Here is a 119,282-nt window from a genome sequence, read left to right on the forward strand (position 1 = left end):
GTTTCCCCGAAAATAAGACCTAGCTGGATCATCAGCTCTAATGCATCTTTTCGAGCAAAAATTAATATAAGACCCAGTATTTATTATATTATATTACATTATATTATATTATATTATTATATTATATTATACCAGCTATTATATTATATTATGACCTGGTCTTATATTAAAATAAGGCCGGGTCTTATATTAATTTTTGCTCCAAAAAACACATTAGAGCTGATGGTCCAGCTAAGTCTTATTTTCGGGTAAACACGGTACGTTCTGCTTGACACAGCAAGTAGGACTGGCCTCAGTTGCCCCCTCATGGGCCCACAATTACCTCCAGGTCACAAATCCCTCACAAACCACTTCATTCTTTATATTATCTACCTGTCCAGGTAGGCCTACGAGTTTGTGGACCCTGGGACACATAAAATAAATATTTTTGTCTTCTGTTTTGGTTTTTTCTTTTGGCTTCCTGGGACAACATTTAAAAAGCATCCCAGACAGATGTACGGGCAGCATGAACAAGAAAGGCACTGAGGTGTGGAGTGTGGTAGTTCTACCTGTGAAGATGTCTTTGGTGGTTTTATGATCAGGCAGGTCTGGGAAGCACCGGTTCCCAGTGTCCAGTGTAACCACAGGGGCTGGCGGTCCAACTGCACAGGCTTTGAAGGCAGCCTCAGGAATGGTCAGGGTACTGGTTAAACGGTCATTCTGGAAGCCAGCTTTGTTACCTGGCACTGTGGTAGGTAAGTCATGTATGTACCAGCTTTCACTTCACCAGATCACCCTAGAAGTCAGCTTCCAGGCCAGCGAGCCCCAGTATATTTTTAACTCACTGGGTCTTCTATTGGAACTCTGGCCATCTACAAATCTGTGAAGGGGGTCTTGTGAAATGACAAGTGTTCTCCTTGGCAGGCTTAGATGTGGCTTAGCCTGGGGTGGGAGGGACCACAGGTGGGTGCTACAATGTTCTTTCAGACTCCCAGCAGAGATCAAAGACAATGGTCAGCTTTGCAGAACTTCTGTGATGGGCTGGCCAGGATTTAAGGGAGTTAGGGGAAGCAGTCCCCGAAGCAGGACTGCTTTCCCTGGGACTTCTATCCTTGTCACTGCAGCCCCATGGTGGGGCAAGTTATCAGGAGCATCTGTGTCCAGGGGACAAACCCCTGAGGTTTGGCTTTGGGGCCCCCACCAGGGAAAGCTCTAATGCAGGTCCGGGATCACTAGTAACACCACCCACGGCTCCCAACTCTCTAGGCTTTGGATCAGTTCTTTACCAACCCTGGCCGATCATCAATCATAAGGATCACCTTGTTAAAATAGAGCCTCCCACGTCCCTCCCTGGACCTATTGACTCCTTAGAGAAGGGAGTCTGCATGTCAATAAGGGACTCCGGTGGTTTTAGGATTTGTCAAGTCTTCGAGATGCCAGCCCACTAAGCTGGCAGGCGTTCCAGAAGCCGAGAAAGTCGACCGGTGCAGGGCGCGCAGCTCCGGGGAACATAGCCTCGGACACTGTCATTGAGAGGTGGGCGCCAGAGAGCGTGCGGGTCTCAGTGGAGACGATGGGTGGGGCCAGGCAGCGGTGCGGTGACGTTTGGGGAGGCGCGCGCCCAACGCCTAACGGCTGTGCGGAGCCCAACAACCTGGGTGGCGGTCTTGCCACTGCCCGCGCAGCCAGCGCCGGCTCTGCGGCCTCGCTGGGCAAAGACCAGAAAGGGCCGCGCCTCCCGCGTGCCAGAGCACCGAATTGAAAACTATGTGGGCATACCCTTGAAACTGCAGGGGCTATTTGGGAGACCAGCCCTCCCACTCTGGTGAGGCTCTGGACTTAGGCAGCTGAAAATGGAGATAGCTGGGAACCTACTACCATATCCCCCTGAAAAAGAGAATGAGTGGCACCATCCTTTCAGAGGTCCAGAATCTCCCAAGTCAGCATTAAACATCTTCCAGATGTATACCAGAGATCTTTTTCATTATGTCCCCAAAGGCCTCCAAAACGATTGATTCTGGCCCTGGTTGTTACTTACCCGAACTATGCAACATGCTCATGGGTCGTTTTTAACTCTAGGGTTGAAGATCTTGTCCATCCCGAGAACCATTCCAGCTCCCCAGATCCAAAGCTGTTCATAAGACCACACTTGGCGTGCATATACTATCAACATCCACACCAAGCCACCCTTCAAATGGGCACTGGGCAGAAGACATGGGCCCAGCATAGACTGCCTGTCTCTCTGCAGGGGAGCGTACAGTGGGGATGGGAAGATAGACCAATACAAGTCATCTCCACCTTGTAAACCCTCAGTCCTCAACTAGGGTGAGCTGCTCACCCACAATCCTAAGATGTCAGATGGGAGGACGAGGGAAGATGCTGTCTTGTTCCTCACCACCAGGCTCTCCAGACACCCAGTTCAATACTTTGGGCAGAAAAGAACAGGCCAAATCTTTGTACTCCATGAGGGCTCTTCATATTTCATTTATTCAAACATGTTTATTGAGCATCTACTGTGTGCCAGGTACAGAGGATTTGGTGGTACATAAAACAGAGGAGCTGACCTTCATGTGGGATGGAGAGACCAGGATAAATGCAAAAACTCCAAGTAGCTATAATGCTATGAAGAAAAACATGGAAAAGTGATGGTGAAAGATGGGAGGGGGTAACTCTACTTCAGATGGGGTATTTAGGGAGGGCTTCCCTGAAGAGGTGATAGTAACAACAAGGGGTGGGACCTGTGAAAGTCTGCGAAGAGAGGGAACAGCAGTGCAAAGGCAGCACAGTGGGGTTGGGCTCAGCTGTCCACCGCATGGACAGAAAAGCAGGCCATGAAGGGGCATGGGGAAGGAATGGGAGTGAGGTTGGCAAGGCCCAAACCTTGTTAGGCCTTCAGAATTGTGGGGAGATGTTTGGATTTTATTCTAAGTGTGATGGGAAGCTGCCTGAGTGTTTTAAGTGGGGGCAGACAGGATCCAATGAGGGCTTTGAAAACCTTGGCCTCTGTGAAGATCTGGCAACAAGAAGACCCACTTTGAAGCTTTCTCAATCTTCTGGGGACAGATGGTACAAGATGGGCAGGTCCAGAAGGCAGTTTAGATGTCAGAAGAGTGCTCAGACATGCCTCACATTCTTCTTTAGGCTAAACAGCTCTCTGAGACATTCCCAGTAAAGCGAGGTTCTGGGGCCTGGCCTGGATGGACAGCCTTCCGATGCTTGTCGGCTACACCCGGAGAAGGGAGTCACTCAGCTGGGTGCCTGCTCCCATCCTGTGGTTTCTCTTTGGCCTTGCTTTCCCCTTCACAGGGTCCAGCGAAATGGACAGATGAGAAGTCAGGTGGGGCCAGAGCACTGGACTGGGAACTAGACTTGGAGTATAATCCAAACGTACTGGCTGGGGCCTGCCTCTTCTCTGGGCCTCAACTGCTTCATGTGAAATATGGAGGGTGGGCAGATGGGTCAGTAAGACAGGCCTGAGGACCCTTACCATTTAACACCTCAATGGTCCCAAAGCGTTCCTCAAGGGCCACAAAATTATATATAAGATTCCTCAAAATTATTACCTGATTAGAGGGGAATAAAGGAACACATTTTGAGAGTCATTTAAGTCAGGCTCTAGATTAGGTGTTGGTTTGGTTGTTTTTTCCCCCCTACCACAAATACAATTCTGAGTCCTGATTCGGGCCAAGAGTTAGATTAATTTCTAGATTCTCATCATTTGATGCTACACAAGACAGACAAGGTCTTGGGAGTAGGGGGACAGATATTAAGCAAGTAAATAAAAGATAATTCAGTTAGAGAAAACTTATGAGAAATCAGGATAACAGGATTGAAGGAGCTTGTGGAGATCGAGAGTTGGAGAAATGGAGGAAGATTCAGGTAGGCAGGACAGCTGGTGCCATAGCACAGGGAACATGGTGTCAGTTAAAGATGAACCTGACAGTGAAAGAAGGCCGGGGGTGGGTAGGAGCACAGGGAGATAAAGTCGAAGAGGTCAGCAGGGCCCGGATGCTGCAGGGCCTGGTGGGGGAGCTGTTGAAGGGTTTTGAACAGGAGAGGAACAAGCTCTGGTTCACTTTTTTTTTCTTTTAAGGAGGGCACAGTTCACATGGCCCATGCGGGTATTGAACCGGTAACCTTGGTGTTATTAGCACCACGATCTAACCAACTGAGCTAACCAGCCGCCCTCTGGTTCACTTTTTAAAAGGCTACCTTGGCTGCCTCTAAGTGGAGAAAGGACTGGATTGAACTGAGGGCAGGGCGGAGGAAGCAGGGAGACCAGACAGATGATGATGGAGGCCAGTGGCCTCCTGAAGTGGCAAGTCCATTTGCTACTCCCTACCCCATGGAGCCATAGCATCCCCATCCTTCCAGCCCCCCTCAGATGATGGCAGGGAACAGAATCTGGTTTGAGGTTGTGCAATTCATTTCAGGAGGAAACTCTTAGGGCAGCTGTTCACCGTCCTTGACTAGTAGAGAATTCCATGATTCCACAAGATTGGACAAGCCAATAACTGAAATAAAATTGTAAGCCTTGCAAAGGTCACAGCAGGCTTTCTACTAGGCTTTTCAAAAGTGTCACTCCCTGTGGGGCCTCTGCTCTACCAGGTGGCCTAGTGAGCCTAGCACAGACACTTTGAGTTGGGAACCTGTGTAAGTAGTTAGTGCTATGACAGGAAGCACAAATGCACCAAGCCCTAGCTGGGTTTGAATCCCAACTCATTCATTCCACAAATATTTATTGAGTGTCTACTGTGTGCCAGACACTGAGCAGCAAGTGAGTTAGGGTCCCTGCTTTAGTGGGGTGACAGGCATGAAATAGGATAACTTCAGAAAGGGATAAATGGTATAAAACAAAATACTAGAAAGTACTCTGCCACTGAGGATGGCAGAGGGGTGACTTGAAATGGGGTAAACAGCAAATGCTTTGCTATCTTTTCCTGGCCAGATACACTGGGAGTATTACCCAATCTCTCTTAAGCCTGTTTCCTCCTCAGGACAGTGGAGATAGAAATACCCCCACCATGAGAATGTGCAATTCCTGGCAAGTGGGCCATGCTGCGTGGTGTCCCCGACTCTGCTGAGCATTGGGCTTCAGGCTACTCACACACCCTTTATGGCTTTCAGTTCTTCCCCAGGAAGACAGTCTCCACAAACTGAGGCTGCTTATAAGAGAGATAAAGCCAAGCTTCCCTTGCCTGCACCTCAGCCAAGACGGATCCTGCTGCAGCAGTGGCCAGAGCAGGCTGCCTGGAGCTGACTGCACAGGAAGACACTGGAAGATTGTTTCTCTATCAAGTTTTGTCCTGGTCGCCTGGAGCCCCTGGTCAGAATGGTCTCTTGATCCTGTCCTGGCTCCCCGGGCCTCAAACCTTGGGGGTTCTGGAGAAGAGATGTCAAGCTCTACCACAGGTCTGAGGCTAGAAGACATTCCTGGCTCAATAGTGGCAGCCATGCCTGAGGGGAGCCTCCTTCCCACAGAGGCGAGGCTGCTACCGACAGGCTGTGTGGGTCCATGAGATTTCCTGGGCTAGTGTTCTCTCTGAGCCTCTAAACTGGCATTCAGGTAGGGGAAGGTTCGGGATTGTACCTAGGAGACCTTGGCCCCCAAAGTAAAGGAAATCCCTTCAAAGCAGACACAGTGGGGGCTTCCCTCTCCTCCAGAGGCCTTTTATTCCATAAATGCTTCCTAAATGACTGAGCTACTCTGAGCTTCTCTTGCCACTGTTCCCACCCAAGGGTGAACCTGAGCAGGAGTCTGGGCAGTTGTTTAAGGGTGGGCTCTGGAGAAGCCATTTTCTAGTTTCCTCCTCTCATTCCCTCATTCACCCCTCACCCCTGGTCCAAGCTTTTTGAGCTCCAGCACCAGGCCCTGTGCCACCCACAGGCCAGAGAGCTGGGCAAAAGCCCCAGGACAACTAGGGCAGGGGAGGCTTCTGAGTCAAGTCTCTGGTGAGACAGAGTGAAAGGTAGTCAGGCTGGGTTCCTCAGCGTTGCTACAGAGGGCAAGGAGGCTGACTTCTTGTGGGAATGAAGAATGGGAGATGAAGTTAGAAAACCAGGCAGAAGTCAGACTGCCAAGGGGGCATGAAATCACATGCTTTCAAGCCCCCAAAAAAGGCTGGTGGCTGAGACTGTGCCTGGCCCAGAAGAGATGGCAGTGGGGGCGAGGGGTGGGGATGAAGAGGAAGGCCCTGAGGAGAAGAAAGAGGCTGGGTCACTGAGGGTTTGGCAGTGATAGCAGCGCCTGAAATGGGGGCCCAGGGAAGGATGCAGGCAAACCAAGCTGGTTGGTCACAAAATGTGAAAGGGATGAAAAACAAATCCTGAGGTCTCACACCAAGGTGGCATGATGTGTGGCAACAGGCCCCAGATGGGGACGCAAGCATGGGTAGGAGGAAAAGGGGGTGCATGCTCTGAGGGTAACCTGGTCACACATCATCAAGAATTAACTTTTCACTTTGAAAGAGAAACCCATTGGTAAGGATAAATCCTGTAGATATTTCAGGGCCAGTCAATAAAGGATAGTAGTTGCCCCATTGTACAAGCACTGCATGACTATCAAGAAGACTGGTTAAATAAACTCTGAGTTTATTTAACATAACCAGCTGTGGGACTCTGCATCTATTCAAAAGAACAAGTTACACCCAGATGAAGTGATGGAGATGCCCAGAATAAACAAAAGCAGGATGCAGAAGTGCATGTGTTATCTCTCATTTGCAAGTAGCACAAAAGTGCCATTCTCAGATGTATGCATATGGACAGGTCCAGCTTGTAAGCCCAACATGAGCTGTGGCCATTATCAAGGCAGTGGGGCTGAGGGTCGAGACTTTGTTTTCGCTTCATATCCTTCTACACCACTTGGGTTTCATACCATGAATAACTGAGAAAAAACTAACTGGCTTTCAAAGAAGTAAAAAGAAAAAAAATGCCTGGGGAAAGACAGTGTAATTTATAGCAGAACTGGGCCCAAGGCAGGCTGGGGCCCCCACCTCCCTTTTCTTCTGTGCCACCACTCTGCCCAGTCCAGTCACCTTTACAGTTCTTGGAGAACCAAGAAGAGGAGGTGGTTAAATTATTTCTGGAGATGAGTAACTGTTCGTGTTCAAGGTGACAGGTTCAAATCTTCAATCATCCACAACTTTTACAGTAATCAGGCCCTATGTCTAGGTTGGGGATTCTTACTTGGCACCCATAGTCCCTGGGATGCAGACCTCCCTTGAGGCTGAATAATGCAGACTTGTGCGGGTGGGTCTGCAGTAAACGGAGACTGGGACACAGGCCTTCTCAATGATTCCAAGTAAAGATAGCACTGATGCTGTGTGAACTCCTGCAAGGTCTGGTTTCTTCATAATGAGTACTACTAAATCCATTCTTTAAAACAAAACAAAAACACCCTATTATATGAGAACCCTTTGGAGGGCCCCTACTTTGCTGGTGCCCTAAGCTTGGGCAGTTGGAAACCAGCAGGTACGAGAAGGGGAGGTGGATGGAGCACTCAATTCCCAGCCCCTTTCTCAGTACCCTGCAGAGGTGGGGCCCAGCACTTCTTTAACCCGTACCCCCACTCAGACAAGAGGCACCATCAGGCTCCCTCCAAGCCGGACCTCCAAGAACTCTGTTTTATCCCAGTCCCATTTCGCATCCTCTCAGCCTGAGCAGCAACTCATCCGCCCCATTTAGTCAGACCTGCAAGCCCCTTGAAGGTCTCACAGGGTGTCAGCGGCCAGGGCCCCTAACAATGTCCCCATTTAGGGTTTCACGATATACACTTGCATCTTAAAGGCAACCTTCCCCATAGTCTTGTTTGGTTATTTCCTTTTGTCTCTCCTTAAACCCTGAAAAGTATTAAATGCCTATTCACATTTTAAATCCCAAACTGGGTCCTGCTACCCTACCTCCCATCCTAGACATGGGCTAGAGCCAACCTCTCAATTTAAAACACATTTTGGGGAGACATACTGTGGCCCTCATCTGTTATTCTCAGCAGCCTGGTCCAAGCCTACTGCGTCTTCCCTGGCCAGGGGCCGTCAGGTGGCAGGGCCTCTGAACCCCATCCCCAGGGCTGGTGACTCCTGCAGCACCTCTCTGCCTCCTGCGCCCTCCCACCCCAGGGTTCCTGCCCACGCTTTCAGAAACCCTTGCAGGTGAAGGTGACTCTGTGTGAGCTCTTATGCATATAACCCTTTCACAGATAACACTGAGGCCCACAGAGACACAGGAGCCTGCGCAGAGCCCAGTTTTGTAATTCCAATCCTGGGCTTTCCACTAGGCCCTGCCGACTTGCTCCCCTGACACCTGGGCCTCTGGTTTGTCCTGTCCTCCAGCCAGGCTGTATTCCGTGGGTCCACGTCTCTCGAGGCCATATATTTCTATTCAGAAGTCCAGAATCAAAGTGTCAAAGCTGGGTTATTCAAACTCTACACATCCAACTCCTTTTCACAAATGGGAACAGAGGCTGGGCAGTATGGGGGGAGTTGTGGGTCACACGTGGAGTTTGTGGGAGAGCCAAGGTCCAAGCCAAACCAGGGGCTCCTGACTCCCAGTCCACCTTCCTGTTGCTGCTGCTCGGGCAAACCTGTGTCTTCAGGCCTAGACAAGAGTGAGCAGGTGCTGCATCAGGCAGGCAGGGTGTGCCCAGGATTGGGGTCCAGCAGGGAGCAAGGCAGATCCAGCTTTGCTCTTAAGAGAACTCCCAATACTCAATAGGCAAAATAGGGTTAGATGGTAAGTGCTATGAAGAAAATAAAAGGTGATAATAGGAATTCTAGGGAGGTATTTTAGCACAGCTGCCCGAGGAGGCTGCTCTGAAGAGGTATTTAAGGATTGATATCTGAATGAAAGGAGCCATACAGCAAGTGCAAAGGCCCTGAGGTGGGAGCCCCCTGGGTATGAGGATAAAGGCCAGTGTGGCTGAGTGCAGATTTATCCTAAGTCTGATAAGAATTGGAGGCCTTTTAGCAGAGGCAGGATGCACAGGACTGGACTTCTGTTAGCTGCTCCCTCTGCTGCTGCGGACTACAGAGGCCAGAGGGGAAGGGTGGAGAGCACAGTGGCTTGGGGAGAAGTGGACGAATGTGGGGCTCGACCTGACAATGGGTTGGGTGAGAGGGTAGAGGAAAAAAGAAATCAGAGGGGTGTCTTGCTTTCTGGCTAGAACAGTTTGTGAAAGTTTGGGGAAGCAGGTTTGCAAGAGAAAATCAGTTGTTTTAGCCAAGACACATATGTGGAGACAGCAGCAGGCAGCTGGATGCCGGAGTCTATTGGTCAGGAGACACACAGAAGTCAGGGCTGGGGACAGAAACAGGGTGTCATCAATATATATGGTGGTGTTTGGAGTCCCAGGACTGGATGAGCTCACCTAGGGAGAGAGGACTCATTCCCTGAGCGCACTCCAGACTGGCCAGGCCCTGGGGAAGGGGTGTCTGCTAGGCCCTGACATTTCCAGGTGCTCATTTTCTCACATTTTGTAATTTTTCATTGGCCACTTCAGGCTTTCCGCCCATGATTTCCTTAAAGGTGGCAAGGGAGTTACCTACCTGGGAGTGTGGAGTTTGAGAGGCATCCCTGAAGGCTGGCAGCACCCCAAACCCTAGCCACTAACTAACCCTTCTTCCGGGCCTGTTTCCTCATCTGTATAATGAGGCCAGTGGGATGAAACCACTTGGTTCCTGCCAGCTCCCAAAGCCTAGAATTAGCCTTCCTGCACCCTGGTCCACAGGCAGCCCCCCTCTTGACAAAAGCACCCCCTTCAGTGGCAGGCCAAGGAACTCATCCAGGCTGGCATGGACTATGAGCCATGTCTTGTGTATCCTCTCTCCCATGGCCTGGGCTATGCTGCCTGCCTGCTGTGCCCCCCTCCACTTATTTTTCTCCTCCAATCATGGCCAGGCCTCCCCCAGGGCTCAAGAACATTCCCTCTGCTCTGAGACTCAAGCTTGTGCCCCTCTTAGGTAGTCACTGTCCACCTCCCCTCCACCTCAGGCCAGCTGCTCTGTTCCCTGTTCCCATCCCATCTCCAGGTACTCTGGTCCACCTCAAGAGGGCCCTCATGCACCTCTCCAGCTCCTGGGCAGACACTTGTCCATGGGCCAAGGCATCCCCATCTTGCAGCTTCTTTCTCATCCTCCATGAAGCTGGGCCCCCAAACCCCAGCCCCTACACAACTTGAATTTTCAGAACTCGGTCTTTGCTTAAGCAGTGCAGTCTCTGCAAGATGCTTCCCACTCCCCAGTGCCACCTCCAGGGCTCAGCTCAGTGGCACTTTCAGAACACCAGCAGACAGTCCACTCAGGGGGTTCTCCTTCCTGGGAGAGGGTTTTGTGGACTTCTTTGCAGGGACCTGGTATACAATCTATCTTCTCTCTCCTATGGAGTGTATTCACTGTCGTGGGGTCAGAAGCCCTTTCCTAGCTCCATGCTCCTGAACCCTCCCTCAAGAAAAACCCCACCTTTCGGAGCCTCAATATCTCTTCTGGGGCTTATTCATTTCACTAGCTTTTCCGAGGGCAAATGGGGGCTGTGCAAACACTGTGAATGGGGTGAGTTCCCACGAGAGGAGGGGACCACCACACCTGATCAAAGGGGTCTACTGGAACATAAGTCCCCAAAACGCACCTTCACCTTTTACGGACCTCACTGCCTCCTCCTTTCCCCACCCTGGATCCTTAATTATCTAGCCTCCCGTCCTACCCACCCATCCTCCATACACGGGCCTCAGGGGACTGTTTCTTGTTTGCACCGATGTCACTGGCCCCCACGGTCGTGGGGCTAATCACTTACTCCAAAGGGTTCAGCTGTCCTCCCTGAGTGTCTTCCCAGTCTCAGCTTCCTCAAAGTGGAGGCTTCTTTGGCTTGGAGACTGTCCCGCGTCTCCTCTGTACCCCCAATACTGGGTCCAGCAGAGCTCACAGTCACCATCCTCGGCGCGGAGGGCTTCTTCTGGTACCCGGGATCGGCGGTGTGTGTGTGTGTGGGAGTTTGCCAGAAGAGCTGTCTCTCAATTTCCCACCCCAAGCGAGAGGGGGAGGGGTGTGGCTGGGAAAAGCCTCCACACTTGGCTTTGGGGGGGACAGTTGGCGGGTACTTGAGCACGAGAAAATAGGGTACTTGGAGCATCAGCAGTGGGAGGTGAAGGGGGCAAGGAAATCTCCCTAGACAAGTACTGCAGTCTTCCCCTGCTTCCTCCCGTGTTGTACCCGGGCCCCGAGAGGCATAACAAGACCGCGCGGGTGCGTGGCTGGAAGGCGGAGGCCCCCTAGATGTCCTACCTCGCGTCACACTGCCCCAGCCGACCACGTGAGGGCGTGCCCTGTGTTAGTTCGGACAAATTAAAGCTGGTCCTGTGGGCAAGCCTGGGGCTCCCGGGACGCGGTCATGGCTTAGGTGCCCGTGAAGCACTCTTGGCTGCCGGACGCAAAGCTCAGAGCCTTGGGGCCTCCCCCGGAACCCGCGCTATTCGCCCCCAAACCTGATGCCCCCCTCCACTAGCGCTCCAGCAGCCTAGGGTTCACTCCTCCGTTCCCTAATGGCGGGCCCTTCCCGGGCGCAGGACGCTTCTTCGCGGCGCCTCGGGCTCGGGGCCTGCCCGGGTCGCAAAGGTGGATCACAGCAGTGCGGGGGAGGGGCGGTCCAGGAATCCAGCAGCCGGGGAAGGGGCTCCAAAAAGCACAAGTCAGGGCTGGCTCGGACCAGGCTGTTGTTGTTCTCAACGTGGTCCGCCGCGGAGCTATAAAAGAGGAGAGGGGCGCCCTCCTCGCCAGAGCGCAGCGCGCACGCCCAGCGGTTTCTGGCAGCGGTAGCAGCAACCTTCCTAGACAGTTTTTCGGCTTCGACCCGACTACCCCAACGCTTTCCTCGGCTCCCGCCCAGGCCCGGCCCGGGACGCCCGCTCCGGCTGGCCGGGTCCCCACCCCACCCCAGCCCTGCCGCCCGGCCCTAGGCCCGGCCGCGGCCGCTCCCGCCTGGAGCCGCCGCGCGCCCCCAGCCCCCCGGCACCCCCTCGGCCCCTCGCCTTCCTTTTTCCCGCGCGGCCCCCGGGCTTCCGCGCTCCTCCCGCCACCAACCCGCTCGCCACCATGTCTGTGGAGCTCGAGGAGGCCCTGCCGCTGACTACAGCCGATGGGGCGGCCAAAAAGGCAGCTAAAGCTGGTGGTTCGGCGGCGCTGTCTCCGTCTAAGAAGAAGAAAAACAAGAAGAAGAATCAGCCTGGCAAATACAGCCAGCTGGTGGTGGAGACCATCCGCAGGCTGGGCGAGCGCAACGGCTCGTCGCTGGCCAAGATCTATACGGAAGCCAAGAAGGTAGCGTGGTTCGACCAGCAGAACGGGCGCACCTACCTCAAGTACTCCATCAAGGCCTTGGTGCAAAACGACACGCTTCTGCAGGTGAAGGGGACCGGCGCCAATGGCTCCTTTAAGCTCAACCGCAAGAAGCTGGATGGCAGCGGTGAGCGGCGCGGGGTCCCGGCGGCCGCCACTGTACCCGCGGCCGCGGTGCACAAGGCCAAGAAGGCGGCCCCAGGCGCAGCCGGCACCCGATGCTCAGACCAGAATCCTGCCAAGAGCCAGAAGCCTGAGAAGCGCTCGCACAAGAAGGGCGTCGCCTCGAAGGACAAAGGCGGCAAGGCTAAGGCTGCGGCGGCTGCGGGCAAGAAGGTGAAGAAGGCGGCCAAGCCCAGCGTCCCTAAAGTGCCGAAGGGCCGCAAGTGAGCGCGCGGGCCTGCATGGTCGGCATGGTGTTCGATTTTTGTACCCCAAGTGTATGTAGTTTTGTACGGTTACCCCGGTCCGGGCCGCTTGAGCGCAGCGAAGGGCCCGGGGTCGCTCCTTCCTTCCCATCCCCCGCCCGCCGTGGTAGCTTTTTTTTGTGTGTTTGCTTTTAGATTTTGAAACGGCTCTGGCGACGCCTTCATTGGCTCTTCGCCGGTGGCAACGGCTGTCACTATGGTTACCGGCCTCTAGGCGCCCTTTCCGGCTCCCCATTCTCTCCCCCTTTGGGTGTGCGACAAACAATCGCGCGGGCCTACGCGGCGCTTCCCTTCATCCTGTTAGCCTTTTGGGGGGCACAATAAATCGTTTAAACCTTTGAACCGCTCTTGTTTTCTTACGAGTGAAATAGGAATGGGCGTGATCGGAGCGCATCTTGAATGGGATGATGGACTTCCAGGAGTCCTCCACAGGCTTCATCCGTTAGGGAGGTAGGCCAGGAGCTCGGAGTGGGGGTGGGGGGGCTGCTGATTGACTCGAAGGGATCCTCAGGAGACAGACCTGGGAGTACAGTTGGAAAGATGCTGGCGATAAGCTAGTCCGGTCCCGACAAGGATCCTCCCTCCCCACCATGGTGTGGGGGAAACGGAGCTCTTTCAGGGTTAACTGATTAGGGCCCCTCAGCTTTTACAAAGGCACATCAGGGTGGGCTTTCTCACAGACTAGTTATTCAGAGTTCTGTGTGACTTTATGTTGATGTGGCAGAGATAGTGGGGATGAGGCCCTGGGCTCTGGCTCACTGATCACAATCTGAGGTGTGGCCTGAAAGGCACTGATCCTCTCTGTTGGCCAATCTGGAGGGCTGATGGACTGGAGGGTTACTGGGAAAATTGGGAAGAATGACCCTCAGCCCTGGAATAGTTTGTCCAGTTGGGCAGCAGGCTGAGGCCTATTCTGGTATGTTCCTATGAAAAGAACCCCGCAAAACAGGTTTTAGACAATCCTAAAACCTAGGGAATGTTCTAGAACAGTGGGCAGTACATATCAAGCTGGGCAGGCTTGGGTTGAGGTTAGGTGAGAAATGCAGAGGATCTTTTGGTCCCTGTGTAGGAGACTATACAGGTGGTGGGTGGAGGAAGGGCAATATGTTGGGAGGAGAATGAGCACCACTGGGGAAGAGCCCCTGGCCTGCTGGTAACCCTGAGCCAAGCATGGCAGCTACTATCCTTCCTTGGCAGACAAAGTGGGGTCATCACAGGGCAGATTGCAACCACTTACCACCTTTCAGACCCTAAATGGGGCAAGTGGCCACTCCACTCCCTCTTTAAGTCTCTTAATGTTCTGTGTGGGGGCTCCTCCCACTGCTTCCTGCCTCAGGGAACTGCAGGCCCAGGTGCTAATGTTGAGTCTTACCTGTCTCCTATGTTGTGCCCAGAGGACACAACAGTGGGTAAAACCAGCACAAGTGCCTGCCCTGCTTGACCTTCCCATCACACACACTGCTTAAAACATAACATTATTCTCTAGGCAGAAGTTCAGAGAGAAGATGGGTTTCTGACCTGGGTGTGGAGACTTGTAACTCTTGGTAGCAGGAAGCACTGTTATTAGGGCAGAGGAGGAAATGTGATGTTAGACTTAGCTGTGGCTGTTTTGATTCTGGGGAACTGGGCATCCAGGAAACAGGTAGGCCTCAGTTAGAGACTGGAACAGTAGTAGGCCAGGGCTGACAGTTCCACCCACCCTGCCAGCCCATGTCCTGGCCACTTGCTGATTAGTAACAGCTTCATCTACTTTGCAGCTTTGACTGCGGGGGAGGGGAGGGCAATGTGCTCGGTTCCAAGCTGTAAAGACATTGTGTCAGCCCAGGTCCTGTCCCATACTGCCTGCAGGGCCAGCCAGCAGGCTACCAGTAGCTAGAGACCATGAAAGGCCTCAGCCTACCCAGGATTCTGTGGCATGCTGCTCCTGACCAGTCAAATGTGATTCCTCAGAATTCACCCTCCTTCCTTAAACCAGAAACCTAGCCCAGATGCCACCTGGGCTCACTCCAGTTGTCCAAGTCAGAATCTGGGGCTGAGGCCTGGGACTTGGCTTTTCGATCAGCTTCCTGGTGGCTCTGAGATTCAGAGAGGGTTGGGAAGGGCTACTGCAGGGGACCTTGGCACTTGCATACTGCTCCATCCTGCCCAACAATTCACACTGAATTTCATCCCATTCTTGGAACCCTCCCTAACCAAAACCACCCACCCTGATGACCAGTTGTCCTTTAAGGATATCCAGTGAGCTCCAGGATTCCCCCAAATACCTTTTCAGGTCATCCTTATTCCACATTGCCTTTCCATATTTCCCACCAAAGTCCTCCCTTTACTGCTCACACCTCCTGGCTCTCCCAGTGGCCTCCTGCTTTGATGCTGCTGCACCCCTATCTCCTGTCACCCCCTCTCAGTTCCTTGATGACTTGGGCCCCTAGCTTGCTGTCTACACCACCCTAAGGCTTACCTTAAGTGGACCAGCCCTTGGGGCAGGCCTCCCACTCTTCTCATAATAAAGAACAATTTAATTTCCCCCTGGGGATACTACCCACCCTACTCTTAGGCCACATGGCTCTGGGAGTCTGACCTCTTCAGTCCCAGGGATGGTTGTGTGACCCAAAGACATAGCCAGCCTTAGCAACTCACCCAGTTAACTCCCATGGACCAAACTAACTGAACCTGTCCCTCTGCCAGGGCAGGGCTTAACACTGAAGCACAAGACCTGTTGGGGAGGTCTGAGCACTCAACAAAAGGGTACGGAAATCTCTGTGTCCCAGGCATCAGACTAGGTGATGTTACTTAATGAGGTGCTCTGTAAGTCATAAGGCAGCAACTGCTATTGGGGCCACTTGCACTTGCAAAAGGGGTAGTGACACTTGCAGAGGTATTGGGAGAACAGATTGCAGTCTCATATCAAGGGCCTAGTCCACAGCTGTTCATTCAGCACATACTAGCCGAGCAGAGGCAGGGATGGAGACCTATTAGAACTGCTCCCTATTCTGGAGGAGCTCAGCCACATGAAGGACAGATAAACCAGGAGCTTCCAGGTAAAGACATTCCAGGCCGGAGCAGCACAAGCACAGGCCCCCAGGTATGGAAAAAGCTCCTGAGTTTGGGGAATGGTGAAAGCAGCGAGTCGACTGAGAGATCATGAGGCAAGAACTGTCAGTGTGTCTTTAGTTTCCCATATCAGAGTTCAATGGAGAAGCAGAACCAAAAGGGATATAGGCACACACCTATCTATTTGATTTGCTAAAGGGAACTGGCCTGCAGACTTCACACTTGTGGGACTGATTAAGCAGTTTCTGTAAGTCTGGATCTCTGACTGATGCTGGAGCTTGAGGTACCCAGACAGGAGGTACAGATCATGAGGCTGAAATCCAGTAGCACAAGCTGTAACCCCAGGATGGAATAACACGTGTCCATTCTTGTTGCCTCTGGTGATGAGGGTTTCCTTCAGAAAAACTGAAGGAGAATCCATGGAAAAATATAATTTCAGACCTAGTTGCTACTCTACACCAAGGAGGTACATCAGCAGGTCAGCAACCAAAATGGTTGCTTCCTTCCAAATCTGGCAAGTATCTGCCCTGTGACCCACCCTTCACAGAAAACATACATGTAAGGGAGTTCTGGGAAATGTAGTTCAGTCTAGACAAGCTGACCCATTACGAAGCCATTATAGTTCTCCGTTATAAAATGGGTCTGTGTGTGATGAGGATGAGGGGAGACCAGACCAGGGTCTCACACACAGAGGTGCACAGGAACCAGGCCAGACAGGGCAGTTTGGCCAACTGGAAGACAGACTGCAGCTAAATGGGGGTAGTGACTACCCAGTCCTGATGATTGTTGCTAGGTATTAGGTTGGAGCAAAAGTAATTGCAGTTTTTGCAATTATTTTTAACCTTTTAAACCGCAATTACTTTTGCACCAACCTAACAGCATAGTGGCTCAGTGTGGACAGAGTTTCCCATTTTTTCAGAAAGCACCTCATGAAATGTTTCTAAATACTCCCTCCAGAGGCAGAGGGAATGTTGTGTCCTGGGCCATTCAGGTGTGTGGGAGAGTGCATCAGCCTGGCAGTGGTCTCACAGGAGGCTTGGTCATCTGAGGCGAGGCACCTCTCAAGAATTTTTTATGTGGAAACTACAAACTTTAATTTTTTTGTGAAACCTCCCATTTTTAAGATGTGGGCACAAAAATATATTCTATCTCACTCCTATTAGGATAGCTACTATAAAAAAAAAAAAAAGAACAAGTGTCGGTGAGGATGTGGAGCAACTGGAACCCTTGTGCATTATTGTGGGAACGTAGGATGGTGGAACTGCTGTGGAAAACAGTATGGAAGTTTTTCAAAAAAATTAAACATAGAATTACTATGACCCAGCTTCTGGGTATACACCCAAAATAACTGAAATAGAATTATTCACAGTAGCCGAGAGGTAGAAGCACCCCAAGTGTCCAACAGATGGATAAACAAAATGTGGTCTACATGTACAATGGAATATTATTCAGCCTTAAAGGGGAAGTGAATTCTGACACATGCTACAACATGGGATAAATCCTGTAGACATTATGCTAAGTGAAATAAGCCAGACACAAAAAAGACAAATACTGTATAACTCCACTTATATGAAGTATCTAGAAAAGGCAAATTCATAGAGATAGAAAGTAGAAGGTGGTTGTCAGGGGCTGGGGAGAGGAGGAAATAAAGAGTTAGTGTTTAATGGGTACAGAGTTTCAGTTTTGCAAGATGAAAAAGTTCTGGAGATTGGTTGCACAACAATGTGAATATACTTAACGTTACTGAACTGTACACTTAAAAATGGTTAAGTCGGTCAAGTTTATGTTATGTGTATCTTACCCCAATTAAAAATAAATACTGTATGGGCCAAAGAAAATCATGTGTGAGCTCAGTGTGGCCTGCAGTCTCCCCTTTATCACTCGATCTTCTATGAGGGTCCTTCTGGCTGCTTCACAAAATAAGCCTTGGATGGTGGTGTCCTGAAGAAGACTGAGACAAAGGAAGCCTTAAATGGTGAAAGCCAGACACCCAACCTTCCGGTCTTGAGGGTCTGCACCAGAGGTAACAACCTCTCCATGCAGAGATCAGGATTCCAGAGTGTTGTGCAATGCACCCTACAGATACGTGCTTCCAGAGGCCCACCTTTTCTTGCCCACCTTCTGTTGCCTTCCTCCCAGCTCCTATCTTTCTCGTGGCTGCCTCCATTAGGGGCTAAGGAGTGTGGTAATGGGGCCCTGCCCCAGCCTGGCTGCCCTTTAAAATTTGTGTTGTTCAGCTTGATGGTCCAACCCCTTTCACTGATGCTTCCAGTTTTTCCAACTAATCCTCTAACTTCTACTGCCCACTGGGAGTTTTGCCTGCAGAGCCTGCAGCATGCCTCCCCTCCCTGAAGACCTGGGATGCAACGTTGGGGGGTAGGGGGTCCTCATCTATCTCCATATGAGGGACACCAGCCCAAATGCAGGTTCCGAGTCTCCATCAACCAGCATCTGTTGCTCTGGGTCTTCCATTGGGAGTTCGATTGTGAGCACCCACTCTCATGATTCAAAGATGGGCAAACGAAGTCTCAGAACAAAGGACTTGGTCAGTTTTTCATGTACTGGGAACCCTCCCATACAACCTAAGCCAAAGTTCCTTTCCCCAAGGAATGAGGTTTCACCCTTTCAATCACTTGCTCCTTGCTCTGGTTAAGGGGAAGGGTGTACAGGCCCAGGTGGGGATCTAGGAGTCTGAAGCCACCCATTACTCTCTGTGGTTCCCACCACCAACCTGCCCTGTGAGCTTTCCAGGCAGCAAGCAGGATCTTGTGCAAACTCCAAGCTTAGATACCCCTCCCAAACCAGGAGCCTCTTGGATTTGTCCTCAACTTACCTATGCCAAACTGTATACCCTTGGCCAAGCCCCTCCCTTGCCTGGGTCTGTTCAGCCTCTGTACAAAGCAGGTTCGGGCTTTAGGCACATGAGCTTAGCACCTGGAGATGGATCTAGATGGACTGCAGAAAGGTGTGGAGGGTGGACACCTGCCTATTAGGACCTGGAGTGCTGGAGACCTTCTGCCTCCTCTAAGGCTACAGAGCAGGAAACAATCCCCTAAATTAGGCCTGGAATCAAGCTTGGTCACTAAGCTGGCTGGGGAGTTGGGAACAGCTGCCATCTGGGAACCCAGCCCAGAGACCAGACAGCCATATCCCAGGGCTGTCCCACCTGCCCCAGAGGAAAGCTGGGGTCCTGGCCTGACTTGGCTACACCCAGACAGGCGGAGAAGGCTACCCTTTATGTCCCTGAGATTTGTTAAAGGATAGGACTGATGCTCCATTGCTCTAGTAAGCAAGATTGAGTATCAGCAAAAGGTGGTAAAAAGGGGATTCATATGCTTAAGAAATAGGTGAAAATTTGGAGAACAATTTGGCAATACCAAGTAAAGCTCATGATCCACATAGAAAAAAAATGCAGAATGAAATACCCAAGATAACATCATTTATGTAAACCTGAAATCACAAGATATGTTCTCAGATATAACAACGTGCTTTTAACACGACACTTAGGTGAAAGTATAAAAACCTAAATGAAAACAACACATTCCTGAAGACATTCTATTCTTTCACATTAAAATGAAAAGATCCTACCAAACTGATTTACAACCCGGACAATGGGGAAATAGTAATGAAAAATAAAGGGTATTTCATTTTTGTCGCTATTAAGCCTGAAGTAAATATGATAAAAGTCCTAACAGTCAACCTTCTGGCAAGTTACATGTATTTTTAAAATCTCTTGTAAAATAACCAACACCCCATGCAAATCAGCCCAAAACAAAACTGGAAGTGATGGTAAAAGCGCCCCTGGCCCTCAGTGCACAGTGCCTGAATACTAACCACCACCACCACCAGCCAACCTTGCCTCCTCAGCTGGAAGGGTGAACGCATGAGGAATTTAGAGACAAGGAAGGCTGGTCCGGTCACCGCAGGAATCAGTGCCAGAGATCATGCCCCACCCAGGACCTGCTGTGAGGTGCCAGAGCTGCCCTCTGATTGGTGGAAATTCTGACCCCTAATTTGCATAGGTCCTGGACAAGTGTCCCACCAGTGGTAGGTTCTGTGGAAGCTGGGGCTGGCACAGCCCTATCCTGTGGTCATCTCAGCACCTGCTTCTGTCCAGCCACCTAACATTTTACAGGGCCTTGTCTCCCAGATGCCCCAAAGAGGCAAAAGCAGACCAGCCCTGGTGCTTCTGGAGATTCATCTACTCCTTCCTCCAGGATCCCTGGGAAGGCCCCCTCCTGTCAAATCAGTGCCCTGTTTGTGCATATAACTGCTTAATTGCCAGGTGTGGCACCTGGTTAATGCCTGTGACTCCTTGTCTAGCACAGGGCAGGGCATACAGTAAGTGTTCACATTCATCTAACAAATATTTGCACACCTACTATTAACATTGGGAGAAAAAAATGGTGAAAAAGCTGTCCCTGCTTTCATGAAACTAATGATCTGGGTGGGGAGAGGGACAAGAGATAACCACCCCCAATAAATATCTAATTATTAAGTAATTCAATGCCAAGGAGGGGCCTACAGAGCAAATCACAGGTGTTCTGACCGTGCTGGGGCAGACAGATGGTAAACTCCCACCCTCCGACAAGCCCAAGTCATCCTGTGTGTCCTGTTCTACCCAGATTCTGCGGCTCTGGATAGGGCTGGAGGGCTGTGACTGGAACTTCTCCTCACCCAGACCCTGTGCTCCCTGTGTAAGGACAGGGTCTTGGCCTCTGTACCCTGTTCTTCCCCCAGCCACTTGTATTTGGCAAACACTCAGTCAGGTTGATTTTAAGCTAAAGGATTCAGACAACTTCCAAGATTGAGAGAAAAGAGACTCAACAAAGAACCCCCCACTAAGTCTTTTTATTATTTCCAAAAAAGCAGTTTTGCCCACAGAAAGCCCAAAACAGCAAGATCCAGAACTCTCCCTACCTGTAGCAGCATTTTCTGAAATGTAGACAGTTTATCAAATACAATTTATTCAGAAAAAAACCCAAAGACAATGTTTTAAGAACTTAGCTGTAAAAGAGTGAAAGAGCCTAAAGGCTGAGCAGAAAATAACCTTTGCTAGCAGTATCAGGTCAGGTTGGGGCTGAGAACTGCCAGTAGGGTCAGGCTTTGAGGGAAGGTTCTACTAGTCCTACCAGGAAAGGGCTACAGACATAATGTACCCCTATGAGTTGATGGAGGTGGCCCCTCTTCTTCCTAGGCTGCTCACAGCCCCACTGTTACTGGTCATAGCCAGGATAGCCATTCCCCCATGAACTCACAACTGTCAACTAACATTGTGTTACCCTTTCCCAAAGCAATCCATAAGCACACAATGCAAGCATCTGTTACCAAGAGCAGTATTTAGTACAGGAAACCATGACCTTGGTCTCTGAAAGTCCTGCATTACTGGCTGTGAGGTCGTTTGGCCACTGGTTCCTCCTCCTTCTCTTGCTTCAGCCATCGCTCCAGGAGTCCAGTGCCACCTCTCTTGGTGGGGAATGGCCTCTTCTGCAGGGACTGGATGGACCACTGGGGCACATCTAACTCTGCCTTTTGGGGTATTTTGGGGCATTCCTTTTTGGGTGATTTTGTGGCCAGCCACTGCAACATCTTCTGGCTGCTGCCACTTGCCTTGAGATCCTAGGAAAAAGACAAATAAGCTCAAACTACCCAGCTCAAGCTCTTGGGAAAAGGCCAACTCCAAGGAAGAAACGGGAAGAGGCATTAGGTACTAACAGATTTCGAAAATGTTACTAAGAGCCAGATAGGCCCCACTAGTCAGGAGTGGGAAGAGAAGAACAACTGAGTGTGTTCCAAGGGATGCAAGGGGGTAGGGAGTAGCTCTTAGAGAAGGCTTTACAGAGGAGGTGTGTGGAGTCAGTCAGAGAAGAGAACTGGCAGGCATTCAAACATGCAGAGAATGAGGCATTCTCAGGGAAAAGAGTGCAATTCATTGTGACCAGGCAGAGTATTGAGAAATGAAGCTGGGGAGATGTGGCTTCAAACAGACCCCATGATGAGGGGATTCATCCTAGGGCTGAACAGGCTGTTTCCCTACCGTGCAGCCCCACAGCACAGCCTCTCCTTGCCTGGCACTGCTCTTCTGATTTCCTTACCTACACCCTATTCCTGAACTGACGGTTCTGAATTCGAATTATGCCACTTCTCCAGAATGTGGATTTTTCTGGAGTTAAGACCATGGTGTAAATGGGAAAGTGTCTAGTGCAAAATGAATCATTTTTAGCGACATCTAATAAAAAAGTCAGGGTTGTAGGAGTTTACAGAGAACTGAAACAAAAGAAAAAAGATAACATTGACTGTAGGTGTGGAAAACTTTAAAAACTTAAAGCAAAATGGAGGGTAGCTGTTCTTGCAATCATCATCCTTACCACTTATTGGGCATTCTAAGATGCCTGTTCTAGGAACACTCAGAGCCATGTCCTACTTCATGTCCCTCTATGCCACTTAAAAACAGTTGCTACTCCTAAACCTTTATTCCCAAATGTCAGCAGGGGCAGCTTTTTGCTCTGGAGCTCCCCCTCCCCCATTGCAGGCCTTTTGCTTGTTCACCTTCGCTTCAGAATATATCTTCTGGATGCTTACCAATTCTAAGAAATTAAAGTTTATGGCAGGAATGTTCTCAAATTGTCTTGAAGGAGAGAACAAAGATCGAAACTCCTCCAATGTGTAGTTGGGAAAGCAGAGGAACAGAGAAGAGAATAAAAATTCCAGTTGGTTAGACAGAGATACAGTTACGGTCAAGGGCTCCTTTGTCTTTCTCACAATAGCCCTCTAGATTAGGGGTCCTCAAACTTGGCTTATTACCAGACTCACCGAAAAAGCTTCTTATGCTACAGGAGCCAAGCTCAGTCCTGAACATTGATTAACTCAGAAGGTCTAGATAGAGTCTGGCACTTACATGTTGAAAGCGCTCTAAGTACTCAAAGTTATAGCCAGCTTTGATTCACTGTTCTGCTTGACCTTGCTGTGAATAAGGTATATGAATTAAAGCTCTGATTGTAAAGCTCTGGTTCTAAAAGAAAATGCTATCCTGGCAGAAGACAGAAAGCTCAAAAAGGACTGGCAGAGTCACAGGCCCCTACCTTTTTGACCAATAAGTTGACAGGAACCAGACACTCAGGAGTGTTGTTTTGGGAGTTGTTCACCACGGTAGAGACTGGATGGAAGGTGATGTTCTCTGTTGGGTGGATTAACTTCAGAGCATCCTGAGTTGAGACCTTGCCAAAGTCAAGCCATTTAGAGACTGCCTCCTCTCCATCTAATATGGCAGGCATCCTAGCCAGTGAGGTCAAGACATTGAGGATAGGGAGAGAAGACAGAGACACTTTAATTAGTTGACAGGTACCACAAATCATCACAAGGAGAAGCTCATCATCCCTCTGTGCCTCACATGCTGACTGCTGCCATGTACTCCCTGATCAACTTGACAGGGAACAATATTCAACACTAGGAGAGCCAGCTTATAAAGTTGTATGGCAAAGACAGTGAATAGTGCTAGACTGGATCTAGTGCACTCCAGTGTACCCGTTAGCAAACTGGTGACCTTTCTATGATGCTCCAGCCTAGAATTAAAGGGAAAATAGGTCCTGGAAAACTTGTCTATAAAAAATAATCTCCAGCCTTACCACCTATGACAGATTTACAGTAAGAAAGAATGAGTCACATAATTGTGAACAAAAGGAAACTATACCTCAGAAAGCAAAGAGGCTGTCTAAGACGACTCCTGATACCCAGGAAGACGTTAGGAAAGAGCCTATGTTTAGCTTCCAGTTCTATGTGCTAGGCCAATGCAAAGCATGGTACACACTTCAGTGGTGGGGTGGTACAGCTGATTTTAGGAGATAAATGCATAAACATCGATTTTAATCATTACTGTCGCTTCAACAAATCAAACATACTTCAAAAAAAAATATTTTACCGAGAGTAGGTAAACACTGTGCTCGCCTCCTCCCACGACCACATCAAAATTACAACTAAACTATGAAACAACCACCCTTGAGAACCACCTGAAGACTAGCTGAACAGAACTCCTATAAGGATATAAAGAAGCCACGTCAAGAATGGTAGGAGGGGTGGAGATGAAGAATGGGCAGGCCCCACAACCATGTGTGATGGTTAAGAATTGGGAGGGATATCTCAGCCCACACTAGGCTCCCCAGCCTGGAGCAACAGTGCCGGGAAGAGGAGTCCCCACAACATTTGGCTGTGAAAATCAGTGGGGACTCAGTCCGGGTGAGATGGACGGTTGCTGTAGACCCAGACATCCTTTAAAAGGGCCCAAACACAGACTCATTCATTCACAAATACTCACCCTAAGCTCCAGCGAAGCGACAGCAGCTTGCAAAGTACTAGGAATTTACAGGGAGGAACTGAATTGTCTGGCTTCAGAGTGAGGGCTAGAGGGGCAGCTTTCTCCCACAGGAACCACTGTTCCTTTGTTTGAACTTTTTCCCTACCCTGCTGGCAGGCCCAGGCGGGCACCAAATTTGAGTCTCCTTTAACCTAACACTGCTCTCATACCTCCATGGTGATTCGCTCAGACTCCACCCAAATTCATGGGCTGGCCCGAACCTCTTTCAGTGGCTGTTTCTTACAATTGGCCAGTCTTGGCCTTTGCTGCAGACTTTCCTTAAACCTCTCAAAAGTCCACAAACCCCAAACGAGGAGCTGCTGGCCTCGGCATGCCCTGTACCTCTTGCTAAGTGACCCCAAGCCTGGCACTAGTGATTGCTGGCCTTGGTTCATAGCATAACCACTTCCAGGCACCTGTCACCCCTACCAGGTGGCTCTAGGCCAGAAACAAGCAGCAGCTGACCTTGGACGGCACTGAAGATCCTCCCAAAAGGCCCCAGAACCAACACACCTGCTGGCTGGCTTTGACCACACCAAAGCACCACCCAATTAACATAATAAATGACACACCCAAAGGGTGGACTCAGCAGGCACCAGAGCCCTGCTAAAGTGAATCCCACATAACAGCTCTTCTGCTGTAGTCATGGCCAATCCTCACATCTGGTCAGTTGGAGGGTCAATTCCACCCACTGATGTGCCAACAGCAGTCAAGGCTGAACTACAACAAGAGAGCACACACAACCTACACAAGCTCAGGTGGCCACTGTGCCCCACAGCACACCTACTACATAACGCCACTCTACCAAGACAGGGCTGATCTTTACCTAGTACACAGAAATAAACACAGGGATGCACCCAAAATGAGGACATAAAGAAACATGCCCCAAATGAAAGGACAAAACTAAAAAACAAACAAACAAACAAAACCCCCCCAAAAAAAACAAAACAAAAGCAAATGGAGGCAAGTAATCTACTAGATATAGAGTTCAAAACACTGGCTAAAAGGATGCTTGATGGACTCAGAGGAAGAGTAGATGAACTCAGTGAGAACTTCAACAAAGAGATAGCAAGCATAAAAAAGGGCATAGAAACCATAAAAAAGAACCAGTCAGAAATGAAGAGTACAATAATTGAAATGAAGAATACATTAGATGGAATCAACAGTAGATTGGATGAAGCAGAGGATCAAATCACAAATTTGGAAGACAAGGTAGTAGAAAACACCCAATCAGAACAACAAAAAGAAAAAAAGAACCCAAAAAAGTGAGGATGGTTGAAGGCGCCTCTGGGACAACATCAAGTGTAACAACATTCGCGTCATAGGGGTACCAGAAGGAGAAAAGAGAGAGCAAGAAATTGAAAACCTATTTGAAGAAATAATGACAGAAAACTTCCCTAACCTGGCAAAGAAAATAGACACACAAGTCCAATAAGTGAAGAGAGTCCCAAACATATGAACCCAAAGAGGCTCACACCAAGAAACATCATAATTAACACACCAAAGTTTAAGGACAAAGAAAAAATCTTAAACGCAGCAAGAGAAAAATCAGTTAGTTACATAGTAGGGAGGGCCCATAAGACTGTCAGCTGATTTCTCAACAGAAATTTTGCAGGCCAGAAGGGATCAGTACAAAATATTCAAAGTGATGAAAATAAAGGACCTACAACCAAGATCACTCTATGTAACAAGGCTATCGTTTAGAATTGAAGGATAAAGAGCTTCTCAGACAAGAAAACGCTGAAGGGGTTCATCACTACCAAACCAGTATCACAAGAAATGTTGGGAGGTGGGGGGCGGTAAAAAGAAGGAGAAGAAAAATATGAAGAAGAAAACATCATGAAGAAGAAAAAAATCTCACTGACAAAGGAAAATACATAATAAAAGTAGTATATCAGGACTTCCGGAAAAATGGCGGCGTGAGGTGAGCCTCTGTAAAGCTCCCCTGGAATTTACAAAGAATCGAACAACAAAAACTCCACAAAGGACTCCCTGCACAGCAGACAGGCAAGACGAAGAGGCCCACTACCGACTGAAATCACCTACAGGTGGGAGATTCGTGCGAGTGGGGGGAGGAGGAAAGGGAGAAGTGTGCGGAGACGGAGCTGCGCGTGCGGGGCGCAGGACGCAGACCTCGCTCAGTGTGCCAAGCTCGCTGCTTCCTGAAACTACCGCAGCTGCCGGAGATCGGACTGCTAGGGCTCCTCCAGGGCTCCACAGGGCTGAGGGGACAGCATATAACATGGCTGAACCCAACGATCACGGCAGAGACCTCAGAGAAAAGACTGAGGGAAAAAGGCTGAAAACGGTGGTTTAAGCCCTCACTGCCGAGCAGAGAACGGAACCTTAGGCACTGAGACTAGCCGCCCCCTCCCTCCCCTCCCAGAGCTCGCCCGGCCCCCACCTGCCCGGTGCTAGAAGCGAAACAGTAGCAGTGTCAGATCAAAACAACAGAAAATTTGCTGTTCTGAGAACTGTGGCCCACAGACACAAATTCACAGCCCAACTAGTTCTGGCAAAGGGGAGAGAGCTGTGGAAGCAGGACCGGCTGTGGTGGTGGTTGCCACCATTGCTCTGGGCCACCTCTGACAGCTCACCCCGCACCTGGCCCCACCTATCTGGGCGGATCCCTGCAGGAGTAAACAGAACTGCTGAAACATACGGGCTCTGAATCAGGAGCTGGAAGAGCTTTGGAACATCAAAAGCTCTCCGCATACCCACCAGGACACTGCGCCCTGTGACCTAGACGAACTATTAACAGAGGAGAAGCCCGTCTCCCAGGGAATCCCCCCATTATGTGAGAAGCAGGAATAGTGCAGAGAAAACATAGCACTACCGTGTGGGAGAAGAAAAATAAGTTGCAGTTGGAGAAATAATAAAACATTCTACCAACAAGTACTGGAAAACAAAAGAAAGACCTCTTCCTATCAACCTGTTGCAGAAGTCACTCCTGTAGATGTCTAGGAAGAGAAATAGTAAAACAGTAATCGCCATGAATAACCAAGGCAACAAGATAGCTCAGAAAGAAAGTGAAAAATCTCCAGAGAAGGCACTTAAAGATACAGAAATATGTGACTTAAATGACAGAGAATTCAAGATTGCAGTTCTGAGAAAACTCAACGAGATACAAGAAAACACAGATAGGCAGTTAAATGAACTCAGAAACTCAATCAAAGAACAGCATGAGCATTTTACGAAGAGATTGAAATTTTAAAAAGAACCAAATAGAATTTCTGGAGATTAAGAACTCAATAGAAGAAATTAAGAATGAAATAACCAGCTTAGGTAGTAGAGTTGACCAGATGGAGGAAAGAATCAGTGACATCGAAGATAGAAACCTGGAAATGACACAGATAGAAGAAGAAAGAGACTTGAGACTTCAAAGAAATGAAAGAACTTTCTCATTCCATCAGAAAGAGCAATATAAGAATAATGGGCATACCAGAAGGAGAAGAAAGAGAGAAGGGAACAGAGAATATATTCAAACAAATTGTCGATGAGAACTTCCCAAATTTGTGGACAGAACTGGACCCTCGAATCCAAGAAGCAAATAGAACACCTAGTTACCTCAATCCCAACAGGCCTTCTCCAAGGCACATTGTATTGAAGCTGTCTAAAATCAACGACAAAGAAAGAATCCTCAAGGCAGCCAGGGAAAAGAAGATGGTAACTTACAAAGGAAAGCCCATTAGATTATCATCAGATTTTTCAGCAGAAACTCTACAAGCCAGGAGGGAGTGGAACCAAATATTCAAACTATTGAAAGAGAGAAATTATGAGCCAAGAATAATATATCCAGCAAAGATATCCTTTAGATATGAAGGAGGAATAAAGACCTTTCCAGACATACGGAAGCTGAGGGAATTTTCTAATACACCAGCTGCACTACAAGAAATACTAAAGGAGGCTATTCGACCACCATCAACAGGGACAATTTGTGACAACCAAAACTCAAAAAGGGGAAGAGTAAAGGCCTGAACCGGAATATGGGAATGGAGAAAGTAAGCGTGCTGAAGAAAATGGAATACTCTAAATATCAAACTTTCTTTTACATAAACTTAAGGGTAACCACTCAAAATAAACCCAGAACTGAAATATATACTGAAATAAAAGAAGAAACAGAGGGAAACATCATAGAATACCACCACACAGAAATAACAGACAACAACAAAAAGGCAAAGAAACAATGGAGACACAGCCTTACCAGAAAACTAAAGATAGAATGACAGGAAATCCTCACATATCAATAATCACCCTAAATGTAAATGGACTGAACTCAACAATAAAAAGGCACAGAGTAGCAGATTGGATCAAAACACTAAACCCAACCATATGTTTTCTCCAACAGACACATCTCAGCTACAAGGACAAGCCTAGACTCAAAGTGAAAGGGTGGAAATTGACACTCCAAGCAAATGGTACCCAGAGAAAATCAGGTATAGCCATAATGATATCAGATGAAACAGACTTCAAGGTGAAAAAGATAACAAGAGACAAAGATGGACATTTCATAATGGTAACGGGGATTATACAACAAGAAGGTATAACAGTCATCAATATTTATGCCCCCAATCAGGGAGCACTGAAATACACCAAGCAACTACTAACAGAACTAAAGGGAGAAATTGACCAAAACACAATTATACTAGGGGACTTAAATACATCATTGACAGCTATGGATAGATCATCCAAACAGAAAATAAATAACGAAATAGTAGCCCTAAATGACACATTAGATGAAATGGACATAATTGACATTTATAGAGCACTTCATCCTAAAACATCAGACTATACATTCTTTTCTAGTGTACATGGAACATTCTCAAGGATAGACCATATATTGGGACATAAAATCAGTCTCAACAAATTTAAGAAGATTGAAATCATACCATGCATATTCTCTGATCACAAGGCTTTGAAATTGGATATCAACTGTAAAAAGAAAGCGGAAAAACACAAATACATGGAGATTAAACAACATACTTTTAAAGAAGGACTGGGTCAAAGAAGAAATTAGAGGAGAGATCAAAAGATACATAGAAACAAATGACAATGAAAATACATCCTACCAAAATTTTTGGGATGCAGCGAAAGCAGTTTTAAGAGGAAATTTATCTCATTACAGGCCTATCTCAAGAAACAAGAAAACTCCCAAATAAATAACCTCATGTTACACCTTAAAGAACTAGAAAAAGAAGAACAAGTAAAACCCAAGGTCAGCAGAAGAAAGGAAATAACAAAAATTAGAGCAGAACTAAATGAAATAGAGAACAAAAAGACAATAGAAAAAATTAATGTGACAAAGAGCTGGTTCTTTGAAAAGATTAACAAAATTGACAAACCCTTGGCTAGACTTACTAAGATAAAAAGAGAGAAGACACTGATTAACAAAATCAGAAACGTAAAAGGGGAAGTTATCACGGACACCACAGAAATACAAAGGATCATCCAAGAATACTATGAAGGACTATATGCCACCAAATTCAACAACCTAGAAGAAATGGACAAGTTCTTAGAAACATATAGCCTTCCAAGGCTGAACCATGAAGAACTGGAAAATCTAAACAGACCGATCACCAGTAACGAATCAGTCATCCAAAACCTTCCCAAAAGCAAAAGTCCGGGACCAGATGGCTTCACTAGTGAATTCTACCAAACCTTCAAAGAGGATCTAATACCAATTCTGCACAAACTCTTCCAAATAATTGAAGAAGAGACAGTACTCCCTAACTCATTTTATGAGGCCAACATTACCCTGATACCAAAACCTGGTAAGGACAGCACAAAAAAAGAAAACTACAGACCAATATCTCTGATGAATACCGATGCAAAAATCCTAAATAAAATTCTAGCAAATCGAATACAACAATGCATTAAAAAGATTATTCATCACGACCAAGTGGGGTTCATCCCGGGGCACAAGGATGGTTCAACATCAAATCCATCAATGTGATACATCACATAAACAAAATAAAGGACAAAAATCATATGATTATATCAATTGATGCAGAAAAAGCATTTGACAAGATACAACATCCATTTATGATTAAAACACTTAATAAAATGGGTATAGAAGGAAAATACCTTAACATAATAAAGGCCATATATGACAAGCCCTCTGCTAATCTCATAATTAATGGAGAAAAACTGAAGCCCTTTGCTCTACGTTCAGGAACACGACAGGGATGTCCCCTATCACCTCTGCTTTTCAACATAGTGTTGGAAGTCCTTGCCAGAGCAATCAGGCAAGAGAAAGAAATAAAAGGCATCCAAATTGGGAATGAAGAAGTTAAATTATCACTCTTTGCAGATGACATGATGCTATATATAGAAAACCCTAAAGACTCCACCAAAAAGCTATTAGAAACAATCAACAAATACAGTAAAGTTGCTGGCTACAAAATCAACGCACAAAAGTCCATTGCCTTCCTATATACTAACAATGAAATCTCAGAAAAAGAAATACAAAAAACAATTCCTTTTGCAATTGCAGCAAAAAGAATAAAATACCTAGGAATAAACTTAACCAAGGATGTGAAAGACCTATATGCTGAAAACTATAAGACATTTTTGAAAGAAATTGAAGAAGACACAAAGAAATGGAAAGACATTCCGTGCTCATGGATTGGAAGAATCAACATAGTTAAAATGGCCATATTACCCAAAGCAATATACAGATTCAATGCAATCCCCATCAAAATCCCAATGGCATATTTTAAAGAAATAGAACAAAAATCATCAGATTTGTTTGGAACCACAAAAGACCCGAATAGCCAAAGCAATCTTAAGAAAAAGAACAATAATGGAGGTATCACACTTCCTGACTTTGGCTTGTACTACAGGGCTACAATAATCAAAACAGCATGGTATTGGCAGAAAAACAGACACATAGACCAATGGAATAGAATTGAGAACCCAGAAATAAAACCACATAAATATGGACAGATAATTTTTGACAAAGAAGCTAAAACATACAATGGAGCAAAGACAGCCTCTTCAATAAATGGTGCTGGGAGAATTGGATAGCCACGTGCAAAAGAATGAAACTGGACTGCTATTTGTCACCATGTACCAAAGTTAATTCAAAATGGATCAAAGACTTAAGCATAAGACCTGACACAATAAACTGCATAGAAGAAAACATAGGTACTAAACTTATGGACCTTGGGTTCAAAGAGCATTTTATGAACTTGACTCCAAAGGCAATGGAAGTAAAAGCTAAAATAAACGAATGGGACTATATGAAACTTAAAAGCTTCTGCACAGCAAAAGAAACCATTGACAAAATAAAGAGGCCACCAATTGAATGGGAGAAGATTTTTGCAAACAGTGCCTCCGATAAGGGGCTAGTATCCAGAATATACAAGGAACTCATGGAACTCAACAACAACAAAACAAACAACCCAATTGAAAAATAGGCAGAGGACTTGAAGAGACATTTCTCCAAAGAGGACATACAAATGGCAAATAGACATATGAAAAAATGCTCAACATCACTAATCATCAGAGAAATGCAAATCAAAACCACAATGAGATATCACCTCACCCCAGTCAGAATGGCTATCATCAACAAGACAAATAGTAACAAATGTTGGAGAGGCTGTGGAGAAAAAAGGAACCTCATACACTGTTGGTGGGAATGCAGACTGGTGCAGCCGTTATGGAAGTCAGTGTGGAGGTTCCTCAAAAAATTACGAATAGAATTGCCATATGACCCAGCAATCCCTCTCCTGGGTATCTACCCAAAAAATCTGAAAACATTTAGAGATAAAGACACGTGTGCTCCAATGTTCATTGCAGCTTTGTTTACGGTGGCCAAGACATGGAAACAACCAAAATGTCCTTCGATAGATGAATGGATAAAGAAGTTGTGGTATATATACACAATGGAATACTATTCAGTGGTAAGAAAAGATGATATAGGTACATTTGTGACAACATGGATGGATCTTGAGAGAGTAATGCTGAGCGAAATAAGTCAGACAGAAAAAGCAGAGAACCATGTGATTTCACTGATATGTGGTATATAAATCAAAAACAACAAAAGAACAAGACAAACAAATGAGAAACAGAAACTCATAGACACAGACAATAGTTTAGTGGTTGCCAGAGGGTAAGGGGGTTGGGGGGTGGGGGGTGGGAGATGAGGGTAAGGGGGATCGAATATATGGTAATGCAAGGAGAACTGACTCTGGGTGATGAACACACAATGGGATTTATAGAGGATGTAATACAGAATTGTACACCTGAAATCTATGTAATTTTACTAACAATTTTCACCCCAATAAATTAAAAAAAAAAAAAGTAGTATATCAACCAACACTAAAACTAGTACTAAGATAAAAAGGCAAAAAAAGCCAGAAGATCATGTGTAATTACCACAGTAAATTAAGGCACACATACAAACGCACACAAAAGAAGTAAAAAACAATGAAAAAAATGTAAATATGGAGGGGGTGAATAAAAATAGTGATTATAGAATGTGTTCAAACTTAAGTGACATTCAGCTTAAAATAGACTACTGTAAACATAGCTTTATAAATATGAAGCAAATGGTAACCACAAAGCAAAAATCTACAAGAAATATACAAGAAAAAAAGGGAATGGAATCTGAACACACCGTGACAGAAAGTCATCAACATACAACAGAGAGTGAAATAATAAGAAAGGAACAGAGAAGAACTACAAAAACAATCAGAAAACTATAAAATGGCAATAACTGTAATACATACCGATCAATGATTTCTTTAAATGTAAATGGATTAAATGCTCCAACCAAAAGACGAACTGATAAAGAAGAAGTAGTACATATATACAATGGATGTTACTCAGCCATAAAAAAGAATGAAATCTTACCATTTGTGACAACAAGGATGGACCTAGAGGGTATTGTGTTAAGTGAAATAAATCAGACAGAGAATGACAAATACCATGTGATTTCACTTATATGTAGAGTCTAAAAAACGAATAAGCAAGGCAGAAACAAACTCATACATACTGAGAACAAACTGATGGTTGCCAGATGGGAGGGGGCTGAGGGACTGGGTGAAAAAGTTGAAGGGATTAAGAAGTACAAATTGGCAGTTACAAAATATTTACGGGGTTATAAAGTACAGCTTAGTTAATATAGTTGATAATATTGTAGTAACTATGTATGGTGCCAGGTGGGTACTAGACTTATCAAGGGGATCACTTTTTAAGTTATATAAATGTCTAATCACTATGCTATACACCTGAAACTAATATATTCAATGTCAACTGTAATTGAAAAATTAAAAAAATTAAAAAAATACCAAAACAATAAAGTTGACGCAATGCTCCCCAAAATATTTTACAATCTCTGAAATCCAGATGCATTTTATGATGAATGGCATCTCTGCATTGTAATATAATTCAGCAGGAAATAATTTTCAGCACTTCACATTTCTTAGCAGCATGAAAAATAACGGTACATTTCAAAATTGATGGTGTCTTAGATGAAATGGGAATTTATTTTAAGGTGAATTAGCAAAAAACAGAACCACTTTATCACATGATAGCCTACTTTCACAAAGAACACTTAGGACAAGATAAAATAGGTAATCTTCGTATGTGTAGCATTGCATTCTTTTCAGCAAAACATCAAAATCACTTCTGAGGGCACTCATATCTGGCAAAAATTGTGAAACTGCTACACAGTATAGTCAGTCCTGCTAGTACTCATTTTAAAAATGGGAATCTATTCCAATGTGATTGGTATGTATATTAGAGAGCAATTTAAACAAAATGCATACTTGTGTTTGCTTATGCACAGTTTTGTCTGTGAGAAAGACAAAGTGAACACAGAAAACTGCACCCTGCTGAAATGAGCCTTCTAGGAATTCACAAAATACACACATCCACAAATCTCAAACATTGACAGCTATCTTGGTTCACTACATACTATCCTCCAAAGTCATGTTTGCTTTTATTGTGCATTTGTGAACTTCTCTCTCTCTCTGAAAAAACAAACAAAAACTATTCATTTAACATCTCAAACACCTCTAAGCTTCCTAGCTCAGTGCATGCTAAGCAATGCATGGTAATGGATACTTTTAAGTATTAAGGAGAAGCTTGAAATAACCAAAGCATCTTGAAAGTAAAAAGAGAACATGTGCTATCTCCTGAGCAACAGACATAAAGGAATCCACATAAATGACAACGTTGTGAAAACAAAAGGAACATCCATAGCTGGGACAACTTTAAGAAGTATTGTGAAGTCAACACCAATCAGGCCTAAAGGAATAGAAGCAATGGGAAGATTCTTTAACATATGGATTGAATGCCAAACAGTGAAAAAAATGAAAGGAGAAAAAAATGAGGGAGAAAGCACTATCTGTACATAAAGACCCAAAAACCACAGAAGTGGCTCCTTTTAGTGTTACTAATGGCCGGTTTGGTGGTTTCAAACACTGATGCAATTTCCAAAGCTTTCAGCAATTGGGAGAAAACATGAGCACAGATGAAAATGCTACTACAGAACTTCCAGCAGTGATACAAAAGTTAATTGAAGGAGAAGGCTATGCATTGGATCAAAATCTTTAATTTTGATTAAATATGTATATTATAAATGCATGTTTTTATATTCCAAAGGGAAAAAAGCCTAGGATTTAAGACCACAAAATATCATAAACTTTGCATAATCTTCCTTCCACCATTTCACAATAACCCACAAGCTGCAACTCTTTTGACACTCACTTCCACAAGCAAATGGGTCTTTTTAAGGTAAAGTGCCATATTTATTATATATAGTATCTATGTATATCTTAACCACTTAATGTATAAAAGTGGTAGTTTTTAATAGATTCCTATTATTTTTTAATGTGTCTCTGACAAAGTTTTTAAGTGTTGCCCTCTTAACCCCACTTTTCCCATAAGTTCTGTGGTTTTCATTGTACAATTTTGCATTATGTGGTGATTTTTAGGAATGCATGTCATATTACAGTCAAACTGGCTGTAACCCTATTTTGCAAAGCAACTGTCTTAGTTCCCTACTCTCTAGATGTGTCTATATAGAAACTTTAAATTCCAAAAGCTACCTATCTACAAGCAGAGAGAACAAACCTTTCCCCGAATCCTTTTGTACCTACGGATAAGAAGTGTGACTTGCCTATGGTGGATGTCATTCAAGCCTTTGCAGGAATCCACTGTGATAATGGTATAGGAATACAGGCAGTCTCCTCCCTCTGGTGGCTCCCAGCAGTCAAAGATCCCGGCCATTGTAAGCAGCCTCCAGTCGTCCCAGATTTTCTCCCAGTCCTCAGGACTCCTGGCAGCACCAATGCTGGCTGACTGGAAGCAAAATACATTGGCAGATTAGATACTCAATAGCCTTCTTCTACATGCAGGATGGGCATCTTAACAATCACTACAGACTTACAAGCACTGCAGTCATTTCAAAGGTAATGTAGCTGAAGCCTTATTAACTCCTGTTGATCCACTGTCATCGAAGGAAGAGGCTTGATGGCAAGTACCCACCAAAGCTATAGATATATGGCTTCTTAAATGCTTTCAGAATACAATTTAACACCTTCACTAGGCATTCAGGCCTTCTATGATCTGGTCCATCATTCCAGCTTTCACTTACAGTGTTAATCTGAACCAAACCCAGCTGTTTCTAAATGAAGCTCTCATGCAATTTTGTTCCCACTGTGTCTTGCTGAAGCAACCTTCCCTGCCCAAAACATTCTTCCCATCCTTTCTTATCATGCCAAATCCTACTTGTCATTTAAGATTCAGTTCAAGGTCTAGAATACAGAAAGTAAACAGGTGTCACCTCCACCTTAACAAGAAGAGAAAAAGCTAGATAATCTACAAAATCATAACTTTTCTTAAACATATTAGAGAACTGAGGTCACAGGGCAACGAATTAGCCTGGACTTTATAGAAAGACAGGGGTCTCCAAGGGGAGATGAGACACATGCACTGGCTTACCAGTGGCAACAGGAGGAAGGCAAGGCCTTCAAACAGCAGATAAGAATTCAGACAAAATTATTGCCAAATTGCTAAATGCAGAGTGTGGGCTAGCCTAAGAGTACAGAATCCCTGGGACCTATAGACATCAGCGGTGTTTGCATTAGCTTGCAGACTCTTCTCCACAGAGCTCCCTAGGCGCTCACACGAAAGACTGGGAGCAGGGCAGAACAGTGGAGAAAGGTTTCCTTGCGGGAGCATGCCTAGAGGAGCGGAGCTCTTCTTTTTCAGGAAAGGCAGGAAGCCTCACCTGATCACTTCTCCTCTAAGGAATAAAAGCCTTAAGGGGCCAGCGGATAAAAGCCTTAAGGGTAATAAACCCTATCAACCCTAAGATACAGGTAAAGACTCACTGAGGCTGGGTAAAAGAAAAAAAACCCTCTATTGCCCTGGGGAAGGAGCAAGATCACTGAGAAAGACTGAGCCTGAGAGCCAGGTGCATAATTCTGCCTAACATGGAGACTCAGCAAAGACAACAGAGAATGCTCTCTAACCCCCTTCAGATTAGTGGCAACAAGTGATAAGCAACAGTAGTCTAATTCTGGAGCAGGAGCAAGAGCATGGAGAGAGCCTCTCTAAGGCACAGGCTCAAAGGGAAATACTACAGCTGAAGGGAGTAGGACTACTGAGAAAAACCATCTAGAGAACCAACACTTACCATAAACACAAAGTGATACCAGAGAATTTAAAAGCAGTGGTGAACAAAGGTAATCATAACGACAAAAACCCAAACCTAGTTCAGTTCCTGACAAGATCGACTTAATCTCACACGTTAATGGCCTAATAGAAAAATAATTGTATCCATTTCCAGGCATAAATATTATTTATCTCGGTCTCTGTCCTACATACTATGGCAATGAATCAAAAATTATAAAACACATAAAAAAGCCAAAACAAACAATCAACTTCCAAGAGCTATAGAAATAAACAGAACCAGACTCAAAAGATCACATTTTCCAAATGCTGTAAATTCCAGGGAATTTAAAATAAGTATAATTGATATGTTAAAGGCTCCTGTAGAAAAGGCAGGCAATATGGATGAACAGATAAGGAATTTTTGTGAAATTAAAATCAGTGAACTTAAAAACAGGTCAAAAAAAGGGCGGCAGGATGGCTCAGTTGGTTAGAGCGTGAGCTCTGAACAGGGTTGCCGGTTTCATTCCCACATGGGCCAGTGAAACTGCGCCCTCTACAACTAGATAGAAGACAACGAGCTGCCGCAGAGCTGCTGGAGGGGCAGCCAGATAGCTCAGTTGGTTAAAGCGGGAGCTCTTAACAATAAGGTTGCTGGTTCAATTCCCGCATGCGATGATGGGCTGCGCCCCCTGCAACTAAGCTTGAAAAGGACGACTGGACTTGGAGCTGAGCTGTGCCCTCCACAACTAGCTTGAAGGACAACGACTTGGAGCTGATGGGCCCTGGAGAAACACACGGTTCCCCAATATTCCTCAATTAAAAAAAAAAATCCCACATTAAAAAACAAAAACAAACAAACAAAAAAACCAGGTCAATAAAAATTACCCAAATGAAACACAGAGAAAAATTAATGAAGCATATAGAAGAGAACATCCAAGAACTATGGACAATATTACTTTGTCTAACACATGTATAATTAGAATCCCAGAAATAGAAAGAAAATACGGCAAAAGAAATATTTAAATAATAGCTAAGAATTTTGCAAAAATTATGAAAGACTCCAAGTAGCTCAAAGAACATGCCAAACACACACACACACACCCTACACACATAATCAAACTTCTAAAAACCAAAGAAAATCTCAAAAGCACTGGGGAATGAGGAATGGTAGAAGTAAGAAGTGGTAGAAGTATTACAAACAGAAAACACACACACACACACACACACACACGAATTACAGTAGACTTCTCAAAAGAAAATATGAGAGCAAGAGAAAATTAAGTACCATTTCTTTTTAAGTGCTGAAAGAAAAACCAAAAAAAACTACCAAACCAAAATTCTATAGACAGTGACAATACCTATCAAAAATGCAGATAGTAGCTGCCAGCTGCTGGGGGCAGGGAATGACTAATAATGGGTATGGAGTTTTTTCTTGGGGGGGGGTGTGATTATAATGTTCTGAAGTTAGATAGTGATGATGGTTGCTAAACATTTTGAATAACCTAAAAACGCACATATATTTTAAAAGGGTACATTTTATGGTATGTGAATTATATCTCAATAAATAAAATCGTTATTATTAAAAAAAATGAAGTAGATTTTTTGTTTTTAAATCGCTATGGCTGTCTGTCTGTCTGTCTATCTATCTTAAGGGGGCGCAGCTCCCAGATGCCCATATGGGGATCTAACCGGCAACCTTGGTGTTATCAGCACCACGCTTTAACCAACTGAGCTAACCGGCCGCCCCAAGAACTAGATTTTTGACAAACAAAAATGGAATCCATTATGATAAAAACAAACTGGCACTTTAAGAAAACTGACCAGGGAGCTGGGGGGGGGGGGGGCGGGGTCTATGGATGGAGGGGAGCTTCCTGTTACTCTGTAGTCCAGACTTCCTGCGGCGGTAGGGTGGTATATATAAGGGCCATTTTTGGAGGGCTCTCTCTCAGCACTGGGGCAGCCAGCCAGAGGTGCGTGTTCTCACAATGCTGTGGTGGTTTTGTTTTTTTCCTTTTCCCACATAAACCCTCTTTCTGGCAGACTATCTAAAAGGCTATTTTGTCCAATCAACAAGTACCAGCAGACCTGCACTACATAAAATATTAAAAGGAAGTTCTTTAGGCAGAAGGAATATGATGCCAGATAGAAATAAACCTGAATCTACACAATGAAGTTAAGATCCATGAAAATGGCTAAAATGCAGGTAAATGTAAAATTTCTTAGTTTTTATCCCTCTAAAATACAATTGACTGTCGAAAGCAAAATGGCAGCAATATATTGTGAGTTTAAAGCATATTAAAAAGTAAAATGTATGACAATATACCAAAAGATGGGAGGAACTGGGAATACAGTGTTGTCAGGTCCTTACACTACACAAGCAGTATATTATTTGAAAGTAGACTGTTATTAATTTAAAATGTATATTATAGAGCAGCTAGTAAATACTTTTTTTAAAAAGAGAAAATAATAAGCCAATGGTAGAGATAAAATGAAATCATAAAAACATCCAACCCAAAAGCAGTCAGAAAATACAGGAGAAAAGGAAAAAAGAGCTGATAAAACAAACAGAAAACTAGCAAAATAATGAATTTTTAACCCTATTATATAAATAACTACATTAAACGTTAAGTGTTCTGAACACAAATTAAAAGAGTGATTGTCAAATTGGATAAAAAAAAAAAGACACAACAATTTGCAGTCTACAAAATTCCCTCCTCTGGGAATTCGTCTATGATGCCCCAGTCCGTCCTCTGTGCCCCCATAACCTCACAAACATGCCTTCCATGGGCATTCATCACTGGTCTGTGATTGCTGATTTATTTGTGTCTTAGCTGTAAAGCTTCAAGGATACAAATCATTTCTTTGAAAAATATGAAAATTTCCAAGAGCCTAGCATGATATATGTTATATGCTTAATAAATGTCTTTTGAATAGACATAAATTTTTATAGATAAGAGACTAATTGTATAGAATTGAGGAATATGCTATCCTAGTCCACACAAGTGCCTAATAATCTCACAAGAAGACTGCCAGAGGAAAATTCTCTTTTTAGATATACAATTCTAGTTTAAAGATGGAGAAGAGTAAAGGAATGGAAATGTTATGTAGTGGTTCCCTCAAAAAACAGCCCCAGGAGTTCTGACTTACTGTTAATTTTAAATGGAAAAAATCACAGAAGAGAATCTAGGAAGGTGACAGCCTGAATACACAGCCTCGCCCCCATCCCTAGAATAACAAAATAGCCAGGACAAACATGCTGGCTCCTCTAAGGCAAGAGCAAGGTCCACCAGTGTGAAGAAGGTCTGGGGCAAGGATCCTGCATTTAGCAGCTGCCTGAAGAGAGTAGAAAGAAGCCTGGGGATTCTCTCAGAGGAGCAATACCTGTCTATTTGCTATGCAGGGTCCTTAGAGGGGCTCATCTCTGCAGTTGGGAGAGAAGCGGCTGTAGAGAGAGAGGTTTCCTTCCCTATCCTTGAAAGATGGGTAACATTTGGCTAATGCATCGACTGGATACAAAACCAGAAATAGCTCTACCATCTTATAGCCTGGTAGCTTGCCACTATTGGAAGACCATAAATATAGTAAGGTATATTGAGGCATGCACTGCCTCAAGCTGGCAAAGAAAAATTCTAGCCTATGTAGAGGGATTTGGTAAATGGAAGAGAAGAGGCTGAGTTGAAGTAAAGAAGAGCTAACGGGAGAAAGAAAATAACAAAAAAAGTAATGAAAGAGTTCAATGAATAGATGTGGGATAACTGGGTAGATACTAGGAAAAAGAAAGTTAAACCCCTACTTTCTTCCTTAAAACAAAACCCAGATGGATCAATGATTTGGCAATCCTAGTACATTTCTCTTGTCCATTTATTGACAATCATTCAATACTTTTCCCCCATCCTCACTCTCAGCTGATGACTTTGCTTCCTATTTCACTGGCAAAACAGAAGCATTCAGAAGAGAGCTTCCCTTGCTTCCTATCAATGCACCTCCCACCTACCATATATGTTGCCTTTCCTCCACTTTCTAATGGTCTATGCTTTTTGCTAGGTCAACTTCTCCACTGGTGCACTAGATCCCATTTCCTCTCACATATGCAAGCACATCCCTCCAGTGACTTACACTTTCTCCCTGGTCTCTACTGGATTATTTCCAACAGCTTACAAAAATGCTGTTATTTCCAATTGTTTGTTGTTAGTATATAGAAATATTGTTGATTTGTGTATACTGACCTGAGAATAAAGTTTTCTAAAGTTCTTGCATTGTCCAAGAAGATGCGAAAGTATTATTTATACTAGACTTAGAAAAGAAGTATGAGACGTGTATACTGAAAACTATAAAATACTGTTGAAAAGAAATTAAAGACCTAAATAAATGGAAAGACATTCTGTGTTCATGGATTAAAAGATTTAATATTATAAAGATGGCAAAATGGGCACAAGCCCAAATTGTTCTACAGATTCAATGCAATTTCTATCAAAATTCCAATTGTCCTTTTTGCAGGAAAAAAATAAGCTGATCCTAAAATTTATATGGAACTTCAAGGAAACCTGAATAACCAAAACAATCTTGAAAAAGAAGAACAACGTTGGAGGACTCAAAATTCCCCATTTAAAAACTTACTACAAAGCTACAGTGTGATATTGCATAACAATGGACATAAATCAATGGATAGAATCTAGATTCCAGAGATAAACCTATATATCTACGGTCAACTGATTTTTGACAGCGTACCAAGGCTATGCAGTGGAGACAGAACAGTCTTCTCAACAAATGGTACTGGGATGACTGGATAACCACATGCAAAAGAATAAAGTTGGAGTTTAATCGCAAACCATATACAAAGATTAATTCAAAATATAGCCAAGATCTAAATGTAAAGCTAAAACTGAAAAACCTTTAGGAGAAAACAGAGGGGTAAATCTTCATGACCTTGAGTTTGACAATGGATTCTTAAATACGATAACCACAGGCACAATGAAGGAAAAAACAGATACACTGGACTTCATCAAAATTTAAAACTTTTATGCTTTAAAGGACACTGTCAAGACAGTAAAAGACAATTCAAAGAATGAGAGAAAATATTTGCAAATCATAAAGCTGGAAAGGGTGTAGTAGCCAGATTATATAAAAAAGGCTTACAACTCAACAACAAAAAGACAAACAATTTAAAAAACTTGAATAGGTATTTCTCCAAAGATAACATAAATGGCCAAGAGGCACATGAAAAGATCGTCAAATGTCATTAGTCATTAGGAAAATGCAAATCAAAACCAAAATGAATACTACTTCATCTCCACTAGGATGGTTATAATTAAAACAAAAAATAATAAGTGTTAACAAGGATGTGGAAAAACCAGAACCCTCATACACTGTGGGTAGGAATGTAACCCGAAATAACTGAAGGACTCAAACAGATACTTGTATGACAATGTCCATAGCAGCATTATTCATAATAGCCAAAAAGTAGAAACACCCACATGTCCATCAACTGATGAATGGAGAAACAAAATGTGGTATTATTCATATGATAAAATTCCTTTTTATTGCCAATATTATTTGGCAATAAAAAGGAATGAAGTACTGATATTGCTACATGTATAAACTTTGAAAACATCATGCTAAGAGGCTAGATGCATAAAAGGACACATATTGTATGATTCCATTTATATGAAATGTCCAGAAGAGGCAAATCTGTAGACAGAGAAAGTAGATTAACGGTTGCCAGGGGCTAGAGGAAAGGAGAGATAGAGAGGGACTGCTCAATGGGCACAGGGTTTCTTTGGGGGTTGATGAAAATGTTCTGGAATTAGATAGTAGTGATGCTTGCAAAATATTGTGAGTATACTAAGAACCCTGAATTACACACTTTAAAATGGTTATAATGGTGCATTTTATGTGAATTTTTACCTCAAGAAAAGATATTAATCTGAATACAAACAAGAGTGGTAACCTGGAGGAATTAAACGGGAAAAAGAGATACTATAGACCATTCTTTGAAATGGTATTTCTTCCTCTCTGAAAATTTAATCTCCACCTAAGCCAGTATCCTCCTCTTATGATAGAAATGCTCCTGAGTATAGGAAAACCCTTAAGGGGGAAAAAAGTAATCAATAACTATTTGAAAGCTAAATATCCTGACAAAGCATCACAGTGATTGCCTCCAGACAAACCAATAATCTTTTACCCCAAAACAACATGAAGAGACAGAATATTACTGACCAACCACATTTAGGATTAACCATTAGGGACAAAAAGATTTCATACTGTAAACCAATGTTAAAACACTGAGTTAGGGAGTCATAGGATTGGATTTAAACAGTCTAATTCTAGGTCTTTCCCTAATACTTAATGATCACTTTCGTACACTGCTTTCTTATTATAAAATAGTACAAATTTCTATTTCTTGACCATGCCACTCAGAAGCAAGGGCTTTAATAATGGTTGTATGATGAATGAAAGGTTATTAGGTGAAGTTAAAATAAGAGTCTTGGAGAACAGGACAATTTTTACATTTTCTCTCTTGTGTCTCAGTCTCTTCATCTGAAAAATGAGAAGAACAGTATTTTCTTCACAGGTTATTAGAAGTACTAAATAAATTAATACAATTAAGTTCCTAGAAAGAGTATCTGGCTCACAGTGAGTGCTTAATATTTAACTATTATAATTAACAATTTTTATAGATTTAATAACCTTTTCCTCTACCAAATCATTTGTGTGTTACTAGATTGGCTAGAGAGGGAATTTTCTGAGGGTAAGGCAAACACTCTTAACTATGAGAAGTCCCCAAAATGAGATGACATCATCTGAAGAACAAACAATTCTCAATTTTAACAAAGCAAACTGTGGTGAGAATGCAAATGCTTTAGCAGTGTCAGAGTAATAAATCTACTTAAAAAGAAAACATGATGATGGCATGTCTGATTTATTTTCAAACTCCTTAAAATATTACGTGAACAGACTAAGTTTATCGTGTGTCTTAAAATGGAAGTTCTATGAGGGAAATGTTAAACACAGAGTTACCATATGACCTAGCAAATACACTCCTAGGCACAAACCCAAGAGAAATTGAAACCCATATCTATGCCAGAACATGTACATGAATGTCCATAGCAACATTATTCGTAACAGCCAAAAAGGAGAAATAACCCACATGTCCACCAAATGGTGAATGAATAAGCAAAATGTTGTATATACACACAATGGATTATTCAGCCATAAAATGGAATGAAGTACTGATACATGCTACAACATAGATGAACCTTGAAAATATTCTGCTGAGTAAAAGAAGCCAGATACAAAAGATCACATATTATATGATCCCATATATGTGAAACATCCAAAATAAGTAAATCTACAGAGATAGAAAGTAGATTTATTAGTGGTTGCCAGGGCTGGGAGGAGTAGGGACTAGAAAGTGACTGTTAATGGATACGCGATTTCTTTTTGGGATGATGAAAATGTTCTGGAATTAGACAGTGGCACAACTTTAAATATACTAAAAATTCACTGACTTGCATACTTTGAAAGATGAATTATATCTCAATAAAGCTAAAAAAAAAACTGTTAGGAAAAGAAAAAAATGTCCTTCTTGAATTCGTTTCTCTGTACCTTTCTAAATATATATTGTGAGTGCTGATGATGATACCTTTTCTGTTTTGATTTGGGGGAAGTAGATGAAGTATGGCTGCCTCTCGCTTGTTCCCTGACATCGCTGCCACTCGTAGAATCCATCTGCTAAAACAACACAGCGTCTTCCCTTTCCCAGAGGCATCTGAGGGAAAATGTGAGCAAGATATGGTCTTAGTGATAGAATCATGTTTCATGGACTTGAGTTAAAATCTTAGGTCTACCAATGTGTGACCTTAGAGCAGTTATTTAATTCTATGTACCTCACTTTTCATCTGTATAGTCACCATTCACACAGATGTTGAAAAGATTCAATAATGTACATAACAGCAATAGCTCTCTAACAAATAGGCACTTGTGGTAGCCAGTCTCCAAAGTTGGCTCCCCAGTAAGCCATGCATCCCAGTATTCACACCCCATGTAGTCCCCTCCACACTGATTTTGGGCTGGGCCAACAGAATGCTGCAGAGTTATGCTGTATGACTTCCAAGGATAGGTCACAAAGCCTTGCAGCTTCAGCCCTGCTATCTTGGATCATGAGCTTTGGGTAAGCCAGATGCCATGTAAGAAGACTAATTACCCTGACAACCCCCAGCTAAGCATGTGGAAAGGCTTGTAGTTGTTCTACTCATCCCAGCTGGGGTGTAAGACATGTTGGTGAAGAAGCCATCTTAGACATCCAGCCCCACCTGTCATTTGATTATAACTACACAAGAACCTCCAAGTGAAAACTGTCCAGTTGAGCCCAGTCAACCCACAGAATATAGGAAATAATATAGTTTTGTTTTAAACCACTAAGTTTCGGCATGATTTGTTACACAGTAATAAATAAAACAGCACTCAACATTAACAACTGGGAACACGTTTTGGGACCTTAAGGAAGTTTCCAAGGAAGGAGAGGTTTATGTCATTTCTCAGGTACTATTAGCTCTGTTAGAAAAAAAGTACAGGATATGTGCCTTTTCCCTAGGTAAGCTACTTACCTTGAAGGACCGTTTCTCCATTATGGTATCACTACGACAGTTGGTGGTGTTGAACTGCAGTTTGGAAGGATCACTTTCTTTGAACCAAGATGGGACCAAGCCCCATCGCATGGGAGCAATGATACGCTCAGATGAGTCTGCACCCTGCCATGGAGAAAGGTTAAGATCCAATGAGGGGATAATAATGAAATTTAAAAAACCAAATTTAGCATATGCATTACATTACTATTAATATTGAAATACAAATAATAGAGAAAAGATTATTAAAAAGATTCCATGTGAAAACAATTTTAGTGATTTATGATATAACTTGTATTCTTTAGCAATCATATTTATCAGAATGTAAGACATTCTGCTTGGGTAGGTTAAGGGATTCAAAGAGGTTTCATTCCTGTAAACTTCTAATTAGTGCCCACTGTGGGAGACATAGTTCTAGGCCCTGCACTTCATGTGGTCTCAAGCTCTCAAGAAGCACATGTTACAGGGGCCGGCCCGGTGGCTTAGGCGGTTAGAGCTCCATGCTCCTAACTCCGAAGGCTGCCGGTTCGATTCCCACATGGGCGAGTGGGCTCTCAACCACAAGGTTGCCAGTTCAATTCCTTAAGTCCCACAAGGGATGGTGGGCTCTGCCCCCTGCAACTAAAATTGAACACGGCACCTTGAACTGAGCTGCCGCTGAGCTCTCAGATGGCTCAGTTGGTTGGAGCGCATCCTCTCAACCACAAGGTTGCCGGTTCGACTCCCACAAGGGATGGTGGGCTGTGCCTCCTGCAACTAGCGATGGCAACTGGACCTGGAGCTGAGCTGCGCCCTCCACAACTAAGACGGAAAGGACAACAACTTGAAGCTGAAAGGCACCCTCCACAAGTAAGATTGAAAGGACAACAATTTGACTTGGAAAAAAGTCCTGGAAGTACACACTGTCCCCCAATAAAGTCCTGTACCCCTTCCCCAATTAAAAAAAAAATGAAGTAACCTATTAAAAAAAAAAAAAGAAGCACATGTTACAGACAACCATAATACAATAAGGTATGTGCTGTGATTAAGGGACATGGTGCTATGGGGGCATGTGGAGGAATGCTCAGCCTCAAAAGGCTTGCACTAGAATATGTGAGGCCACACAAACATAAAAATATTAAGTAATAATATAAAATATTATAGGCTGTGGGCCATGACATACAATGAGTGTCAAAGCAGTTCTGTGGAGTGATCTGTGAAGGATAGAATGGAGAAGTATCAGATCCTCAGAAGAGGCAACAGGGGACGGGGTAGGGTGGGTTCATTCTTGAATTGGATCCCACAAGCTGTATAGAATTCAGACAGAGAAGAGATGGGAGGAAAGATCAGGTACGAAATTAGATGAGCAAAGAGGCCATGTCAAGAATGTGTAGGAAGTGGTTTTGTGCACAAAAGCAATTGTGAGGAAGCTATTTTTAGGAGGGTTTGCTCATAAGGTTGGTTTTTGGTTAGCATCTGGGAACTTGGACTTTGAGTATTCCCAACTTTACATTACTGATAAGCACGGTTTATTGTGACTAGTTTGTGCAAAAGATGAGATTTATGCTGAACACCTGCTTTCCTTGTGAGAGTCTGGAATTTTGGTACTTGCTAAGCAGAGTGCTTACATGACCAGCCCCCAAACCTTGGTCCTGAGGTTTCTAATGGGCTTCCCTGAGCAAACACTGCATGTTACTACATTTTCCATTGATGGAGAAGGGACATGCTTAGTGTACCTCTTCACAGGAAGGAGAACAAAAAGAAACCTGTGCATGGATTTTTCTAGATTTCTACTTGTGTCTTTTTCCCTTACTGATTCTATTGTGTATACTTTCACTGTAATAAACCTTAGTCACTATATGCCTTATATGTTGAGTCCTTCTAATGAATTTTCAAACGTGGGGGTAGTCTTGGGTCCCCAAACACATGGTTAAACTTTTTTTGGGTAATTAGCCCTTGAGAATTTGATGAAATCTCCATATTAAAATGCACATATACACTATTTTGCATGGCATAGTATACTATAGGTTGGAATAAACCAGTATTAGAGTGCATTTTGGGTGCTACTACAATGTTTCAGAGGTTTGGTGACAGTAGAGACTAAAATACATCCAAAAGATAGAAAAAAAAAAAAAGAAACCGTGGTGGTGTAAATGGAAAAAGAAAACAGGGATGATTAAGTTTTCAGGCCTAGAAGAATGAAATAATGATGGTACTATTGAACAAACAAGAAAAAAAAAGAGGAGGGGTTTGGTTTGGGGAGAGATCACATGTTGAATTTCCGATAATAGTGGCAAGTCTATGGCATTTTGAAAGAAATGGTCGCAAAATCTCTACCATTCCTCCCATTGAGAGCTGGGGATCTATGTTCCATTTCCCTTGAATATGGATGGGTTGTGACATGCACAATGTGGCACAAGTGACACTGATTTCTAAGGCTAGGTCAGAAAAGGGTTTTCAGCTTCCTCCTTGTTTGCTGAGACACTGCTTTTGGAGCTCTGAGCCGCCATGTAAGAAATCCAAGACTGCCATGCTGTGAAATCTAAGACTGCCATGCTGTGAAATCTAAGACTGCCATGCTGTGAAAAAGCTCAGGTTGCATAGGGAGGTCACATGTAGGTATTGTGGTCAACAGACCAGTATAAGAGCCAACATCAATTGCCAGATAAGTAACTGAAGATGCCTCTAGATCAGATGTTGGCAAACTTTTCCATAAAAGGCCAGATACTAAAAACTTTGCAGGCCATAAAGTCTCTGTTACAACTCTGTTGTTATAGGAACAAAGCATCCATAGACAATAGGTAAATAAATGGATATTGCTGTATTCCATAAAATTTCATTTAAAGAAATGGTCAGGGGGGCCCTAGTTTTCTGATTCCTGCTCTAGATGATTCTAGCCCCAGATGCCAAGTCTTTTCAACTGAGGCCCCAGACTTCAGGGAAACGATAAATCATATCTACAATACCTTGTCCTAATTCTTCCTCACAGGTGAATTTAATAAAGATTGTTTTAAGTCACTAGAATAAAATCCAAGTAGAGCTGTTTACTATGTCAAAAAAGCATGTGAAATTAAAGCTTAGGAGAGAGATAGCATGGTAGCAGGATGGATCACCAAACTTTTTTTGTAACAGGTCAGATAGTAAATATTTTTGGCTTTGTGAGTCCATATAGTCTCTGTTGTAATGACTCAAAACTGAACTCTGCCACTATTGGTAGTGTGAAAGCAGCCAAAGAACAATAAATGAGTATGGCTGTGCTCTAATAAAACTTTATTTACAAAAACAGGCAGTGGGCCAGATTTGGTCTGAGGACTACAGTTTGCCAATCTCTGGTACGAAGGAAAGAATAAGGCCTTTGCAAGAAGATCCTGGTTCAAAAATCCCTTCTCTGCTACTTATGAAGTCTGACTAGTCTCAACTTCCTAGACCCTCAACCTTCTTTTCTGTCAAAATAGAGTGAACAATACCTACCTTGCAGAATCATTAAAATATGTGGAATGGAATAGGCACACAAATTGTAGTTTAATATTTTATAAGGTTAGAATTAAAAATGGTAAAATTTTCTATATAAAGGTGATTGTTAAAGCCATTAGGATAAAGTTTCTTAGGGAGTAAATCAAGCATAGGATTTAACCTGGGGGTACACAAAGAAAAAAGGAGAAACGAGGAAGTAGAGTCTAATAAAAAGTATCTAGGGAGAAAAAAAATAGAATAAGAAGTCAAGAAAGGATGGAATGCCAAGAAACATGTCATCAGTAGTAGTGTTTCAGAAGGGCTTCCCTTTTGCTTAAAGCTAATCCCTCCACAGTGCTCTTGAAAGATCCTATCCTGTTTCTTTAAAAATCTTGCTTATATTAGTTAATCCCCTTTCTATAAACACACACACACACACACACACACACACACACACACACACACACACAGAGTCCATTCTCACTATTCACGGCAGTTAGATTCTACAAAGTTGCTGTGAACATTGAATACTGAACTGCTGCTCTTAGGGGAAATACTGGATTAGTTTCCTATGAGCCTATGGTGACAATATTTTCATCAATTGATTAATACATCACCTTGTTTAATGTGTATTTCTGTTTAAAGACACTTTATTTCATATATATTGCTGATTCATTAATATTGAATTCACAACCAACAGCACAGTAACTCATGCCTGAATGAAGCTTACCTAACACATGTATTTCTCTGTAAAGCATATTACAGTCTTCTTACATTTAGGAATATTAGCCAGAACTTTAGCACTATGCTTGGGAACAATTTTAAACAGAGAAAATAACAAAAAAGCACAGCAATGCAAAAAATATAGCATTAAATAGACTGCAAAAAGGATATTTGTTTATTGTATAAAAGCTGAAACAAGAAGGTAGAACTTCATTGTTTTGTTTGTTTTTAAGAGCTTTGTCTTATTCAATCTCAGCTGGGAATGTGTACATCAGATGACTCAAATTTTCACCACGGTATTGACCATGAATGACTGTGAAAGCAACATGGGTATTATTTCGGAGGTTACAAATAAATTTTAGCAAGTAGGCAAATTTGCAAACATGGAATCTATGAATGAGGACTAACTGTATGTGTGTTTGCATGCGTATATGTATGTATTTTTACCCAGCCTTGGTATATTGTATGCCAAGAGGAAAAAAAATAAAACCAATTAATAAGCGTTCAGGATAACTAAGAGAAAGACAATCCTGGAAGAAATGGTAGGGTAGAGGACCTAAACCCAAGTGTTAACGTCATCAGGGATAGGAGGAAGAAGAAAGAAGTTTGAAAACACAGAGCTTTTGTAAATCCTCTCTTCCAGAATCAAATGTGCCGTCCAAGTGGAAGGGTCCCTGCCCAAAGCATAAATGAGAATTAGAAAGATAACATTACATAATGGCCAACTAAATGATCTCTCATCAGAAATTTGCAAGACAACAATACTCTTAAACCTGAGGTTCTTTTTTTTTTTAATTTACAGTTCATTTATTTTCTAGTTTTTTTATTTTAATTTAATTTAATTAATTTATTTATTTTAAGTAGGACACAGTTCACAGTGGCCCATGCAGGGATCAAACGAGCAACCTTGGTGTTATCAGCACTACACTCTAACCAACTGAGGTAACTGGCCACCCCTAAATCTGAGGTTCTTAACATGGGGCAATTTTGAAACCCACCCACACCACCACCACCATCACCTGGAATCTAGTGGGTATATTTGGCACTATCAGAAGACGTTTTTGGTTATGACCTAGGCAATGCTACTGGCATCTAGTGGATAGAGGCTAGTGATCCTGCTAATCATGTTACAATGCACAGGACAGCTTCCCACAACAAAGAATTATCCCACACAAAATGTCAAATGCTGAGGTTGAGAAATCCTACTCTTACAAATTCCAGTGATCACCTTTAACTTGAATGTGTTCACTGGACATCTATAAATCAAACCCAAACATGAGGCTGTCCTCTACTGGGTATGATAAAAAGTGGCTTGTGAAGCCAAAATACTGAAAATACTGTTCAATATTAGTCATCACTTCCTCTATTTTTTTGGACTTGCGACCTGAACAGCTGGGTAGGGTATATACATGAAAGGAAATAATCTGCAAATTAGTGGTTTCAAATGCAAATGTTGCAATCTATACGTATGTGCTAGCCGTTGATGATATATATGGATTAACGAGCTGCTGAAATGGTTCTAATTTTGCTTTACAATTTACAGGTTTGAGAAACATGAAGCCTCAAATATTTATCAAAATTAGGAAATACTAGCAATCTTAACAAAATTTATTAGCAATGTGGAGTCAAATCACTACATCAATCAGCGAATTCATACCACTAACAGAAAAGGAGGGCTATGCTCGCTAGGCACTCTACCTTCCCTATTTCAGTTCCAGGAAGTGTCCACTAGGGTGGGAACAGTGGTCTAAACCTCAGACTGATTGCATAACCTAGGACAAGGCATAATCTTTCTACAATTCTGTCTTTACATCTGTTAAACAAATTTTCTTCCAGCTAACATTCATTCTATAATTCTAAAGCAGTGGTACAGAGAGCTGAGGCTAAAAAAGAATAAGTCTCATACACTTAATCCTTCTCTCTTTTCACTTCAAATTATACCATCTTTAAAACATGTTTTATTGTTTCCTTTCCCAATCAAGCTTCCCCATGACATTCATTTTATTTTTATTATCCTCTTCATTAAAAAAAAGTATTCTTGTTTCAATAGGGAAGTATACATCCATTAAAAATGGTTTAAGAATACTACTCTATGTAAATGGCTCCATTCAATCAAAAAGATCAATATTATTTGGTATGCTTATTTCAAAATAATGTGACCCCTGTAATGTAGAAATGAATCTTTTCTGACTATCATATTATCACAAGGGTTCTGAAGAACATGTAGCAGGGGTATAATCAGATTTATAAAGTGATATAAGCATTATGGATCAAATAAAATAAAAATCCAGCATGGAAACAATCATGATTTTAAAAAAAAGTATCAAGAGCATTTAAAATTAAAAAAAAAAAAAAAAAAAAAAGACATGGAGAAACTATTAACTATTAATGCTTCTGGAATGAAGCATTTTTATCACACCACATGTTTTTAATGAAAATAAAGCAAAGAACCAAAACATGATTATAAATTATTGATCATTCTAGAAATACAATGGGTAAATACTATAAACACAACGAATGCAATTAAACTTCAGATAACAAATACATCTGTTTATAGCTTCAGTAAAAGATAAACATGAAGACTGAAAACACAAGCAGGAAGAAGAGAAACTTCAATGTTCAAGAAACATCAGAGGTTTTAGATTAGCTAGTCTTAATCCTGCCCTATGCCTAGAGATTCTGATTCAGCTGGATTGGTAAGGGGCATGGAAATCTTTTTTTTTTTTTTTTCCCCCAAAGATACTCAAATGACCCTGATGATCAGTGAGGTTTGAAAGATGCTGTCTTAAAAAATGTATTCAAATACAAGGCTCATGTAACTTTGACATGCATTAAGGGTAGTATGCCTTGTATAGAGAACACTTCAATAAGGAGCCTGAAGAATACCAAATTATCTTTGAAGACTGGAAGATACCAATACAACGCCTTTCAGTGAGGCCCAGAGTGGTTCTCAGTTGGGGGTCAAATAAAGGCTGGTTTTTAATGTCATCTCAGAGGCTGAGCATACACCAAACCTAATACAGTTGACCCTTGAACAACACAGGTTTGAACTGCACAGGTCCACTTATGAGGATTTTTGTCAATAAATATTGTAAACGTACTACTTGCCTTACGATTTTTCTTAATATTTCCTTTTCTCTAGCTTACTGCATTGTAAGAATATGGTTTACAATACACAGAACATACAAAATATGTGTTAACTAAAAAAAAAAAAAAAAAAAAAAATATGTGTTAACTTACAGTTTATGTTATCGGTTTAAGGCTTCTGGTCAACACTATTAGTAAAGTTTTTGGAGACTCAGAAGTTATATGTAGATTTTTGGGTTTTTGATTGCACAGGGGTTGGCGCCTCCAAACCCTGCATTGTTCATGGGTTAACTACAGAAGTAGATGACCATCACAATGCTGGGCCAGAAGCTAATACACAAAGTGATTACCTTCTCAAAGTGTAGTCGAGATAGAAGCACTGGGCTGTTTGATTGAGGGCTCTTGTTGTACGAGGGGCAATACTTGTCAGCGTCTCTCCACTCTGGGAGCCTTTGTTGGCCCTGCCGATCCTGATAGGCACAAGCTCTTGTGAGAACATCTCTAGGTAAGTGACAGGATGTTCGTCCACACATCTTCAACGCTGCCTCTTACAACCTTTAGATCACAAAACGTTAGGTTTGTATTTCTCAAATGTTAGGTTTTATTCCTTTATTCACAGCATTGTCTCAAGATTCCCACAGGATTCTACTTCCCACCACCAACTGTGGTTCTATGTAACTGTGTTTCCCTGAAAATAAGACCTAGCCGGACAATCAGTTCTAATGCGTCTTTTGGAGCAAAAATTAATATAAGACCCAGTATTATATTAATTATACAAGACCCAGTATTATATTTTATATACATTTTATTGTAAGTAAAATAAGACCGGATCTTATATTAATTTTTGCTCCAAAAGACGCACTAGAACTGATTGTCCGGTTAGGTCTTATTTTCGGGGAAATACAGAACCATCTGTCAAGTTTTCCCCAGGAAAGTCTTTCCCCAAGAAAACAGGCCTATGACTGTTTTGTTCACTAGTTCCCTGCAAGGCATTAAATAAAGTATTATGAGGTGCTCCATAAATACCTGACTGAATGCAAGAAAACTGATTTCTCTGAGGTCAATTTCTTCAGCTTAATGTTTCAGTCAAGGAAGGAAAAAGGGGACATCTGTGGTCACTTCTGGAGCCACTAACTCCTTCCTGTGGGTGACTGTTTTGGTCCTCACAGTCTTGTCCCCACTCCTTTTCCTTCTCTCTTTCCTGGGATTAATTAGGGGCTCACACGAGCGAGCAACTGCTAATCTCCATGATGGCGACCAGGGCGGCGAGGGCGCTAGCCCTTGGTAGTATCAAAACTCATCCTCTTTCCTGTCGAACGTGGCTCCTTTCTGCCCCAGTACCAGGGGCCTCCAGACGGCCCACCGCCCCGGGCTCCTGGCCCAAGTCTCGGCGTCAAGGTGGCCCCAAGACCTCCCGCTGGCGCCACCGCGCTGGGGCTGGGGTCCGGCCTCCCGCCCCAACACGCCTCGCCCCCACCTCGGGTCCGGCCATCCGCCCCGTCCCACTTTACCCGCGCCGGCCGCCCGCGTCGCCTCACTCCTAATTCTGCCGGGCCGGCCGCCCCGCCTCACCCGCGCTGGCCGACCGCTTTGCCTCCCTCCTCTCACCCAGCAGCCCGCCACGCTTCAGTCCTGCGGGGCCGCCAGCTGACCTCTCCTCCAGCCCCGCCCTCATATTCCGCAGGCCCGCGCTCAGGCGCCAGGCCCCGCCCCCAAGTGGGGGTTGGTCCGGGCGACTTTCCAAGAGCTCCGCAGTCCGGGCTTCTTCCCCCCACCCCCAATAATGAAGACAGTAGATGGCCTCCTGAATCCGAATCTTCTAAAAGTGCCCCTGGAGACTAGGATTGCCTTTGGGTTCTCCGAGCCCCACTTTCCTCCATATTCGTCTGTTCCCCTGCGGGGTTAACTTCCCTACCAGGGCGAAACGCAGCAATAGGGGTAAGGAAGGATCGGCAAGGACAAGGCTTTTATCCCCACGGCCCTGGCAGAGTTTCTATATACGTCCCAGGGAGCCTCAAGTATCCTTTTTATCGCGGGAGCCATAACTAGGGCACCAGGTGATTGTACGGGTGAAATCAGGAAACATTTTCTTTACTTCGCAATCCTACTAACTGCCTCATAGTTTGGGGCCAAAGTTGGACCATTAGGAAAACTTCCATTGGAGAATCACACAAGTCATTCAAACTTCACTGGGCACCAGAACGAGTTCTTTCAGGGTCCTCCCCTCCCCAGCCAAATCTGAATCTTTACTAAGGGTGAGGCCAAGATTTTTTTTTTGTTTTTTAAAGATTTTATTGGGGGAAGGGGAACAGGACTTTATTGGGGAACAGTGTGTACTTCTGGGACTTTTCCAAGTCAAGTTGTCTTTTCAATCTTAGTTGTGGAGTGCAGCTCCGCTCCAAGTCCAGTTGCAGTTGTTAGTTACAGAGGGCGCAGCCCAGCATCCCTTGTGGGAGTCCAACCGGCAAACCTTGTGGTTGAGAGGATACGCTCCAACCAACTGAGCCATCTGGCCACCCGGGGGGGCTGAGCAGCAGCTCATTGACTTCATTCTAGTTGCGGAATGTACAGCTAGCTAGCCCATGCTTCCCCAGAGCTTGCGCTCTAACCAACTGAGCCACCCACCTGCCCTAGATTTTTTAAAATGGGCTTTGCAGGTGTATTTCAGCCACAAAATTGGTAAATTACCTGGCATGAATTTAAAAATTTTGCTGAGGTGGTCTTTAAGCCTGTTACCTTGGGACATAAACCAGGGATTTCTGTACCTGAAGCCAATAATAGCTCTCTAAGGGCTGTTCTTCACCTTTGTGCATTCCGCGAATTAGACTGAAGTGGGAGCATGCAAATCCCAGCACACACTCCACCTCAGACCTGATGCTAGGGAACACCTAGGTCATCAACCCCAAACCTTCTGGGGCTCCAATCCATCGCCTACAAAAGGAAGGTGGTTGTGAAAATGCAAGAATAAGTATATGAACTCAAAGCCTGTCAGCTGCTGTAATTCCCTCAGCAAACCTGCACTGCTTCTGTTCCTGAGTGTGGGGCTGGTCAGAGAGTAATAGAAGGGCGTCCTGTCTCATGGTAAGTACAGCAACCAAAGGGGTATGGATGCAAAGGGATAGAGTAGGTGTTCTTGTGGTGGGGAGGCCTAGAAGGGGAAGGTGGAGTCCCTAAGTATGAGTCTGCAGAAGTAGCAGTCATTCAATAAATACATGCTGATTTATTTATAGCAATAGCTGATTTCTTTGGGGATAAATTCAAGAGATGCAAGCATTCTATAATTTGCAATGTCCTTCCCTGGGAGGCAGGGGAGCAAGTTCTAGGATAAGCTAAAATCATCCTCTACTTAAAAAACAAACAAACAAAAAAAAACACACACACAGAAAAACAAGTTATCCCCTAACAGTCTTTGGGAAAGGGTTAAATTAAAAAAAAAATTGCAATGACTCCTAATTGTTTTTGAATACAGAAGCTTGGGAAGGAGTTTCCACTGAGTACATGAGGAAGGTGTGACTTCTACATAGCATTGGGGGGAAAGAGTAGGAGTAAAGCCTATGTAGGCTGGCCTCTTAGCCCACAGATGCCAAAATGATGTCTACTGGCAGCTCCTCTGAACTTCTGGCTGTCACCTGCATTGTAACTGTGTCCAAAAGCAGCAGCCGGGAGCGCACCAGGATGTCATGACCACCCCGGAACACACCTGGAAGGGAACAGAAAGTACAGGTGTATAAGTCAGAAGTGGGCTGCAAAGGCTATCCTGAAGGTGGCATTTGCAGCAACTGATCAGGCATGTCTGGGGTAATGAAATGAGAGTGGGTCTGGGACCAGAAAAGCTGGGCTGAAATCCTTGAGTGAGGCCTTGCACAAGTCACTTTACCTCTCTGAGCTGTAGTATCCTCAGCTACAAAGTGGAGGAGATAATAATACTAGCCGTATTTTAAGCTTCTACCAAAACCAAATGAATTAATGGACATATGAGGCTGTACCTTATGGTGTCACAGAGGCTCTCACATATGTTGGCTGAATCTAAGAGCACATATGAAGGGACAGTCCCACCATAACAAAACCACAGAGCAGATGTCTACAAAACCCAGGGGACTGGGTTGTTTCAGTGTGGCCGGAAACACGGCCTTCAGGGCTGTCAGCTATGACAGGGCACTGAAGCAGAGCTACTCCCAACCATGTTTATAAACACTCAGCAAAAAAAAAAATTGCCCATTTCCTTTTGTTCACTGTATTAGGTGTGATAATTGTATTGTCGCCCCTTTTTAAACAGAGTCATTATGTATTAGAGGAACACACAGATACAGAAAGATTTCCATACAAAATACTGTATTTGTAATTTGCTTTAAAATACTGTGGTTGTTGAAGCAGCACATGGGGGTTCATTATACTGTTCAATTTTTGTGTATGTTTAAAAATTTCCATGATGAATGCTTAAAATCCCATTCCTATTAGAAAATTAGACAAAGATTATGAAAATAATTCACAGAGCAGCAAATACAAGTGGTACTTCACATTTGAGAAGATGTTTAATGTTATTCAACATACCAGAAATGTAAAATAAAACTATACTAAGATACCATTTTCACCCAGACTGGCAAAGGTCATAAAGTTTGATAATACAATGCATTGTCCAGAGTGTAGGAAGAAAGTCATATAATTCCTAAGGAAGGCAACTGGAAAAATTTATCAAAATGAGAAATTCACTTTGACCTCAGTGCATACAAGGAAAATAAAATAGGTATGTGTAGATGTATGTATGTATGTGATTATTCAGTGTAGCACTGTTTATAATAGCAAAGACTGGAACAATCTAAATGTTCATCAATACAGGATGGTTCTATAAAATATGGTACATCCACACAATGGAATACGAGGCAGATACAAAAAAAGAATGAGGATGCAGTCTGGGAAAATAAAGTTCTGGAGATGGATGGTGGCAATAATTGCACAATAATGTGAGTATACATTTAATGCCAGTGAACTGTACAACTAAAAATGGTTAAAATGGTAAATTTTATGTATACTTTACCACAATTTTTTTTTTTAAATGAGGAAATACTACATATTGATAGGGAAGATTTCCAAGATGCACTGTCAAGTGAAAAGCAAAACCATTTTTACATAAACATTTGAATTAAAAAGGGGAAATATTGGCTTTTATATCCATAAAAATTGCTAGAGGGATACTGGTATTGTCTATAATAGTAACAATGGTTGCCTATTGGAAGGGAACTAGATGACTGGCAGCAAGGGTTGGGAAGGAGACATTTCACTGCAGGTCTTTTTTCACTTCGTGAATTTTCAAAACCAATTTTGAGTCCCTTGTTCCCAGCGGGAGCCCTCAGCCCAGGATGCAGCGGCATCCAGGCTGCAAGCTACCCAGCCACTTCCCACCTGAAAATGCTGCTTACCAGCCAGGAGCAACATATGGGTGTTCTTGTTATCCGGCACTTTGTCTGACCTCTCACAAGGGTGCATTCCCAAGAATTTCACAATATTTCCCACAGCCTCTGTAGGGAGAAATCACAGTATCAATAAGCCACATGTCTTGTCTCCCCTTTGTGCCACCACAACTCCCCCATCCCCTAACCCTGCTGTGAGGGGCTTTAAATGAAGTTGTATCTGAAATATGTGCTATAGATATGGGCCTAGATCCTTGAGGTTCAGGGAAGAGGAGGGAAGATGAGGAGCACTTCAACAGCAGCCAAGGATTTTACCTTCAAGTGTCTTGATGGTAGACAAGGTAAATGTTTCCTCCTTTTCAAACTCTTCCCCTACCTCATCCCAGGCTGCTTCAAAGTTCAGCTTCATGACTTTTTGGATGTGATCAGCTATAGTGACTTCCAGATCTTCCAGCTGGGGAGACAGAGATGGAAGTTAGGCACCCACTTTCAGGGGAGAGAATCCTTGCTCTGCACACCTCTGGGCCTCTGCTCTGAACTCAATGCTCACCCATTCCTGCAACACATTCAACGGGAACTTGCTAGGCACTGAGCAATGTGCTAGGCTCTGGGGACACACAGCCACTTGACTGGGTACCTGTCCTCAAGGTACTCACAACCAAGTAGTCCCTTCAGTAGAAAACACCGACACCTTAGGTTGTCAGCTGCAAAATCACATCCCTTCTGAAACCTGCCTAAGTCAGTGCCTCAAGGACCCAGAGACTGTACGGGAACATCATAGAGGTCTGATTGCTATGGCTCTGTCCCTCCTATGACTCAGGAGGTCCTCCCCCTTACTTCAGCTATGTCCTCTGGGCCTGACATATATTTGATCCACACTGTCATCTTAGCTGTGTCCTCACTTAACATGATACAATTAACTCTCACCTTGGACTGCATGTACATAAAGTTTCCCTTTATGTACGTTTCCTCCTTCTTAAAGGAGTCCCTACTCTTGTGGATGTTTAAGGTGTGCATAAGTAGGACTCAGCTCCTACAGTAAAAGCAATGCCTCAAACTCAGCCCTCCCCAGGAAATCACTTGGTCCTAGGCCAGTTCCTGCCTATAGGGTCATTGCTACCTCAGGGAAGGCCCCTCAACAATGGTTCTAGGATGACACAACAGTGATGTCAGTTATATTTCACAGTGATTGGCCCCTAGTCATAGGAGCTCTAACAATCTCTATGTCTAAATTGAGTATCATGGTCTACAGTCAGGTGGCACTGAACCACTGCCACCTGGTCAAACCCCAGAACGATTCCATCTAAGCTCAGAAAGGTGGAATTGGAAGAGCTATTTTAGTGCATGAAAGGACTGCCTAGCACAGGGGTGTCCAAACTTTTTTCAACATTTTTTACCAAGGGCCATATGCGGTAAAATGCGGACAAACAGCCGGGCCACTCACTCGAGGTGAAGTATGTATTGCCTCACCTGGTTTATTTAAGTAAACTAAATATATTTTTGGAATTTGCTGCGGGCCAATTAAAAATGGATTGCGGGCCGCAGTTGGCCCATGGGCCGCAGTTTGGACACCCCTGGGCAGATGCAAGCTGATCCAATTTCTCTAGAAAGCAATTTGACAGTATTGAAAAGAATTGAAAAGTCTTAAAATCATGCTTACCCTTTGATTTATTCTACCTCTAGGAATCTATCCTAAGCAAATAACCTGGGACGCAGATAAAAAGTTTTATCCAAAGGGATGTTTAATGCAGCATTTATAAATAGTGAGAATGTGAAATCCCAAATGCCCAACATTAAAGGAATCAAGTGAGTTATGATATTGCTATATAACAGATTATTTTAAAGCCATTAAAAACTGTTTATGAAGCATTTGTAATGACACAGGAAAATACATTATGGTTTTAAGTGAAAATAGCAAGATCTATAATGTACAGAATGACCTCAATTATACAACTCTCCCCCCACCCCAAAATAACTCACAAGGACTATGGGTAATGTTTTCCTGTGTGTTTATATTTTTGTATTTCCCAAGTTTTCTTTTTACATATAAGCATGTATTTTTTTCAAGTTAAAAAAAAAATTTATTTCAAAGAGAGCTATAAAGCCAAAAAAAGCAAGAAAATACTTCAAATTTGGTTGTTAGCTCCAGGAGGGAGTTGCTCTCAGTTTTAGGCACAAAACTGAGCCTCCTGACACTAACTTCTTACCACATATTCATCCTCATAGCCTTCATCATCGGTCTCTCCAGTGGTGGGGTCACAGTCCTTGACTGTGAACTTCATCATGCAGCTGAATGTGCAGGCCACTGTGGGAAAGAAAGGCTGGGTGGTCAGGGTACAAGTTCCTCCATAGGGCAGGTAGCCACAGCTGGCTGTCCAGGCCTCGGCCACATTATCCAGGCAACATGCCATCCAACTCTACAAATCTGGACAGAAGGCACGACCTTGTAGAAAGGCAGGGGAGTCAAGTCATAGGTTCAAGAAATCCCCTCGTGGGGGAGGGAAGAAGAGGAAAGCAGAAATGACACAGGACAGCTACATCCATGTAACAGTCACAGGCCCACTGTCCAAGGCCTAGAAAAAGAAGCCGGTGTTTTCCTTGGGAGTAGTGGATTTGGAATGTTTCAGTGTTTGTGCCTGTCTTTGTGCCTATCTTTGTACTTTTGCATGGCATGATGAATGGGTACTGGTTTGAGGACCAGACAGACCTGGGTTCTTCCTCTTATCAGCCATCTGAACTTAGATGTCATTTAACCTGAGTCTCAGTTTCCTCATCTATGAATAGGGATGGCAGTACTTATCCCCATAGGTCTTCCATGAGGAGGAAATGAGATCATGTATGAAAAGTACCCAGCACTTAGCCATTCTTCTTCTTCTCAGGACTGAAATCAAGGAATTAAAGCTCTAACAGGTGACAAAAGGCTGGTGCACAAGCTGCCCTCTTCATTATGATCCTGCGGGCTGCCACGAAGCCAGGTTGGTATCTGGAAAGGGGCTCACCAGCTGTGGGGTCTTCCTTGGGCAGTGCCACCAGCGTGTAGCAGGTCCCAGGCTGGTTGTAGGGTAGGCTCCGGGCAGGCACATAACAGAGGACCTCATAGGCCTCAGTGGGCTCCATCTGCACCGTGACATATTCCAAGGTCTGGTCGTTGAGTGTGTTCGTGCAGTCAAACTGGAGCAGGGAGGAGAGGGGTTGCTTAGACACTGCTCTAGGTCCAAGCCCTGTTGCAGTGGAAGAGCCAGGAGGTTCTATCTCTCACCCCGTGGGCCAGTCACCCTGCCCAGGCTCCTTGTCTCCATGCTGACACTCAGAAGCCAGAAAAGTCCTGGGTCAAGTGTGTGTGAGACATACCAGCTGATGACAGACCCCATCATCAAATTGGGTTCCCAACTAACCCAGTGTGGGGGATGACATGACCCTATAAGACCCATCAGACCTAGGACCACACCCTGGTCCTAGGAGGCCTCAGCAGGGCCTCAGCCCTTCCTGCTCACCTGGAACACCATGTGGTCAGTGAAGGTGTGTTTGGTGCAGTGGATGACATACTCTGTTTCTGATTCAGTGAGGGCCACAGGCTCAGGCGAGGACTTGAAGAGGGGCCCCAGTCCATGAAACTCTGGCACTGCGGCCAACTGCTCTGAAAACCACAGGCCACACATTTACTCAGCTTCTCAATTCCCAGACCAACTTGTGATAGTTTCTAGTAAATGCTCATGCCCAATTATCAAGGACTTTCATCCTACCAAGTGGGTGGACATGTATGTACAACTGGTTACTCACTATTTCCTAAATATATTGATGTGTTTTCTCATCTCCCTAATTTTGCTCACATTGTACCACCCACCATGAATACTCAATTCCCCTCTGTCCCCGAAAAGACCTCAGAAGCAATAAACTGACTGGGAGACCCCAATGTCCTAGGTGTAATCCATTTGGAGACCCCCCTCAACTTTAGAAGCTCAGCAAGGATTCTTAAGATGAAGAGTACGAAAAGACTAAGAGGAAGAGTTGGATGTTGTTATAGCTAGAATCGGGTAAAAGAACAATCTGGTCCTATACATTTGTCATTAAGACAAATGGCCAATGAAGAAAAGTTTCACTGTACAGCTGAAACTAATATAACATTCTTATATCAACTATAATTGAAAAATAAAACAAAAAGAGATATTTCAGATTCAGAGTGTTGCAGAAAACTCAACTTAGAGTGGTCTGTGGGCATCTGGTAAGGCCTAGCCCTACACTCCACAGCCAGGTTCCAGCAGTAGGCTGGGTCTTCTGGTCTGATCCCTGGGCCCCCACCCTGGCCTGTCCAGGTGAATGAGGCATCTGGAAGCTGTCTGCACAGGGCGTCCACCTATGATGGCTAAAGCTGCTGTTCTCCTTCCTATTCTACAGCAGAGACAGGATTCCTCAAACTATGGGTCATGGATCATGTGTGTCAGAATTACCTAGTGTGAGAGCTCATTAAGAACTCCAATTCCTGGATCTATCACAAATCTGCTCTATTATAATCTCTGTTTGGGACCCAGGAATCTGAATTTCTAACAATTTTTCTCAAATGACTCTGATGTCTACTAATATTTGAACACCACTGCTCTAATATTTTCAATTTGTCTCCCCAATTAAATTGAACTCTGTAAGGACAGGAATTATACTCTTAGGCCAGAGATCTGTTATTTTGCCCTGTACTTAGTAGGCACTTAATGCATGTTTGAGGAACAGAAACAGAAAGTAGGCCTTATTATTATTATTTTGCTTCCCCTCCACCACAAAGAGCCTATATGATTGCTTCAGCCCTCTGAAGCCTGAAGGACCCTATCTAACAAATATGCAGGCAATAGGTCCCAGCCCACTGCTGGATCCTGGCTGTGTGGTATAGGCCTAGGCCCTACCAGCTGCCCAGAAAGAGCCAGCTTAGCTATTAGGAAGAACTGTTATGTAGGTCACCATGATCATGATCATCAGCCAACAGAGTGCTTTTCTATGGGAATTCATTTTATTGGGCCTCAAGTTTCTAGACCTTACACTACCTGGGGGATTCTTTCAGTAGCTATCAGTTAATGTCTCCGAGTTTCAGAGTCTTCATCAATAGAATAGATGCAATAATCTTTCTCACTGCTCACAGGGTTGTTACGAAGATAAATGAGGCAATAAATGTCAAGATCTAGCAAAGTTCCTGAAATTTAACATGTGATCAATAAATGTTAGGCTTTGGAAGATTGTTTAAAAATGGAATCAATACACTCTAGGAGGCTTAGGAGGAGTCTTCCTTGGAGGAAGACCTTAGGGGGAGTAGCAGAATGATCACCCCAAGGATATTAATGTGCTAATTCCCAGAACCTGTAAATATGTTACCACACACGGTAAAAGTGACTTTGCAGATATAATTAAGTTGGATCTTGACATGGGCAGATTATCTTAGATTAGTTGGGTGGGCCCAATGTAATCACAAGGGTCCTTATAAAAGGGAGGCGGGGGGGTGTCAGAGTGATTTGAAGAGGCTATGCTGCCGACTTTGAAGATGGAGAAAGGGATCACTATGCAGAAACGATTTTCCCCCAGAGCCTCCAGAGGGAGCTCAGCACTGCCAACACAGTGAAACTCATTTTGGACTTCTGACCCAAGATAATAAACTTGTCTTGTATTAAGACACTAAATTTGTGGTGATTCAGTGTCTTAGCAGCATGAGGGAATTAATACAGAATGAAAAGTTTCAGGTTATGAGTGATCCCAGTGAGCTCAAGATCCTAGTTTTCTTGAATCTGAAAGATAATATGTTGACAGTAGACAGGATTCTGGAATGGAATGGAAAAGGGGGATTTAATTCAATTCAACAATAACTGGGCCTACTCTGAGGAAGGAAGGCACTGTGCTAAGTGCGGTGATAGAGAAAATAAAAGACAGAACATGTGAAGAACCACACAGAATTGTTTAAGAGAAGACAGAAGAGCTGCAGTAGAAGTGATTGGACAGAAGAGCTTAGTAGATCAGGGAGAGCTTCACAAAGGCATAGAGGTATGTAATAGCCCTTGAAGGTAGGAATTCAACGGATAAGACGATCTGGCAATTAAATACACAGCCTCGCCCCTTAAAAATGCAAGACCAAAGGAATAGATGAGTACTTAAACTAATGTTACAATACAATGTGGATGGAATACATCTGGAATTCAAGAAAAAGTTCCAATGTCTTTGGACCTCAAGTATGCTAAATCAGACATCCTGAACTGGCCTGTCCTCCAGGGATTTAAGATTTCAGAACCAAGGCTGACAGGCACCTCTGAGCCAGTTTAAGCTGAATCTTAATTCCAGCCCCTCCACTTCCTTGCTGTACAATCTTGGGCAAATCACTACTTTCTCTGAATTTCTAATTCCTCAGATTCCAAATGGACTTAATATCCTCCACATGAGGGTCAAATGTGCTGTCTAAAGTACTCTCAGGGCCTAGCACTCAGGACAGACTTGATAAACAACAGTCTTACTCTGAATTCCCTTGAGGAGAGCAACTATTCCAAAGCTGAGGAGGCTGAGCCCTGCTTCTGAGAGTTCCACCAAGCACTGCTACTCACCCTGGAAGATCTCCTGCCGGGTAGTTGCCATTTTCTCAGGCTGCTTGGCTGCTGTAATGGGAGTGCTTTCTGCAGAAGCAAAGATACATTATGACCAACAACTCCAGTAGTGGAGCAGTGTCGTGTTGAGCATGGTGCTGCTACTTAGAGATTGTAATTTCCTGAGAGTATGAAATACAGAACATATGATAAAGAGAGCAAGTGTTTGTGTGTATGTGTCTCCACTTCCTAGAGCCAGAGACAAGAAGGGGTTGATCCCTCCACCCAGCACAACACCATCCAGGTTAGGTTTAGTGGTTTTGTGGCCATTGCAGACCCTCCAATGGAGGCCTGAACCTGAGGGCCTCTGAAAGGCGTATAGGTGTTACTTACCTGTTCTTTGCTCTGCCATGGGTGTGGTGGCCAGGGGCACAGACTTGAGGTCAAAAGGTTTTTCCGATGGTTCTAGGGTGTACTGCTGTAGAGCCCTCTCTAAACCAGGGATGGACACAGTCAGACCTAGAGGCCAGTGGGAGAGAGAGGTCACTCTGTTTGGCATGTATGACAGAATGAACACCAGGAATCTCTCATGGAAAACTGAGGTCCTGGCGTCTAGGTTGTATGACCCTGAGAAAGCCACTTAACTCTCTGAGCCTCCACTTCCTCATCCAAACCCTCCCTCATGGGATTGCTGTGTAAACATACACACAGGAATGACTGATAAAGGGTAAAGCACTATACAAATAGAGGTTTATATTAATGACTAGTGTTTCCATTCACTGGGCTGTGTCTACGCACACTGGTGTGAACCACATGACCTGAGATCTCCTAAGGTCACAGGGATGCCCTGAACTTGCCATGGAAGTGCAGCTAAGAGTGTCTTGCCTCAGATTACTCCGAACCAGGGAGGATGTGTCTACTCTGGAGTGACAAGAACGGTCACAGCTCTGGTAGCGGGCTGGGTCAAAGACAGACAGGGAAAGACTCACCATTTAGGATATAGCCTGCATTGAGGGCCTTCTGCTTCTGCTCCAGAACATTGAGATAGAAGGTGGCTCGGTCCCTGACTTCATTGTCATCATCCATCACACACCTGCAGCCAGAACACAAGGTAGCCCTGATGCGGGGCCCACAGGGGTGGCAGGAGGGATCCTGCAGGGCTTCATCAGAGGGTGGTAAGAGAAAGAAGGTCTCTTAAAGCTCTGAAAGCTCAGTCCCCAGATGTGGTATCCAGCCATCAAACCCACAGAAGAGTCCATAAGACTCTAACTAGGAGGTAAACATAATCATATTTCCTGGATCCTCTTCCTAAAGGCCACCCAGTGAGGGAGGCAATCTTCTGTATCCAACAGCATATGTCAAAAAAGAATTTAATATGACACAGCAATTTCACTCCTAGTTATATTTTCAAGACAACTGGAAACCTATGTATACACAAAATTTGTATAGGAATGTTCATAGGAGCATTATTCACATGAGCCAAAAAGTAGAAACAACCCAAATATCCATGAACTCATGAATGGATAAATAAAATGTGGTATAGCCATACAATGACATATTATTTGGCAATAAAAAGGAATGAAGCACTGGTACATGTTGCAACGTGGAAGAACCTTGAAAACATTTTGAAGAAGCCAGACACATGAAAGGCCGTAAAATTGCATGATGACATTTATATGAAATATCCAGAATAGGCAAATTTGTAGAGATAGAGAGTAGATTAGTGGTTGTCTAGGGCTGGTGTGTGTGTGTGTGTGTGTGTGTGTGTGTGTGGCAGGGAGGTAGTAGGGGGATTAGAGAATGACTACTAATGGACACGGGGTTTCTTTTTGGAGCAATAAAAATCTTTTAAACTTTAGATTGTGGTGATGGCTGTTACAACTCTGTGAATACACTAAAAACCATCATATTATACATTTTAAATGAGTGAATTGTATGGTTCATGAATTGTATCTCCATAAGGCTGTTTTAAAAAAAATAAACTCAAATGAACAACAATCACATCTGGGTGAAGAGATTTTTATATGACATTATTTTTCATGCTCTTCTGTGCCTTCTATTTTTCCCCTACAATCCATACTTGTATAACTCACCTCCCCATCACCACCCCATTTTAGTTAAAAAAGAGACAAAAAAAGCTGCCTGGGCCTGAGGGAACTATGTCATCCATCGGGGTCCTCAGGCCTAGACTCACCTCTTCAGCAACACCAAAATACTGGGTAACATCGCTTCATTCTGGGCTCCAAACTTGGCCAGAGCACTCACAGCACCTGTATTTATGAAGCACAGATGAAATACTTGATACACCAGAGCCAATGCCACGAGTGGCTCTAGGTGGATCTTGGTACCACCCAGCTTCAACTTCCTTGTCTATTTCATGGAGAATGCAGACTCAATGTAGAGTTCCAGGAGGCATTTTCAGCATGAACTATGATGAGGCCCCCAGGAGCTGGCCACAATGTCAGGCTTCTCAGCTTCTGTATCCAAATAGCCTTAATTCACAGTTAAGCATTAGATTAATATCAATGGGAAAATCAATACTTAATGACTATCAACTGCTGAAAGCGGAAAATCTGTCCAGTGGGCATAGGGAGAAAATAACAGTAAATTAAAAATAAATAATGATGGGGCCGGCCCAGTGGCTCAGGCGGTTAGAGCTCTATGCTCCTAACTCCGAAGGCTGCCGGTTCGATTCCCACATGGGCCAGTGGGCTCTCAACCACAAGGTTGCCAGTTCAATTCCTTGAGTCCCACAAGGGATGGTGGGCAGCGCCCCTGCAACTAAGATTGAACACGGCACCTTGAGCTGAGCTGCCGCTGAGCTGCCGCTGAGCTCCCAGATGGCTCAGTTGGTTGGAGTGCGCCCTCTCAACCACAAGGTTGCCGGGTCAACTCCCCTAAGGGATGGTGGGCTGCGCCCCCTGCAACTAGCAATGGCAACTGGACCTGGAGCTGAGCTGCACCCTCCACAACTAAGACTGAAAGGACAACAACTTGAAGCTGAACGGCACCCTCCACAACTAAGATTGAAAGGACAACAACTTGACTTGGAAAAGAGTCCTGGAAGTACACACTGTTCCCCAATAAAGTCCTATACCCCTTAAAAAATAAATAAATATAAATAAATATAAATAAATAAATAAATAAATAATGATGGTTACACATTGAATTGCACACTCATTTAAAAGAGTGAATTTTATGGTATGTGAGTTATATCTCAATAAAGCTATTATTAAAGAAAGAAAGAAATTAGACACTAATATAAGGTGAAACTTAAAAAACAAATGAGAGGCTAAGAACCATTCAACCAGATGACCTCCAAGCATCTCAGGTCCTTCTACAATATTATTAAAAACTGAGCTTATGAGGCAAGAACACCAAGTATCCTGTTCCCCACTGGTGGCTTAGGCCCCTTTGCCAAGGCTGTCTACTCATGAACAAGCTAGGAGCCCAACTTCAGCCTTGGCTCAGACCCACCTGCCCGGACCTCCTCATGCTCTAAGACCACTCGGTTATAGATGAAGCGGATGTACTTGGAGGGGTTGTTGGTCTTGGGCCCCTCCTGGCCCAGGAGATGCAGGATGCGGGTGGCCAGCACAGTGAATTCGCAGTCCTCGATGAATTCGCACAAGTGCGACAGCCCCGTCTCCTTGCTCTCTGAGTTCTCCTCAATGATGCTGATGATGCAGTCCACGATGGCCCGCTTGTACTCAAAGCCACCCTGCAGCAGGAGATTGAGCTGAACAAGGATACTGCTCTCTCCAGAAATGAGCTGTGAGGCTCAGAGCCTACCAGGGACAGTGGTCCAAACACAGAACCTGGAGACAAGGGACCTGACTCTCTGTACTCAATCTCCTTTTTGGGTAAAAGGCTTGGATGGAATGCTCACTGGGGTCTTTCCAGTTCCAACAGTATTTGGTTTAAAAGAAACATTTTGAGTCTTATTATCTTCCCAACTTTGAGATAAAAGGCAAAATGGGTGATGCAGATGCTATGGAAAACAGTATGGGGGTTCCTCAAAAAATTTTTTTAAATAGTATAGAACACCGTTTCCCATCTTCTGCACAAGCATCGCCTCAGGGCACGTATTGTGTCTTTAAAGCCAGAGTAGCGAGTCATTATAGTTATTACTGTAATTACTAGTAATTGTTGCATGTTTATCTCTTAGTCTATGACAAGTTTAAGGGACCGGAGGCACCAGGAAATCTACCTGGTTAACTGGTTGATCATGGTACACCCAAAAATGGTCTTTTGGCTCCAAGCTGAGCATAGAGCCAGCAGCCAAGGCACTTCCTGCACCAGGGGCCCTGGCATGCCCTGCATGCCTCCTATTCTTACCTCTTCCCGTAGCATGGTAAACAGGAAGTTCATGAGGACAGCATGTTTGCGAGGATACTTCTGACACAGGGCACTGATGGCTTGGACAACCACCACCTGAGTCAAACAAATATGTGTGAGCAGCAGCGTCCTATCACCAGAGTCAATTTACTTAGTTCACTAAGTGCCAATGGAGTCCTTCCGTAGGCAAGGCCAGGTTCTGGACATGACACAGAGCAGAGAGACAGAGGAACTCCATCCCCACAGGGAGTACGCAGTCCCTGAGCCCATCCAGCGCAGGGTGTTAGGCAGAGCAGTCCCAACAGTCCCAGATCCAGACTCTAGGTCCCCCAAACTCTGCTTTGCTACTCAGACCTCAAGGTAAGTCTATGAGCCCCCTTTCCATCCACTTATCCTGCTTCTCTTCCTATCCCCCATCACACTCCACTGTGATTCCTCCCCATCAGCTTTTCTGGCTCCTCTTTGAGTATTCTGTCCTTGGTCCTCTATTCTTCTCACACAGTCTCTTTGGCAATCTTATCTCATCCCGTGGTTTTTTTGTGTGTGTGGTTTTTTTTTTTAGAGTTGTATTTATTTATTTATTTATTTATTTATTTATTTATTTATTTATTTCAGGTGTACAAAGCAATAGACATTTACATCCCTCACAAAGTGATACCCCCCCAATCTATTACCCTTCTGACATCATACATAACTGTTTCTATACCACTGGCTATCTTTCCTATGCTGTACGCCATGTCCTGTAACTATATATGCATACATATATGTACAGAGGGTGCCAAAAAAATGTATACATATTTTAAGAAAGGAAAACTGTATTAAAATTGTAATACTCAATATATACTGAAAACAAAAGATGAATACAAGTTCACGTTTGACTTCTGCAATGACAAGAAGTGCTCAAAGTGGTTACAACGAGCATCCAGATATTTCTGATTATGGCGAACTACTGCTTGAGCAACGTTGACTAAAATGTCCACTTGTATACATTTTTTTGGCACCGCCGATATTTAATTATAGTTGACATTCAATATTCAGCTTCGCCACTGACTCCCAGATGTTTATCTCTTGTCTGAGCTCCACATGGTGCTCACGAACTCAACATTTCTGCAGTCACCATCATTACCTTTCCCCTTCCTTCTTCCAAGACCTGACCCTCTCCTTCCTTCCCCAAACTGATCAACGGCACCACCATCACCCAGACTTTGAAAAACAGCATCACATTTGACAACATTCACTCCCTCAGCCCTTATATCATGCCCTGCCAACTGACTATACAAAGGAACAATACAGACAAACACCAGAGACAGGGCTGTGCACATCTCCCAGGGTGCCTGTTGAAAGGTGATGTGCCAGCCTTCTCCACTGAAGCCTCAAGCCTGAACAATCTGTCAGGTCAGTACTAGCCCAGAGGCTAGGGAACATGGAGAGGGGGCACAGAGCATCTTCCTGACTCTGGGGACTGTGGGTGTTCCCAAGGTACCCCAGGTACCTTGAACTCATCTGAGATCTCTGACATAAAAGAGGAGATCTGCTTCATGAGGCGGTCAATGCTGCTCTCGCTGCCAGTCTTGAGGAGGGTGGTGATGGCCAGTGTGGCAATGCTGCGATTTGAATCTGTGACCAGGTTCTCCAGGTCCAGATTACAGGCTGTCACTGCTGACGGATGCTTCATGGCAACCTGTTTTGGGAGGAAGGAGATAAAGAGGACAGGGACAAAAGATACAAAATAGAACTTCTGTCATTCCACTAGATGGGTCTGGCTCAGTCAGAGTGTATCTCACTATCTGGTGGAAAGTAACAGTGACCAGGGTTACACCCATCCAGGTCAAGTCAGGAGCTAGGAAACACCTCCAACTGGATCAAGCCACCTCCTCCGACCCTCTTAGAAAGCCAGGCTCGCATTCTGCTTACCCTTGAACCCTTACCTTATTGAGGGTGCGGACAGCAGCGTAGCGGAGAGCAGCCTTGGGTGAGCTGCAGAAAAGCTGGAGCACTGTGGGGAGACAGATGCTATGTGCCAGGCTGCCCTCACTGTTCAGCTGCTGGGAAAACCCAGGTAGGCCTCCAGGGGAGGGACAGGAACAGGGCATTGATTGTGTACAAGAGCTCTGAGGTTGTCCATACCCAAATCCTCTGCTCAGCTCATTTCCCTGCTGGCATCCCCACCTCAACTAAGGAAGCGAACTCTCTTCTCCCTTGGTACCTGATCCATGAGCACAGAGTTCTTAATATGCATATGACAGCCCAGTGGGTCTCGTGAATGATGACAGCTGCTATTTACTGAGCACCTGCTGTGTGCCAGGCACTGTGCTGAGAAGCTGCTGTACCTTTTCTCACTGATTCCTCACAGCCTTATGAAGCAGCTACTGTTATTATCCCCATTTAACAGATAAGGAGACTAGGGCACACAGGGATAAAGCAACTAAAGTAACTCCACATTAGCAGTCAATAAATGGCAGAACCAGGACTGAAATCCAGGACTCCCTGAATCTGAAGCCTGACCCCTGGACCTGTGTGAAATAGAAATCCACTCCACTCTCCTGAGGTACACACAGAAACTAACAGAACTTCCTCAGTCCTGGTTTAAACAACAGCCTCGGTTCCTATACAACATGGGCACATGTCAGGCAGCATATTTGGCCCTGTGCTTTGGTTGTCAGGAATCTCAGGGCTCAATTCTGTTCTGGCCGTAGTAGTGAACATGACTACTGTTTTCTGAAGTATCCATGTTCCTTTATATAATTTGGCTTTTATTCTTTTATAGTTTTTCAGGCCTTACTTTTGTTTTTCTTAAAATAACTCTTATTTTGAAGGCTCTATCTTATTTATGTATTTCATTATTTTGGAAATATGGGGAATACAATAAGAATGAACGAACACCCAAATCAGTGAATGAATTCATTTAGTTCTTGTATTTTTGTCTCCAAGAAGGGAGACTTATCTCCTAAACATGAACCCCATCTTTCTGCCTGACCAGGTTGCTCCACTATTATGGAGATTAGAAAAACAGGAGGTCCATTAATTCTAAAATACTTGCAACTTGAACTCTCCTGCCATATCTTATCATTCACTGGGTTTGTCCTAGAACACTCTCCCCCTCTCCTACTCTTTGAATCTAGGTTTAGCACCCCTAAGAACCTCTCCTTTTCTAACCTCTCAATGTGCCCACTTCTGGTACCAAACACTTAGTACATCATCATATGCTTGCTACTCTGACATATAGTGAGATCTCAATACCTAGCACAGGGACCTGCACAAACAAGGCACAGAATGCTGAATGACTAGATGTGAAACAATTTGAGGCAGTGGATTCTTCTTAATAATAGCAAAGAACCTTGGTGCTAGGCACTATTCTAAGCTATTTGTATAGATCACACAAGTTTACAGCCTACTGTAACCCTATGTAACAGGAATGATTACTCTCCACATTACAGAGAAGGTGAAGTATGGAGAGGATGGATGACCTGCCCAAGCTCACTCAGATGCTAAGTGGTGGAGCCAGGACTCTGACCTGGGCTATCAGGCTCCTGTGTCCAGGCTCTGAATGACCCCTCTGAATTGCATTCTCTTTTACCTGAGATAGCTCAGCCCCAAGGGAGCATGTACTATTTTCATAATTCCTGGGTTCCTCCACCAGGCCCTCTTGCCAAGGCTACCCAGCCAGACAGGCTGCAGAGCAGATGTGAATCTCACCTCTGTCACTTACCAGAGTCCCAGCTTCTTTAATGGTAAGATGGAACTAAAAGTACTGCATCCCCAAAATGTAACACATATGAGAGGCCCCAATACAGTGCCTGGCACAGAGCAGGTGATTAGTAGGTACTGACTCCCTTTCTTAACATTAGACTGTGGCCTATTTGAGGGCATTTTCTTTCTCCTCCTGACCCCTAGCTCAGGGTCTAGTTCCCAGAAGTCACAAATGTGTGAGGCTAGGGTAAAGGAATGTCTGGTAACCTGACACAGCCGGGGCCAGCTCTTTGGCACTGCAGCCTGGTAGATTGACGATGGCTGAGGCGGCCTCGTACACCACCATCTCATGCTTGTTGCGCAAGCAGCTCTCGATGAAGTCAAACATTGGGCTGTCACGACTATGAAAGAACACAGGCAGCAAGAAGTTTGAAATGGCTCAGCATGGTAGGTTGAATGATATGCCCCATGGTAGGTCCCATCGAGCCAGGGAAGACAAAAGCTGTTACCTGCCGTCCTCCTCCTCCAGCTGCTTGCTGGCCACCCGGATCATCATGCAGTAGGCAAAGGGAGACTTGAGGCCATGTCGGGTGAACTTGCTGATCATCTTATTAACAGCCAGGCGGTCATTCTTACGCACGTGGTACAGGAGTCCCAGTGCATGGTACTAGAGGACAGGATGCATGTGAAGCCCAGGTCTGCTAGCTGCGTGGCCATGGGCAGCCCACTGTGTCTCTCTGGGCTTCAGCCTTCTCATTGCTAAAATAGTAGCTGCCTCACAGAGTGGCTGTGACAATTCCCCCAGATGGTCTGTACAAATAGCTCCTGGCACAGTGCTCAACAAATCACATGAGTGTATCTATAGTTCTTGTTCCCACCTCCGATTCTGGCAAGGGCCCTGACAGGCATCATGAGTACAGATGTGAAGGGAGACAACAGACACCACAGAGATGAAAAAAATGGGAGGAGACCTGGTGTCTTTCGACAGGAAAAAGGAGGGAATGGGCCCTGAGCATGGACATGTATTGTACATAAGGTGTTATGCAAGACACCTCAGACATGAGACCTTACCATGATAAACCCTACGACACCCCTGAAGGTACATATTCTTAGCCCACTGACTCGCCCCGGGACTCATGGCAGGTACTAGCAAAGCAAGGTCTGGAGGACCTGAAATCCAGGGACTCCCTTCTGGATATGTAAGGTGCACAGAGTTATTTCCTGTCCTTTCTGCTCTTTTCTGTTTCCTTACCAGAGTAGTATTTAAGCACTAAGAATGTTGTGGGTGCCCTCTATATGGGAAATTTCTCTGGCCCTGGAAGTGTTTTGAGGGGCCATAGCTGGCCCTGGAGATGAGAATCAGTGCAGAGGGTGAGGAGAAAGAGATAAACACACAGGGACCGCCTATAGGTATACTCCAGATGGGTCAGATGTTATGGATGCTGTCTCATTTTATCCTCACAGCTCTGTGAGGCAGAAACTTTTATTCCCATTTTATAGACAAGCAAACTGAGATAAAAGGCATTCCTGGCCTAGCTCACTAAAGAAGAGTTAGGCAGACAAAAGTCCCACCAAGGTATTTCCGTGCATCACTAACAGCCAGCTTGGCAAAGGCCCTCTGCCTGTCAGGGTCAGGTTTTCTACATCACATACCTCAAAATAATACTCAGCTGTTTATCAAAAGACTTGACTATTTTGGCATCAAGTGGTAAGCAGTCTCTAACCCAAGCCCCGCACTCCACTTGGGTCGTCCCAAGTGGTGGCCTAGATTCTTTCCCCAAACCTCCCAAATCTCGCCACAATCCAATGACAAAAGATTTAAAACCTGCTCTGTCTAGGGGCCACCAGGATCTCTGCAGTGAGAGTCCATTCTGACTGGCCAATGGCATGCCATCTGCCTAAGTATTTTTTTTCCCTAAGTATTTTAAACATTACTGCTCCACTCACACCTCACCTGGACCATGATGTTATCACTGGATGCTGCCTCCTGGGCCTCATTCACCCAGCGCTTGACCATGTCAAAGCTGCACTTCAGCAGGTGCTGTGGGCAACGGGGTACATTAAGTAGCATGCAGGCAGGAGACTCTCCCATCGCATCTCCTGGGCCCGGCTCGCAGTTCAGCTGGGCCCTGGTTCTTTCCTCAGACAAAGCCCAGGACCTCTCCATTGTCTTGCTCCTTTGAGATGGTACACAAGCATAGGGTGGCTCCCACCTTCACTCTCCCTGCCCTAGCAGATTTCCTGCCATGCCCAAACTCCAATAATCTGTCACCACGAAGGATGGGTCAAAGGCCATCCAACTGGCTCCTCCTCAATCAACTCAGTTCCTTAGTGCTCTTCACTGAGAAGGAGGTTGGGACTCTAAGATCTGAGGATACAGAAATACTTTTTATTTCCTACTGGAAAGTGACTCTGATATTTTCTTCAGTTCTTGATCTCCACCGCCACCCCCAGCCATGCAGGGCCCTGGCTGCAGCTACACACCAGGGAAGACACCAAGGCAGAGCTGGAGACACTCGGCACCTTGTCCACGATAGCCTGTTTCATGTAGCGCTCAATAGCCTGCAGCATGGTGCTCTGAGGGGACAAGGAATGGGGCAAGAGGGGACACAATCAATTCTCAGCAACCTTTAGGAATGCAGATGATGCGGTGTGGGTGAGTGAGGCAAGGAGGAAGGAAGCAAACACGTTTCCTGTGCACCTCAACTCTCACCCCCCATCACCTGGCTCAGTGCTTTGCCCCGGAGGTGGGGGACAACCTAAAGCGTGCCAAGGATGAAACTGAACCTTTACTGAAAAGCAGGGAAAGAGCAGGATGGCTGGGTGGGGGAGCAGACTCACATCAGTGATCTGGCAGAGGGCTCGCACGGCTGGGCCCCGGTAGTTGTCTTCTTTCCCGGTCATATCCTTTGTCAGGCTGCAGGGGGAGAAGGTGTTGTCCCTACACAGGAGCCTGGCCTGCCTTCCCCAAGCCCAAGTCCCGGTCTACTCCTCTCTAGCTCCCAGCACCACACTTGCCTGGATTACTATACAAGTCTCCTAACTATTTTCTTTGTTTTTGCCCCTTCTAAGCCAAACTTCACAAAGCAGCCAGAGGGATTTTTATAAACCTTAAAACTGACCAGGTCACTCCCCTGCTTTTACTGAAACATTTCCAAGGCTTCCTACTGCCATTAGCATTAAGCATAAACTCTTCAACAAAGAAGTCCCCAAGTAGGGCATGTGTTTCTCCTCTCCAGGTGTTTGGGTATGCTGTTTCCTTAGCCCGGAACTCCTTGACCCCCCCACCTCTGGCCTGCTATTTCTCACTCCTTTCAGGACTCCACTCAGAGAGTTCTTCTAGGAGGCCTTTCCTGATCCAAATTCAAGTTGGGGGCCCTTCTGATCTGCTCTCACAGCCCATCACACATCCCATGGTAAACCATATTATATCCTATTTTAACGCCTGACTATCTGATTATTTCTCTGTCAATTCTGGGGATGCTGCAGAGGCCATATTTGTCTTGTTTACTGCTCTATTCCAAGAGCTACACACAGGGACTGGTAGACAGTCAAAAAAATATTTTCTAAATGAACCTACAAATGAATATATAACACCTCCTTCCTCCCCCCAAAAAATTGTGACAAGAAGAAATGAGAGAATTGTGCCCCAGTTCTTAAAGGCAGGGATTGTACTTTAGTCACATCTGTCTCCTAAATCACTCAGCCTACGGTAGAAAGACATACTTAGTAAGGAGGCCTATTTGTATACCTCTTGCATTCTCTATGTCTATTTTTCTCATGTTCTCTCTTGATACTCACTAAAGTCGTTGTGAGAGTTGCAGTCTGGCTCAGCTGACTAAGAGGACTCAAGGGAAAGAAAGGTTTGTGCCCAAGCTAAGGCCAGAAAATTAAAAGGGAAACAGCACACTCTGGAGGCTGCCATGGGGTGGGCAGCAGTAACTGAAGAATGAGGGAGACAGAAAATGAAAGGACACTTGGCAATATGTCAAGCAAAAGTCTCATTGTCTAGTACACATGAGAAAAAATGGCCTCTGTATCAATGGAACCCATCAGAACAGCCATCCACAGACCCTAGACTTGCCTACTGGTGACGATGATGACATCCTCTGCAATGCTAGACATCTCCTTGATGGTCAAGTAGCACATCCGACGGAGGGTGTGCTGGGAAAGAGATAGGAAACATGCTATAATATTTAGCCCAGTATGAGGGTCAGGGTGAGGAAAAGAAAACTCCAGAAGATGTAAAGGCAGTCCATCCACACTGACTGGTGGGGTCACTTTCCCTTGGTGCTCCTACCACCCTGTCATAGCTGTCCCCTCTCAAGGAAAGCTGGGGTTGGAGCACTTACATCGTTGGATTGAAAGAGCTTGGTCATGGCAAAAAAGGCTTCCGTTGCTTCAGTGGTCCCCAGGTGCTCCCCCTATTTCAACCAAGAAAGAAGTTTCAATTTCGAACAGATGGTCCAGAAGGTTCTTCCTGATGGATCATCCTAGGCCAAATTCTCAGATCCTGCAGAGGCTCCATCGAAGCCAAAACATCAGAGTTGGATGCTGAGGGGACCCAGAGCTAGGCTGTTGGCTACAACCACACAGCGGCTGTTGAATAGCCTAAGGGCTGTTTGACTTTCTCCCCCCTACCCGCAACATCCCCCAACACCATTTCTCCACCCCTAAGCCTAACCCTGTTACCTGGTTTATGAGGTAAAGGATCTTGGTGAGGATGTGGGCACATTTCCGAGGGTTGATGGGAGTTTCATTAAATACACGGGCCTAAGAAGAAGGGACCAAGGATATTATCTTCTAGCCCAATTTATTTCCCTTCCATTGACTGCCCTCAAGCACATTCAAGGGCTGGGAAGTCCCAGGGTAAATAAATACACTTGCTTAGACAAGCTTATTTTCATAAGAAAACAGTTTTTTTCTTTAATTTATTAACAACTGCTGAAATCGTCCTTAAATTTAAATATCAGTTAAGAATGTACTGACTTATTGACTAAAAGATAATTATTAAATGCTTGTTAACTAGAAAGAGAAATGAAGAACCACTACAAAAATGTAAGCATGATGAACTCTCTCCAGCTTTCCTGTCTTTCCAGAAACAGGTTTTCTCTCCTATTATTCTTTAAACCAGAACTTTCAATGTGTTAGTATTTAAACTGCATCGATAGTAAACATTATGATGAAAGATGGAGGGGAGCAAATGATACTTGCCTCCTGGAGTACTGCACTCTTCTCAAGGTGCTGGAATGGGTTGGAGCCTCCACCTGCGGTTGGAGAGCAGAAAAGACTGAGTGAGTATAAGTTGTGACCCTGAATTGCAAAACTCTCCCATAGAGAAGGGACAGATGTCCCTATTGTCTACCTAGTCAAGTCTAAACTCAGAATGGCAACCACAACCTGCATATAGATCTTATCACTCTCCTGCAAGGGGGCGCCCTCTACCATAAACCACTTAGTCACCCAACAACCCTGGTACCGTCCTTTTTTGCCTTTCATAGTGTCATGTCTTGCATTCCTTTAAGCAAATGGTACTTAAACCGAGTCCCTACTATGTAGGGGGACCACCACCTCCTAGTGATTAGTATTTCTTCACAGCAGATGTCACTTTGCAATTAATTACATGTGTTACTATTTGGTTGCTGTCTGTCTCCTCCATTATACCTGTGACCATTCTAATAGTCCATGCTTAGGCATTGAGTGTCTCACTTGTCCTACTGCAGTATCAGGGCACTGCAGTTAAGTGCTGGACACATGCCAATTCCTGGCATGTAGGAAGTGCTCAGTACATATTCGCTAAATAAATGAATGAGTCAAGGTTCTCAACCACAAGACATTAGCTCCACAGATAATACACTAGTTTGGCCAGCACCAACATATCCCCGGCGAATCCCAAGAGGTCGATGGGAAAGTAATAAAGGAGCACCTGCGACTGCCCGTACGGATGGAGAAGCTAAGGCGCTGAGACGCGCGTGACCTGCCCCATGGTCACCCAGCGAATCGCGGTCCGAGCTTAAGAAAGGAGGGCAGTGGAACATGCTCGGGCTCTCCGAGGCCTGCCACTGACCAGCTGCGGACCTTTGCCCAAGCCCCTGCCTCACTGGGCCTCGACCTCGGGTGAGGACAGAAATCCCAAAGGAGGGCTCCTAGGAAGGGTGCTGACACGATGGTCCTGCACGATGGTCCAGCCTGACCCAGGCCTAGGCTCTCTCACCCGATTCCTCGTCTTTCTTGTCGAATTTCTTCAGCATGGTCGTTCCGTCGGGGGCGCAAAGCAGCAGCCCTGTGCTGGACTTCCGCGGCTAGCTCAGTCTGGTGACAGTTCTGTTTAAGCCACTTCCGGCCGGCCACGTCACACCGCGCTCTGCGCAGGCGCACGCCGCGCTTTGCGCAAGCGCAGATTCCGGCTGGGGCGGTCGCGTCTGGCGTTAACCCTGTCCCTGCCGGGGTAGGTCCGGAGGTCGGGGACAGGCGGACGTGGAGGCCTTGGGGGACTGCCGAGGCCTTAGACTCAGGACTGACCGGCACCCCAGCTTTGCCCTTACCCCCTCCTTATCTGTTCAATGGGAGTAGTAGTCATCTTTGCCTCATTGCGCTGTGGCGTGAGTTTAAACGGCTTTTGGAAGTGAGGGCCCTAGTACACTGTCCCACAATAGACCCCAATTAATGTTACCATTTCTTACTATTGTCACCTTATTCGGGAGGCCTCACTAGCCACTCCTCACTCTTCACTGCCTGATGTTTCTCCCTAGTTCGAATCACCATCTAACACACTATTTTCACTATATTGCTTTTACTGTCTTTTATTCACTGGCCTGGATAATGTTGGCATGTAGTAGGTGCTCAGTAAATTCTTGTTGAATGAATTAATGCATGAACTTGCTCTTATAATTCATGTCTGCTCCTGGTGCAGATTGTTTTGTATTTTAAGGGATCTAACTAAAGTAAAAGATCAGCATGGAAAGTTCAATGTGCTTTTAAAATACTTTGGGTATTTATCGACGGCCTACTAGATATGCCTAGTGCTGGGGGCGGGAAAGCATGGGAAGGGGAAAATGAAACACCACTCAGGGTTTGTCTTCCTGGGGACACCTTGAGGCCAAGGAAAGGATGGTGAGAACCGACGTGCCAAATTGCACTAGTTATGGCAAAGCTGAGTCAGGATAGCCCTGCGCTGCGACCACCAACTTGCCTCGGGAGGGGGCAGCCCCAAGACCTGCGGGGAGGAGAAGGAGCCCTGCTGAGCATGTGGAGCAGAGGCCCGCAGGTGAGGAAGGTAAGGGTGACAGCAGGGCAGGAGAAAGGGGTATGTGGGGGGAGGCGCCAGCCTTTAGGGTCATGCTTTGCTGCGTGAGGCTGTGGCCTAGCAGGAAGCAGGGGAGGCTGAGAGCAGATGATGCGCCAAGGTGAAATAGCCAAGAGCCAAAAAGATGTTCAACATCTTGAACCAGTAACCCCACCCCTTACCCGGAGGAAATCACACAAAAGAAGAAAATTAAGTTGCCCACTGCAGCAGTTTGCAGCAAGAAAATTGGACACATCCAAAATGTCCAGTAATAAGGGGATAATTTTGGGAATTATGGTACAGCCATCGGATGAAATATTCTGTCCCCTTTATAAAGGAGTATTTCTTTTCTGTTTATTTGGTTTTTATTTTTTTAAATTATAGTTGGCATTCAATATGTTAGTTTTAAGTGTACACGTAGTGAATAGACAAAGGGATATTTCTAATGTCTTGGGAGGCAATATGCAAACTTCTTATAATAAATGAGACATTAAAAAAGAAAAGCAGGGTGTGAAAGTCTTCATAATTAAGATGAAATAAGTATGCCTCATGGTTAAAAACCAGAAAAGAACCCTGGAAATTTGTATTGTTGTGTTAAGAACGTGATATACAGATAAATTGTGTTGGGTTAAAATAGCCTTTTATGTTATGACATTAATTCTATAAAACTATATATGAAGGGCAATTTTTGTAATGAAATTACAATGAGAATTGTGGGTTGTAACTCTAGCTCTAAGTATGGGCTTACGTATAATAGTAGGGTTTTTATTATTTTTAAAAGTAATATAATTCTTCATAATTGCTAAGTCCTTTGTAGAAACACAATACTGAAAGCACAGGAGAAACTAGGGAAATCTGAATAACATTGGTAGATTATACCAATATCAATATCCTAGCTGTGATATTATTTTTATTAATTTTACTGCATTTTAAAAATTGAGACAAAAATCTACATACTTTAAAATTCACCTTTTTAAAGTGTACAATTCAGTGGTTTTCAGTATATTCAAAAGATTGTGTTCTCATTACCACTAATTTCAGAATATTTTCATCATAAGAAATTCATATCCATTAGCATTCATTCTCCATTCCTCATACCCCTCCCTAGATCCCCCCTCCAACTTACTTTGTGTCTACTTTTTATTAATTAATCTACTTTGTGTCTCTATGGATTTATCTATTCTAGATATTTCATATAAATTGAATCATACAATATGTGGCCTTTTGTGTGTCTGGCTTCTTTCACTTACACAATGTTTTCAAGCTGCATCCATGCCGTAGTATGAATCAGTACTTCAGTCTTTTTAATTGCTGGATAATATTACATTTTATGGATATACATTTTTAAGTGTCTTTTTTTGTTATAAAAAATTTAATAGTTAGACATTTACACCCCTCACAAAGTGATAACACCCCCCAATCTACTACCCCTCTGACATCGAATATAGCTGTTACAATTCCACTGACTATATTCCCAATGTTGTACTCCACCTCCCATGACCATATATATCCTGTGTCCCCGAAAATAAGACCTAGCTGGACAGTCAGCTCTAATACATCTTTTGGAGCAAACATTAATAAAAGACCCGGTGTTATATAAGACCTAGTCTTACTGTAAAATAAGACCGGTCTTATATTGTTTGCTCCAAAAGACGTATTAGCGCAGATTGTCCGGCTAGGTCTTATTTTGGGGGAAACACGGTATATATATATTTAATTATAGTTGACATTCAATAGTATTCAACTTCAGCTTCAGGTATATAGCACAGTGGTCAGGCATTACACAGTCTATGAAGTACAGTGCCTATCTGGCAACCTACATAATCTTTACAACATTATTGATTATATTCCCCAAACTGTATTTTGGATCGCCGTGGCTATATTGTGACTACTAATTCGTACTTTCTAATCCCTTTACTTTCTCCCCCAGTCCCCCAACACCCCTCCAATTTAGCAACCATCAGATTTTTTTCCCTATGTGTCTGAGTCTATTTCTGTTTTGTTTGTTCGTTTATTCTGTTCTTTAGATTCATATGGTATTTGTCTTTCTCTGTCTGACTTATTTCACTCTAGGTTCATCCATGTCTTTGCAAATGGTAAGATTTCATTCTTCTTTATGGCCAAGTAATACTGCATTGTATAAATGTACCACAGTTTCTTTATCCAGTTGTCTATCAATGGGCATTTCTGTTGTTTCCATATCTTGGCTATTGTGAATAGTGCTGCAATAAACATAGGGGTACACATATTTTTTTGAATTAGTGTTTTGAATTTCTTTGGTTAGATACTCAGGAGTGGAATTTCTGGGTCATAAAATAGTTCCATTTTCAGTTTTTTGAGGTACCTCCATACTATTTTTCGTAGTGGCTGCATCAGTCTGCAATCCCCACAACAGTACACGAGGGTTCCCTTTTCTCCACATCCTCGCCAGCACTTGCTGTTTGTTGATTATTGATGATAGCCATTCTGACTGGGATGAGGTGGTAATTCATTATGGCTTTTATTTGCATTTCTCTAATGATTAGTGACATTGAGCATTTTTTTCATATGTCTCTTGGCCACCTGTATATCCTCTTTAGAGAAAAGTCTCTTCGTGTCCTCTGCCCATTTTTTTTTTAAATGAAGAAACAAGGTCTCAGTTCCAGTTTAATAGAAACTACAAAAGATCAAAAGTGATGCCTCACTACTGTACATATCAATTGGTCTGCCTCATAGCAAAGTTCAGGCCATTTCCTCCACAGGAATAAAGGCCTTTCTATCCCATACCACATCTGGGCTAAATCTAAGGACTTGTGTTTTAAGCATGACAGTAGTACAAGAGGTTTTGTCTCATGGCTATCCACTAGCCCAGCACTCATTTCTGCTTAGAGAAATATTCTTTGCTCTTCTGGACATCAGGCTTGATGGTATCACTGCCAGGCTTCCAACCAGCTGGGCACACTTCTCAATGTTTGTCAGTGAACTGGAAGGCCTGAACTAATCTCAGAGTTTCATCCACAGAGCGGCCGACAGGGAGGTCATTTACAGTGATCTGCTGAAGGATACCTTTATCATCAATGATAAAGAGGCTCCTGAACGAGATGCCTTCATCAGCCTTTAAGACCCCATAGTCCTGAGCAATGGTGCACTTGAGGTCTGACAACAAGTGAATGTTCATGGGTCCCAGTCCTCCTTGTTTCTTGGATGTATTGATCCATGCCAGGTGACAGAAGTGAGAATCCACAGAAGCACCAATCACTTGGCAGTTGAGTTTCTTAAATTCTTCTGCCCTGTCACTGAAAGCAATGATCTCCGTGGGGCACAAAAAAGGTAAAGTCAAGAGGGTAAAAGAAGAACACAACATATTTTCCTTTGTATTCAGATAGACTGATATCTTTGAACTGACCATCTGGCATAACAGCTGTAGTTGAAGTTGGGGACAGGGTGCCCAATTTTAGCATTTCCTGAAGACATCTTGCTATCAGCAGCTCTAAGGCACCAAAACCAGTCAGGAAGAGGACCTGCCCATTTTTTAATTGGGTTGTTTGTTTTGTTTTGGTATGAGTTTCTTTTTATAAATTTTGAATATTAACCCCTTATCAGATGTATCATTTACAAATATCTTCTCCCATTCAGTAGGATGCCTTTTTATTTTATTGATGGTTTCCTTTGCTGAGATAAAACTTTTCAGTTTGATGTAATCCCACATGTTTATTTTTTTCTTTTGCTTCCCTTGCCCAAGGGGATATATCAGTAAAAATATTACTAAGGGTAATGTCTGCAAATTTACTTCCTATATTTTCTTCTAGGAGTTTTATGGTTTTGGGTCTTACATTTAAGTCTTTAATTCATTTTGAATTTATTCTTGTATATGGAATAAGAATGTGGTCCAGCTTCATTTTTTTGCAGATTCCCCAGACGCTTTTATTAAACAGACTGCTTTACTCCAATGTAAGTTCTTGCTTCCATTGTCATAGATTAAATGACCATATAGGTATGGATTTATTTCTGGGCTTTCTATTCTGTTCCATTGATCTATGTGTCTGTTTTTCTGCCAGTACCATGCTGTTCTGATTACTGTAGCCTTGTAGTGTGAACTGATGTCAAGTAGCATTATACCTTCCACTTTCTTCTTATTTCTCAAGATAGCCATGGCTATTTGGATTCTTTTGGTACCATATGAATTTTAGGATTATGTGTTCTACTTCTGTGAAAAAATATCATTGGTAATTTGATAGGGATTGCATTGAATCTATATATTGCCTTATGTATAGTATGGACCACCTAAGAACTATATTAATTCTTCCTATCTATGAGCATGATATATGTTTCCATTTATTTGTATCTTCTTTAATTTCTCTCTTCAATGTCTTATAATTTTCTGAATACAGGTCTAAAACTTCCTTGATTAAATTTATTCCTAAGTATTTTATTGTTTTTGAAGCAATTGTGAATGGGATTGTTTTCTTAATTTCTCCCTCTGATAGTTTGTTATTGGTGTATACAAATGCAACTGATTTCTGAATATTAATTTTACATCCTGCTATTTTACTAAATTCATTTATCAGTTCTAATAATCTGCGGGTGGAATCTTTGGTGTCCTCTATATATAGTATCATGTTTTCTGTATGTAATGACAATTTTACTTCCTCCTTTCCAATTTGAATGCCTTTTATTTCTTGTTGCCTGATTGCTGTGGCTGGAACTTCCAGTACTATGTTGAAAGTGGGCCACCTTGTCTTGTTCCTGATCTTAAGGGGAATGTGTTTAGCTTTTCCCCATTGAGTATGATGTTAGCTGTGGGTTTATCATATATGGCCTTTATTATGTTGAGATATGATCCCTTTATTCCCACTTTGCTGAGAGTTTTTATCATAAATGGATGCAGGATTTTGTCAAAGGCTTTTCTACATATAGTGGTACGACCATATGATTTTTATTTTTCATTTTGTTAATGGGGTGTATCACATTAATTGATTTGTAGATGTTGAACCACCCTTGCATACCAGAAATAAATCCCACTTGGTCGTGGTGTATAATCTTTTTAATGTATTGCTGAATTCTGTTCGCTAATATTTTGTTGAGGATTTTTGCATCTATGTTCATTAGAGATATTGGCTTATAGTTTTCTTTATTTGTAATGCCTGTGTCTGATTTTGGGATCAGGGTGATAGTGGCCTGATAAAATGAGCTTGGGAGCCTTCCCTTCTTCTGGATGTTTTGGCATAGTTTGAGAAGAATAGGTGATAATTCTTTTTTGAATGTTTGGTAAAATTCACTTGTGAAGCCATCTGGTCCAGGATTTCTATTAGTTGGGAAGAGCTTGGTGATTACTTATTCAATTTCATTGGTAGTAATTGGTCTGTTCAGAGTTTCTGTTTTTTCTTGATTCAGCCTTGAAAGATTGTATGCTTCTAGAAATTTATCCATTTCTTCCAGATTGTCTAATTTGTTGGTGTATAGTTGCTTGTAGTATTTTCTTAAAATTTTTTGTATTTCTTTGGTGTCTGTTGTCATTTCTTCTCTTTCATTTCTTATTTTATTAATTTGGGTGATTTCTGTCTTTTTCTTGGTGACTCTGGCTAAAGGTTTGTCGATGTTGTTTATCTTTTCAAACAACCAGCTCTTGGTTTCATTGATATTTTGTATTATTTTTTTGGTCTCTATTTCATTTATTTTCTCTCTGATCATTATTTCCTTCTTGTACTCCCTTTGGGCTTAGTTTGCTCTTCCTTTTCCAGTTTCCTTAGTTGTTGTCCTTTAATCTTGTGGAGGGACAGCTCCAAGTCCAGCCGCTGTTTTCAGTCTAGTTGCGGGGGTGCAGCCCACCATCCCATGCGGAATTGAACCAGGAACCTTGTTGTTAAGAGCTCGCTCTCTAACCAACTGAGCCATCCAGCTGCCCCGCCCTCCCCTCCCCCGCCCCCCCCCCCCCCCGGAAGCTCAGCGGCAGCTCGTTGTCTTCAGTCTAGTTGTGGAGGGCACAGCTCACTGGCCCATGTGGGAATCGAACTGGCAACGCTGTTGTTCAGAGCTCATGCTCTCACCAACTGAGCCATCCGGCTGCCCCAAAATAGACTGTTAACTTGAGATTTTTCTTGTTTCTTTAGGTAGACCTACATTGCTATGAATTTCCCTTTTAGGACTACCTTCACTGCATCCCATAGATTTAGGGTCATTGTGTTTTCATTTTCATTTGTCTCAAGGTATTGATTTATTCCCTGATTTCATTGTTGATCCATTCATTATTTAGTAACATGTTATTCAACCTCCATGTGTTTGTGTGTTTTCTGATTTTCTTCTTGTAATTCATTTTCTAATTTTATAGCACTGTGGTCAGAGAAGATGCTTGATATGATTTCAGTCTTCTTAAATTTTTGAGGCTTGTTTTGTGTCCTAGCATGAGGTCTATCTTGGAAAATGTTCCATGTGCACTTGAGAAGAGTGTATATTCTGCTGTTTTGGGGTGAAATGCTCTAAAAATATTAACTGAAGTCAACTGGTCTAATGTGTCATTTAAGTTCACTATTTCAGTATTGATTTTCTGTCCGGAGGATCTGTCCCTTGGTGTCAGAGGTGTGTTGAAGTCCTCTACTATGATAGTGTCACTGTTGATCTCTGTCTTTATGATAGTCAGTATCTGTTTTATATATTTAGATGCTCCTATGTTGGGTGCATAGATGTTTACTAGGGTTATGTCTTCTTTTTGGACCGATCCCTTTATTATTATGTAGTGCCCTTCTTTGTCTTTTATTATAGTCTTCATTTTAAAGTCTATTTTGTCAGATATAAGTATTGCTACCCCAATTTTTTTCTCATTTCCATTTGCATGAAATATTTTATTCTATCCCTTTACTTTCAGTCTGTGACTTTTGATCTGACATGGGTGTGTTGTAAACAGCATATACTACAGTCTTGTTTTCTTATCCACTCAGCTAGCTACCCTATATCTTTTGATTGGAGCATTTCACCATTTACATTTAAAGTGATTATTGATAGGTACATAGTTATTGCCATTTTATTATTCATATTTCTGGTGTTCATTAGTTTGTTTTCACCTTTCTTCTGCTTAAAGAAGCCCTTTTAACATTTCCTGCAATACTGGCTTAATGGTGATTAATTCCTTTAGTTCATTCTTTTCTGGGAAGCTCTTTTTCTCTCCTTCAATTTTAAATGCTAGCCTTACTGGGTAGAACAATCTTGGTTGTAGGCCTTTGTTTTTCATCATTTTGAATACTTCCTGCCACTCCCTTCGGGCCTACAAAGTTTCTGTAGAAAAGTCAGCTAATAGTCTTAATGTGAGCACCCTTGTAAGTAATTCACTGTCTGTCTCTTGCTGCTTTTAGGATTCTCTCTTTGTCTTCAACCTTTGCCATTTTAACTATAATTTGTATTGGTGTGGGCCTGTTTGGGTTCATCTTATCTGGAGCTCTGCACTTCCTGGGCTTGTATGCCATTTTCCTTCACCAGGTTAGGGAAGTTTTTGGTCATATATGTTCTCAATCCCTTGCTCCCTCTCTTCTCCTTCTGGTATTCCTATGATGTGAATGCTGTTGTGCTTGATGTCCCATAGGTCTCTTAAACTATTTTCATTGTTTTTTCTTTTTTCTTTTTGTTGTTCTGATTGGGTGAATTTTACAACTTTGTCTTCTAAATCACTGATTTGATCCTCTGCTTCATCTAATATACTGGTGATTCCCTCTAGCATATTCTTCACTTTAGTTATTGTATTCTTTATTTTTGACTGGTTACTCTTCATGGTTTCTATGTCCTTCTCTATGCTTGGTATCTCTTTGTTGAAATTCTCACTAAGTTCCTTCACCATGCTTATCAGTACTTTAAATGCTGTATCTGGTAGGTTGACTGCCTTCATTTAGTTCCATTTCTGGAAGTTTCTTCTATTCTTTTATTTGGGACATGTTTCTTTGTTTCCTCATTCTGTCTGTCGCTCTGTGTTTGATTCTATGTATTAGGTAGATCACCTATGTCTCTCAGTCTTTACTTGGTGACCTTATGTAGTATGTGTTCTTTGAAGTAAAATTTCTCAGTCTCCCTACCGTGTTTCCCCAAAATAAGACCTAGCTGGACCATCAGCTCTAATGCATCTTATATTAATATTAATATAAGTTATATTAATATTAATAAAATATTAATATAATAAAAATTAATATAAGACCCGGTTTTATGTGTGCTCCAATGTTCATTGCAGCTTTATTTACAGTGGCCAAGATATGGAAACAACCAAAATGTCCTTCGATAGATGAATGGATAAAGAAGTTATGGTATATATACACAATGGAATACTATTTGGCAGTAAGAAAAGATGCAATAGTACCATTTGTGACAACATGGATGGGTCTTGAGATTATAATGCTAAGCAAAATAAGTCAGACAGAAAAAGTAGAGAACCATATGATTTCACTGATATGTGGTATATAAAACTGAAAACAACAAAATAACAAGACAAACAAATGAAGACATAAACAATAGTTTAGGGGTTACCAGAGGCGAAGGGGGATGGCGGGCTCTAGAAGAGGGTTAACGGGATCTAATATATGGTGATGGAAAAAGAACTGACTCTGGATGGTGAACACACAATGTGAGATGTAGATAATGTATTACAGAATTGTACACCAGAAATCTATGTAACTTTACTAACAATTTGTCACTCCAATAAACTTTAATTAAAAAAAAAGACCCGGTCTTATTTTAATATAAGACCAGGTATAATATAACATTATAATATAATATAATATAATATAATACTGGATCTTATATTAATTTTTGCTCCAAAAGATGCATTAGAGCTGATGGTCCAGCTAGGTCTTATTTTCAGGGAAACACGGTTATGTCCTGTGTGTGTGTTCCAGAGGTGTCCTTTGTGTTGTGAGTGTTCTCCTGTTGCAGCTGAACCTTGACTGCTTTGGGCGTGTCAGTGGGTGGCATTGATTCCCAGGTTGACTAGCTATGAGAGCTGGCAATGCACACAGTGCCTGAGCTGCTGTGTAAGGGCTGACTGCCTAAGTGGAGGCTTTGCCCCTGCTGGCTCTTGTGCCTGTTGAGAATATCCTTTGGGTGTGCCGCTTGTAGGTCAAACCAGGTAGTTTTCTGGTGTTGTCTGAAGCTGGCCTCTGGGTATATTGTTTCTGGTGTCTCTTGGGTGGGGCTCCCATGCAGGGCAATTTCAGTCCTGCCTGTTACCAGCCCATGGCTTTCTGGTAGGTGCCTCAAAGCTATAAGTGGTTGGCTGCTGCTTGTGCTGGACCTGGAGGCATGTGGAGGTGGCCTCTCTGTGAATTGAGGCTGGCTGCCACCAATATTGGGCCTGAGGCAGTTTAGCAAAAGGCCCAGGGCCCCCTATGCCTGTTGCCACCTGTCAGTTGCCCGTAAGGCCCAACTGTTGAAAGAGGCTCTTTAGGAGTGTGTGTCTGGCTGGTTGACCTGATGTTAAGAGTGCTCTCGGTGATGTGGCACTAGCTGGGTGGGGTGGAGTTCAAGTGAGTCATAAAATGTGACCGGTGGTTTTTACAATGTTAATAGAGATTCAGATTTCATGCCTGTACTTGGCCTGTGACCACCTTGTATCTCGCTCCAAGGACACTGCCGCTAGCCTCCACTTCAGGCTCCTAAATTCCCGAGAGCTGCTTCTTAGTGGTTGCGGTGCAGTTTGTTTTGTTTTTTGTGTTTTTTTTTTCAAATTGGGGAACAGTGTATTTTTCCAGGACCCATCAGCTCCAAGTCAAGTCGTTGTTTTCAATCTAGTTGTGGAGGGCACAGCTCAACTCCAAGTGAAGTCATTGTTTTCAATCTGGTTGTGGAGGGCGCAGCTCATCGGCCCATGTTGGAATCCAACCAGCAACTTTGGTGTTATGAGCACTGCGCTCTAACCAGCTGAGCCAACCAGCAGCCCACTGGCAGCCCAGCTCCAAGTCAAGTCATTGTTTTCAACCTAGTTGTGGAGGGTGCAGCTCAGTGGCCCATGGGGGAATCGAACTGGTGACCTTGGCGTCATGAGCACTGTGCTCTAACCAACTGAGGCAACTGGTTGCCCCACGGTGCAGTGTTTGTGTCACTGTTCACCACCAGAATCTCCCCGGGACGTTGCAGATTGTTTGCTGCTATAAAGAACATCCTCCACTGTTTGTGGGTATGGGGCCAGTCACCCAGGTGCCCTAAGTGCCCCTGGCAACGCAGCTGTAGGTTACAGGGGCTACAGGTTGTGGTTGGTGGTTTCTACAAATTTGGTGTAATCTCGTCTCCTGGACTATGACCACCCCACAAAACAAGATAAAACAAAAACCAACAACAAAAACCAAATACACACACACTCAAAAACCACACACAACAAACAAAATAAACAAAAATACTAAAACAACAAAGCAAAAGGAAAACAAATAAGCCAACAAAAAACAGGAAAAAAACTAAAAAACACCCAAAAAACAAAACAAAGAAAACAGAACAACAAAAAGAAGAGAAAAAAAAGGAAGAAAAAGAAAGAGAAAGAAAGACAAGAGGAAAGGAAACGAGAGAAAGAAAGAAAAGAGAAAAAAAAATACACTAAGTCCAGCCACCACCTGTCTATGTTGCAGAGCAGTTCTTGGCTTAACACCGTTTAGCAGTCTCCCCAGGCTGTTGGAGGCTGTCCTCTGCTATGTCAAACCTCTGTGCAGCTTGCAGAGGCGGGGCCAGCCACCAGGTGCCCAGAGTGCCCCTGGCAACGCAGCTGTAGATGGGCAGGGCGGGCTTCCAGTGTGCTATGGGGTGTGGTTAGTTGCTTGTACAGTCAGTGCAGTTTCTGCCTCAGCCCTCGAAAACACACAGAGAACACCAGGGCCAGAGCTTCTGAAATCCAAAAGCTTTCCCTGCAGCTCAATGCTGAGTCCGTGTGTCTCCCAGGCTCTAATTACCCCACAGGGAACTGCCTGGAAAGGTGGGGGTAGGGAGGTGTGTGGAAAGGCGGCTGGTGTTTGTGGCTCTCACAAGGCCAGAGCTGTCTCGTCTTCCCGCAGCAATTTCCTTGTCGCAGGAGTGCATGGGACTATCAGTGCAGTTGTCAGGGTTGTCGATATTTTGTTCTTTAATCCAACACTGCTACCTGTCTTTTCTGAAGCTTACTTATAACTTTGGGAAGGGCGAGCTCTGTGAGGATGGGAGGGAGGCAGCCAGGCTCTGTGACTTTGTTTTCTGATTTCTGCCTGGCGGTGTGGGCTTATACCACTTGTGGGGACAGAGTCCCAGAGAGCAGTTTCCAGGCTCTCGGCCTCACGTGGAAAAGTGCTGGCTCGGGTAGTAGATGGCCATCAGCTGTGACTAGTTGGCCATCAGCTGTAACCAGTTAGCCATTAGCCACTGATATAACTGCTGTGGCTACGTTGGTGGGTTGGTTGGCAGAGAAGTGATCGGCGGATTGCGGATCATGTGGCTCCTGCTTCCTGTGTCTCCAACCCAGCCGCCAGCGAGAGGATAGTGGTATGACTCCCCTATCCATAGCTCCGTGGGTGTTCCTTTTTGGCCTCGCCATGTCCTGCGTTCTTGTGCGGGGAGCGGGACCAGAGACCCTGCATGACTGTGGGGACAGAGCCCCAGAAAGTAGTTTACAGGCTCTCGGCCTCACGTGGAAGGGTGCTGGCTAGGGTGGTGGATGGCCGTAGGCTGTGGCTGATTGGCCAACGGCTGTGGCCGGTTAGCTGATTGGCCGCCGATATAACTGCTGCGGCTACGGAGGAGAGCCGAGAACTGCCGAGGATTGCCGAGGAGCCGAGCAGAGCCGAGGAGAGCGGAAGAGGAGAGCTGAAGAGAGCAGAAGAGAGGAGAGGAACAGAGTCGAGGAGAGGAGAGGAGAGTCGGTCGGTCGGTTGGCGGAAAGGCGGACGGCAGGTTGCACGTCCGGTGAACCCAGCCTCCAGTGAGACCATAGTGGTATGACTCCCCTACCTATGTCTCCGTGGGTGTTCCTTTTCGGCCTCACCATATCCTGCGTTCTTGTGTGGGGAGCGGGAGCAGAGACCCCGCAGGCTGCCCCGCCTGAAAAATGGCACGGCGAGCAGGGTCTCCTGCACGACAATGACACCACTGTTCTCACCTGATGTCTCTGGTTCAATCTCTGGAGTCGGCTGCCTTGTATTCTGATCCCTCAGGCAGGACTGTGGGTCACAAGGGGTGCGCCTGGAGCCTGAATTCTTCCCTCATCTGAGGTTGTGGCTCTGGTCTGCGTCATGGGGCCCTTTGGGGACAGAACTAGGCGTGCAGTTTCCAGGCTCTCGCTCTTACATGGAAAGGTGCTCACTCGAGTAGTAAATGGCCATCAACTGTGATTGGATGGCCATCAGCTGTGGCTAGTTGGCCGTCAGCTGTAACCAGTGAGCCATTGGCCACTAATATAACTGCTGTGGCTACGCTAGCAGCAAATGGGGGCTAGCAAGAAGATGGTGGCTGAGCTAGCAAGAGTGGATTGCAGCTAGCAAATGAGGTCGGTTGGCAGAGAAGCGGATGACGGATTGCGGATCATGTGGCTCCGGCTTCCTGTGTCTCCAAACCAGCCACCAGTGAGACTATAGTGGTGTGACTCCCCTATCTATAGCTCCGTGGGTGTTCCTTTTTGGGTTCACCATATCCTGCGTTCTTATGTGGGGAGTGGGAGCTGAGACCCTGCATGACACCCTGCATGACAGGCCCTGTGGCCCGGCCTGGGGCCCTCATCTTTGCCCTTCCCCCTTCTCCCCTCCCCCACTAACCCTATTTGCCCACCTTCAGCTGATTCACAGTGCAAATATCTCAGGCATACTTGTGTGATGTGCAGGGAGTCCTTTGTTGAATTATAGCTGTTCAATTTGTTTTAACTTCCACAGGAGATTTCAAGAAGCACTCCTTATGCCGCCATTTCCTGGATATACATTTTCTTTATCCATTTATCAGTTGATGGACATTGTTTCTACTTTTTGGCTCTTGTAAATAATGCTGCTATCAACATTTTGTGTACAAGTTTTTGTATAACATGTTTTCATGTCTCTTGAGCATGTACCTAGGAGTAGAAATGGTGGTTGTACAATAACTCTATGTTTAGCTGTTTTAGAAACTGCGGGTTTTCCAAAGCATGTGTACCACTTTACATTCCTTTCAGCAATGTATAAGGATTCCAGTTTGTCCACATGTTGTCTTTTTTATTACAGCCATCACAGTAAGGGTAAAGTGGTATCTTGTTGTGATTTTGGTTTGCATTCCCTCATGGCTAGTGAAATTGAACATCTTTTCAGGTCCTTACTGGTCAATTTGTATATCATCTTTAAAGAAATGTCTATTCAAATCCTTTGCTCACTTTTGGACTGGGTTATTTATCCTTTTATTGTAGAGTTTTAAGAGTTATTTATATATTCTGATACTAGACCCTTATCAGATATATGATTTCCTAATATTTTCTCCCATTCTGTGGATTTTCTTCTCACTTTCTTTAAAGTATCCTTTGCAACACAAATTTTTTTTTTAATTTTAATTTTTCATTTACTTTATTTATTTTTTAATTAAAGTTTAGTGGGGTGACAATTGTTCGTAAACTTACATACATTTCAGGTGTACAATTCTGTATTACATCATCTATAAATCCCATTGTGTGTTCACCACCCAGAGTCAGTTCTCCTTCCATCACCATATATTTGATCCCCTTTACCCTCATCTACTACACCTCTCCCCCCTTACCCCCTGGTAACCACTAAACTATTGTCTGTGTCTATGAGTTTCTGTTTCTTATTTGTTTGTCTTGTTCTTTTGTTGTTTTGGTTTATTACCACATATCAGTGAAATCATACGGTTCTCTGCTTTTCTGTCTGACTTATTTCACTTCCCATTATAATCTCAAGATCCACCCATGTTGTCACAAATGGTCCTATTTCATCTTTTCTTACCGCCGCATAGTATTCCATTGTGTATATACACCACAACTTCTTTATCTATTCATCTATCGAAGGAAACTTTGGTTGTTTCTATGTCTTGGCCACCGTAAATAAAGCTGCAATGAACATTGGAGCACACATGACTTGATGGATAAATGTTTTCAGATTTTTTTGGTAGATACCCAGGAGAGGGATTGCTGGGTCATATGACAATTCTATTCGTAGTTTTGTGAGGAACCTCCACACTGCCTTCCATAGTGGCCTCACCAGTCTGCATTCCCACCAACAGTGTATGAAGGTTCCTTTTTCTCCACAGCCTCTCCAACACTTGTTATTATTTGTCTTGTTGATGATAGCCATTCTGACTGGGGTGAGGTGATATCTCATTGTGGTTTTTATTTGCATTTCTCAGATGGTTAGTCATGTTGAGAATTTTTTCATATGTCTATTTGCCATTTGTATGTCCTCTTCGGAGAAATGCCTCTTCAGGTCCTCTGCCCAATTTTAAATTGGGTTTTTTGTTTTTTGTTGTTGAGTTTCATGAGTTCCTTGTATATTTTGGGTATCAGCCCCTTATCAGAGGCACTGTTTGCAGAAATCTTCTCCCATTCAGTTGGTTGCCTCTTTATTTTGTCAATGGTTTCTTTTGCTGTGCAGAAGCTTTTAAGTTTGATATAGTCCCATTCATTTATTTTAGCTTTTACTTCCCTTGCCTTTGGAGTCAAATTCATAAAATGCTCTTTGAACCCAAGGTCCATAAGTTTAGTACCTATGTTTTCTTCTATGCAGTTTATTGTGTCAGGTCTTATGCTTAAGTCTTTGATCCATTTTGAATTAGTTTTGGTACACGGTGACAGATAGCATTCCAATTTCATTCTTTTGCACGTGGCTTTCCAATTCTGCTAGCACCATTTATTGAAGTGGCTGTCTTTTCTCCTTGTGTGTTTTTTGCTTCTTTGTCAAAAATTATCTGTCCATATATATATGTGGTTTTATTTCTGAGTTCTCAATTCTATTCCATTGGTCTAAGTGTCTGTTTTTCTGCCAATGCCGTACTGTTTTGATTATTATTGCCCTGTAGTACAAGCTAAAGTCAGGGAGTGTGATACCTCCAGCATTGTTCTTTTTTCTTAAGATTGCTTTGTCTATTCAGGGTCTTTCGCGTTCCAAACAAATTGGATGATTTTTTTGTTCTATTTCTTTAAAAAAATGCCATTGGGATTTTGATGGGGATTGCATTAAATCTGTATATTGCTTTGGGTAATATGGCCATTTTAACTATGTTGATTCTTCCAATCCATGATCACGGAATGTCTTTCCATTTCTCTGTGTCTTCTTCAATTTCTTTTAAAAATGTCTTGTAATTTTCAGCATATAGGTCTTTCGTATCCTTGGTTATGTTTATTTCTAGGTATTTTATTCTTTTTGCTGCAATTGCAAAAGGAATTGTTGTTTTTATTTCTTTTTCTGAGATTTCATTGTTAGTATATAGGAATGCAATGGACTTTTTTTTCCCCAAAGCCACTTTTTTTTATTAGTTTCAGGTGCACAAGACAAAGTAATATTTAGACGTTTATCTTTTATATCCCTCACATTTATATCCCCCATCCACTAACCCTCTGACATCGCACAGAGCCATTACATTTCCACTGTCTCTATTCCTAATGCTGTACTCCGCTTCTTCTAAGTACATACATATACACACTCATATATATACATACAAACTTGTAGTTGACATTCATTATTGTTCAGCTTCAGCTTCAGGTGTACAATGCAGTGATTAGGCATCTACATCATCCCTGAAGTGGTCTCCCTAATGAGACAAGTGTCCATCGGATACCCTACACAATCTTTACATTATTGATTACATTCCCCAAATTAATTTTCAGAACACCGTGGCCATCTTGTGGTTGCTGACCGTTTTCTAATCCCCTCATCTTCCCCCTTATCCCCACCCCCCTCCCATCTAGCAGCCCTCAGTTTTTCCTCTATGTCTCCAAAAGAGTTTCTGATTAGTTCATTCACTTATTATTTTCTTTAGATTCCACATATAAATGAGATCATATGGTATTTGTCTTTGTCTGACTTATTTCACTTAACATAATGTTCTCTAGGTCCATCCATGTTGTTGCAAATGGTAAGATTTCTTTCTTCTTTATGGCGGAATAATACTCCATTGTATAAATGTATCATAGTTTCTTAATCCAGTCATCTACCGATGGGCATTTCGGTTGTTTCCATGTCTTGGCTATTGTGTATAGTGCTGCAATAAACAGAGGAGTGCATAAAGTTTTTTGAGTTAGAGTTTTGGATTTCTTTGGATAGATACCTAGGAGTGGAATTGCTGGATCATAAGATAGTTCAATTTTCAGAAATTTGACATACCTCCATACTGTTTTCCATAGTGGCTGCACCAATCTGCAATCCCACCAACAGTGCACAAGGATTCCCTTTTCTCCACATCCGCGCCAACACTTGTTGTTTGTTGATTTATTGATGATAGCCATTTTCACTGGGGTGAGGTGGTATCTCATTGTGGTTTTTATTTGCATTTCTCTAATGATTAGTGAGTTTGAACATTTTTTCATATGTCTGTTTGCCATCCGTATGTCCTTTTTTAAAAAATGTCTCTTCATGTCCTCTGCCCATTTTTTAATTGGGTTGTTTGTTTTTTTGGAGTTGAGTTGAGTGAGTTTTTTATAAATTTGTGATAGTAACCTCTTATCAGATATATCATTGGCAAATATCTTTTCCCATTCAGTTGGGTCCCTTTTTCTTTTATTGATGGTTTCCTTTGCTGTGAAAAAACTTTTTAGTTTGATGTAATCCCACATGTTTATTTTTTCTCTTACTTCCCTCATGCAAGGGGATATATCAGTAAAAATCATACTCCGGGTAATGTCTGTGAAGTTTGTTCCTATATTTTCTTCTAGGATTTTTATGGTTTCAGATCTTACATTTAAGTCTTTAATCCATTTTGAATTTATTTTTGTATATGGTGTAAGGAGGTGGTCCAGCTTCATTTTTTTGCATGTGTCTGTCCAGGTCTCCCAGCACCATTTATTGAATAGACTGTCTTTACCCCAGCGTACATTCTTGCTTCCATTGTCGTAGAAAAATGGCCATAAAGGCATGGATTTATTTCTGGACTCTCTACTCTGTTCCATTGATCTATGTGTCTGTTTTTATGCCAGTACCATGCTGTTTTGATTACTGTAGCCTTGTAGTATAATTTGATGTCAGGTATTGTTATACCTCCCACTTTGTTCTTATTTCTCAAGATTGCTGAGGCTATCCGGGGTCTTTTATGGTCCCATATAAATTTTAGGATTATATGTTCTATTTCTGTGAAAAACATCGTTGGTAGTTTGATAGGAATTGCGTTGAATATGTATATTGCCTTAGGCAGTATGGACATTTTAACTATATTAATTCTTCCTATCCATGAACATGGTATGTGTTTCCATCTATTTGTATCTTCTTTCATTTCTTTCTTCAGTGTCTTATAATTTTCTGAGTACAGATCTTTTACTTCTTTGGTTAAATTTATTCCCAGGTATTTTATAGTCTTTGGAGCAATTGTAAATGGGATTGCTTTTTTAATTTCTCCTTCTGATGTTTTATTATTGATATATACAAATGCAGCTGATTTCTGAATATTAATTTTGTGTCCTGGTACTTTACTAAATTCATCTATCAGCTCTAATAGTTTCTTGGTGGAGTCTTTAGGGTTCTCTATATATAGTATCATGTCATCTGCGTATAATGAGAATTTTATTTCTTCCTTACCAATTTGGATGCCTTTTATTTCTTTTTCTTGTCTGATTGCTGTGGCTAGAACTTCCAGCACTGTGTTGAATAGAAGTGGAGAAAGTGGGCAACCTTGCCTTGTTCCTGATCTTAGCGGGAATGGTTTTAGCTTTTCCCCATTGAGTATGATGTTAGCTGTGGGTTTATCATATATGGCCTTTATTATGTTGAGATATGATCCCTCTATTCCCACTTTCTTAAGAGTTTTTATCATAAATGGTGGCTGGATTTTATCAAATGCTTTTTCTGCATCTATCAATATGATCATGTGATTTTTATTTTTCATTTTATTAATGTGGTGTATCACATTAATTGATTTGCGGATGTTGAACCACCCTTGCATACCAGGGATGACTCCCACTTGATCATGGGGTATGATCTTCTTAATGTATTGCTGAATTCTGTTCACTAATATTTTGTTGAGGATTTTTGCATCTATGTTCATTAGAGATATTGGCCTGTAGTTTTCTTTTTTTTGTGGTGTCTTTGTCTGATTCTGGGATCAGGGTGATAGTGGCTTCGTAAAAATCCCTCCTAATGGATTTTTTGGAAGAGCTTGAGGAGAATAGGTGATAATTCTTTTTTGAACGTTTTGTAAAATTCACCTGTAAAGCCATCTGGTCCAGGGCTTTTGTTTGTTGGGAGATTGTTGATTACTGATTCAATTTCCGTGGTGGTAATCAGTCTATTCAGGTTTTCTGTTTCTTCTTGAGTTAGCCTTGGAAGGTTGTACACCTCTAGAAAATTGTGCATTTCTTCCAGTTTGTCAAATTTGTTGGCATATAGTTGCTAATAGTATTTTCTTAAAATCTTTTGTATTTCTGAGGTGCGTGTTGCACTTCTCTTTTATTTCTGATTTTATTAATGTGGGTTCTCTCTCTCTTTTTAATGAGTCTGGCTAAAGGTTTGTCAATTTTGTTTATCTTCGCTAAGAACCAACTCTTGGATTCATTGCTCTTTTGTATTGTTTTTCTGGTTTCTATTTCATTTATTTCCGCTCTGATATTTATCATCTCCTTCCTTGTACTCCCTTTGGGCTTATTTTGCTGTTCTTTTTCAGATCCCTTAAGTGTGAAGATAAACTGTTGATTAGTGATGTTTCTTGTTTCTTTAGGTAGGCCTGCAATGCTATGAATTTCCCTCTTAGGACTGTTTTCGCGGCATCCCATAGATTTTGGGTCGTTGTGTTTTCATTTTCGTTTGTCTCGAGATATCTTTTGATTTCTTCCTTGATCTCCTGCTTGACCCATTCATTATTTAGTAACATGTTATTCAGCCTCCATGAATTTGTGTGTCGTCCAGTTTTTGTGCTGTAGTTGAATTCTAATTTCATAGCACTGTGGTCAGAGAAGACAATTGGTATGATTTCAATTTTCTTAAATTTATCAAGACTTGTTTTGTGGCCTAACATATGGTCTATCTTGGAAAATGTTCCATGTGCGCTTGAGAAGAACATGTATTCTGTAGCATTGGGGTGAAATGCTCTGAAAATATCGATTAAATCCAAGTGGTCCAATGTGTCATTTAAGGCTGTTGTTTCCATATTGATTTTCTGTCTGGAAGACCTGTCCCTTGTTGTCAGAGGTGTGTTGAAGTCCCCTACTATGATAGTGTTACTGTTGATCTCTGTCTTTATGTCAGTCAATATCTGTTTTATATATTTAGGTGCTCCTATGTTGGGTGCATAGATGTTTACTAGGGTTATGTCCTCTTGTCGGATCGATCCCTTTATTATTATATAGTGCCCATCTTTGTCTTTTAATATGTTCTTCATTTTAAAGTCTATTTTGTCAGATATAAGTATTGCAACTCCAGCTTTTTTCTCATTTCCATTTGCATGAAATATCTTACTCCAACCCTTCACTTTCAGCCTGTGTGTGTCTTTTGATCTGAGGTGAGTCTCTTGTATACAGCATATACAAGGGTCTTGCTTTCTTATCCACTCAGCCACCCTATGTCTCTTGATTGGAGCATTTAATCCATTTACATTTAAAGTGATTATTGATAGGTACATAGTTATTGCCATTTTTAAATTTGTAGTTAGATTGTTTTCATCTTCTATTTACAGAAGTCCTTTTAGTATTTCTTGCAATGCTGGCTTGGTGGTAATAAATTCCTTTAGCTTATTCTTTTCTGGGAAGCTCTTTATCTCTCCATCAACTTTAAATGATAGCCTTGCTGGATAAAGCAATCTAGGTTGTAGGCCTTTGTTTTCCATCACTTTGAGTATCTCCTGCCACTCCCTCCTGGCCTTCAATGTTTCTGTAGAAAAGTCATTTGATAGTCTTATGGGAGTTCCCTTGTATGTAACCCTCTGTCTTTCTCTTGCTGCTTTTAGGATTCTCTCTTTGTCTTTAACCTTTGCCATTTTAAATATAATGTGTCTTGGTGTGGACCTGTTTGGGTTTATCCTGGTTAGAACTCTCTGCACTTCCTGGGCTTGTATGTTGGTTTCCTTCATCAGGTTAGGGAAGTTTTCGGACATTATTACTTCAAATATTTTCTCAATCTCTTGCTTCCTCTCTTCACTTTCTGGTATTCTTATGATGCGCATGTTGTTGTGCTTGATGTTATCCCAGAGGTCTCTTAAACCATCTTCATTGTTTTCTATTCTTTTTTCTTTCTGTTGTTCTGTTTGGGTGATCTCTGCTAACTTGTCTTTTAAGTCGCTGATTCGATCCTCTGCTTCATCTAACCTGCTGTTAATTCCTTCAAGTGAGTTCTTTATTTCAGTAATTGTGTTCTTTATTTCTAACTGGTTGCTCATTATGATTTCTACATCCTTCTTGATGTCGTCTCTAAGCTCCTTAAACATTCTTATCATCAGTGTTCTGAACTCTGTCTCTGATAGGTTGGTTACCTCTGTTTCATATGGTTCCATTTCTGGAGGTTTCTTCTGTTCTTTTGTTTGGCACGTGTTTCTTTGTTTCCCCATTCTGGCTGACTCTCTGTATTTGCTTTGATGTATTAGGTAGATCCCCTAGAGTTCTTAGTTCTTGCTGGGTTATCTTATGTACTATGTGTCCTTTATATTTGACTTGCACTACTTCGTTCTTCTCCTCTGCGTGAGTTCCAAAGGTGACTCTTCCGTTGTGTATATTGTCCTGTTAAAGAAGATCTTTAATTGCTTTTCACTTGTGAGTAGGTGGGGTTAACTCCTAGGCCGACTAGTTGTGAGACTTGGCTCTGCCCACCGCAGGGTGCTCTGTTGCATGAGGGTTGACCGCTTAAATGTGGTTTGGCCTCTATGGGCTCTTGTGCCTATAGAGAATTCCCTCTGGGTGTGTCACTTGTAGGTCAAACCCAGTAGTACTCTGGTTTGGTCTGGAGTTGGCCTCTGGGTGTGTTGAATCTGTGCCTCTTAAGCTGGGCCCTTGAGCATCCGTGGAGGGACAATAATTCAGGAGTTGTTGGAGACATATGGAGGGAAGACTGAGTTGTGAGACTTTGAGAGGAAGGCTGGAGGATAGTCAGCTTTTTACCTGTGAGGCATCGTCTTCCCGGGAAGCCGGCAGTCTCTGCAATGGACTTTTGTACGTTGATTTTGTAGCCGGCAACTTTCCTGTATTCGTTGATTGTTTCTAATAGCTTTTTGAGGGAGTCGTTAGGGTTTTCTATATATACTATCATGTCATCTGCAAAAAGTGACAGTTTAACTTCTTCATTCCCAATTTGGATGCCTTTTATTTCTTTCTCTTGCCTGATTACTCTGGCGAGGACTTCCAACACTGTTGAAAACCAGAGGTGATAGGGGACAGCCCCGTCGTGTTCCTGAATGTAGAACAAAGGGCTTCAGTTTTTCATGGTTAATTATGACATTATCTGAGGGTTTGTCATATATGGTCTTTATTATGTTAAGGTATTTTCCTTCTATATATATTTTATCAAGTGTTTTATCATAAATCGATGTTATTTCTTGTCAAATGCTTTTTCTGCGATAATTGATATAATCATGATTTTTGTCCTTTATTTTGTTTATGTAATGTGTCACATTGATGGATTTGTGTATGTTGAAGCATCCTGGTGCGCCTGGGATGAACCCCACTTGGTCATGGTTATAATCTTTTTAATGCATTGTTACATTTGATTTGCTAGAATTTTGTCTAGGATTTTTGCATCTGTATTCATCAGAGATACTGGTCTGCAGTTTTCTTTTTTTGTATTGTCCTTACCAGGTTTTGGTATCAGGGTAATGTTGGCCTCATAAAATGAGTTAGGGAGTACTGTCTCTTCTTCAGTTTTTTGGAAGAGTTTGAGCAGGATTGGTACTAGATCCTCTTTGAAGGTTTGGTAGAATTCACTAGTGAAGCCATCTGATCCCAGACTTTTGCTTTTGGGAAGGTTTTGGATGATTGATTCAATTTCATTACTGGTGATTGGTCCGTTTAGATTTTCCAATTCTTCATGATTCAGCCTAGGAAGGGCTACATGTTTCTAAGAACTTGTCCATTTCTTCTAGGTTATTGAATTTAGTGGCATATAGTCCTTCATAGTATTCTTGGATGATCCTTTGTATTTCTGTGGCATCCGTTATAATTTCCCCTTTTTCATTTCTGATTTTGTTTATTAGTGTCTTCTCTCTTTTTATCTTAGTGAGTCTAGCCAAGGGTTTGTTAGTTTTGTTAATCTTTTCAAGGAACCAGCTCTTTGTCACATTAATTTTTTTCTATTGTCTTTTTGTTCTCTATTTTATTTAGTTCTGCTCTGATTTTTAATATTTCCTTTCTTCTGCTGACCTTGGGTTTCATTTGTTCTTCTTTTTCTAGTTCTTTAAGGTTAATGTGAGGTTATTTATTTGAGATTTTTCTTGTTTCTTGAGATAAGCCTGTAATGATATAAATCTCCCTCTTGAACCTGCTTTTGCTGCATCCCAAAAGTTTTTGTAGGATGTATTTTCATTCTCATTTGTTTCTATGTATCTTTTGATCTCTCCTTTTAATTTCTTTGACCTGGTCATTCTTTAATAGTATGTTGTTTAATGTCCATGTATCTGTGTTTTTTCCTGCTTTCTTTTTGCAGTTGATATCCAATTTCAAAGCCTTGTGAACAGAGAATATGCTTGGTATGATTTCAATCTTCTTAAATTTGCTGAGGTTAATTTTATGTCCCAATGTATGGTCTATCCTTGAGAATGTTCCATATGCACTGGAAAAAAATGTATATTCTGATGTTTTAGGATGAAGTGCTCTAGAAATGTCAATTATGTCCATTTCATCTAATGTGCATTTAGGACTGCTATTCCGCTATTTATTTTCTGTTTGGATGATCTATCCATAGCTGTCAATGATGTATTAAATCCCCTAGTATAATTGTGTTTTGGTCAATTTCTCCCTTTAGTTCTGTTATTAGTTGCTTCGTATATTTTTGTGCTCCCTGATTCGGGGCATAAATATTGATGACTATTATGTCCTCTTGTTGTATAGTCCCCTTTACCATTATGAAATGTCCATCTTTGTCTAGTGTTATCTTTTTCACCCTGAAGTCTGTTTCATCTGATATCATTATGGCTACACCTGATTTTCTCTGGATACCTTTTGCTTGGAGTTTCAATTTCCACCCTTTCACTTTGAGTCTATGCTTGTCCTTGTAGCTGAGATGTGTCTCTTGGAGACAGCATATGGCTGGGTTTAGGTTTTTGATCCAGTCTGCTATCTGTGCCTTTTTATTGATGAGTTCAGTCCATTTACATTTAGGGTGATTATTGGTATGGGAGGCTTTCCTATCGTTCTATCTTTAGTTTTCTGGTAAGGCTGTGTCTCCATTGTTTCTTTGCCTTTTTATTGTTGTTCATTATTTCTGTGTGGTTGTATTCTATGATGTTTCCCTCTGTTTCTTCTTTTATTACAGTACATATTTCAGTTCTGGATTTTTTTTGAGTGGTTACCATTAAGTTTATGTAAAAGAAAGTTTGATATTTAGAGTATTCCGTTTTCTTCAGCACGCTTACTTTCTCCATTCCCATGTTCTGGTTCAGGCCTTTACTCTCCCCCTTTTTATGTTTCGGTTGCCACAAATTGTCCCTGTTGATGGTGGTTGAATAGCCTCCTTTAGTATTTCCTGTAGTGCAGGTCGTGTTTGAAAATTCCCTCAGCTTCTGTGTGTCTGGAAAGGTCTTTATTCCTCCTTCATATCTAAAGGATATCTTTCCTGTGTATATTATTCTTGGCTCATAATTTCTGTCTTTCAGTAGTTTGACTATTTGGTTCCACTCCCTCCTGGCTTGTAGAGTTTCTGCTGAAAAATCTGATGATAATCTAATGGGCTTTCATTTGTAGGTTACCGTCTTCTTTTCCCTGGCTGCCTTGAGGATTCTTTTTTTGTCGTTGATTTTTGACAGCTTCGATAAAATGTGCCTTGGAGAAGTCCTGTTGAGTTTGAAGTAATTAGGTGTTCTATTTGCTTCTCGGTTTCGAGGATCCAGTTCTTTCCACTGGAAAGAAATTTGGGAAGTTCTCATCAACTATTTGTTTGAATATACTCTGTGTTCCCTGCTCCCTTTTTCCCCTTCTGGTATGCCCATTATTCTTATATTGCTCTTTCTGATGGAATCAGAAAGTTCTTGTAGGATTCTTTCATTTCTTTTACGTCTCAAGTCTCTTTCTTCTTCCATCTGTGTCATTTCCAGGTTTCTATCTTCGATGTCACTGATTCTTTCCTCCATGTGGTTAACTCTACAACCTCAGCTGGCTATTTCTTTCTTCATTTCTTCTATTATGTTCTTAATCTCCAGAAATTCTGTTTGGTTGTTTTTTTTCAAAATTTCAATCTCTTTGGTAAAATGTTCATGTTGTTCTTTGATTGTGTTTCTGAGTTCATTAAACTGCCTTTCTGTGTTTTCTTGCTTTTCGTTGAGTTTTTTCAGAACTCCAATCTTGAATTCTTTGTCTTTTAAGTCACATATTTCCATATCTTTAAGTTCATTTTCTGGAGACGTTTCATTTTCTTTCTGAGCTGTCTTGTTGCCTTGGTTATTCATGGCAATTAATAATTTATTATCTCTCTTCCGAGACATCTACAGGATTGACTTCTGCAACAGGTTGATAGGAAGAGGTCTTTCTTTTGTTTTCCAGTGCGTGTTGTAGAATGTTTTATTTTATCTCCAACTGCAGCCTTATTTTCTCTCTCACACTGTAGTGTTACGTTTTCTCTGCACTGTTCCAGCTTATCACAGAGTGGGAAGATTCCCTGGAAGTCGGGCTTCTCTCCTGTTAACAGTTCGCCTGGGTCATAGGGCACCGCATCCGTGTAGGGATGTGGAGAGATTTTGAAGTTCCAAAGCTCTTCCTGTACCAGATTCAGAGCCCGTGTGTTTCAGCTGTTCTGTTCACTCCTGCAGGAATCCGGCCAGATAGGTGGGGTCAGGGGTGGGGTGGTTATTAGAGGTGGCCCAGAGCAATGGCAGCGACCACCACCACAGCCGGTCTTGCTTCCACAGCTCCCTCTCCTTTGCCGGAATTAGTTGGTCTGCGAATCTGTGTCTGCGGACCACCCTTCTCAGAACTGCAAATATTCTGTTGTTTTGATCAGACACTGCTGCTGTTCTGTTTCTAGCACTGGGCAGGTGGGGGAGGGCCAAACTCTGGGATGGTAGGGAGGGGGCGGCTAGTCTCAGTGCCTAAGCCTTCCGTTCTCTGCTTGGCAGTAAAGGCTTAAATCTCTGTCGTCAGCGTTCTTCCCTCAGTCTTTGCTCTGAGGTCTCTGCCGTGAGCGTTGGGTTCAGCCGTGTTATATGCTGTCCCCTCAGCCCTGTGGTCCATAAGCGGAGCCCTAGCAGTCCGAGTTCTTCCCTCTCCTGCAGCTGCAGTAGTTCCGGGATGCAGCGAGCTCGGAGCACTGAGCTAGGTCTGCGTCCTGCACCCGCACGTCTCCGTCTCCGCACTTCTCCCTTCCCCCTCCCCTGATTGCGCAATTTGCCCATCTTTAAGTGAATTCAGTAGTGAGCCTCTTCATCTTGCCTGTCTGCTGTGCAGGGAGTCCTTTGTGGAGTTATAGTTGTTAGATTTGTTGTACATTCCAGGGGAGATTTCCAGATGCTTACCTCACGCCGCCATTTTGATGACATCCCCAACATTGTATTTTTTTTATGACTAATATTCAATTGTATATACAGAGGGTGCAAAAAAATGTGTACACATTTTAAGAAAGAAAAACTGTATTAAAATTGTAATACTTAATGTATACTGATAACAAAAGATGACTACAAGTCACGTTTGACTTGCGCAATTACAAAGTGGTTACCATCAGCATCCAAACACTTCTGATTACGGCGAACTACTGCTTGAGCAACACTCACCAAAGTGTCCACTTGTGTACATATTTTTTGGTACCCCCGGTATGTACCACATCTTCTTTATCCAGTCTTCTATTTATGGGCACTTAGGTTGATTCTATATCTTGGCTATTGTAAATAATGCTGCAATGAACATAGGCATGCATATATCTTTCCAAATTAGTGTTCTGGATTTCTTCAGAGAAATACTCAGAAGTGAATTGGCTGGGTCATCATTTTTTGAGGAACCTCCATACTGTTCTCCATACTGACTGCATCAATTTGCAATGCTATAATACACACTGTTGCATTTTTCTCCGCATCCGTGCCAACACTTGCTCTTTGTTGATTTATTGATGATAGCCATGCTGACAGGTGTGAGATGATATCACATTTTGGTTTTTATTTTCATTTCTCTGATGATTAGTGGCGTTGAACATCTGTTCATATGTCTGTTGGCCATTTGTATCTCCTCTTTGGTTAAATGTCTGTTCAGGTCCTCTGCTCATATTTTAATTGGCTTGTTTGTCTTTTTGGTGTTGTATGAGTTCTTTATAAATTTTGGATATTAACACCTTATCAGATGTATCATTGGTGAATATCTTCTCCCAATTGGTAGATTCTTCTCACTTTGTTGTTGGTTTCCTTTGCTGAGCAAAAACTTTTTAGTTTGATGTAGTTCCATTTGTTTACTTTTTCTTTTGTTTCCCTTGCCTAAGGAGATATTTCCAAAAAAATATATTAGTAAGAACAATGTCAGAGAGTTTACTACTTAGGTTTTCTTCTAGAAATTTTATTGTTTCAGGTCTTACATTTAAGTCTTAATCCATTTTTGGTTTATTCTTATATATGGTGTAAGGTGGTGGTTTAGTTTCTTTTTTATTTTTTCCTCGAGGCCTTTTTTCCAAGTTAAGTTGTTGTCATTTCAATCTTAGTTGTGGAGGGTGCCATTCAGCTTCAAGTTGTTGTCCTTTCAGTCTTAGTTGTGGAGGGCGCAGCTCAGTTCCAGGTCCAGTTGCCATTTTCTAGTTGCATGGGGCACAGCCCACCATCCCTTGTGGGAGTCGAGGAATCGAACTGGCAACCTTGTGGTTGAGAGGATGCGCTCCAACCAACTGAGTCATCCAGGAGCTCAGCGGCAGCTCAGCTCAAGGTGCCGTGTTCAATCTTAGTTGCAGGGGGCGGAGCCCACCATCCCTTGCGGGACTTGAGGAGTTGAACTGGCAACCTTGTGGTTGAGAGAAAACTGGGCCATGTGGGAATCGAACTGGCAGCCTTCAGAGTTAGGAGCACGGAGCTCTAACCGCCTGCGCCACCAGGCCGGCCCTAGTTTCATTCTTTTTGCATGTATCTGTTTAGGTTTTCCAACATCATTTATTGAATAGACTGTCTTTACCCCATTGTATATTTTTGCCTCTTTTGTCATAGATTAGTTGACCATATAGGCGTGGGTTTATTTCTGGGCTCTCTATTCTGTTCCTTTGATCCATGTGTCCATTTTTATGCCAGTACCATGCTGTTTTCCTTACCATAACCTTATAGTACTGTTTGATATCAGGTAGCATGATTCCTCCAACTTTGTTCTTCTTTCTCTAGATGCTTTGGCTAATCGGGTCTTTTGTGGTTTGATATAAATTTAGGATTATTTGTTCTACTTCTGTAGCACACTATATTTTAATTCATCATTTATGTCCATCTTCCTGACTAAACCTATCTCCTCTGTTCACTTTGGGTTTATGAGAAGGGCTGGAAGTGTCTCTGCAAATTAAGACTGGTGATGAGTCCAGTGTGGTAAGATCCACATGGGAGCAGGATAGAGGTAGGCAACGGAGCTTGTAAGGTTTGCTGGGTCTGAGTCACCAAGAGCCTCACTAGCCATGCAAGAGGCTGGACTTGATCCCATGCTGAGTGTGGAGCCAATGGAGGGGCTTAAATATGATCAGACTCGGGTAAATGGTGGTTATGTGCAGGCTGATGACAGAGTGAAGGCCTAGCAGAGGCAGCTGGGACAAAAGAAAAATATAGGTCTGGATTCCAGAGAAAAACTGGATTTTGAAACAATGAGTCTTGGCCACTGTTGTGTCTACTGCTATTCAGGATCATTTGGACTTATTTCTCCCTCAAGAATTTTACAAGCCAGCCAGGGTGGTGTGTATGTGTGCAAAACAAGATCGATATGGCAAGTGATATATAATTTTAAAATCTATGTTTAACCAAGTTTAAAAAACATAAAATAAAAATCCAACATGATAAGGAAGTACTGTATCAAAAAAAAAAAAAGATGGATATGGCAAAGCAAGAAAAATGGTTGAGAATGTTGGCAGGCTCTGAGCTGGTCTACCTGAGCTCAAATCCTGATGAATGACCACATGAAAGTTACCTGACCTTTTTATGTCTTAGTTGTTTTCATCTTTAAAGTGAGAATATGTATCTCATTGCATTGTTGGGAGGAGTAAGAGCTAAGGAATGTAAAATGCTTGGAACATAATGAGCACTCAATAAATATAAGCTATTATGATTATAAGAATATTACAAGTTAACCCAGAGAAGGGAGTGCTCACATTGGTCTGGGGCAGCCAAAGACTTCATAAGAGTGGCTTAGGGGATGGGTCTGCTGAGAGAACAGAGACACAGAGAGAATCTAGGGTCTTTCTGGGTTTGTGGGGAGTAGAGAAAAATGGGTTTTCAATGTGCATACTGTAAACTCATGACTTACAAATCTCATTTCTTCCAGCAGATGGTCAGCTCCAAAATATTTGTTAAATGAATGAAAGCTTCCAAAATATTTTTTACATATTTTCAAAATTTTGTTAAAATTATTATTTTATGAGAAACAGAAACTCATAGACATAGACAATAGTTTAGTGGTTGCCAGAGGGTAAGGGGGGTGGGGGGTGGGGGGTGGGAGATGAGGGTAAGGGGGATCGAATATATGGTGATGGAAGGAGAACTGACTCTGGGTGATGAACACACAATGGGATTTATAGATGATGTAATACAGAATTGTACACCTGAAATCTATGTAATTTTACTAACAATTGTCACCCCAATAAATTTAATAAAATTAAAAAAAATTATTATTTTATTAAGAAACACTCATTGCAAAAATTTTACCCATTTATTAAAGAAACTTTAGAAAATAGACATTGTCAAACCTATTTAGTGAGTTGAATTATAACCACTCCACTGGTTTTGATAGAATGATGTGGAAACTTAGTCAACTTTTTCAAATTACTTCTATTTATTATAAAATTATTCAATATAACAAAAGATTGTGCAATATAAAATTATCTAATCTATCCAAGCTTCCTATTGAAACAACAGCCCACACAGGCAAATTTCTGTGGGGGAGAGGCAGAGGCCATATATAGTACTTTACCATCTAGGTGAGTGTCATGTTAGGATGCATTCTCCCCACAGCTGCTTAGGTGTTCACTGTGGATTGGAATCCAGGATAATGGCTCCCCAATCAGAGGGGGAGGGCCAGAGCCTTCAGCTTGAGAATCCCTCCACCTTCAAGGGCTAGAAAGTGGGAGGACAGTATGTCATCCTTGCCATAGTAGGCACAAATGTCATCAACTTCTACAAGCTCATGGCTCTTGTACTCTGGAGTGGGGAGGCTTTCTGAGATTGATTTTCAGGGTTATTGCCTTCCTGATCTGATGGGCTGCATGCAAATGAGCAAACCCTAGCATGTTGATCCTAGGTATGACTGGTGCACATTTAGTTCTGCTGTGTCTTATGAATATGCAAGTAGGCAACGCCAATATGTGCTGATATGTACTAATACTATGTGTTGACCCTCCCTGACATAGGATATATGTTGGTAATTAATTACTGTACCCAGAACTGGGACTTAGAGTCATAGTTCATATACATACCCGCTCTATACACATAAACAAAAAAGAAGAAAATTACAATTTTTCATAATCCCACCACTGCTAGCCTTTTGTTGAGGTTATGCATGAGGTGTGTGGGGGGGATATGTGTGTGTGTGTGGGGTGTTTGTGTGTATGATGTTTTATATATTTGTGCAGATATGTAATTTTAAAAAATAAAACTATAGCAATAGAGTGAGATAATACTATAAATACTGTTGCATACCTTTTTTTCAATTAAACATAAATTAATGGACATATTTCTGGGTTTGCCACTTATTAACTAGGTAATCTTGAGTGAGTTACTTAATCTCCCATACTTCAATGTTTTCATCTATAAAAACGAAAATATGAGTATTTTATCACAGGGAGTTATAGTGTAAGGATTAAATGTAAGGATTAAATGTATTATAAGGAGATAATACATTTGGAATGCTTAATTTGGGTGCAGTAAATGTTACTCTTAATAAGTGATTAAATATTCTTCTCCAAAATATTAAATGGCTGTATAGCATTCCATTGTATTGATACACTGACATATGTTACATACATTGTAAATATATTATATTTATGTTACAATTATAAATTATATTTATAATATGGTATTTATATTGTATAAAATGTGTATATTATATTTATATTGTAATTATATTATAAATATATATTATGTTATATATTATTTATACACATGATATATATCTGGGATGTGCATTGATGTACCGATAAGTGGCATATGTATAAATGGCATATGTTTACTCATACATATGCTATTATATCAATACATATTTGTTATATATATAACATCAATTAATTATATCTAGATATTTAGTTTGTTTCTTCTTTTTTCAGTGTTATAAATAATAGTCTTAGTCCATTTGGTCTGCTATAATAAATTATCGTAGACCAGGAGGCTTACACAACAAATATTTATTTTTCACAGTTCTAGCCGCTGGAAAGTCCAAGATAGAGGTGCTGGCAGATCCAGTGAAGACCCACTTTTTGGTTTGCAGATAGATGTCTTCTCATAGTATCTTCACATGGCAGAAAGGGAGCAAATTAGCTCTCTGGCCTCTTCTCATAAGGGCATTTATCCCTTTATGAGGGCTCCACCCTCATAACTACCTTCCAAAGAACCAACTTCCAAATACCATCACAATGGGAATTAGGGTTTCAACATATGAGCTTTTCAGGGGGGGATGCATTCAGTCCCTAACAACAATACTTCAGTGAACATTCTTACAGCTAAATAATTACATACATCATTGAATATTTCATTAGGATAAATTCCCAGAAGTGAACATGATGATTTAAATAAAATAATGTCTTAAATATTTTTTGCAGTTGTTATATATTTCATTTTAAATACCAAGTGTTCACACAAGCTGGAATTCAACAGAATCAGGAAAAGCATCATTGGTTGGTTTCACTCACTTCTGAATGACTGTGAGACTCATCAGTGCTGTGGCAGGGAGTTGTGCTTAGTTACTTTTTATTGCTGAATACTATTCCACTGCCACTATTCCACTGCCACACCTATTTTACTGCCTCCTTTTAGTTGCTTCTACATTTAACTATGTGTTACTGATATCCAGATTCTACTCAATAGGTTAGACTTACGTTTGTGGCTAAGAGTAGATAAAATAATTGTTACTTCCTGAGGATAATTTCTTATGTGAAAATCCTAAATGATAATGAACACAAATTATTATACTAGTCAGGCTCAAAACTCTTAACGTAGGTGTGTTAATTTTTTTTCATTTATCTCTCAAGAAATCTTTAAAGACTGCCCAATGTGCCCCAATGAGAATAAAATCATCAACTGAAAATTTTAGGAAAATTTTCTCGTTTGAAGAAGGTTACTTCTATCTTGCTGCATTCTATACCTAAGTTTAGTCCCTAAACCCTGGAACTGAAAACACCCTTGGAAATTCCAGTTCAGCTCTTTCATTTTACAGAAGAGAAAGCAGGTCCAGAGAGGGGCAGTGGTTTGTCTACAGTCATCCTTAGCTGGTGGCAGAGGTAGAACTGGAAGTTCTGTCTTCTGATGCCAAGTCCAGTGGCATTTCTGCTTGAGCACACTGTTTTTCCCAAGGTGTGACCTTGGCCAGCTCCTTTCTCTCTCAGTCCATACGATTACTGAGTAGACAGCCCTGTGTGAGTCTAGATAATGCAGAGTTGAGGCCTGGGAGGGGTCAGGGTTGGGTGGTAGGTGGTGAAGGAGTGGCCAGTTATTCTCAGATTAGGAACTGGAGAAGGCCTTGTGGAGTTGGGCCAACAGGATTGGGCTTAAGCCAGTAGCAGCCTAGGAGCTGTATAAGAAGGTCTAGTGGAAGAAAAGTCTGGAAAGGCAGAATGGAGGGCCCTGCTTCCCGCCATAGGGGTGTGGATTTTAGTTCTGCAAAGCTGTGGAGCCACTGAAGGGCTTCTGTGTTTGTTTGTTTGTTTTGTTTGGAAAATATATATAAAATTTGCTATTTTTGCTATTTTATTTTCTTTTCTAGTTTCAGTGGATACTTTTATTATTTATTTCATAGATCACCAACTTCATCTCCCTCCCTCCCAACAATTGGAACTTCATCTTGTTTCCATGCTGAGTAGTGAAACAATGACAAAGCTAATCAGAATAAGCTACTTCAAAAACAGAACTAAGCCAACAGCTGACTTTCTTTCAACAGGCAAAATATAAATATATGCACTTTAGAATGCATAATGGTTCAGTCACTAAGAAATTCAAATGGGATCTTGAAGGATGTAGGCAAATCCAGTAAAGATGAGCTGAGATGCTGTGCAACTGTGTAAGGGTTCCTGATGCTGCATCTCTTGGCCACTAGCTGAATCTTGACATGGGGGAAGATTTTAGCTAATGCCAAGTGCAGATACGGAATTGACTTAGGGGATGGGAACAGGAACCAAAAGACAGGAAAGTACTATACATTGCTGAGAGCACCCACCCTAGGAAGGACTTTACCTTCCAGGAGCTCTAAATTGGCACCACCCCCAGTGCTCACATGGCTGACTTTATCCTCCAGTGTTCCATTTGGCAAAGCAAGTGACAGTGTCTCCACTACCTATAATGATGATGCAGCCCCTGGAAGTGGCTTTCACCACCTCGTCCATGAGGACTTTGGTCCCTCAGGCAAAAGCTTCCCATTCAAATACGCCCACAGGTCCATTCCACATAATCTGCTTAGCCCTTGCTGCTCTCAGGACCACAGTCTAAGCCCATCCAGCCAGCCGTTGTGCCAGAGGTCACAATGGCTTGGCCAGTCTTGGCATTCTCCTCAAACTTCTTATCAGTGACAAAGCCAACAAGCAAGGTAATTTTCACACCTTTTTTCTCAGCTTTGGACACCAGGTCTTTGATGATCTTGGCTCCCTCTTCATCAAACAGAGAAGTGCCAATCTCTCCATGTTATTGAGCATCTTCAGGAAGGTTAAAGTTATTTCACCACCAATAATCATCATAACGACTTTTTGATAAGTTGAATCTTGTCTTCAACTTTAGCTCCACACAGGATGGCCAGGAAGGGTTGCTCTGTGATCTCCAAGGCCTTGGCAAAGTAGTTTAGCTCCTTCTTCATTAAAAAACTTCCACTGGTGTGGTCAGACGGTTCAGTTGGTTAGAGCACGGTCTCTTAACAACAAGGTTGCCGGTTCAATTCCCACATGGGCCAGTGAGCTGTGCCTTCCACAACTAGATTGAAAACAACAGCTTGAGCTTGGAGCTGAGCCGCCGGGGTGGGGTAGCTTGTTGGCTCAGTGGTTGAAGCATGGTGTTCCTAACATCAAGGTCGTAGGTTCAATTCCCACACAGCCCAGTGAGAAGCAATGACTTGACTTGGAGCAGAGCTGCGCCCTCCACAACTAGATTGAAAACAACGACTTGATGTGGAGCTGAGCTGCACTCCCCACAGCTAGATTGAAGGACAATGACTTGATGTGGAGCTGATGGGTCCTGGAGAACCACACTGTTCCCCAATATTCCCCAATAAAAAATAAAAACATACATCTTTATGTGGCAGACTGACTCCCACCATGGAGTGTGGGCTCTGTGAGCAGTGCCAAAGCATCATTGGAATAGACATGCCCTAGCTTGGAAGTGACGTTTGGAATCTGTCTGCTTTAGCTGGCTTGGCTTTAATCTTGTCCCCAGAAGCATCTTTTCCCTTTCCTTCTTCCTACCCATGAAAGCAAAGGCTCTCCAGCAGGATGACCGACCCAGCAGTTGGGTCAACAGAAGACTTCACTTTCTCCACTTCAGGGCCCACGCAGTCCTTCAGGAACAAAACATCCTTTCCCAGCAGAGATTTGAGTTCCACAGCAACTGGCTCCAAGGAGTACTTGTCAGGCATGGGGATGCCATCAGACTGGCCCGGGTGACTCATAAGAACAACTGACTCCATTTTCCAAGCAGAATTTGATGCTTGGGATGGCAGCCTTGAGCCTCTGATTGTTTGTTACCTGGTTGTTCTTCATAGGAACATTGAAGTCCACTCTCAAAACAACCCGCTTTCCAAATATATGGTGATGGAAGGAGAACTGACTCTGGGTGGTGAACACACAATGAGATTTATAGAAGATGTAATACAGAATTGTACACCTGAATCTATGTAACTTTACTAACAACTGTCACCCCAATAAATTTAAAAATAAAAATAAAAAAACCCGCTTTCTCTTCATGTCCAGCTTGTCCACAGTCAGCTTGTTAAAAAGCGACATCTTGGCAATATACTGTGTAGCAGTGGTGAGAGGCTAGGGGCTCAGACAGCGGCAGAGAGAGCAGCTGACTTGCACTGGAGGTTGTGTGCAGAATCTACGAGTATATACCTAGGAGGGGAATTTCTGGGTTATATGGTAATTCTATGTTTAACTTTTTGAAGAACCACCAAAATTTTTTCCACAGCAGCTGCACCATTTTATATTCCCACCAGCAATGTACAAGAACCACTGGAAGGGTTTGAGCAATGCTGGAATAAGATAACCCTCCACAAGCCACCTCCTCTACTGGACTGCTGCAGTATTCTTCAGGGATTAGGAAATGACTACTCCTATGTAAACTGCCTGCTTCTGGGCTATTGCAATGCACTCCTGATTGTTTCTTTTTCGTGTAGGTATTTAATTCTTCACTGATTACTTCTCTCCTTAATCCTAATACATCCCAACGTATGAAAATTTTCAGCAAAACAATTGGATCTCCCTCATTCTAGCATATTTCTGCTTTGCTGTATATTTTCTCCTCTCCTTGAAAGCTTTCTTATTGGATTCAGGGAAAGAGTTAGTATCTTGGCTTTGTGACCATCAGCAAGTCACGGAAATTTTCTAGGCTTGTTGCCTTGTGGAGGATGTTGGGAAATGTGATGTCTGAAGACTTTTTTCAGAAGACTATCTTAAAACTTGGGATAAAAGGAGCAAAGTTATATAGTATATCTGTCGTGGGAGGCGGCCTGCGGGGTCTCAGCTCCTGCTCCCCACATAAGAACGCAGGATGTGGCTAGGCCAAAAAGGAACACCTACAGAGCCATAGGTAGGGGAGTCATACCACTATAGTCTCACTGGAGGCTGGATTCACATGACGTGCGGCCTGCTGTCCGCTTTTCTGCCTGACAACTGACCGACTCCACTCAACTAACCAACCAGCACAGACGCGGCAGTTATATCAGTGGCCAATTGGCTAACCAGCCAACTAGCCACAGCCGACGGCCATCTAACTACCTGAGCCAGCACCTTTCCACGTGAGGCCAAGAGCCTGGAAACTGCTCTCTGGGGCTCTGTTCCCACCATATCTTTGCAATACTTCTTATATTCTCAATCTTGATGTTGAACTTTTAAAACTGAGGTCCTAATTACATTTAAACTTTTATGTCCAAATCCCAGGGTGGTTTATGTCTTAAAACATTTTTTCTACAATCCATGTGGAATCATTCAAATTCACATTCCACATGGTTTTGAAATGTGATTACTATTATTATTATTAATTTTTAAATAATAATGTTTATCTTGTCTTGAATTTTCCTCCTATGGTGGATACACATAAGACCATCAAAGCAGCTTATATTTGTCACAATTTGTACATTTGGGGATAATTTTTAAAATTTGTTCAAAACCAGTAAATACCATGTAATTTTACGTATATAAATATATATTCTTTATAGTAATATTAATATATATAATATACTTTACTTATACATATTTATAAATATAGAATATGTTCATTATAGTAACACAATGTAAGAAAGCAGTGTTTTCTGGTTCGATTGTTTTCTAGATGCCCCAGCAGTTATTGCTTTGACTTTAGTGTGATAAATTTACAATAGGAAGAGGTGATAAAATTATTGTACTTAGAAAGTATTATATGAAAAAGTACATATAGTACAATATTAAAATAATGCACCAGAATATAGCAATCTAGAGTTTATATTAATTGGTCTTTCTTAGATTGGGAAGTTCTAAAATATGTTGTTTATGGACTCTGCCAGCTCATTTGTATCTATTTTTCAGAAACACAGCTCCAGAACACAGTCTGATTATTTCAGGGCCTGCTGGGTAAAGTGAACTATCTAAAAGCAAGCAATGTTTATAGTTACTCTGATGCAACACAATTTAGATTCTCTTTGGCAAATAAAACTAAATAACGGCTCTTCTACTTCTCAGCCATGGTCAATAGAGAGCTTTGAGGTCCTTGTTCAAATGAACATCATTGCAAAGGCAGCTTCTGGAAAGAAGGGCCAGAAAGCCTGTGTGGATACATCATACCAGATACCCCTATCAGGCTGTGCTGTGTCTTTAGATCACCTCGTCAGGACACGTTTGTTTGTAAAATCAGGATTAGCTTACACTGTTATGGTTTTAATTTGAAACAAAATGAAGAAATAAAAATTCAGATACAGACTTAAAAAGGAAAGAAATTCTAATTCATGCTACAAATTGGATAAACCTTGAGAACATTGTGTTTAGTGAAATGAGCAGTTACAAAAAGACAAATACTGCATGATTCCACTTATATGAGGAATATTCTACTCTCTTACTAGAGCCATCAAACTCATAGGGACAGAAAGTAAAACTGGTTTCCAGAGGCTGGGGAGGGGAAATATAGAGTTGTGGTTTCATGGGTGTAGAGTTTCAGTGGGTAAGATGAAAAGTTCTGGAGATGGATGGGAGTTATGGTTGTACAACAATGTGAATGTACTTAAAGCTGTTGAACTGTATACCAAAAAATATTAAGGATGGTAAGTTTTATGTTAGGCACATTTTATCACACACACAAAAATTTAGATAGAAAATCTACTTCAGGGACTCCGGTCAAGATGATAGAGCAGGTAGATACTGTGCTTGGCTTCTCCCATGACCTCCTCAAAATTACAACTAAATTGCAGAACAACCACCCTGAGAACCACCTGAAGGCTAGCTGAACAGAACTCCTATAATTAAGGATATAAAAAAGAAGCCACATAGAGACTGGTAGGAAGGGTGGAGACTGGTAGAAAATGAGCAGGCCCCACACCCATGTGTGGTGGTTAATAATCAAAAGGATATCTTGGCAACAGAGGTTCCCACTGAGGAGCAAGGGATCCCAGCCCCACAATGGGCTCCCCAACCCGAAGCACCAGTGCCAGGAGGAGGAGTCCATAGCTGGCTGTGAAAATAAGCAAGGACTCAGTCCAAATGAGACAGAGGCTGCTGTACACCAAGGCATCTTCTTAAAGTGTCCACACACAGACTCACTCACAAACACTCGCCCTAAGCTCCAGTGATGGGACAGCAGCTCAAAAAGCATCAGGAACACATAGGAAGGAGATTAATTGTCTGGCTTTAGGGCATGGGGTGGAGGGGCAGATCTCTCTGGGCAGATCTCTCTAGAGTGGTTGCAAGTGCCATTGTTCCTTTTTTGAACCCTTCCTCTACCAAGCCAGCAGGCCCAGGTGGGCACCAACTGAGTCTCCTTTAAACTCACTAACACCACTCCACCCTACCCTGGTGATTCTCTGAGACCCCACTCCACCCAATTCATGGACCAGCCTAAACCGCTTTCAGAGGCTAATCCACACAAGGAGCTGGCCTGGGCCTGTGCTGCAGACTTTCCTAAAATTTACTGAAGGGCCACAAACTCCAAACAATGAATAGCTGAACTTAACATGCCCTGTACTTCTTCCTAAGTGGCCTCAAACCTAGCACAGACAGCTATAAATCATTGATCATGCTGTAGTTTCTACCAGGTTGCTCTAAGCCAGACACAGGCAGTGGCTAAACTTGATTTGCACCAGAACCTCTCCCAAGAAGCCCCAGAACCAACATACCTGGTGGCCAACTTCAGACCACACTACAGCACCACCCAATTAGCACCACAAATGACACACCCAAACAGTGGACTCTGCAGGCACCAGAGCCCCACTAAAGTGAATCCTGCTCCATGGGGTCAGCCCCTGCACAACATCTTGTCCACTGTAGTCACAGCAAGTCCTCACAGACAGCCTGAGGGTTAATCCCTCCCATTAACATGCCAACAGCAATCAAGGCTCAAGTATAATATCAGAGCACACACAACCCACACAAGGGACACACCTGGAGCATCTGGCTCAAGTGACAAGGGAGACTGCACCACTGTGCCCCACGGGACACCTACTACATAAGGCCACTCTACTAAGATTGGGAGACATAGCAGATCTACCTAATACATAGAAATAAACACAGGGAGGCAGGCAAAATTAGGACACAAAGAAACATGTCCCAAATGAAGGAACAGGACAAAGCTCAGAAAAAGAACTAAATGAGATAGAGACAAGAATCTACCAGACACTGAGTTCAAAACACTGGTTATAAAGATGCTCATACAAATTCATTTATATATGGAATTCAAAAAAACAATTACAAACAAACAAAACAGAAACAGACCAAATTTTAAAACCTGTGCTCAGGTCTGTTTAATCATTTTCATTCTACCTCACACCAAAGTTAGTAGACTTCTTTCATCTTAGGTAGATGGTAGTTGAAACAGGGAGATTAAGGAGTGAGAAGAGAAAGCAGCCAAGGATGGACCCTTCAGGAACACCAACCACTAAAGATTAAGAGGTGAAAGCAGGCAGTGCTAGGTCTTGTGTTTGCTAGTCCTTCCATTTTCAGGTCCTTATCTAGTTTTCCCTAATGCTTTGCTTGATTTCTTGTTGCTTCATTAAGAATCTAATCATAGTTGATCTTGGAGGAGCTAGGAGTTCATCAAGAATCTAATCTAAGTTGATCTTCTACTTGGAACGTCTTTACACACTTCGTCTATTCCTTTTTGTTTTTCCCAGTAGAAGGTTATTGGAAACTGAAAAAGAGCTCTGTCCTTCCCATTCACTGTGGTAAAACTTTTGGATTGGATAGTAAGAGTGAATTGAGATAGCAAGTCTTGAGGTATTTTGCCAAAATGATTTACTGACCAAAAATACTGGAGAACCACTACTTAGTGACATAGAGTAAAAATGACCTGAAATAATTGCTCTTTGTCAGGTCCTATGTGTTTTCTGATATGCTAGTAATAATAACTAACATATAGATAGCACTTTACAGTGTAAAAAAGTGCTTCTTAATTACATA

At 42.9% G+C, this 119,282-nt stretch overlaps 3 protein-coding genes and 2 pseudogenes across 10 annotated transcripts; 1 reads left to right on the plus strand and 4 right to left on the minus strand.

Annotated features, from left to right (window-relative positions):
* The first annotated feature begins 11,527 nt into the window (after nucleotides 1-11,527).
* Nucleotides 11,528-13,069, plus strand: H1-10 (H1.10 linker histone). The gene has a single exon (XM_019717194.2). It carries the CDS (start codon nucleotides 12,057-12,059, stop codon nucleotides 12,687-12,689), a length of 633 nt encoding a protein of 210 aa, XP_019572753.1. The 5' UTR covers nucleotides 11,528-12,056; the 3' UTR covers nucleotides 12,690-13,069.
* A 7,540-nt stretch (nucleotides 13,070-20,609) lies between these two features.
* HMCES (5-hydroxymethylcytosine binding, ES cell specific) lies at nucleotides 20,610-54,337 on the minus strand. 7 transcript variants are annotated; one of them, XM_074340490.1, is made up of 8 exons: nucleotides 54,230-54,337; nucleotides 52,972-53,176; nucleotides 45,362-45,505; nucleotides 44,398-44,523; nucleotides 35,257-35,438; nucleotides 22,861-23,053; nucleotides 22,361-22,435; nucleotides 20,610-21,397 (listed from the first exon to the last, which is right to left on the minus strand). In XM_074340490.1, exons 2-8 carry the CDS (start codon nucleotides 53,152-53,154, stop codon nucleotides 21,161-21,163), a joined length of 1,140 nt encoding a protein of 379 aa, XP_074196591.1. In that variant the 5' UTR covers nucleotides 53,155-53,176; nucleotides 54,230-54,337; the 3' UTR covers nucleotides 20,610-21,160. The 7 variants fall into 7 exon arrangements, with proteins under 7 accessions (XP_074196591.1, XP_074196590.1, XP_074196592.1 ...); XM_074340489.1 differs by having other exon boundaries at nucleotides 54,133-54,269; XM_074340491.1 differs by lacking the exon at nucleotides 54,230-54,337 and adding an exon at nucleotides 53,648-53,776.
* Nucleotides 54,338-55,821: 1,484 nt separating this feature from the next.
* COPG1 (COPI coat complex subunit gamma 1) lies at nucleotides 55,822-78,970 on the minus strand. Of its 2 annotated transcripts, XM_019717192.2 has the most exons (24): nucleotides 78,817-78,970; nucleotides 77,817-77,869; nucleotides 77,295-77,375; nucleotides 76,955-77,026; nucleotides 76,687-76,766; nucleotides 75,444-75,519; nucleotides 75,087-75,179; nucleotides 74,557-74,643; nucleotides 73,112-73,269; nucleotides 72,870-73,003; nucleotides 70,841-70,908; nucleotides 70,405-70,593; nucleotides 68,913-69,008; nucleotides 68,052-68,295; nucleotides 66,769-66,844; nucleotides 65,564-65,667; nucleotides 64,968-65,093; nucleotides 64,596-64,664; nucleotides 61,524-61,666; nucleotides 61,029-61,200; nucleotides 60,237-60,334; nucleotides 58,345-58,483; nucleotides 58,039-58,137; nucleotides 55,822-56,321 (listed from the first exon to the last, which is right to left on the minus strand). In XM_019717192.2, the coding sequence occupies exons 1-24, from the start codon at nucleotides 78,851-78,853 to the stop codon at nucleotides 56,191-56,193; spliced, it is 2,625 nt and encodes an 874-aa protein (XP_019572751.1). In that variant the 5' UTR covers nucleotides 78,854-78,970; the 3' UTR covers nucleotides 55,822-56,190. The 2 variants fall into 2 exon arrangements, with proteins under 2 accessions (XP_019572751.1, XP_074196588.1); XM_074340487.1 differs by lacking the exons at nucleotides 61,029-61,200; nucleotides 61,524-61,666.
* Nucleotides 78,971-82,515: 3,545 nt separating this feature from the next.
* On the minus strand, nucleotides 82,516-83,884 carry LOC109437761 (peroxiredoxin-1; annotated as a pseudogene).
* A 28,709-nt stretch (nucleotides 83,885-112,593) lies between these two features.
* On the minus strand, nucleotides 112,594-114,527 carry LOC109438866 (phosphoglycerate kinase 1; annotated as a pseudogene).
* Between the last annotated feature and the right edge of the window lie 4,755 nt (nucleotides 114,528-119,282).

The sequence above is a fragment of the Rhinolophus sinicus genome, linkage group LG09, assembly GCF_036562045.2.
Source record: "Rhinolophus sinicus isolate RSC01 linkage group LG09, ASM3656204v1, whole genome shotgun sequence".
NCBI classification, from domain to species: domain Eukaryota; kingdom Metazoa; phylum Chordata; class Mammalia; order Chiroptera; family Rhinolophidae; genus Rhinolophus; species Rhinolophus sinicus.

Coding starts and splice junctions, on each gene's coding strand:
- H1-10 (XM_019717194.2), top strand. CDS start 12,057: ATGTCTGTGGAGCTCGAGGAGGCCCTGCCGCTGACTACAGCCGATGGG.
- HMCES (XM_074340490.1), bottom strand. CDS start 53,154: ATGTGTGGACGAACATCCTGTCACTTACCTAGAGATGTTCTCACAAGA. Junction 44,524..45,361: donor TGGAGAAACGGTCCTTCAAG/GTAAGTAGCTTA, acceptor ATTTTCCCTCAG/ATGCCTCTGGGAAAGGGAAG. Junction 35,439..44,397: donor CCCAAATCAAAACAGAAAAG/GTATCATCATCA, acceptor TTTTGCTTCCAG/TCAGCCAGCATTGGTGCTGC.
- COPG1 (XM_019717192.2), bottom strand. CDS start 78,853: ATGCTGAAGAAATTCGACAAGAAAGACGAGGAATCGG. Junction 74,644..75,086: donor CTGCCTTGGTGTCTTCCCTG/GTGTGTAGCTGC, acceptor CGTTGCCCACAG/CACCTGCTGAAGTGCAGCTT. Junction 64,665..64,967: donor CATGGCAGAGCAAAGAACAG/GTAAGTAACACC, acceptor TTGCTTCTGCAG/AAAGCACTCCCATTACAGCA.